This window comes from Urocitellus parryii, chromosome 3 (genome assembly GCF_045843805.1).
Source record: "Urocitellus parryii isolate mUroPar1 chromosome 3, mUroPar1.hap1, whole genome shotgun sequence".
NCBI classification, from domain to species: domain Eukaryota; kingdom Metazoa; phylum Chordata; class Mammalia; order Rodentia; family Sciuridae; genus Urocitellus; species Urocitellus parryii.
The window spans coordinates 64,983-209,161 of record NC_135533.1 but is presented as its reverse complement, the minus strand read 5'-3'; the positions used below and the strand labels follow the sequence as shown (position 1 = coordinate 209,161).

The following is a 144,179-nucleotide window of genomic DNA, read 5'->3' as shown; positions in this document are numbered from 1 at the left end:
CCTGTGCTGCATGCTCCTGTGTAGCAGACATCCATCATCCTCGTTTTAGAGATATGCAAGTCTGGTCTCGGGAAGCTTTCATGAAGTCAGGTGCTGGGAAGTGCCAGGATAGATTGGCATCCAGGCCTCCTCCTTTTAGTCTTCTTCTGGTGTCACCATCCTTTCCATTGAGAGTAAGGAGGTCTGTGTGGCCCTGGGTTGCTTGGCCTCCAGATTTCTACCTGACAACATCTTCTTTGTCTAAGGGAAGTTTTGTATACAGATGGGAGTGTCCTCTCTCTCTCTCTTTTCTTGGTACTGGGGATAGATCCCAGGAATGCTCTACCCTGGAGCTACATCCTTAGCACTTTTTATTTTTATTTCAAGACAGGCTCTTGCCAAGTTGGTGAAGCTGGCCTCAAATTTGCGATCCTGTTGCCTCAGTTTCTGGAGTTGTTGGGATTGCAAGCATGTATCACAATGCCCGGCAAAGAGTGCTGTGTTTGCTTTTGGAAGGTGATTTGCAGTAGCTAGGCTTTAATGGCCTGTTGAACATTTCAGTGCTCCACACCATTAATAACAAAATTGGTCCTGATGAAAACTCAGTGGAGCTTTGCCATCTTACAGTATCTCATCGTTGCCCCCCCCCCAATGGTACTGAATGATACACACAGTGAGTGAGTGAATTGCTTTGTTTACTCAACTTGGTTTGCAGTGTGAATCAACTGACTGCAGAATAATAGTGTGTTTACACAAACTAATTTGAAAATGTACTTCTTCCTCCTTCCCTTGCTCTTTGCACAAAGAGGAAAGAAGGAGATTGCATGTGGCCCCTAGTTACCAGGTCCTGTCCCTGGTCTATCTGTGCATAAACCCCTCAAGGTCAGTGTGATGGGATAGAGTGGGTGAAGCCACAGCATCTGCCCATGTGCCAGCCATTCACACTCAGTTAGTAAAAGGGCACAGTGAGTCTCCTTCCACAGCTAACCCAAGTACCCCATTAAAAACTGAGAATGTTCAAATTAAGCCACAGGATTTTAGATTTTTCCTCTTTTAAGAAGAAAAAGGAAGGAGGTGAAAAACATTCCATAGGACAGAAAGGAATGTGCCTGTTATTTCTGTCAGATTAACACTTGCCCAAACTGCCCTCAAAGCCAAAGAAGAAAAGAAATATCTCTATCAAACAAGATCAAAAGGGAAGCTAGCTGACCACCGATCAAATCTGTTTGTGGCTTTGCTGAGCAAACTTCTAGGGAAACATCTGTGGGACAGTGACTGACTGAAAAGTGATGTTCTGCCAGTGCAGAGCAGGCCAGAGGCTGACCCCCTGGAGCAGACCTCAGAGAGGAGCTGGACCTCCTGGGCAGGAGGAGCAGGCGCAGGCTGCAGGTTCTTTCTCCAGGAGTCAACACTCATCGCTGTCTTTTCAGGCATGTGTGTGGCTAGTGATTTTCATCTTACTCATGTTAGAGATTCATATGAAGAAAAGCAAGCTGGTAACAAACACTTTAGAGCATCTAGATTGCTTCTGTGGTTTGTTACAGGAGAACTGGTTACAAGCCTATGAATTCTTTTTAAGGTTTCTCCTCTAAAATGCTACCAGAATACCACTAAGCTGTTTTGAAGTGTTAACAAAACATGTATTATATAACAATCTCAGTGAACCTAAAAGCATTTATTTGTGAAATTATTATAGTATAGAAATAGTTTTCCTCTTGTTCAGAGAACTTGTCTGGTAGCTAATACTAAGCTAGCTTGTAAAGAGATTCTCAGTATGCAGTCCAGATGAACTGTGTACTCACAATAGTTACAAGGATGCAGACCCTCCCCCTGACTTCTCACTCCACTCATCTCATCATTGGAAGTGGATACAGGGAGGTCTCTCCAGAGGCAGGGGAGAACTGTCTTCAGACCTCCCAGACTCTTGTCGCATTGCAGAAAAGAATTCATGAATGTACCAGCTATGAGTAGAGGAGCAAGAGACTTAGTGTAAAGGGGCGGTGCTCACTGGAGCTGTGAGTGTAGGAGATTCCAGAGACAGAGAGAGAAAGAGAGAGGGGGATGATGAGAGATGCTAATATGTGTAGAGTAGTTCAGGGGCTGGACTGGAGGTGGGTTATACAGTTATACAGTTTACAGGTGGGTTACACAGTTTTGCTGTGGTTTCAAAACCAGTAGTAAATTCCCTCACATGCCTGTGACAATCTTATAGTTGTGTTGTTTTTAATGAGTGTAAGTTTCCGAATTTATTGTTATAAAATTCATTAATTTAAAAAATAACTTTAGGCTGAGGACTAAGCTCAGTGTTCAGTATTTGCTTAGCATGAATAGGTCCCTGGGCTCAATCCCCAGCATTGCAAACAAAACAAAACAAAACAAACAAACAAACAAACAAAAACCATGTATCTATAATGATATCCTCACTTTCATTCTGTTTCTTTCATTTGCTTACTTTCATTTTTTATCACTCTCACCAAATTCGTCTAGCTTATTAATATTTTTAAACAACTACCAACTCACCAGGCCCATTAGCCCCCCAACACTCCTACCAGCTACTCCTGCCAGTGGCGACATTCATTCAGGACAATGAGGTGCCTTCTTACAGGCCTTCTGCCAAAGTCAAAAGCTGCTCCTGTCCAAGTCTGACCTTCAGAAGGAGGTGAAACTCTGCAGCTGATCTGGGTTTCATGGGCTTCTCCCTTGTCCCTCACTTCCAGAGGGGTCTGAGGGACAATCTTGTCTTATGCAACTCCTGGACAAGCTACATTTGGGCCCAGTCCCCAAGATCACCATTCCAGCAGAACTGGTACCAGCTAGAAAACCTCTAACATCATTGGGAGTCATCATGGGCTATAGCATGAACCCTGTGGACATGCCCAAGGCCAATAATCTGCCTGATGGTGGGCTTATGATGAAGGAATAGGTCTGGGGCATGTGAGTCTCTCTACACCATTTCTGACCCTGTGTGCATCTGCAATTACCTCAATGTAAGATATTTAATTCTTTTAAAGAACTCAGACTTCAGGAAAAAGCTTAGATGACTAGGCAAATCACTTCCCTGTTCAGAGGGTGAAAAGGATTTAATTAGTAAGATGAATGGACAGAGCCTGGCACAGTGGAGGCTCCGAAGTGGCTGTCAGAGATGAGAAACACTCAGCCTCAAGGTGCTGGGTAAAGAGTGCAGAGCCAGGTCTAGTGAGAGCCATGTGGCTGGCAGCAGTGGGCCACACTCAGCCTCAGGGCTGTGGGTGGGTAGTGCAGACCCAGGGCATGCAGGTCTGTTGAGGACCAGGTGGTTGTCACTAATGGGCAGTGCTCAGCCTAAAGTTGGGGAGTGCAGAGCCAGGACATACAGGTCTGGTGAGGACCAAGTGGCTATTACTTGTGGGCAATGCTCAGCCTCAAGGTGGAGAGTGCAGAGCCATGGCATGCAGGTCTGGTGAGGGCCAGGTGGCTGTTAATGGTGGGCAATGCTCAGCCTCAAGCTGGGGAATGAAGAGCCATGGCCTGCAGGTCTGGTGAGGGCCAGGTGGCTGTTAATGGTGGGCAATGCTCAGCCTCAAGCTGGGGAATGCAGAGCCATGGCATGCAGGTCTGGTGAGGGCCAGGTGGCTGTCACTGATGGGCAGTGCTCAGCCTCAAGTTGGGGAGTGCAGAGCCAGGAACAAAGAGCATGAAAAGGTAAAAGAAAAACCACAAATCAAAACCTGTAACATACTGACATGTAAACCTTTCAGTTTGTATTCCTGTTTTACCATACAGGAAACCCCTGAAATAACTTCTCCATATAATCAAATTAGATCCCTTGTCTTAAAAAACAATTCTTAACAAGAAGAGGTAAGTTTTCCCGTGTGTCTGGTTTTTGTTTCTAGGGATTTAATTCTATGCAAGTAAAACAAGTAAACAAGTACAGCCAGACTTTTCTTAGATGACAGTCACATTTTCCCCCTAACAGTATTAACACCCATAAGACAGGCCCGAATATATTCTGAATGTGGCAAAAGTAAATGGGTTCCTTCTCAAGGCTACAACAATAGATTCATTTTTCAAACAGCTATTAAAAAGAGACTTGCAAATGCCCAGAAGTGGAATCTCGGGTAAGACGGCTAAGTTCTGCAGGTGTGCGCGCCACCTTACCTAGAAGGCTCGCCGCCGGGTTCACCCACTACCAAATCCTTTCTGCTTAAAAACCTGCTTGGCCCAGCCGGACACCCAGCCCCGCCCAGGTCCAGGACCTGGCACCTACTCTCTCCACCTGCGCCGCACCTGCGCGGGCCAGGGGCGCGCGGCTGCAGGTTCGAGGGCGGGCGCGAGTGGAGAGCGGCGGGACCGGGAGCCGGAGCGTCCGGGGCGCCACTCGACCTCCCCCGCCTGCGCGCGGTCCTGCTCCGCAGCCCCTGGGCCCGCCGTCCCCCGGAGCTCTTTTTGCCCGAGGCAGTCCACTACGGCCTGGACCCCTTCCTCCCTCCCAGGCGACCCGAGTCGGTTCCTGCGCCCAGGCAACTGGCGCGCTTCCGCCGGGAGGGGAGGGGCGGGGCGGGCTGGGCAGGGCGTCTCTTAGGTTGTTGGCCAAAGAAAACCGCCTGGTTGTGGCGGGAGGCGCAATTTTCAGAGTAGCTTAGACCTATGAAGAGCACATTTTAAAGCTGTTGTTCCACATTGCTCTAGAATGATGCTAACAAAGGAAAAATGTTCCCCCAATAACATGAGTTCTGTCTCCAGTTTATGTGGACAGCCCATATTGTTATGGGCTGATTTGAAGGTTAGGTCAGACGGACCCCATTTTTCTCCAATGCCTCGCCCTGCATGGAATTGGTCCCTCTACCTGAAAACATCCTCACCCTCATACACCCAATCCAGAGCTTCTGCAATTTATAGAACAGACGTTAGCCTGCTTCTTGAGCATGTACTGAAATACGTAAATATGAAATATGTAAATATATGCTGTATGTATATATGTGACTGAATGACCAATGTGATTCTGCAACCTGTACAATCAGAAAAATGAGTAATTATACCCCATTTGATTCCAATGTATGAATTGTCAAGATCATTGTACTGTCATGTGTAACTAATAAATTCTTTTTTAAAAAATCTGAGAAAAGTTAAGCTGTTTTTTTCTATCTTGTGAAAATATTCTATGACTATATTAGCTTCCTAGCCCCCTATTCCTTCAGGGTCTTTTTGGCTTTTAAGCAGGCTCCCCCATGAATGCTTTGTGTCACAGTGGCAGAACTGTCTGCTTTCTGCAGACTTGGAGTTTTATTTGGGATTTAGGAATCATGCCTTAACAATATGACAGCACTCATTTCTGGCATTTACTAGTTGTGTGATCTTGAGCAAATGTGGAAGGCAGAATAATGTCCCCGGCTGCCACCCATCAGGATGTTCACATACTACTCTCTGAAATCATTGTATTTATTCCATTATATAGCAAAGGGGAATTAAGATTGCAGCTGGAACTAAGGTTTGTGGAAGAAATGAAAATCATGACAAAGCAAATTAAGTACCTCCAAAATATTAGGCCACAGAGGACATGAGTGACGAGCTTTCAGTCACATTTCTCTCAGAGAACTTTTGATCCTGTGTGTGTAAACATACATCTTTTTCCCAGCATATACTGAAGCCTGCCCCCCCCCAAGTGAAAACTTGCTACATCCTGTAGTTTACAAACTGAGACCAAGCTACATTATAACATAACTCTCCAATCCTATAGCCACCAGGGTCTTCTTTCTACTAACTCCCTTCCTTTCCCAAGTATTTTTTGTAAATCATTCCACTCTCCCTTTCTGAGGACTGTCTTATATACACTTTTAAAGTTATCTAATCCATTTCTTACAAGACAGTTTGCTACCCTGCCTGTTCCAAATTCTTTATTTTACAGTAGAATGCATTTTTACATATTATACACAAATGGAGCGTATCTCCTCATTCCTCTGTGTGTGTGGTCTTTTGTTTGATTTCTCTGGGGGTGAGAATGTTGCAGGATCATACATGTACATTGGGTAATAATGACTGTCTCATTCTACCATAGATCAGCACCATCCAAAGTGACTTTACATGTGTAGTTATTGAGCACTTTAAAAGGTGCCTAGTTTGACTAGAAATGTGCAATTAAATGTAAAATACAAGTCATTTCAAAGACCTCATATGCACATACAAAAAATTTAAAAATGTAAAATTTTTACATTGATTACATCCTGAAGTGATATTCTGGATATATTGAGTTTAGCAAAATATACTGTATTAATTGTACCAATGACCTTTAATTTTTCAAACCGTAGCTACTACAGTATTTGGAAGTACATACATGGCTTGCAATACATTTGTTTCTAGTACTAGTCTGAATGGTCACAATGGGTAAAAGGGAGCACTTGAAAGACTAGAGGTCTAAAGTATAACAGAGCAAGAGAGAAAAAAAAAAAACTACTGGGAGAGTAGTGAAGAGGAAGAGACCCAGAGTGTTAAGACTTCTGAAAACAATAGTTCTTGGCATTATCAAAGTTCATTTTTCCCTATCAGTTGCTGAAGTAGGGGCAAAGATCAGTAGACTGAGAATGAGGAAATGTCTGAGAAGTTATTAGGTAGCATTGACAAGGAAAGAGCATAAATAATAATCAAGTTCAAGGTTTCTCCATCTCAGCATGTCAACATTTGGGACTGCATAATTCTTTTTAATTGTTGATAGACGTTTATTTATTTTATATTCGGTACTGAGAATCGAACCTAGTGCCTCACACATGCCAGGCAAGTGTGCTACCACTTAGCCACAGCCCCAGACCCCTGGATAATTCTTTATTGGGGCAGGTGTGTATGTGTTTGTGTGTCTTTAATCCTTAGAAGCCAACAGTACCCACTACCCCCAGTCTTGGCAACTATAAAGGTCTCCAGACTGAAAGTGTCCAGGGAAAAGGTTAGAGTGGTACAGACTACCTATGGTTGAAAGCCATCATCTAGCTGTATACTCTGAACTTCAAAAGATGAAGTTGGGGGCTGGGAATGTAGCTGAGTCATATAGTGGTCCTGTACAATGTACAGTACTTAGCTTGAGTGAGGCACTTCAATTCCTAGCTCCCCACATACATGAAAAAACTTACAATGTATTTCAAAGGCAAAGTTTAAATTAATTCACTGTGGTTAAATGACACATCATAAAAAAATATATATATTTTTTTCATGGTGCTGGGGAACTTAAGTCCTTAGTTATACCAAGTTATGGGCTCTTCCACTGAGGCATACCTCCATCCCTCATAAAATACTTGTTGAAATAAATTTCATTGGGATTGGGGCTGAGAGTAGGTTAGGTCCTGGGTTCAATCCTCAGTACACACACACACACACACACACACACACACACACACACACAAAAGAACATTATTATACAGGTACTTTTATTGTATACATATTAGATACACACAAGAATGAAAATCCTACTCTAGAACATAAGACAATGCATAAAACAAAGATATAACATAAACGGCATGAACATTAGACCAAGTATGTGATCTTCACATTCATATTACATATGTAGTTCAACTGTTCTTTGATAGTTCACTTATTTGAAACTATAGACTGATATAGAATATATGACACTTAAGTTTTAGTTCAAGGCCTTAGAAAACAAGTTTATTGGTGGTATTCTGTTTAAAAGCAGGGAGGTACATCATAAAGTTTTAAAACATGTCAACATTAAAAATATAAACTTTATAAAAATATAAAAATATATAAATATAAATATATAAAAATATAAAATTTACTAAAGAAGTTCATTGCCATGAATATTTACGATACTTAGCCAACTAAGGGAAGTAGAAAGCCACACAAAACAAAGGAAACCAAGGAATAATAAAAAACCCTCATTCCTCATTGGAGCCTTATTTCTCTTCTGTATCAAAGTTCAGAGAGCACAGTGCTGCATTAGGGTGGCATATAAAAGCATCTCCTAGCTCTGATAACTGTTCCAGTGAAGACACACAAGGATAATGGTCTTTTAACATATCTGGTAATTTAGAAGTCTTCTCTTGAAGACGTCTAGAACGTCTCACTGGTGTTAGAAACTTCAGCTTCTTAAATGCAGAACTTGACTCATCAAATTGCTTCTTCTTTTTTATACTGAAGAAAACACAAAATTATTCTCCAAATTAAAAAAAAAGTTAATGTTTTTATTTTGTATTTCTATGCTATACATCATAATAACATCATATGTTGCAACCATGTGACTGCTTGTCTTATAGAGTTATTACAAGCTTCTTAAAGTGAGGAACTTATCCTTTTCTCTATTTACTGTTATAACTGTTTGCAGTAGATACTCAAGTATCTATAGAATTGGCTAATTCCTCAGTTTTAAAACCTAGTATTATTTATAATACTTAAGAGTAAAGTAAAAATAATACAGCAGCTGTTGTTTTTTTCAAAATAGTAATGTTTAGGGAAAAGCAAAGCCAATACAATATTAAAAAGGTAAAATGTCCCAATGCCATTCCATGAGTTTGAAAATTTTTTCATATTAACAAATGGCAGTTCTAATCTGAAGTTATTGGAAAAATTTTAAAATACTATATTTAGGGCTGAGGATATAGCTCAGTGGTAGAGAACTTAATTTAGAAGTAATTTAGAAGTCTTCTCTTGTAGACGTCGAGAACGTCTCACTGGTGTTAGAAACTTCAGCTCCTTAAATGCAGAACTTGATTCATCAAATTGCATCTTCTTTTTTATACTGAAGAAAACACAAAATTATTCCCTAACTCAGCCTCTTGAGTTGCTGGGATTACAGGCATGTACCACAGCAACTTTAAAGTCTTACTGTTGTTTTAAAATTTGGTCAAAAGCTTAAATCTCTAAATTATTTCTTATAATAATTTGCCTAGCATGTGCAAGGCCTGGGTTTGATTCATAGGACCAGCGCAGGAGAAAAATCATACTTATTATCCCTAAGCATCAAAACAAATCACAGCACATTATATTTTATTTTTTATTTTTTGGGGGTATCAGGGATTGAACTTGGGGCACTTGACCACTAAGCCACATCCCCACACCTATTTTGTATTTTATTTAGAGACAGGGTCTGTGTTGCTTAGCATCTCACTTTTGCTGAGGCAGGCTTTGATCCTCCTGCCTCAGCCTCCCAGGCTACTGGGGTTACAGGCGTGTACCTCCATGCCTGGCCACAAAATATTTTAAAAGCTTACCTTTGCAAGTATGGTGTAGGACATACAATATATTTAATTAAGCAACTTGCTATAGTTCCTGTATCAGGGGTTTTAACATCATTGGTCACAGCTTTCATTTTGTCATCTTGTTCTTTTTCATAATCTTTAAATACCACATTTCTATGATGTTTATTCTCCATTTCTGGTTTTTCTAGCTCTAAATTAACACCCATATCTTCAGTGTTGACTTCTTGAACTTGTTCTTTGGATGCAAAAGCCTTAATATTTTCTCCTATAAGAAATAATTTAGAGATTTAAGCTTTTGACCAAATTTTAAAACAACAGTAAGACTTTAAAGTTGCTGTGGTACATGCCTGTAATCCCAGCAACTCAAGAGGCTGAGACAGGAGGATCACAATTAAAAGCCAGCCTCAGCAAATTAGTGAGTACTGCATTCTACCCCTAGTGCTTCCCTATCAACCCCGCAGAAAAGAAGTTATTTAAGTTATTCCTAGTTGGCCAAAATTTCAAAATAAAAGAATTTAACTGTCATTTCCTACCCATTACATTTCCTAAGTAAATACTGCTGCCAGTTAACACATATTTACTATTTCCTATTTGCAGGGAAAATAGGAAATATTTTTTATATTTATTATATTCTTATATTTATTAAGTAAGAATGAAATCATCCCTGTTCTTTAAGAAGTTTACATTCCCTGAGAGATGCAATTGGGCTGGGAATGGAGTTCAGTGACCCACATCATCCAAAACCAAAAATAAAACCAGAGAGATAGCACCCACAGAGTTGAAAACAACTAACTGTAAAATGAGATAAATGCTACAAATTAGGTAGGAACAAAGGGTTAGTGAATCCATAAAAAAAACAAATTTTGTTTGTTTCACAAGTGATATTTAGGCTGGGTCATGAAAAATGAGTACTTGATAAGTTCAAGGAAGTAACTTTTATAGACATTTAATGTCAAATTTGGATTTTTTAATTAATCTCCTAATTAAAAACTCATTATAATATAGAAAGCCACTTTATCTCAGAGACAGGTTAATAGAAGTATAAAAAAGAACTTCATATTTTAAAAGTTAAAAAAGAAAAAAAAAGGGCTGAGACGTAGCTCAGTAGTAGAGCACTTGTCTAGCATGTACAAGGTCCTGGGTTTGATCCCCAATACCAACATAAAAAATAGGACAAAAGAAAAAAAAAAACTAACTCAGCAAAGAAATTTAATAAACTCACAATTCACTTGAAGGAAATAAAAGAAACTAAAACTCACCCAAATTAACTTTTTCTTGACTCTTCATTGTTAAAATATCCACAAGGACATGTTGAATCTCTTCAACAGGCTTGATTTTTTTTTAACACAAAAAAGAGATCCATGTAAGTTTTATATTTTCAAGTTGAAATATTAAAACCAGCAATTAAAATTTGATATTTTAAAAGAAGGTAGCAGTTCTAAAGCAGTTCTCAGAACTCCTATTTTAAGATTAAAAAGTGACTGTCTACTCCAAACTTACAGAATAAAAAAATGAAGGATAGGGCTGGGGATGTGGCTCAAGCGGTAGCGCGCTCACCTGGCATGCGTGCGGCCTGGGTTCGATCCTCAGCACCACATACCAACAAAGATGTTGTGTCCGCCGAAAAATAAAAATATAAATATTAAAAAATTCTCTCTCTTAAAAAAAAAATGAAGGATAGAAATTTATCAGTTGAAAGTCTACCCCCAAGTTTTTCTTAAGCCCTTAATAATTATTGGTACCTGCGTGATATGAACAGAATTAATAAATATGTTAGTATTAGTAATATCTATTCAAGAGCTGATTAAAAGCTCCTTTTCTCTTACATTCATTTAAGTTTATTCAGACTATTAAATGCATCTCTGAATTGCTTAATGTTAATCAGCCCAACATATTTCATTCATTCAAAATGTATTATGTGTCTCTTATTTGCTAGATATTACATGCACTTCTATGTAATTTTGTGCCACTATGCCAAAACAACATAATCAAGATATTATATAAAAAGGAAACTCTGGTGCATAGTCTTAGTTCTAGAACTTAGTCCTAGAATTATTTACCCAGGACTTCTGCTTTACTTTTACTTTCAATTTTCTTGGGAATTTTGATTCTTGTTTTCCAATTTGTGCTCTGGTGTCACTTTTTTTTCTGTATTATTACTTTCTATATGTAGCCTTAGCTCCAGTTTTGCATACTTATTATGCTGCTAGAAGCTGCTTTAAGTAATGTCCCTTCGGTCCAATATAGTAAGGACTCCCTTCAAACTAGAATTCTATCAAATATGATTATGAATTCAAAAAAAATGTTTACATATATAAGCCATTAAGAGAATATCTGCCTGGTGTTGTGGTGTTGTAGAGCACTTGCCTAGCATGTATGAGGCACCACATATAAATAAATAAAATAAAGATCCATTGACAACTAAAATATGTTAAAAAAAAGTGATTATGAAAATTATATATAATGGGGCCTGGGGATGTGGCTCAAGTGGTAGCATGCTCGCCTGGCATGCGTGCGGCCCGGGTTCGATCCTCAGCACCACATACAAACAAAGATGTTGTGTCCACCGAAAACTAAAAAATAAATTAAAAAAAATATATATATAATGCAAAGCATTTTTAAAAAATAATATCTGATTTGATTTGATATTTATTGTACTGGGCATGGAACCCAGGGCCTCAAGAATGCTAGGCAAGTGCCTTACCACCAAGTTATATCCCAAGCCCTTTTTATTTTTTATTTTCAGAGAGGGTCTCACTAAATTGCTCAGACTAAGGATTGTTTTGCAATCTTCCTGCCTCAGTCCTGAGTAGCTGTGATTACAGGTATATGCCACCATGCCTGCTTGATTTTTGATCCAGTTGAAAGGTCAAATATCATTTGTTGGCTTTGACTTTGCTGAGACTGAAGCGAATATAGTTTTATTATGTTTGGTACACGGGATTGAACCCAGGAGCACTCTACCACTGAGCCATACCCCAGGCCTTTTTTTATTTTTAGACAGGCTTTCACTAAGGTGCTAAGGCTGGCCTTGAACTTTCGATCCTCCTGCCTCAGCCTCCTGAGCTGCTGGGATTACAGGTATGTGCTTCCATACCCAGATGTGTTTTATTAGAGACAGGGTCTTGCTAAGATGCTTAGGACCTCACTAAATTGCTAAGACTGGCTTTGAACTCATGATCTTCCTGCCTCAGCCTCCCAAGGCGCTGGGATTTGAGCTTTCTTAAGAAAGGCTAAGAGAGTACTTTCTAAAAAATGTCTAACAATTTCCAAGAAGATAATTCTGAGAGATCTGGTCAAAAGGAAATATGTTTTAGGAATACTTATGTATAAAAACAAAAACAAGGCCCAAACAAACAAAAACCCTGAAGAAGTGATTTATTTTATACAGAAAGCTTTGTGTATCAATAGAGTAGAAGAGAGATGGGCAGAACCAATTTAAATAGTGTATAATGTGAGTACTCTAGATATACTCCTAAAATGAGGGAGTTCTCACAAAGCCATCAGTTTTTTAAAAAGTTAATTAATTTATTTTTTGCGTGAGGGATTGAATCCCAGGCCTCCATGCTACACTAGTGAGTATATCCCCATACCTGCTATGGCCTTTAAAATACTTACTACTATAATTTTATCAAGTTATGTTGTTGATGCATTCTAAAATAATTCTGAATCATTTACATTGTAATAATAAAAAATAGTAAATTTTAATCTCACCTGAGCCCCTGCCAGAATGGCTTCCTTATAGATTGAGATAATATTTTCAATAGGACTTGTGATTGGTTCAATACGTATAAGACATATCCAATATTTTACAAGTTTTTTGGCATCTGGAATATTTTTAATTAGGTCACTCAGTATAACCAATATTTCTTCTTTTGGGTACTCCTAAAATAGCAAGAAAGTGTTTGTGATATTTTTTAACATGCAAACTACAAAAAAACAATAATCTTAACTATAATCAAGATCAGTGGTAAAAACACAAAAGGTTGATAGAAAATTCATCAAAAATATTCCCTATTATTATCCTAACTCTAAACTTATTTTGAATGATAAATAAAAAGAATATAAACCATGAGTATGAGACAGTAAAAAAGATAATAGTTGACATATATATTAGTACAAAAATGACTAATACTTTACTTGGTTTTGTATTTATCCTCTTATAAACCGTGGGATTCCATTTGCTAATACTGTATTTCGAATTTTTGCATCCACCAAATGTTCACAACTGAAAAAGGTCTGCAGGGATTTTTCCCTCTTAATTGTCGTGTTTTGATATTAAAGTTAAAATCAATCTGCAATGATTTATGTAAGAGTTGTACGCAGACGGCAGGGCAAAAAATTCCATAGTATGAACAACAACAAAAAAACTCAAAATAAGAAAAGAATCAGTTTTCCTGTTCAAAACTTTCTTTGGTCCTCAGGACCACAAAAAGTTTAAAGATGCTCATAAAGAGTAGAACAAAGAGTAGTAGTTTGAAGTCAGACCTTATATTGAGTCTTGCTATGGATCTTGGACATTAATGGGTATACAAAGCAAGATTAAAAAGTAAATAAGTGCAGGCTGGGGCTGTAGCTCAGCAGTAGCACACTTGCCTGGCATTGTGAGGCACTGGGTTTGATTCTCAGCACTGCATATAAATAAATAAAAATAAATGCCTATCAATAACTAAAAAATAAATAAATAAGAAAAGTAAATAAGAAAATATTCTGGACTGGGGTTGTGGCTCAGGTAGAGCGCTCGCCTAGCATGTGCAAGAGAGCTGGTTCGATCCTCAGCACCACATAAAAATAAACAAATAAAATAAAGGTATAACAAAATAAAATAAATAAAATATTCTGGAGTTGGTAATTATATTCCTGAGGATGTGTGTCCAAATAGCAAAATTCTACAAATTCAAGACCAGGATAATGTTGTTTTACATTAATGGGAGATTTTATTAGATAACATTTTAGTTAACTTGAATTGATGATAATATTTACTATAATTTTTGTTGCTAGTCTTTAGTAAAATATGTGACTGGAATAAAATAATTTGTAAAAATGTTTAATAGAAATACCAGACGGGCAAAAATAAATGTCCACCCCAGCTTACTGAATATTAATATAATAAAGGAATACAGTATTTATAACTCAAATAAAAAACTTATTACCCCTTTGATATACTTATGTGAACTCAATGGAAAATGCAGTCAGTAAAAGGCTAGCAATCTCACAACACTCTTAACACAGTATCACTGATATTACTTGCTCCAAAGAATGACAATATAGACAGATAATGTTTATTAAAGTAATTTGTAAACCATACAATGTTGTATAAATATATGGTAAAGACTACCTTATTAATCAGGTTTAGGCATTCAGAAATCGTATTATTTACTTTTTCAGTAAATAATCTTTGTTCATTTTCTTCTGCCAGGGTAGGCCAAAAAGACCCAACTGGTCTTTCATTTTGTCCTTTAGACGTGGGCTGGGTAACTACAAGGTTAGGGGGCCTTTTCAATACTCTTCCTTTGCCAATTTTCCACTCCCTCAGACGAGCTCTACAGTCAAAAGCAGTATACAGAAACATTACTTTGATATTAATTCGAGATCTCTATTTTTTTTTATTGTTGGTCGTTCAAAACATTACATAGTTCTTAATACATCATATTTCACAGTTTGATTCAAGTGGGTTATGAACTCCCAATTTTACCCCGTATACAGATTGCTGTATCACATCAGTTACCCTTCCATTGATTGACATATTGCCTTTCTCTTGTCTGATGTATTCTGCTGTCTGTCCTATTCTCTACTATCCCCCCTCCCCTCCCCTCCCCTCCCCTCCCCTCCCCTCCTCTTCTCTCTCTCTACCCCTTCTACTGTAAATCATTTCTTCCATTTGTATTATCTTGTCTTACCCCTCCTTTCCTCTTATATGTCATTTTTGTATAACCCTGAGGATCGCCTTCCATTACCATGCGATTTCCCTTCTCACTCCCTTTCCCTCCCACCTCTCATCCCTGTTTAATGTAAATCTTCTTCTCAAGCTCTTCGTCCCTACCCTGTCCTTGTTTACTCCCCTTATATCAAAGGAGTCATTTGGTATTTGTTTTTTAAAGATTGACTAGCTTCACTTAGCATAATCTGCTCTAATGCCATCCATTTCCCTCCAAATTCTATGATTTTGTCATTTTTTAATGCAGAATAATACTCCATAGTATATAAATGCCACATTTTTTTTATCCATTCATCTATTGAAGGGCATCTAGGCTGGTTCCACAGTCTTGCTATCGTGAATTGAGCTGCTATGAACATCGATGTAGCAGTGTCCCTGTAGCATGCTCTTGTTAGGGCTTTAGGGAATAGACTGAGAAGGGGAATAGCTGGGTCGAATGGTGGTTCCATTCCCAGCTTTCCGAGAAATCTCCATACTGCTTTCCAAATTGGCTGCACCAATTTGCAGTCCCACCAGCAATGAACAAGAGTGCCCTTTTCCCCGCATCCTCTCCAGCACTTATTGTTGTTTGACTTCCTAATGGCTGCCAGTCTTACTGGAGTGAGATGGTATCTTAGGGTAGTTTTGATTTGCATTTCTCTGACTGCTAGCGATGGTGAGCATTTTTTCATGTACTTGTTGATTGATTGTATGTCCTCCTCTGAGAAGTGTCTGTTCAGGTCCTTGGCCCATTTACTGATTGGGTTATTTGTTATCTTATTGTCTAATTTTTTGAGTTCTTTGTATATTCTGGTTATTAGGGCTCTATCTGAAGTGTGTGGAGTAAAGATTTGTTCCCAGGATGTAGGCTCCCTGTTTTCCCAGCACCATTTTTGAAAACACAGACACAACATATCGGAATCTATGGGACACATTGAAAGCAGTTCTAAGAGGAAAATTCATTGCTTGGAGTTCATTCCTCAAAAAAAGAAAAAACCAACAAATAAATGATCTCATACTTCATCTCAAAATCCTAGAAAAAGAAGAGCAAAACAACAGCAAAAGAAGTAGAAGGCAAGAAATAATTAAAATCAGAGCTGAAATTAATGAAATTGAAACAAAAGAAACAATTGAAAAAATTGACAAAACTAAAAGCTGGTTCTTTGAAAAAATAAATAAAATTGACAGACCCTTAGCCATGCTAACGAAGAGAAAAAGAGAGAGAACCCAAATTACTAGCATACGGGATGAAAAAGGCAATATCACAACAGACACTTCAGAAATACAGAAGATAATCAGAAATTACTTTGAATCCTTATACTCCAATAAAATAGAAGATAGTGAAGGCATAGATAAATTCCTTGAGTCTTATGATCTGCCCAGATTGAGCCAGGAGGATATAGACAACCTAAACAGACCAATAACAATAGAGGAAATAGAAGAAACCATCAAAAGACTACCCTCTAAGAAAAGCCCAGGACCGGATGGGTATACAGCAGAGTTTTACAAAGCCTTTAAAGAGGAACTAACACCAATACTTTTCAAGCTATTTCAGGAAATAGAAAAAGAGGGAGAACTTCCAAATTCATTCTACGAGGCCAACATCACCCTGATTCCGAAACCAGACAAAGACACTTCAAAGAAAGAAAACTACAGACCAATATCTCTAATGAACCTTGATGCAAAAATCCTCAATAAAATTCTGGCGAATCGGATTCAAATACATATCAAAAAAATTATACACCATGACCAAGTAGGATTCATCCCTGGTATGCAAGGTTGGTTCAATATACGGAAATCAATAAATGTTATCCACCACATCAATAGACTTAAAAATAAGAACCATATGATCATCTCGATAGATGCAGAAAAAGCTTTCGACAAAGTACAGCATCCCTTTATGTTCAAAACTCTAGAAAAATTAGGGATAACTGGATCATACCTCAACATTGTAAAAGCAATCTATGATAAGCCACAGGCCAGCATCATTCTGAATGGAGAAAAATTGAAGGCATTCCCTCTAAGATCTGGTACAAGACAGGGATGCCCTCTCTCACCACTTCTGTTCAACATAGTCCTCGAAACACTGGCCAAAGCAATTAGGCAGACGAAAGAAATTAAAGGCATAAAAATAGGAAAAGAAGAACTTAAATTATCACTATTTGCAGATGATATGATTCTATACCTAGCAGACCCAAAAGGGTCTACAAAGAAGCTATTAGAGCTAATAAATGAATTCAGCAAAGTGGCAGGATATAAGATCAACACGCATAAATCAAAGGCATTCCTGTATATCAGCGACAAATCCTCTGAAACGGAAATGAGGACAACTACTCCATTCACAATATCCCCCCAAAAAATAAAATACTTGGGAATCAACCTAACAAAAGAGGTGAAAGATTTATACAATGAAAATTACAGAACCCTAAAGAAAGACATAGAAGAAGACCTTAGAAGATGGAAAACTATACCCTGCTCATGGATAGGCAGAACTAACATCATCAAAATGGCGATATTATCGAGATCTCTATTGAATGGAGGAAAAGTTTAAAAATATTTCAAGTCTTGAAGTAGTGCTACACAAGTGGCACACACATCATTCAAAAGTTTGTAGAAAAGATATCTTGAACATAAAAAGATCAATTATATGTTCAAAGGTCCCAAGAATGCATTTTTAAATAGAGGGCTATGAAATATTTCCCAATTTATTATTAAGCATTTAACTTAGATTATAAAAAGCAACATAGAAACCACACCTAAATATAGTAACTTTTCAGTCATATTGTTCCATGATATAAATCTACCTCATACGACAGAAAGAATCCATTAAAGAAATTCTAATACAAGGAAATTACAAATCAAATCCACAAATGGTACTCTATTAAAATTAAGAAAATTATAGCTACTCACTTTCTCTCTTCTGCAGTTTCTTTGGGCTGAGCTGATCTATCAACAGTTGCTTTTGCTATAGTTTGTCTTCGTTGGTCAGTGGTTTTTGACTTCTCTATCAGTTTCGTATTAGAAGATGAAGCAGGCTTGGCTACAATTTCAGATGCTCTGCTTCTTGATAACACCCTATTTCTTTTTATGTCCTGAGAAGAACTGGTTTTGACATTAGATACAATCGTTTTGGGTTCTTTTTCTTGAGGCCCTTTCCGGATTTTAACACTGGCAGAGGTTTGGTTGATGCCTTGTTTTATGGTGTCCTGGGTGTTACTTTGGTGACTTCTATTAGGAGGTCTCACAAGTTGTGTGTTTCGAGGTTTAGTGTTCACAAATTTAGTGCTTTCAAACTTAGTAGTAGCAGTTATATTTGAGGCTTTATTACTTCTCACTGTTACGTTGGTGGTGTTTACAAGTTCAGGCTTTGTGGCTTTGGAAACAGTAGTTGAAAGTTGCTTTGTTGTTGCAGAACTCTCATTTTTGACTTGTAGAGGCTTTCTAAATGAATTAACCTTAGATTGAACAATTTTGCCACGGTAAAACCCAAGCACAAGTTTCTTGGGCATGTTAGCAGCTTGGTTTGGTTTTTCTGCAGGCATTGGTTTCTTCTTAGTATTGTTTTTAAGGTGAAATGCCCGGCTTAATGTCATATTTTGATTTTGGGGATCATCTTTAACTGATGACTGCAGCGTCTGAGTGCCATCCTGAAAATCATGTGTTTCAATTTCCGTAGTTGAATCAGTTAATTCATTAGAAGGTTTTAAAAGAATATAATTTTTTACCATTGTTGTATTATTTTTGCTCTGTATAGGTATTTGGATATTTTCTTTATCAGCCTGAAAGAGTTATTTAAGACAAATAAGTATTCCAGAATTATTTCTTTCAGAAAGAGCCTAGGAAAGGGGGGAAAGGGTCAAGTTATAAATGCTATGTCCATATCTTACCATTGTTGTTGTTAGTTTCAGAATTTTTTTCTCTTCTTGGACTTGGTCCTCAGATGTCGTCATTTTTTGGGCTCCAGTACTTAAAAGAAATAAAAATAAATTAACCCTGTTCTGGGGGTTTCCTTGTGTGGGGGAGGAGTTGTGAAATAACAACAATTAACCAACTTTGCAATTTTAATTTGTGTGTGTATGGTACTGGGGATCAAACCTAGGGCCTTATGCGTGCTAAGCATGTACTCTATTACTGAGCTACATCCCTGGTCCCAAAATTTTAAATTATAAAAGGAGGCAAGAAATTGGGCACTTTGGACATATCTGTAATCCCAGCAACCCAGGAGGCTGAGGCAGGAGGATCTCAGGTTCCAGGCCAGCATTAGCAACTTAGCCAGGCCCTAAGCAATTTAGACCCCATTTCAAAATAAAAAATAAAAGGGGCTGGGGATGTAGCTCAGGAGTAGAGCAACCCTGGTTTCAATCTCCAATACCAAAAATAAAACAATGAGGCAAGAACTGAGTTGAGATTTGTCCTAAGCAAAACTTCATTATACTGTGATTTAATAGTGTAAATAACATGTCTAAGACACTTAAATATATCTTCTTAAAAAATCTTCCATCTTCCACAGACTGTTGGCCTAAATTCCTTTCTACTGATGCCAGTCTTTCTGGAATAGAGCATGAAATCTCTTAGCAGATGATTATGATTTTGTGTAAAATTGAGGAAAAAAAAGAAAAATCCTGTTGATTAAACATACTATTGATTCTAAAATCCCAAGTTCAGAGATTATTTTTAAAAGTGAAAATTTATACAGGTTAGAACAGACGAAAGTTTGTATTTTTTTTATAGTTAATAATTTTGGTTATATTGTCTTTCACATTTATTTTCTCAGATAAGACATTGTTCTCCAAGACCTAATTTACCAGAATTGGGTTGGGTGAGAATTTTTCTTGTTTTCTAATACGAATAATAATAATAATAATTATTATTATTATTAATTATTATTATTTCTATAGATCATCTAAATCTAGGTTTCCAAAAGTTGAGAAGAAGGCGTTACATTGAAAACATCAGAGCAGGAGCAACCACACCCTTCCAGAATCTGGCTCCAGAGCCTGGAGGTATAAGTGCTCGCGCAAGCGCAGTGGGTCTTCGTGCCCTGCAGCCCCGCCGCCCCGCGGCCCCGGGCCCCCAACGCCAGTCAGGGACTTCTCTGAATGCAAGAAGTCAAAACACCTGTTATGACCAAAACAAACAAACAAAAAAAAACACCCACGCTCCTCGCTAGAGGGTTTCCTTCACAGCAGATCCGCTTTTGCTAAAAAGCCAAGTCGACCAGTAGCGGACGCAGAGAAGGCGCTCAGCCCGCACGCCGTCACACTGAGCGGACGCCGCTCTCGCGGCCCCTCCGCAGACGCCGTCCAGGGTTCCCACACACGCAGTCGTGGGGGACGGCGGTCATCGACCCCAGGTCCTCACCACGAGGTTCACGCCCACCCGCGTTCCCTCAGCGAACCAGCCGCCGGCCGGCTCGCGCAGCTCCCGCCACCGCGGCCTCACCTAGGTACGCGGACTGGTCTTCCGACTCGGGGGCAGCTGCAGGTCCCGGGCACGGCCAGGGATGCGATTCCGTCCTCGGTATCGCTGGGTCGCCACCCGCCGCCTGACGCTGAGCCCGCGCCCGCAGCGGCCAGCTTTTGGCCTGGGTCAGCGGCCCACCGCCGCCTCCCATTGGTAGGAGCGTGAATAGAGTGCGCCAATGAGGGGAGAGGGGCGGAGCCTGGGTTCGGGTTGCCTCGGGCTGGTTCGCTCTATCGGGTTCAGTTAGGCTGAGTCCTTAGGTGTCAAACTCAAACCACGTGCTTCCTCCTAGACGTGCTGCGGGGGAGGCGTGGCCTGCTAAAATCCTCCAGTACAGCAGCACTGCGGTTGACAAAGACTCAAGATTGGACAGGAAAGGGAGATGGGAAAAAAAAAGTGTTTTTGCTTCTGAATAAACACCGGCGTGCTAGCTGAGAAGGAATTGTATCACTGAACTACTGTAGCGAGGGCGCATATTTACAAATACTACTTCATTTTGAACTTCATGAATGCATCTCCTGTTTCATTAAAGAAATAATAGTCTCGGAAGTTATCGTGTTCACGTTTGCCCGTCTTGCAAAGGGACACTGAAATTGAGATCTACTTTCATGCCTTTATAATAGTTATCAGATGCAAACAAAGGGAAGATAGGAGAGATGGATTAAAATGAGGCCAGCCTCCTCTCAATTCTCAAGGTTATAAATAATCCTCCTGTGCAGATAAACTAACATTTGTTAGACATTTTGAGTGTGTGTTTAAGAGTGCTACCATAATTTTTCAGTCTTCACCTAAAAAATATCACCTTTATAAAATCCAAATAGCCAATCCTCAAGACAGAACGAAACAATTCAGAGCCAGGAGATTTTAAGAGTTGGAGAGTTATGGAGTATATGGATTGTGCCTACTGATATTAAGCACTGGGTTTACAACATTTCTCCACTTCTCCTGGACTGGACTCTCTTTCAGTCAGGGTCTGTTTTTGTTTTGAGACAGGATCTCAGTAAATTGCCAAGTCTGACCTTCAACTCTCCATCCTCCTGCCTCTGCCTTCCCAGTAGCTGGAATTACAAGTGGCACCTGTAACCGCTGAACCGCTCTTGGTTCAGCCTGGTTTAAAATGGGGACAGAGGTGGGAGGATAGAACTTCACCTCCTACTGCCCAGCTCTGAAGGTCTCCTCCGCTAACTCTGAGCTATGGTCAGTTTTTCTCATGTTTTTTCTTGATACCTATTATGGTAGCATCTTGCTATTAAGGAATTTGGTATGGTGTTTTCTGTAGGTTTTGTTTTTGTTTTTGTTTTTGTTTGATGAAATGTCCTATTTTAAATGTAACTTTGCCATCTCTGGGAAAAGGAACAACCAAACAGTGTCCATCACCATTCTTAAGACATTGTTCCTGGACATACACTATTACATTATAATTCATTATTTACTAAAGTTTCATCAGGTAACCAGGGTATTCACTGGGTAACCAGGAATTCTCATGAAATGATGGAGAACAGTTTAACAAAACAGAATAGTTAAAGCTGACTTAAGAGCTGGGCATGGTGGTGCACACCTGTAATCCCGCAACTTGGGAGACTGAGAGAGGAGAAATTGCAAGTTTGAGGCCAGCCTGGGCAACTTAGTGAGACTCTGTCTCAAAATAAAATTTTAAAAGGACTGGGGATGTATCTCAGTGGTAAAGTACTTGCCCAGCATGCTCAAGGTCTTGGGTGCATCCCTAGTAACACACACAGACAAAAAAAAAAAAAAAGTGACTTAAGAACCTCCAAAACATCATGCTAAGAGAAATAAGCCAGAAACAAAAGGTCACATATGATTCCATCTATAAGAAATACCTAGAATAGATAAATCCATAGAAACATAATACAGATTGGTGGATTCTAGAAGTGGGAGGAATAAGGAGAGACCACTTAATGGGTTTTATTTTGGAGTGATTGACAGGCTTTGAAACTAGTTAGATGTAGTGGTTTTACAACACTGTGTATTAATGCAATTGACCTGGTGAATTTTATGTTATATGCATTTCACTTCACTTTTTTAAGTGAACATAATTTAAAATTTTTTTAATTGTAGATGGACACAATACCATTATTTTATTTATTTATGTGGTGCTGAGGATTGAACCCAGTGCCTCATGCATGTGAGGCAAGCTCTCTACCACTGAGCCACAACCCCATAAGTGGGCATAATTTTAAAAAAATCAGAGATTTTTTTTTTTTGGCTCAGATAGTTTGAAAACCTACAAAACTGCTAGATTTTTTCAGCATAGCAATTTCCCCCTAATCTCCAAACTCTCACACTCCAAGAATGATGTTTTATTTGAGACACAACGTTCATGTCATTGTCCCACAAGTGTTGGAGGGAAGGCAGAACCTTTATTAAAAGATCCAAAGAGAAGACTTCCTTCCAGAACACATCCTCACCAACACAGCTGACCATGAACTTCAGGCACCTGGAGTATTTGATGATCAGCTTCAGTTGTTTCCCCTGTGGTCTGTAAAACAGATATGATGCTTTCAAGAGAATAGGGTGGGACAATCCTAAGGGTCGAAGTTGATGAGGACCGGAAGAGGAAACAAAGTCCATGGAAGAGAGGCCAAAGAAAGAGGGAATGGACCACAGTGTTGGGTGCTGCAGAGATCTGGCTGGATTGGAATTGAAAAGAACCATTGGATTCAGAAGGTAGTGTTGGGGTGCAGCGAAGCGTCGGAGGGGAGAGACCACACAAGAGACTCACTTCATGCAATCGCAGGGGGGAAATTTATTGAGGGATCCGTTCCAGCACGCTGGGACTCTGTGCTTACTCAAGAAGGGAGAGCAGCCCAGAGCCCAGAGCAGAGGTCAAGCGGAGCTTAAGTACACTTTTTGGAGAGGGCGGTGGGCTTTGCATACATCAGAACAAATCATCATGAGGCGCGGGAAAATTGAACAACAATTCTGAAACATGATTAGTACATACATTGGCGGGAACAATCAGGGCAGGGGTGATTGGTCGTTTCTAAGCGGGGTACACATTTAAACTGATTGGTTCTGGGGCCTAGATGTCTACGTGCCATGCTACCTAGAGCCCTTAGCTATTAAACAACCAGGGAATCAATAGAGACATTTACTAGGCAGTTCCAGCATTGTTCTAACAACTTTACAGAGATTACAGGTTCCGGGGATAGCAGAAGAATTTTAACAATACCTAGTCTTTACTTTTTAGCCCAGGCCTTGCCATTTAGAAGCTTTACAATGCCGGTCTTTTACACTTTAACTCAGACTTTTGCAGCTTAGAATCAGCTTAGAAATTTTACCTTTACAGTAGAACAACCTGGCAAAAATGTTTTGTGGAAAAGTACAAAATACTGTTGAGAGAAATTAAAGAAACTCTAATAAATGGGAAAATATGATATGATTATGGGTCAGAAGACCCTATATTATTAAGCTGTCCTTGTTCTCCAAGTTGATCTATTAAATCCAAACAAAACATGAGCTGACTGCTGATTTATGACTTAGAAAGCCACAGAAATTAAGAAAGTATAAAGAAACACAAAGAAATCAAAGGAATACAATTGATTCCAGAAATATATCAGACTGATCTGGCCAACTGACTAGGGATTGAACCCAGAGTTGCTCTACCTTGAGCTACATCCCAGCCCTTTTAATTTTCTTATTTTGAGACAAGGTCTCTCTACGTTGCCCAAGCTGGCTTGGAACTTGCCATCCTCCTGCCTCAGCCTCCTGCATCACAGGATTTGGGGTGGGGGGAAGGTACTGCACCTGGTTTGGTCAAATGATTTTGACAAAGTTTCTAAAACAACTCAATGGAAGAAAAGGATAATCTTTCCAAGAAATTATGTTGGGGCAAGTGAATATCTATGTATGAAATATTAACTTTGACTCTTACCTCAAAGTGTACAAAACAAACACCAATCAACAACCTCAAAATGGAGCACAGACCTAAAAAACTATTAAATGGGCCAGAAGACAATTTAGGAGAAAATCTTAGTGACTTCATGTTGGGCAGATTTTTAAAATAGCAAATATAAAAACCAGAACAACCCATGAACTCTAAAAGAAAAAAGTACACTAGACATCATTAAAAACTTTTAGCCAGGCATGGTGGCGCACGCTGTAATCCCAGCGGCCGAGGAAGGAGGATTTCGAGTTCAAAGCCAGCCTCAGCAATTTAGCGAGGGCCTCAGCAACTCAGCGAAACCAGGTCTCTAAATAAAAATATTTTTTAAAAAGGACTGGGGACATGACTCAGTGGTAAAGCACCCCTGAATTCAATTCCTGGTACCCCTCCCCCCCAAAAAAGCTCCTAAAAAGATACCATAAAACTAAATAAATCATATTGGTTCTAAAGTCCTGAGGATACAGCCTCTTTTGTTTTTTGGATGGATCACCCTGGCAGGTACCCTACTCTGTTCTCATTTGGGGAATATTTAAGACACATGACATTTCTCCTTGTTCTAGCCTGAAAATAGGAAACTCCTGTACAGTTGTCTATTTTAGCAGCTGTCATATGTCAGCCCGTCGGGGACAGAAAACATACTTTGTTTTCACATCCCCACTCCCTGGCATTTTGATCACTGCAAAGACCAGGGGAAATGGTACAGTTCTACATTTGATTAAGACACTTAGGTTATGTGATGTTACTTTCAATAGGAAAAGTAGACTAAAAATGAATAACAATCTAAGACTCAAAAGATCAGGAAATGATAGTAAATTGTGACAAACAATGATGCCATGTTATAGCAATTAAATTTTTTTTTTTAGGTACTGAGGAGTGGAGCCAAGGCACTGCCACTGAGCCACATCTCCAGCCTTTTAATCTTTTGTTTTGAGACAGGGAGGTGAGTGAGTCCCTCCTTGATCTAAGCCTGGACTGTTTTATCCTACCTTTGTTTAAAATGGGTATTTTTTTAATCATTGATTTTTTGCATTAATTTTTTTTAAAAAAAGATTACTTAAAATATCATTTCTCTTGATGATTAAAGTTGTTTTATTTTTCCATATTTTTAATTGGTATATTATAGTTGTACTTAATGGTGGGATTTGTTGTTATATATTCATACATACACACAATATAACAATATAATTTGACCCTTATTACCCTCCAGTATTCCTCCCTTGTCTCTCCCCTCCTGCCCCATCCTTCTCCTTTACTGATCTCTCTTTGATTTTCATAAGACACCCCCATACACATCTTTCTTTTCCGTTTTCCTCTCTAGCTTCCACATAGGAGAGAAAACAAATGACCCCTGACCTTCTGAGTTTGGCTTATTTCACTTATTTCACTCAAGTTCCGTCTATTTTCCTGGAAATGACATAATTTCATTATTCTTTATAGCTGAGCTAAACTTCATTGTGTATATAGACCACATTTTCTTTATCCATTCATCCATTGATAGACACTTAGGCTGGTTCCATAGTTTGGCTGTTGTGAATTGTGCTACTATAAACATGGGTATGCATGTGTCACTGTAGTATGATGATTTTAGTTCTTTAGGATAAATACCAAAGAGTGGTATAGCTGTCTTTTGACACAACCTCAAATTTTGCCCCTGGAGGATATGCCTCAATCCCCTTATCTTAGTCCTAGCCGTGTCTAACTTGGAAAAATTAGCTGTTTCTCTTGCCAGCGATATTAGAGAAGAGATGAAATACACAGAACAATGTCAGACACAAAATAGGTGCTTGATAAGTGTTTTTTAAATATTTGTTGAACCAGTGAATAGGCTGAGAACCAGGAGACTTCTCTTGATGTAACTCCGAAGAGAGGTTCTCAATTTACTGACCCAACTACTTCCAGTCCCCTGGGGGAGGAAGGAACACCCATTAGGCCTTTCCATGTGAGACCCTAAAAGATTGACTTGCTGGGGGATCTCACATACCCTGACACCTAAAGGCAAAAGGCACCCTAGGACACTTAAGGATACAGTGGCTTACTGAGCATAGAATAGAACAAGGAGCTACGAGGAGTGCAGAACTCAGGGGCAAACTAGAAGAAAATTTACTAAAAATAAAATGAGAACTCTTAAATAGACATAATTAGAACACTTGAGTAAGAAAACTTCCACTAAATTTCAGTAGAAGAATTGGAAAACAAATGATCACTGTTTTAAAAACAAAACAAGAAACTGGAAACAGTGGCACTTGCCTAGGACAAGGGACTGGGGAAGCTGAGGCAGAGGAATCACAACTTTGAAGCCAGTCCAAGCAACTTAGTTAGAACTTGTCTTTAAAAATGGGGGTTGGGGAGGGACCTGGGGGTTGGGGATATAGCTCATGGGTAAGAGAGCCCCTGGATTAAATCCCTAGTACCATTTTCTAAAAATAAAAATAAAAAAATGCGTATGATGAGGGAAGAGGGAAGGGTACATGGGAGACAAATAACTCTGACAAGCTTATTAATGCTCAAATCATCAGTAGCCTCAGGAGGAGAAAAGAACTTATAGACCAGAACTAATAATCAAATAAGTGATAGAGGAACACTTTTGTGAAAAGAGAAAACAAACAAAATACAACTTGAGTCTTCAACTGAAAAGCCTCACCAACTCTCAGGTAGATCAATGAAAAAGGATACACACCTGGGATCTTGAACCTGAGGAAATTTCCCAACCTCAAGGATGATGAGAACAACTTACAGATTCCAAGCAGCAAGAACCAGGAACAAAGAAGAGATGTACTGAGCTGGCTTATACCCTTCCCTTGGCCCTCTCTCAACCCATTCCTTGGTAAAACCAGATCTAATTAAATCTATCTCTTTCTCTTTCCTTCAGTGTTGTACTGAGTGAGGCTTCAGAAACCCAACCTGGTTTCACCTTTCAGACCTTTTGTCTCATAGTCTTGTTTCCTCCTTGGAGTAATATTGTAGTGTAAACTAATAAATAAAATCAGTAATAGTGTAAGCTATAGGTTATAGATTAGTAAAAAAAAATGTGGATTATAGATATGATAAGTGAGTAAGTGAGATAAGACAATTATAAACCAAGAACTGTCATAGGCCTAAGATTCCATTTTGCTGCCTTCTATAAAATAACTGTTACAAGAACTGTTTCTGAGAAACTGAAATGAAAGCTGTTTTCTTATAAAAATTGTTTTTCTGTACTTTGTACCCCACCAATTGTATCCTACTCAGGATGCAGTGGTGGTCACCGTGAGCTATATCCTGGGTTTGAGTGTACTTGTAGGTCTACATGACTTTGAAATAGATTCTCACCCCGACGACCCCTGTTCAAACTCAGGATACTGATGTCTGCTTGAACCTGGGAATGTGGTTAACCGAATTGCAAAGCTGATTGCCTTTTTCCTAGCTTCTGTACTTGCTTGCTTGCTAACTGGAAAATTCCAGTCCTGCTTAGGGCTTGCAGGTCCCGCTTTCTATTGTTTTAATTTCTGTGGTTGGCTTTCTTGCATGAAGCTAAGGAAAGTTCCTGAGTTGTGGTTTTCATCTTTAAGTTCCCAGGATACAGGCCAGTAAGTTGCTATTCTCCCACAGAGCTTCAGTCTCTATAGGTGGGTGACAGTTCCTGGCCAGGTAAATGAAGCTCTCATTGATTTGAATTTGGACTAACTGAAAGAATCCAGAGAGTTTTTGCATCTACTCACCTCTCCTCACTAGTACCCCGTTATCTGTCTTCCTCCACCAGATAAACCATTTCTGATCTGATCCTCTTTGGGGCATACCCTCTCCCTTACTCAATGACAAGCAAGACTCCCTTCTCTCATATCTCATCAATTTTTTGGCCTTGATCATTTTCAACAGCATCCTAATATTTCTTTTACTTTAAAAGCAAGCAAACAAATCAAACTCCCTCCCAACTTCACTTCTTTCTACTACCAAGCATTTCTTTGCTCTCCTTTACAGCACAACTCCTCAAATAAATAGTCTCTATTTCTTATCTATAATCCATTTCCTCTTTCAATACCAATCCAATAAGAACTTTTCTCCCTCTATTTCTTTGGACACACTGTTATTAAGGCCGCCAATACCACCATGTGGTTAAAAGCAGTGGTCAGTTCTCTGTCTACATTGCACTTGAGCTGTCAGTCATACTGTATCTCTCCTCCTTTTTCACTTGGCTTCCAGAACACCACATCCTCCTGTTTTGCTTCCTCACTGGTGACTCCTTCTTGGTCTCCTCTTTTGTGTTAATTTGGTCTAAATTAATATTCCTATGCTCTTTAATGGAAACTACAAAACTTTCATGAATTGTGATTTTCTTTACAAAGCCTCAACCAATCAGGAGAGAAAAAGGCTGGTCACATGATGTGGCGGCCTCCCACACATGCCTATAATTTCAGTGACTCATGAGGCAGGCAGGAGAGGATCAGAAGTTCAAGGACTGCTTGCTTCAGCATAGTGAGACCCTTTCCCAAAATAAAAAAAAAAATAAATAAACAGGGCTGGGATACAGCCCAGTGGTAAGGCACCCCTGGGTTCAATTCCATATATATATAAGTTGTTGGGAATAGCCTCATTGACAAATTAAAAAAACAAACAAAAATAAAATTTTCAAGTATCAAAAGTTAATGAAAGCAATAATACCAATGTAGCATGGCTAGCTGGCTTGGGAAAAGATCAATTTGCTGCTTGCACAGCATCCTGGTTAAATAATTTCTAAATATGTAATAACTTTACGAAATTAATTCCAAAGACAGAAATATATCAGTTGTGGAAGGACAAAAAAATATAGATGGTCCATTTGTGATCAAAACATAAATGAAATGAGCCAGCACCAAGGGTAAATTTTTCATGGATAAGTTTTTCATGGTAAATTATGGGGGATCTCTATCTAAATGTTCTCTAGTAAGTTTATGAAGTCTGTATTAATATTGTAAATGTCTAACTGAAGATGAGAGGAAAAAAAGAGGAGAACAGCTTTGCTTAACATATTGCTTGCGGGTATATTAAAACGATTCGTGCCATATTCACTTGAGAAAAAAAAAGGTTATTATTTATGCCCTTAATGAACATTGCAACATGCTGGGCACTGATAAGAAAATTGCCACAAGTATGCAGGCATAAAGCACCAAGAGGAAATTCAAGTTGTCATCCGGGGTCGGGGATTAGGACGCTCAGACAGGGTTCCGGAAGGCTATCGGCGGACTGACCGCCAGGGGGCACTCTCCGCACGCCTCCACGTCCCCGGGCGCCCCTCGCAGCCGCGCTACTCCTTAGGGCGCGGGGCCTGGCAGCACCCCGCTCACTCCCTTTTTCCCTCCCGGCCTCTGCCCCGCCGGCCGCCAGGGGGCGCCGCAGGCTGCCCGGCGCGCGGCTCGCGGCCCGGGAGCGCCGGCGTCGGCGAGCGGCGGAGGCCGGCCTGGCGGCGGCCCTGGACCGCTTCGTGTGGAGATCAAGGAGACCCTGGTGATCCAGCAGCGCGGGGTGCGCATCTACGACGGCGAGGAGAAGGGAGGGCGGCAGCCGGGCTTCCCGGTGGGCGCGCGTCCTGGCTGAGCCCGGCCCGACCCCCTTCTCGGCCCGCGGTGTCCCCGGCCTCCCCGTGCGGGGCGCGGTGCCCAGTCCCCTCCCGCCCGCCGCGGCCTGGACTCTGCGCCTCCCCCGCGCTGGCCGCGCGAGACAGAGGAGCGGGCGCGGATGGTGGCCGCTTGCCGCCGCCCCAGCGACACGCTTCGGGGTGCACAGCCGGTGCGCCCCGAGAGCGCCTGCTGTCCGTCCGCAGGCGGCGGGCGGGGACGGAGATGCTCGACTTCCTGGCTCGGTTCAGAGCCTTAGTGACGCTGGCTCGGGCGTGATCCCCGGGGCAGCCAGGTCCCCTTCTGCCAGCAGCAGCGTGCGGTGGGCGCACGTCCTCCCCAGAGGCGGAGGGCTTATCAGATCTGCGCAGAGGGGTGGATTGCTTGGAAGAGATTTCTGAAAGAGGTCGCGGAGCGTTCCTCTTTGAAACGCCCTTGCCAAAGACTCTTGGGTTTTTGTTTATTTGTTTTTGTAACTACTTTACGGGAGGGAGTTTTGAGCTTAATCTTATAAAGTGATGTAGTTAGTCAACCTTGCCCTGTAAGATAAGCATACATCTTAGGAGATGGGTTTGCAAATTGAGAAGAGAAATACAGTATGTAATTAAATATTTTGTCGGTACTTGGGGGAAAACTACAAAATATCCTCTCCTGGATGAACTGTGCAATTTGGAATTAGAAAAAAAAAAAAGTAAACTCATTTACCCATAAGCATTTTTAGTTTCCGGAAGTTTTCACTTGCTACCTCTCTCCTTCCTGGCTATTTCTTAAACGTCCTCCTACTTTGCTATTCTTGGTATACTTGACCCACAGCTCTTCCTGGTCCGTGCACACTGCTATCTAGGGGCACAAGTGATGTGAAACCCAAGTCCTCTACTTCCTTTGGGCGATTTCCGTGGACTATGTTTCCTGTTATTAAATCAAGGGTTTTTCCTTAAGTGATTTGCTTGGACTTCATTTACTTCATTAGCACTTTCATTGACTTGATCTCAAATTGGATCTTGCATCCTTTGATTGGAGTGACAAGCAAACTTTACTTTTTCTTCTTTACCGAGTTTACATCTTTGGAACCACTTTGAATGAGAAGCTCAATCAATCCTCTCCTTTATTGGGTTTGATTCTGCGCTGGCTTTAAGAACTGTATGCTGACACTGACATATGGTCTTCAGAGACTTTTCCAGTGCCCCTCCCTGAATGAGTACCTGGAAGTCAACACCTTGTTGTCTGTGGGACACCAGTAACAAAATAGGGACGCCTTTGCTGGCAGACTGTGTAGCTATTATATATATATATATATATATATATATATATATATATATATATATATTTAAATTTTTTTTTAGTTAGGTGGACCTTTATTTAATTTATTTATTTTTATGTGGTGCTGAGGATTGCACCCAGTTCCTCACATGTCCTAGGCACTCTACCACTGAGCCACAACCCCAGCCCCAGCTATGATATCTTTACAATAATATAAAATCACCGCCATTAGCACCTGTTTGTGGAAAAAATTGTTGAATCAGCAAAATCTAATTTTTTCCTTTAAAATCTTGGATGCTTTTTCTTTCTTTCTTTCTTTCTTTCTTTTTTAAAGCAAATACATAGGTATCAGGCTTAAGAAAAAAGTCCTGGGTGAGGCCCATCTGGAGACCCATTCATTTAGTCAAAAACTCTTTTGACTCTTCTAAAACCTGGGGCTGCCCAGAAGTGAATCAGTATCTTGAAATTAAAGTGGGACCCTCCTTATCACTGTGGCCTGGGGGACCGAATCTATCACTTGCTTGGCTATTTGCAGCTGCTTGGTCCCTAGTGTGACTGAAGGCCAGATCGATTCCTGGGAGGAAGAGTTCTGATTTGGCTTACTCCCATCTTCTGGAAGATTTTCCACCTCAAGTGATGCTAAAGACTTTAGGAGGCTGTACATGAGCCTTGAGATCTGATCCAGTTAGTCTCCCATTCAGAATCCTTCACAGGCTCCCTTGGTCCCCAACTACAGTCCAGACTGCTCAGCCCTCATAGCTGTGTATACCAGCAGGCTCCCTAGGAAGTGGGCACATGGTGTTCTTCTAGACCACTTGGATCCTCCTGAAGGGTGGAAAGTGGATTGTATTTTATTTATTTACTTATTTAAAGAGAGAGAGAGAGAGAGAGAGAGAGAGAGAGAGAGAGAGAGAGAGAGAATTTTTAAATATCTATTTTTTAGTTCTCGGCAGACACAACATCTTTGTTTTATATGTGGTGCTGAGGATCGAACCCGGGCCGCACACATGCCAGGCGAGCGCGCTACCGCCTGAGCCACATCCCCAGCCCAGAAAGTGGATTTTAGTCTTCCTTTTACCTACTGGCTCTTTGTGGGTATGAAATCCATTTAAAAAAATCAGAATGAATTACCTACTCTGTGCTAGGACTTATTAATGATCTCATTTACTCCCCTCAAAATGAGTATTTTGCTGAATGAGAAGATTTTCACTTAGAGATATAGTGACTTGCCTAAGATGATCAGTTAGAAGGAGAGGATTTGAATCTCTATTGATGGACTCCCAGCCCCATGCTTCTTTCACTGTGCTGCAGCACTTCAAAGTATAGCAGTCCCTAATGCCAATTTATGTAATGTTCATATAGCTGATCCTTCCAACGATGAAGAAACTGAGACCCATAGTTGTTAGTTGAGAAAACTGTGAACTGTCCAGGGTCACATATCTAGTAATTGGTGGAACTAGAATTCCAAACCAGATCCAATGGACTATGATCTTTCTACTGCCCAAGTGCCTCTTGTGAATAAATGTGTGCTTGCTTGTTTATACAAGCACAGTTTGCATGGATGCATTATGACTGGATAATGTGTTGTTTCCATAAGCAGGTAGACAGGTCATTTGTTTCATTTCACAGATGCTTCTATAGCCTCAACTAATTTAAAAAACAATGTAAGATTACAAATGTATAAAGTGGTAAATTGGCTCTGCATACCAGAAAATTTACAAAATGTTTATTCTCTCTCAGCTATTTCATTTTATGAATTTACTCTTGGGAAATAATCAGATATGTATAAAAATATTACACAGAAGGATACTCATCTCAGCATTATATATAATATTATTTAATATATGTTGGGAATTGGAAGCAATCTGAATGTTTATTACAGAGATTAGTTAAATTATTGCTTATCCTAATTAGCAAGAGAAATTGCTAACCATAGAGTGATAAGTGAAAAAAGTTGTAAAACTATAAATATCTCATGGTCTCATTCATTAAAGAGTATATACATACATAAATATACACCCTCTGGCTAATGTAATTACAAGTGATTTCATTTTCTTTCATAGATTTAAAATTTTTTTTCCAGATTTTTCAACAATGAAAATGCATTACCTTTATAGTAGAAAAATATAAAAAGGAAAAAAAAAGGAAAAGCTTATTCAGCAAGTACCTAAGTTTAACTTTTAAGTAGCCAATATAATTCTAGCTCTGAGTACTAGAAGCAAACCAGCCTAAACTTGTCTATCAGGTTAGATCATAATCCATTGGAACCCCTGAAGGGAACTATTACACAATTTCTTCACTTAGAGCAGCAACGTCTTACATTTGCTCATTGTTAATTGACATAGCAATGGAACATACTTTGGCTTGAATTTTAAATTCCTACCCTTATGCTCAGATTTCAGTAAGCTGAAATACAGTTGTTGTTTTTTTTTTTAAAGAGAGAGTGAGAGAAAGAATTTTTTAATATTTATTTTTTAGTTTTTGGTGGACACAACATCTTTGTTTGTATTTGGTGCTGAGGATCGAACCTGGGCTGCACGCATGCCAGGCGAGCGCGCTACCGATTGAGCCACATCCCCAGCCCATGAAATGCAGTTTTTTACTCAGAGCTTTTATGTTCTAATGCAGCACCATGTACTCTCAAGTTAATGAAATATTTGCTTTTGGAAAAGAGAAATCTTACTCATTGATAAAAAAGAGATTTTTAAAATATCTTAAATTTAATTATTTGGTTTAGCATACATAAGATTAAACAAAACATTTGAAGCCAGACTGAATTATGTACTGGAAACACCTATGCTTTACTTTTGATTCATAGGAGAACATGGAAACTTACAAGGCTTTTTCTCTGTGTTGGAGTGTTGTGGAATATCTTTCAGAATGTATATAACTAAACTAGATGGTTCAGTAAACCTCTTATTGTTAAAGTTTATCAACCATATCATTATTTAATACTTAGCTAATATTACAGAACTTATGCTTTAAAAAGTGTTTAAAAATGTATGGCATAAAATGTGTTGGAGCCAGGGTGTGGTGGCACACACCTGTAATCTCAGCAGCTTGGGAGGCTGAGACAGGAGGATTGCGATTTCAAAGCCAGCCTCAGCAATTTAGCAAGGGCCTAAGAAACTCAGTGAGACCCTGTCTCCAAATAAAATACAAAAAGGGATGCAGCTCAGTGGTTAAGCATTCCTGCACTCAATTCCCAGTACCCAAAAAAAAGTGTTTTTTTTTTGATACCTATTTCTGTGTGTGCTTCATTTAACAAAAACCAATTTATATATATATTTCAGAGTTAAATATATGTCAGTGATAAATTTTCTAAATTTTATTTGACAAAATTGTTAAATACAACTAAAACCAAAAGAAGAAACTTGGCATGATCTGTAAATCTACCCATAAAAATTACTTTTGGCACATTTTGTGTTTGTGTGATTATATGTGTTTGTATATAATCAAGTTATGTATACTATTTTGAAACTTAATTTTTTCCTCTCTTAATAATACCATGGTTATCTTGGTATATTTATGGGTATATTTTTGACTACATGCATAATTTATGATTATTTCTATTTAAGAATGATATATAGCTATGGGTGGTGCCAGCTATCAGGAGGCTGAGGTAGGAGAAAAACAAGTTTGAGTCCAGCCTGGGCAACTTTGTGAGACTTTGTCTTAAAATAAAAACATAAAAAGGACTGGGGATGTAGCTCAGAGGTATAGCCCTTGGGTTTAATCCCCAGTACTGGAAAGAAAAAATAAAATATATACATATATATGTGTATATATATATATATATATATATATATAAAATACATACTATATATATATGTATATATATATATAAAATACATACTATATATATATATATATATATATATATATATATATATATATATAGTACTAATTGGTTATTTATTTGACAAACATATTATTGTTGTTGTTATTATTATTTATGGTATTGGGGATCAAACCCAGGGCCTCAAGCATGCTAGCCAAGCATTTATAACATTGAGTCACTCCTCTAGCTCTTAATCCTTTTTTTTAAACTAAGAAGAATTTTATTATTTATAATAAATTGGACCCTCATCAAAACGCTTTCCTTAGAGTTTATAATATAAGGTAGACAAGTAACTGGGACTGGCCTTATAACTTCTGATATAACTAAATATTTTTTCGTAGGATCTAAGCAAGGTCTGATCATGGCAAATTCTACTTTCTAGTAGAGTTAATAGAAGTTTCCAGTATATTTCTTGATTTTAACAGAAATGAAAGTATCTATCAATCTCTCAGATTCCAGCTCTAAAATTGACTTATTAATCTTACTTTCAGGAATAATAACAAATTATGAGTGTTAAAATTTGAAACTAAAGAAGTAGCTGGAGTATTTTTGTGATTATATTATAGTTTTAAAGGACATTTTAAAACATATTATTTTGAGTTGTTGATACAGCCGTAATACCCAGAAAGTAGTCTCAGCGCAGACTGCTGTAACAATGCCACAGACTGGGGTGACTTAAACAACTGACATTTATTTTTCACAGTTCTGTGGGCTCGGAAGTCCATGATCAAGGTGCTGGGGGATGTGGGTCTTCCAGGGTCCTTTTACTGGCTTGCAGACACCACCATCCTGCTGTGTGCACTCAGTGGCCTTTCCTGGGTCCATGAATGTAGAGAGAGGACTTGTGTCTTTTCATTTCTCACAAGGACTCTGATCCATCATAGGACCCCATCTCATGACCTTCTCTACATACACATAAGCACTTCCTAAAGGGCCCCTCCAAACACCATCACAATGAGGGATAGGCCAGACATTCAGATTTAGTCCAGAACAGTTAGAAGTCTCCTTCCCATTCTGTCTCCCTCAGAGACCACCACTATATAATTCTAGAAAGCATGCATATTTGACATACATAAGTATTTGTGTGAAGAGTGTTGTTTTTTCCTTTTTAAAATATAAAATTATATTATGTTATATGCAATGTGCTGCAAATTGCTTTTTCCCTATCAATTCTATACTATGTATACTGCTCTGTACCTCACTGATTCTAAGCTTACTTTTTTGTTCACATTTTAACAATTTTGAAATTAGGATGCACGTCACATTCAGTGACATCTTAGATTTTATCAAGTATTACAAGTATGTAAAGAGTTTCCATATTCTTTTTAGTGAAATGCCTATAATCTATTATATATGTGTGCATTTCCCTGTTGATGGATGTTAGAATTGTCTCTCATCTTTTGCTCTTATAAACAGCAGTGAATAGCCAAGTACTGTATATCACCTTGCTCATGTATGAATTCATCTGTGGGGTAAATTCCTACAAGTGCCAAGTATCCTTGGGTCAAGAGATATTTGTATTTCCAATTTGTTGTTGTTGTTGCAGCATGGGAGATTGGACCCTGGGTCTTGCCCATATTAGGAAAGTGCTGTACCACTGAGCCACATCCCCAGCACTTATATTTGTAATTTTGTTAGAAAATAACAAACTGCCTTTTGCAGAGACTGTCCCATCAGGAAATATATTTTCCCAAATACCACCAGTAAAGTGTTACCAAACTTTTGGATCTGTGTCAGTCAAATTAATGAAAAGGGGTATCTTTAAAAAAAAATTAGTTACACATGGACACAGTATCTGTTAATTTTTATGTGGTGCTGAGGATGGAACCTAGTGCCTCTCATGTGGGAGGCAAGTCACTGAGCCACAACCCCAGCTCGAAAAGGAGTATCTTAGTGATCTTTTAATTTTCATTTATCTGAGTATCAGTGAGATTATACATCTGTTAATATGTTTAAGAGTCACTTGAACTTCCTGTTTTTGTAAACTTTTCTGTTAATAGTCTTTGTTCATTTTTATAGTGGTTATAGGTTATTTTCTCATTGATTTATGAGTGTTCTATATATTAAGGAAATTAGCTCTTTGTCTCTGATGTGAGTTGCAATTCTTTTTCCCATTCTTCTGTTTGTCTCTTGTTTTTGCTGTTGATAGTTTTTCCATGAAGAATTTTTGTGTGTGCATGTGTACAGGTGAAATTATAAGTCTTTTCCTCTAGTGCTAATGGGTTTAATGCTTTTCTCAAGAAGGCTTTCCCCACCCTGAGATTATTTTTATAATCCTTTCATTTTTTCCTCTGTTTTTATGATTTGCCTCTCTTTCTTTACTTTCTTCTTTCTTTCTTTTCTCTTTAATATTTGACCTATATAGAACTTATTCTGATGCAGTATATAATCCAACTTTGTTTTTTTCTTACCTGGAAACCCAGTTAGCTCAGTGCCACTGATTAACTCTCCATCCATACCTATTCTTGTATGTTTGTGTCTATTTCCGAATTTTCTATTTTAGAAATTAATCAAACAGTTATAAAAGTAGTATACATGAACTCAGTCTCATTGTAAAAATATGCAATCTTTTTTTTTTTTGAGGGGGGCAATGGGATCTCACTAAGTTGCTTAGGGCCTGGATAAGTTGCTGAGGCTGGCCTCAAACTTACTCCTCCTGCCTAAACCTTCTGTGTCACAATTATAGGTGTGTGCCACCATGCCCAGCAAATTCAATCAGTTTTTAAAAGGTCCTTTGCTTCTCTTCCTCTTATTCCCCTCACCCTTTTCTTGAAAAAATCCATTATTAACATTTCACTGTGTATTCCTTTTAGAACTTTTTCTGTTACTTATGTATAGATGTTTGTGTGTGTGTGTGTGTGCGCGCGCGCACATGTGTGTATTACAAACATGTCTTTTGAGGATTACATTATATGTTATATGCTGCAAATTGCTTTTTCCTCACCAATTCTCTTAAATTCCATGATAACCATAATGATTCTACATTGTCATTCATTTAACCTCTGCATGGATTCCATAGTATGAATGTGGTTGAATGGATGTGGCACACTTTTTTTACCACTTGTCTATTATTATACATCTCAATTATTTCCAGTTTTCCCCTAATTATATCATGGCTGTGTTTATAGCTTTTATTTATGAAATGTGTATAGTGTTGCTTCTTTTTAATTTGTGATAAACCTAATTTGAAAATGTTCATGATTTAACTCATATTTTATGATTAAAGAGAAAAAAATCTGGACATTGAATGACATATTATTAATCTTTTGTGATGATGGTCTTATCTTTCTAGATAAAATTTGATGCTGGGACCCTCCTCCTTAGTACACACCGACTGATTTGGAGAGATCAGAAAAATCATGTAAGATACAATCTTTAGCATCTGTTCTAGGTTTTAAATCATTCAAGTTTTTCGCTTCTTTTTTGTCTTTCCCCCTTGTCACACACTTTCCTTTTTAGAACATCAGAAGAGTGTGTCCACATGATCTCTTTGAATGGTGTACAGAGAGTGGAATTGAGGGTGTTTTCTCTCATTTGACTTGGGAAAACCCTGTGTAGTTACTGAAAGGAGAACCATGGCGATTCCTGTGTTTCTAAGCAACAGTCAGGCCGGGTGTTCAGTATTTAGCAGGGGAGTTCTTCTCTCAGTTGTGAAGGATCCTTAAGAAAGACTTCAACTGTCCCCCAAACAACCTGTTCTCCCGGGTTGTTGCTGAGTTAGGAGGTGAGACTGTCATGTGCTTCACCTGGACACTGAGGACTACCTCTTTGTCATTCTGAAAGAGAGGAACTCCACCTAACCTCATTTTTATAATCTCTAAGAAGCCAGAGTAGGTTATATAGAGCTGATATCTTCATTGCAAAGATCTTTAACTTGAAAGTAAATATCTGACATAATAATTTCAGCGTTGTCAGTGAAATAAGCTATCTCATCTGTTTTCATTTTCCTGACCAGTTACTTACAATGAATTAACTATTTAATTAATTCATTTATTTATTTTGCTGGGGATGAACTCAGGGCCTCACAAATGCTAAGCACATCCTCAACCCCTGAGCTATACCCCAGCACCCATGAAATTGTAATACTACAGATAAACTATATACTTTGAGAGCTTGTTTGGAGGTTCTTACAGGGGAGTGCAGCTACCCCTATACCTTGATGGAAGAATGGCCCTCCTCTACTGGGGAAGCTCCTCTATCATGAAGCTTCGGGAGGGATGCATGTGGAGCAGTGAGGGAGGAAGGAGACACCCCCCCTAGCCATTCAGATCAGCTGAATCAACCCTGGTGATCAGTGGGGAGGCAGATGTTGCAGCCAGATCACCCTCACATTCTATACTGTACTCTTTGAAAGGCCACTAACCATTACAATATCTGACTTTTTTTGCCTTCAAGAACCAGTTTTTGCCCACATTGATAATGTATTCTATAAATGGCTAATGTTGTCTAATTCTTTTAAAATAATTATATATTCAGGAAATCAATGTTTTTAGGGGAAGGTGGGAGTCATTTACCCATGTTTGATAAATTAATGAATCAGTATAATTTTTTTGATCATGATGTAAAGAGGCCGATTTGGAGAAATCCTTAGACGGATTATATACTAGTCACGTAAAATAATTTTTAATCAATCAATCAATCAGTTTATGGCAGCACTGGGAATCCAGCCCAGAATCTCATGCACAGTAGGCCAGTGTTATCCCACTGAGCCACATCCCCAGCTCACTTTATTTAGTTTTCAAACAAGGTCTTACTGTTGCCCAGGCTGGCCTCAAACTCTTGGACTCAAGCAATCCTCCTGGCTCAGCCTCCCTATAGCTGGGTCTATAGGTGTGTGTGACTAAACCTGGCATTGAATAATAATTTTAAAATTATATGTACTAATAAAAGGAGGTTACATCAATATTTTGTTTGTGTGTGTGTGTGTGTGTGTTGTGTGTGTGTGTATGAGTAAAGAATGGGAAGTTATAAAGAAGAAAAATCATCCATAAAAAGCACCCCTTGAAGTTGTTTGTCTATTTTTTTCTTTTCTATATAAGAAAAATTACATATAAAAAGTTTTCATATAAGTTACTTTAAGAAACTACCCCACTGTGAAAACAAAGGTATAGTTATGGCTGCTTTTGTACCTCTTAGGTTTGCCTAAACAGTAATATGCCACCACAGTATCATTTTCATTTAATCTTTCCTTAAGTTTATTTAAGAAATAAAGCAACATTTTTAGAATTATTAAATCCCTTAGAAATATAGGGCACTGATGTTATAAAACAAGGGTTGCTGACTAGTATTATGGATCTTGTTTCTACTGATTTCCTCCTAGGAGTGCTGCATGGCCATTCCTCTGTCCCACATTGTATTCATTGAGGAACAGGCAGCTGGAATTGGGAAGAGGTGAGGTCTACATGGTATAGCCTTTATTCATAAAAAATTCTTCTTCTCCCACTGTTAGTCAGGAAGCCCCCAAAGAAGGTTATTTTCCCCGCTTAGACCAATTCTTTAAGTAAAAATTAAGTACTAAGGTTTGCTATGATATTCTTGGTTCATAATAAATAAATGTGGCCCTACTAGCATTGTGTGCATTTCCACAGAGACTTGGCTTTCACATCTGTGCCTGTCATTCAGTACTTGAAATCAGAAATGACCTATCTGAGAAAAATTACTGACTTTGGTACTATTTCTAGCTGATCATTAAATTTATTTTTCAGGTTCAAGTTGTTCAGGTATCAGAATTAAATAGAGCATCATGATAGCTATTTTGCAAAACAGAATATTTGAGCAGTAGGAGGAGGTGCATTTAACAATTAGGGCAATAGCATAATAATGGAACCTTCCCAGGCAGACTAGGAGATGTGGCCACTCTGGTGTGAAATATAGGTTCAGATGTTCTTATTTATTCAAGCATTCCCAAAATTTTGACTTTACATCTTAAGTGCATGTGATTCAGGATACTTATGAACAAATATACTTGGCATGGGATAGTATTTTCTATCTTGGTCCCTCTTTAGGCTTAGCATAATTAGACTTTTCAATAGATGTTAAAACAATGTTGAACTTCACTGGAAATGTAGTGTATGCCTTAAACAATAATGATATGGCTACTAAAGAAGATTATGTGACATTAAAGAAACAAACTAACATTTTGAAAAAAGTAAGCCATAGATTTTTAGAGTAGATTGTTTCTGTAATTTGTATTTCCTCCTTTGCATGTTTTTCAATCTTATTACATTATAGAAAGTAAAATCGTAGGGATATTCCAGATCATTTGATCTTTCCTCTGCTGTGTTCCAGGGTAATCTAAACTATGTAATAAAAATATTTAGAATACTTACGTTCAAATAGTGTCTTATTTTAAAAAATATCTCCATTGAGGAGGAATTCAGTTACATGCTATGTTAACTTTTCTCAGATATCCCCCTGTAGTTCCCAGTCCCTCTTCTCAAATGACTGGAAGATTACATTGGTATAAACACATATATATTTCAGTTTTTTTTTAAATCAGCGCCTTAGTTAGGCAAGTGTTCTACCATAGAGCTGTATACCAGCCCCTAACTTTAGCTCCTGAAATTGGGATTCTTTTTTCATTTCATAGGTTTTAAATTTGGTGAAATGTGATAATAGAATGACTCAATGAAAAGATATGAAAAATTGATTTGGGTATTTTATGCACACTTTGGAATTTTTAAGCTTTATTTTGTATCATAATCTTACAGCTTTTGTTGGGTTTCCTTTGACAGAATCTGATAACAGGGCCAAGGGTTTTGAATAAGAGTGTGAAATGCTCTTGCTCAGTCACTTTATCATGATTGTCATATTTTGTTGCTTTAGTTGATGGCTTATTCCATGTGGTCCAGTGATTCTGCTCACATAGTTTATTTGCTGGCCTCGCCTGTCTTTAAAGACATTCACCACAAGGAAGAGGAAAAGAATCTCATGAGGCTGGCCCCAGTTCACTTACCAAGCTTGTGTTAGTCTGAGGAGGCCAACTCATGTTATTTTAATTTTACGGTGATATTTTGGCAACCATATGGGCCACACAAAGAAATGTTAAATGGAGTAATAGGCACATCTAGAACATGATCCTAAAGGGCTCTTAGCTAGGTATCCAGGACATTTTGACTATGTGTTTTTTTAAGTTTTGTTCATCTTTATGGGTTGTATATTGAGAAGGTTGAAAATTGGGAGGAAAACAGACTTATAAAGCTGAACAAATATGGTGGTATTTTTAAAAGCATAGAAAGTAATGTTGTAATAAAGATAATAGTAGTTTCTGTTTTACCATTGGATCTTTCTAGATCATGCTGCTCATTGAGTGGCATTTTCCAACAGATGACACTGTAAAATGTTAGTTTTGGATGGAGTTTTAATAAAATATCAGCTGGCCAGTTTTACAGATAAGTTTTCATATTTTGTTTTCAAATGAGAAAGGTAATGTGCTTTGGCAGAAATTATAGGCACCCTATGATGACCATGTGGATGGAAAACCTTAAGTCAAAACTACTCAAAAATTTGAAAATTTATTTTGTACTTATTTTTTCAAAACTATACTTTTCTTTAATCTGTACAGCTGTAACTTGAAACTTTTTGGTTTATAGTTTATAAGTTTTAAATAACTGCTTGTAATTTTTTAGTATCAAGGAAAAGTTTTTTCATTGATAATGAATTACTAGGAACTTTAAAAGGATATCTTTCGGGATATTCTTTGTTTCCACATGAATTTAAGAGTGATTTGGAAATATTTTAAAAGTTATGAAAATGGAATTAGTCTTTTTATTTTTAAAGGTAGTTAAATATGTTACATTTGCTCTTTCTTCAGTGCCAAAATAGTGGTTCATCTGCACCCAGCTCCTCCTACCAAAGAACCTGGCCCATTCCAGAGTAGTAAAAACTCCTATATCAAACTCTCCTTCAAAGAGCATGGCCAGATTGAGGTAAGCTTCCATATCAATAAAATTGGACTAGAAAAGTGTGTGGGTGTGTGTGTGTGAGGGGGATGTGGTTTAATATAATGGAAGGCAATATAACAGGTTTCTCCCATATTTTTACAGTAAAATCTTTTTACATCTTAAGCCTTATTGACAGTAGAGAATATGAATTTAGGTTTTAATGGGAACAGAAAGCATGAAGGTGTGGTCACAGGAGGGAGCTGAGGCTGTAAATATGCTAAGTCATGCTACTTGGCTACTAGTAAAGTTTTCAGTGGTGTAGTTTGATTAAAGAGTATGGGGGCTGGGGGTGTAGCTGAGTGGCGGAGTGATTAACTATTGTGTGCAAGACCATGGGCTTGATCTCCTATACCAGAAAGAGTGAGGGCAGAAGAGAAAGGAAAGGGAAGGGAAAACAGTGTCTTATGCAGGGAAATGTTAAACTGAGGTAATATCTGAAAGCTCACCAGCCTTAAAGCAGGCTCCACAAAAATCTAACCACTTAAGTACTTATGCTACAGTATAGAGTCTATATATTCTGATTAATGAATTACTGTACAGGTGTTTATTTGCAGGTATGTTTATCTCCTCATGAATATATATATATATATATTTCTTTTCAGCAGCACATACAGTAGTCACTAAGCAAATATAAGTGAGTGACTGAAGTCCAGTCTCACCATAGTTGAAAAATATATTCAATTTAGTGAGCATGTTTTGTCCCTAATTTTTGGCTTCACATTTTAACTAGACAAACTATTCTCTGTATCCTTCATGGAAAAAGCGTTGTGTATTTTTCCTGGCTCTGTGTTTCTTTCACTCTAGATTGAAAATAATCTATATATGCAGTATTGTTTAAAGTAAGTCTGATTTGTTTCATTGTCACTCGTCTCTTTGTTGAAAGTAGTTCGCTTTATATAGAAGGTCAGTAACTTTTTTTTTTCCTTTTTCTGAAGTTGAGCCAAGAAAAGAACTTCCTTTGATTTCCTTTGATGTCTCTGAGAATTCTAGGCTTGTTGTACAAGGGTGAACAACAGACTTATACTAATTTGTCCAAATCACCATACATTCAGCAGCTTCCAACAATACACATTTATCATCTCCCAGCTTTTCTGGCCCAGGAGTCTGCACATGGCTTAGTTGTGTCCTTTACAAGTTTCCTATCACGGTGTCAGTCAGGGCTGCATTCTCAGATGGAGGTGCCAATGGGGAAAGGCCCATTTCCAGGCTCACTCAGGGTGTTGGCATAATTCGCTTTCTCTTGGCTGTGAGATTTGCAGGCTTTACAGCAACATACTTCTTCAAAACCAACAAGGAAAGCAAAACCCTAGAGCCAGCTGGCTAGCAAGATGGAGTCCTATATAACGTAATGAAATCACAGCAGAGACGTCCCATCAACTCTTGCCATATTTTATTCTTACAGTTTCTGTCCACACATAAAGGAAGTTGCTAAAAACAAGGGCATGAACCACCAGAGTCAGGGACCGTGCAGCCAGCCGTCTGCCACACTACCTGTACCCCAACCTCACAGACACAGGCACAGGGAATGCCTACGCCCCGCGTGCGCTCTTCCCGACTGATTCTGCCAGGGAGCTTCCTGCACCGCTTGGCTGCACCTGATCGCACGGGTAAACCTTAACAGCCAGTGAAGATCCCCCCTGCGCAGCATCTTTCCCAGATCTACATCTCCGCTCTGCTTTCAGATTTCTCAAGTTCTTCTTAGCGCTTACTTCTTGTTTGACCAACCGTACATTTTCATTCTTGATAAGCACTTAATAGGTCAAGCTCCATCTTGCTCTGGTTCCTATCTCATGAGGCCGGTTTGCTTTTTCTTGAGTGCCTTCGGTACCACATTTCTCCACTGTGTCCCTGGGCAGTCGCCTGCCCTGTCCTGACCAATCAGACAAGCTCCTCCTTCAGTGGGAGCCGCAGTACTGCCTTAGTGTCTGTCACAAGCAGGTGAGAGAATAAAAACCAGCCTGACGTCATGCAGTAGTATGATTTGTCTTTTCCAGATTGGCATATATATGGAACCACATACTAGGAATTCTGTTGAGTCTACCTTTTCCCCCTCACTTAACCCAAAGGCTTTGCGATGTCTCCAAGTTGTTACACTTGTCAATAGGTTGCTTCTCTCAACTGGTAACTATTCGATTTTAAGAATGGTCAGCTCTTTTTTTTTTTAAATTTAGCAGTTGGGAAGTTGGCAGTTTGGGACAATGCTCAATAATGCTGGATCCAGGTTTACATATATGTTTTTTGGTAGACATGTGTTTATTTCTCTTAGATAAATAGTTGGGGAATGACTGCAACCAAAATGATCTTTTAGAGGTCAAGTGATGAACGATCTACATACCAGAAGTATGACATGTTGGGAGATGGTATTTGGGGGGATTCAACAAGAGATGGCTGAATGCTTTTTCAAATACGAATATTGCTATTGCCTTAGTATTATTCTTGTGTGTGTATATGTGTGAGTGTGTGTGTGTGTGTGTGTGTGTGTGTGTGTTTGCCAAAGCAGAACTGGATAAAAGGGTAGAGTTGATTTCTCAGGGCCTAATCTTTGACTATGCAGATGAAATTCAAGATCATTATCCTTTTCTAGTGTGCTCTCCATAGACTTGTAGATTTATTGTTGCTCTGTCTCCAAGGCTGAACCTTCTGGTAGGACATGCACACCATCTTCTAAAGGTCCCTTTTTAAAGATGCTGGGGCTCACTGAAGGTTCCATGTTAAAGATGCTGAGGCTTTCTTGGAAAAACTTCCACTAGCTCTCTTGCTTTGTTTTCTGTCTCTGTTATGGACTGGAATTCCTCTGCTAGCATCACTGATGTTCTCTCTCCAGGTAGCCCTTGCTTCAGCAGTACAGATGATGTGTGATTCCTTGACTACACCTCTGCACAAGTAGCCCCTCTCCTGTGATTTTCTGTTTTTTTTCCTCCTGAACTGATAGACCCTCTTCTTCCTTTCTAGAATAATAATTTTACATTATTATGACATTCTTACTTGACCAGCGAATCACAGGCATTTACACAAATGATAAGAATATTTTCTTGGATTTTTTCTTTCTATATGGCTTCTCTGGTGCAACCTGTGTCTTTCTTTATTCTTTGTGTGTTTGTTTGTGTCTCAAAGACCTAGTCTGTGTCCTTGTGGATTGCATAATAGATGGAGCACCAACTGCTGTGGTTGATGAATGAATGGTAAGTTCTCCAGGGATTTTTCTCTAGTTCATCCTCATCCTTTAGAGGAGATCAGCAGTTAGGTCGGTAAACTGACACCAAAAAAGGAACAGGACTCCTGGATGTAAAGGCAGGTTTGGGGTGGAAAAGAACTGAGGCTTGAATCTGGAGCCTGACTCTGTTGCCTCAGGTGGGTTTTCTCGCTCCTAAGGGATGAGCTGATGAATTGAAAGAAATTATTAGGAACAGGTTATGGTGATGGTGGTGTGACAGAGACAGAGAAAGGCACATTAGGTCAGATAGGGCCAAATCCTCAGCTGATCCAGAGAGTGGGGAAAGAAAAGGAAGGCCACAGAGGCATCATATGCTGGACTATGGCCTTTGGCATTGTTTTATCATCCTATAAGATAAAAGATTCAGCAAAAAAATGTTGCAAGGTGTTGCATTAGCCAATTTACCAGCTGTTTTCTTTTGATTTCTCCTTCATTTCTTCCTTCACCATGGCTTGCTAGGCCAAGGAGGGAGGTTTCAGAATACTCTAAGGAGGGCAGTAATAAAGGGGAAGATGAGAATTGCTTAAAGGAGTATTCCACGACTCCTAAATAGAGGGAAGGACTGTTTCAGTCTTTTACTTCAGTGAGGCACGTGGCTTTCTCCTCTGACCAGAAACTTCCTCTTTTAAAATGTGACTCTGGTAGATGGTGGCATTCAGGCTGCCCTTCACTCTATACCCTGAATGGGAGGCAAGTTTTGCTTTACATCATCAAAATGTCTGTTAGATGTGGTACACCATACAGAACCTTTTGCAGGCTGGTGATCTTACTTTGGCATCTCTTTGAGCCTATGAGAGCTGGTATGCAATCCTGCCATAACCTGAGCTCCTGCCAAGACAGGGATGCTGATAACTCTGTCATCTCTTTATAGAGAGACCAGCTCCCCAGTGTGTCACAGAGGAGAGAGTTTCACCCAGGCTTCTTGACTAGTAATCTTGGGGATGCAGATGGAAACAGCAATTAGTCACAATTTCCACCCATCAGAGTAATGCAAAATGAATCAACTACTGAGTAGTGTATGCATGATAGAGCCACTTTGGAGAGCAGTTAGGCAGTTCCTGAAAATAAAACTAGAAGTGCACATACATTTCACTTATAAACCAATGTCTCAAAGTAACTTTGCTTTTATTTATTTATTTTAATTTTTTTTATTATTGGTTGTTCAAAACATTACAACGCTCTTGACATCATATTTCATACATTTGATTCAAGTGGGTTATGAACTCCCATTTTACCCCGTATACAGATGGCAGAATCACATCGGTTACACATCCACGTTTTTACATATTGCCGTACTAGTGACTGTTGTATTCTGCTACCTTTTCTATCCTCTACTATCCCCCCTCCCCTTCCCTCCCATCTTCTCTCTCTACCCCATTTACTGTAATTCATTTCTCTCCCTTGTTTCTTTTTTCTTTTTCCCTTTCCCCTCACATCCTCTTATATGAAATTTTGTCTAACAATGAGGGTCTCTTTCCATTTTCATGCAATTTCCCTTCTCTCTCCCTTTCCCTCCAACCTCTCATCCCTGTTTAATGTTAATCTTTTTCTCATGCTCTTCCTCCCTGCTCTGTTCTTAGTTGCTCTTGTTATATCAAAGAAGACATTTGGCATTTGTTTTTTAGGGATTGGCTAGCTTCGCTTAGCATAATCTGCTCTAATGCCATCCATTTCCCTGCAAATGCCATGATTTCATCATTTTTTAGTGCTGACTAATACTCCATTGTGTATAAATGCCACATTTTTTTTATCCATTCATCTATTGAAGGGCATCTAGGTTGGTTCCACAGTCTAACTATTGTGAATTGTGCTGCTATGAACATCATTGATGTAGCAGTATCCCTATAATATGCTCTTTTAAGGTCTGCAAGGAATAGTCCGAGAAGGGCAATAGCTGGGTCAAATGGTGTTCTATTACCAGGAATCTCCATACTGCTTTCCAAATTGGCTGCACCAATTTGCAGTCCCACCAGCAATGAACAAGAGTGCCCTTTTCCCCACATCCTCACCAGCACTTGTTGTTTGACTTCAGAATGGCTGCTAATCTTACTGGAGTGAGATGGTATCTTAGGGTGGTTTTGATTTGCACTTCTCTGACTGCTAGAGATGGCGAGCATTTTTTCATGTACTTGTTGATTGATTGTATGTCCTCCTCTGAGAAGTGTCTGTTCAGATCCTTGGCCAATTTGTTAATTGGGTTATTTGTTTTCTTATTGTTTAATTTTTTAAGTTCTTTTTATACTCTGGATATTAGGGCTCTATCTGAAGTGTGAGGAGTAAAAATTTGTAACAAGGTTGTAGGCTCCCTATTTACCTCTCTTATTGTTTCTCTTGTTGAGAAAAAACTTTTTAGTTTGAGTAAGTCCCATTTGTTGATTCTTGTTTTTAACTCTTGTGCTATGGGTGTCCTATTAAGGAATGTGGAGCCCGACCCCACAATATGTAGATCGGAGACAACTTTTTCTTCTATCAGATGCAGAGTCTTTGATTTGATATCAAGCTCCTTGATCCATTTTGAGTTAACTTTTGTGCATGGTGAGAGAAAGGGATTCAGTTTCATTTTGTTGTATATGGATTTCTAGTTTTCTTAGCAAAAGGCTGTGAGCAAAATGTCTACTCAAGTCCCTAGTCTGTCTTCTAACTGGGCTGTGGGGTTTTCTAGTACTACATGGTGGAAGTCCTTTACATATTTTGGAGATCAAGCTTTTATTAGGTATTTGGCTTGGAAATACTTTCTCATCTGTAGGCCACGTTTTCCTTTGCTGACTATCTCCTTTGCTGTGCAGAGGGTTTGGAATTTGAGGCATTCCACTTGTTCTTTTTTGTTTGCTGCCAATGTGTTATATCCATGAAAGCAGTGATAAAACCAAGGTCATGAAGGTTCACCAATGTCATAAAGGTTCCCCCTATGTTTCTTTCTAGGAGTTTTGTGGGAACACCCAAAGATCCACCAACAAATGAATAGATAAAGAGAATGTGGCACAACATTCAGTGCAATACTAGTCAGCCTTAAAATAGAAGGAAGTGCTTCCACATGCAGCAACACAGATGAACCTTGAAGGCACTATGCCAAATGAAATAAGCCAAGCATGTAAGGTAAATGCTGCATGATTCCATTTATAAGAAGTATTTAAACAGTTAAATTCATAAAATTAAGGAAAAAACTGGTGGTTGTGTGGGGCAAGGGATTGAATGGGATGATAAGAGAGATGTGGAGTTGTCGACAATGGGCATAAAGTTTCAGTCAAGCAGGATGAATAAGCTCTGGACATCTACTGTTCAACACTGAACCTGCAATCAACAATGCACACTTTTAAAAATATTATAAGTTTGCTAAGAAATTAGGTCTTATGTCACATGTTCTTACCATAATAAAACTTTAAAAAGTAAGCTTCTAAAATGGGGGTACTGACACAACAGCATAAACACCATCACTTACCAAGTCACAGGGACCACAAGTTAGGTACTTCATGACCTAACACCGTTCTTATTCACAATAGGAGGCAGGTACACCAAATTCATCTCACAAATCAGAAAAATCAAGGCTCACAGGGGTTATATAGCTTGCTGGAGATCAGAAAATTGGGGAATATATTGTAATTCTGATGTGCGTGGCTCCAAGCTCCAAACCCTTCTCCTACACAACATTCAGATCCTTGTCCCATTCTACAATTCCGCTCCAACATCCCAGGGCTACTGTAGAGCAGGGCTGTTGCCTATAGATGATCCTGTATAACTTACATTAGTGCTGACAACAATAAGGAGAAAATGAGGAGAAGAAAAATCCTCCACTGCCCCTATGCCTGATACCACTATAACAGGGACAGCTGGTCTGAAACTGCATTTTTCCTACCTTGCTTCTGGACAAGACCTGACAACATGTACTTAACAAAGCTGCAGAGGCTCAGCAGTCTCCATCAAAAGCCCCCTGGTCTCATGACTGCTAAAGATTTATTTAGCAGTAGACCAGGAACAGAACCCAGAAAGTTCTTCTCTGTCATGCCCTACAACCCAAGCCTTTGCTGTGTGGAGGGAACATTACTGTTACCAATCCATATGTCTCTCACAACCTCTCCACACAAGTGTGCACACACACACACACACACACACACACACACATCCCAGCCCCTGCTTCACCACCTCCTGCACCTATCGCACTTTCCTTACTGTGAAATCAACAGCCCATTCCTGTCCCAGTAGCTCTCCTCATTTTCCTTCCTACAATTCACCAGAGCTTGAAAATAATTTTCAGCAAGTCTTCTCACCCTCTCCTCACAATACCCAGCTCATTTTTCCATTTGGAACAGAGATGTTCCAATACCAATCCTCACTTCTGGCAATACCAACCAGCTCAGGTCACCATGTCCCCACCACAATTGCCTTCCCATCCCTATTGGCCCTGAGATTACCTTGAAAGAGGACAAGAGAACAACACTGTAGAGTTTCCCACCCCTGCTCAATTCTTCACTACAAAATGTCCCAGATCTGTAGCCAAATTCTACACAAAATCCAAGCAGTGCACTTAATCTGTTCAGCTATGCCCCTACTGCTATACTCTCAGCTGATCAGTCCTAGACAAATCATCTTATTTACCCCCATCTATGCCCCAAATTCTCCTTTTACTAAGGAAATTGGTCAGAGCCAAATTTCCCATCCTCAGCTGTGGTTTACATCATTCTTTATGACATTGCTTAATTCAATTCATAAAGTACTATTTTATATCCATAGCTCTTAGAACGGTAATTTAATAATTTTTGTGTCATTGTGTACGATTCTTAAAATGCCATCCCCACCTGCCCTGCCATAGAACAAGGAACCTATCGGTTCTGTTAAACAGTAACAAGTAAACAGTAAACAGCGACAAGTTAACAGTAAACCCAGTGTCTAGCATATAAGAGGCACTAAATAAACATCTGTTAAATGTAGAGGAATGAAAAGCAAACCTCTTACCTATCAGCCTTAGAGACAGCCTTGATGGGCTTATCGTACTTCAATGGTAACCTAAGCCAGGTTGCCAAATAATTTTATTTCTTTTACTGACGGAATTCTGAAATCAATAAAACTAGGTGGTTAAAAGCATGTATTCCTCTTCTGTGCATTCTTTAAGTACATAGGATAAAGTACTCATCTCAAATGGATGAGACCAAGCACTTGTTGAACTAGAAAGGAAAATGATGACAATGGTTTACCTTGAGAAGAAAAAGCAAAATCAGGACAAGATGAGACAAGGAACTACACAAGGAACTGCAGGGTGTACTCATCAGTCACACCAAGATCACAAGTGGCTCTGGGATGCACAGATTCTCATTCCACAGCAGCTCTCCTGGTACAGAGCCAGCTCCCAAATTGTTCAGTTTCTACTTTTTCTAAACTAAAAGAAGGGTAATGACTCCCCAAGATAGGTGGGGACTTCTACAAATGCCTGAAATCTATAACACTTCAGCAAACTCCCTAACCCATTTTTTTTTTCAAAACACTTGCACAAAGGATTCTGGGAGGATGTCGCGACCCCTTGCCCGCAAGGAAGACGCAACTCAGGAATCTTCTTTCAGCAGTTTATTCGGGCCCTTGTTTTGACATGTCTTTTAGCTTGTTTCTCTCTCTACTATTACTCCTACTACTACTCCTACTACTACTCCTACTCCTACTCCTACTACTACTACCTCACCCGAGCGCCCCAGCCTTGATAAAGCACATCAAGCCCCAATGCACAACTGCCACGTGGACTTTTCTCATAGGGTGCCAAGTCACAGCGTGCCAACTCATTCTGATAAGGAGTTGTTTGTCACATACCACAGCGGAGCCAGCGCCATCTTGTAATGGCAGCTACAGTACACAGAAACGGCTCACCACAGTTCCCCCTTTCTTGTTTTACTAAGACAATACAGGCGAGAGTAGAGGTCCTATCCCACTGTGCAGAAGTGGCTGCATAGTATGGCCCAGCCTTAAGGAGGGCCCTTCCCCAAACCTGAGGCCATATCAGCCGACGCCTTTTTTCGTGGGGCGGGGCGTGGACGTCAAACCCGCATGCAATAGGACATGCTCCCCTTGAGGTCCACTCAAGTGGATCACTCAAGTGCAGTGCCTTGCCTCGCATCCTGTATCGTGACGATGGTGGACGAAGGGGGACAGCTGAGGCTGTCTTCGTAGTGCAGACAAAATTAAGTTGGCAACACCCTAAGAGAAAGGCACGGACAATAGAGAGGGGGAGAAATTTGGTTGTGACATCTGCCATTGTTAGATAAAGGTCAAGACGTTCCCGTGGAGCACATATGTCACAGGCGGATAAACAGGAGAACCGCAAGTCTGCGTCATGGCCTTGTGAGCTGGCCACTTTGACATGCAGAACAAGGAATTGGGGGCTGGGCCCCGGGGGCCAGGGAAGGCCTGCTACCAGCAAGTCCCCCTCTTTTGTTTTTTGCATGTCAAAGGGAATCAAGTAGCCCCTGTCTTAGGTCGTCCACCGCCCCTGCATTGCTTACCCGTCTCTGGGGAGGCCCCATTCCCCTGGCTTAGGTTGCAGTGCAAGCGTGGAAGTTGCCCGTCTCTGGGTACTACAAGATCAGCTCAGGGTGTAGTGGCCAACAGGACATTGTCATGGTAAATGTTTAACCGCCTCCAAAAACAGGACCCATGACCATCACCATCAAATGGCAGATGTAGTTGGACTGTAAGATTAGCTAGCAAAGATCCTAGTGCAGAAAGGCAGGGAGGAGAGGTATGCACAGAGGAAAGATATGGTAGAAGTTCCAGCATTAGAAGAGTGACGAAAGAAGGACATGTCGAACCCAGTGCAATGTTATAATAACTTGGGGTGCAACGACCATGTCAAAGGTTTACTGTTTAAGATGCGCAAGCCAGACCTGTGGCGAGTTGCCACTTTCTAAAGCAGCAAGAGCTTGGACAAGCATTGCCTTGTCTCGAGCATTGCGGGCCTTGAGACTACAGAGAAGCCACAAACAAAGAATCACACCAAAACAACACATAATACCAAAAATGCTTACTCCCACCCACTCCTTAAAAAAGGAAAAGGCAGATGACAACCAATTGGTAAATAGACCCAAGGTCACTGGATCGACACGGGTGCTATTCAAAACAGCAATCTGAGTTAGTGGAGACTGGATCAAGTTTTCTGCTTGCCCAATCTGTTGAATGACTGAATAGAATAAAAGTCTGAGTCAAAAAGAATTCTCTTTTTTTTCCCAATTTACTATCTTCAATCTGGAACTACAGCTACACCATCAACTTTCTTAGGTCTCTAACTTGTCAACTGCAGATCTTGCACTATTCGGCCTCCATCATTGTGTGAACCAATTTGTTATAATACATAAATAAATTTATCAATTCTGTTTTTTTTTTATACCCTGACAAATATAGTTCCCTTGGCCCTGATTTCTACAAGGCTTTGTATTGAGAATAAGCAACATCTGTATATGCAATGGGTTGCATTACAGGAAAGGAATTTTGAGTTTAGGGAACCTGAATGTTTTATAATGGGATGTGAACAACTTCTCTTGACCTGTACCCATAGGGAGACATTATCTTTATTATACTGAACAGTAAGAAAACCTATTTAACTTGCTGTGCAAACATCCTTGAAATAATAGTCCAGAACAAAAGAGAAATATGCTACTTTTCTCTCAAGACACATATGAATTTGAGAAAAGATGAAGAATTCATTTCTAACTTGGCCAACCCCTCAACGTCAGGGGACTTTAGCCTGTCCCCTGTTGCCTACTCAAGAATGTGGCACAAGTAATTTCCCCTTCTCCCTCCTGAGTGTTTTCTTTCTTTCTTTTTAATCCAATCATTTCTATTTACATAAATTTCTCCTATCTTAAAAATATGGGCTCATTTTCCTCTCATTAACATCCTCATCTCTCTCCTTTCTTTCATACCAAATCTCACAAGGAAAAAGTAAAACCCTATTTAAACCCATTGCTCCCAGTTTTCTTCTTCCATTATCTCTGTAACTCATTGTAACTAGGTGTCTTCCTTCCAGTCACTCTACCAACCTCCTCTTACCAAGATCACTTTCTTAGTCCATAGAGCTGCTGTGACAAAATATCATAGGCTGTGTATCTTATAAAGAATGGAAATTCAATTCTTACAGTTCTACAGGCTGAGAAATCCAAGATCAACATCACAGCGGATTCAATGTCTGCTAAGGGCCTACTTCCTGCTTTGTGGAAAAGTGCCTTCCTGCTGCATTGTCACATAGTGGAGAGGGTTGAGCTAGCTCCCTAAGGGTTATAGTGTATCAATATGCGGGCTCTGCTGTGGTGACTAGTGACTTCTATAAGGCTCAACTTCTTAATACCACCGTCTTGGGAGTTAGAATGCCATCCTAACAATTTCTAGGGGACACAAACATTCAAACCATAGGAACCAACAATGACTTTCCTGTTGTTGACTCTGATGACAATCATCACTTCTCATCTTGGTCTAGTGGCAGCACTTGCATCTTTTGGGCTCCCTGTCCATTTTGACCCCATTATTCTTGGGGCTTTCAGGAAACCATTTCACCACATTTCTACTGCTCTCTATGTCCAGTCTTTCCTAGACTTCTTGGCCAGTTTCACCTCTTCTCTAACTTCTAAATGCTGAAGTGCCCCAGAGATCAGTCATGAGATTTCTTTTTATTTATATCTTCATTCATTCTCTTGATCATTCATCTAGTTTTATGATTTTTTAATAGCATCAGCTATATGCTGCTGACTCCCAAAGCTATTTATCTTTCTGGCTTATATTTCTTGCCAGAACTCTAGACTCATGTGTCAACATGTTTTTCCTGAATATTCACTTGATCTCTCAAACTTAGAAGCTGCTGATAGCTCCTGCTTGCCTTGATTCTATTGTAGTCTTCTCCATTTCGAAACTCTTAAGTCATCCACGACTTCTCTCACATTTTGCATTCTATCATTCAGCTGATGCTTCCTAGTTTTCCTTAAAAATATAGAAATGATAGCTGATCTTTACTACTTGCACTGTTACATCCTAATCCAAGCCACCAAAATCTCAAACTCCTCTCCCTATCCCCAAAGAACCTGGTCCTTCTTTTGGCTCTTGGCCAACTTTTGTTTATTTTCAAAAGAACATCCAAAATAATCCTGCTTTAATGTAAGTCACACTATGCCAATCCTCTACTTAACTTCTCCCCATGGTAAGAGCTCACATCTTTTGCAGTGATGTATAAAGTCATTCTTTTTCCTCTGATCCCATCCTAATCTCCTTTTTTATATCACTTCATCTACACTAACCCTGACTTGCTTCCTGAACAAACAAGGGAGGCTTTGCCCTCAAGACTTATCCAGGAATGATCAACCCCCCAAAAAGTCAATTAGCACTATACTGTTTCCTTTACATGGTAACCATACCTGGCCATCATATCTAAAATTCCAACACCTTTCCTTTTCCCTCACAGTGCTATCTCTCATTACATTCCCTAACATTTATTTGTTTACATTTTATATCTCATTTATTTACTCTGCTTATTGCCCCCACTAGAATGTGAGCCTAATAAGAGAAGATTAATTCTTTGCTCTGTGCTCAGTACTTAGAATAGCAACTGGGACATGGAAATGTCACTCAACACTCATTTACAATAGTCACTCATTCAATGAGGAGTTCAACAAACAGGGATGGATTACATTTAGATGCAAAAATCATGGGTGAACTTGGATAAGAATATTCTAAGTGAAATAATTTAGCCACAGGAAAACACCACAAGAATCCACAAATGTGACTTATAGAAGCAGAGAATAGAATGGTGGTTGCTGGGGTTGGGGGGTAGAGGGAATGGGGAGGTGCTATTCAATGGATATACAGTTTCAGTTATGTAAGATAAATAAGGTCTACAGATCTGCTGTACAACATGGTACTGTAAGTTAATACTGGGTAATGCACTTAAATTTTTAAGGGGGTAGATCTTATATTAAATATTCTTGCCACATATGAGCACAAGAAGGTAGAGCACATGGAAAATTCGGGATGTGGTGTTTATTGCCTTGATTGAGGTGCTCAGTTCAAACTCATCACATGATACACATTAAATATGTATAGTTTCGTATATAAAAAATACCACAATAAAGCTGTTTTCAAAAACCTATCACAAAAATAAAGGAGAAAACTTTATTTGACTTCTCTTGCAGTTTTCCACACACAGCTTATTTGGACTCAGTGACTCTGTATATGCATTTTTTTCTGACCTACAGTCCCTTTCTTCTCATTACTCATCATAGGTTTCAATTGCTCGATGAAATCTCTCAAGTTATTAAGTGGACTAAATCCTCTTTTAGCATGGCTCTGTAATATGTTCAGACTCTAGTTGTTGCCCTTAGTATGCTATATTGTAATTATTGGTCTTACGCTGTCTCTTAATATGCTATGTGGTCCTACATGCTAAGATCCATGTTCATAATATGCTGCCTTCCAAATTCCTGTATTCACAGTACATAACAATTATTCAAATGTAGTTAAACTTATTATTTAAAAAAAGATAGAGTGAAGAAACTTTCCAAGAGCTTTAGTATATGGCAAAATTGACAATAGTAGATATTCATTATCCAACTATGCAAAATAGTTATGAAATACTGTGCCCCAAACACTGCCTTATGAGGTACTGAGCCTCCCATCAATGTGGAGTGTAAGGGGAGCTTTAATGGCCAGTGCTCAAGGATCTGGGTAAAAGACTCTCAGATCACAAAGGGAATTATATTGGGAAAGCCCTCCTGCAGGATCTGTAGAATTCTAGTACTCATTCTCCAATTTTTCTGTTTTTAAATTTATGGTACTCTGAGGTTTTTAGCATTCTATACTATCCTGATTTAGTACAATTTGGAACCCACTTAAGGATTAAACAAAAAGTTAAATGTAAATCTATACTGAATACATTTGCTCAAATAGACTAAATGACTTTATAGTAAAAATATTGTTTGTTTGTTTGTTTATTTATTTATTTAAGTACCAGGTATTGAACTCAGGTGCACTCATCCACTGCGCCACCCCAGTATCCCTATTTTGTATTTTATTTAGAGACAGGGTCTCACTGAATTGCTTAGCACATCGCCTTTGCTGAGGCTGGCTTTGAATTCCAGATTCTCCTGTCTCAGCTTCCTGAGCCACTGGGAATACAGCATGTGCTACCATGCCAGGCAGGCTATATTTTAAATTTAAAGGTCTCAATCTATTTTCATGTCAAATGTTACTTTTTACACTATTAAATTTAGCTTTCAAAGAATATTTTGCATTTCTAAAAGACACTGCTGTCTTCATTCATTCTATGCTGTGTATTCTAGCATGCAAAGGAATAAATGTCTTCTCCAAGATCATGTAGAATGTCAGGGAAAATTTCAAAGTAGAATTTTTTTCCCCATTTTAACCATTAATTGATGGATGGGTAAGATTTTTTTTATTTTTTCCCCAAGATTTTCCTCAACTTATTTAAGAAAGGAAACTTCCATTTTATTTTTTCTTAAACTAAATAAAGAAAATATACTATATATTTTAACTAAAAAATTTTCAATTTACTAGTTACCCAAAAGCTCAGACTAGACTCCTAGAATTAATAATCTGTCCTTGAATCACAGTACTCCACTAATATATTTTTTCCATCAGTCTCTCTCACTTTCTACTCATCTCCAATAGGATGCCTTCAAATATAAATTCCCTCTGTCAGAAGATCAGTCTATTCTTGATTTTAAAGGAATCTGACATAACTTAAAATCATTTAAAGCCAAAATAGTGCACTTCATTTATTGGCTAGTTATTTTATGCTTTTTATTATGCAAAACTACAATGACTTATTTCTTTTAATGTAAAATAAGACAAGTTACTACATATATTTCAGTAATTATTAGCAAAAACTGCAAAAATAAAAGAAAGCCATAACTATAAGTTGCTAAAAAAAATAAGTTTTCTCTGAGGACTAATTTCTGAAGTTCAGGAAATTTTAGAAACTGTGAAAATATTCCATATAAGTATATGTCTTATGATTTCAAATTCCATTTGCTTTGCTTATTATAAATTCATACATTTTTCTACTAAGATATTTGTATCACAATAGCAACGTATTTTTTAACCTCATAATATGAATGGAATGGAAATAAAATTTTTGAACCTGATAACTATATACATTACCATGCATTAAATCCAAATCTCCCAAGAATATAGATAATTATTTGAGGACATTAGTAGAGAAAATGTGAATTGGACACAATAACTTTGTAAGGACATGTGGAATTGGAGTAGAAAACACATTTTACTACAAGGTATCCTCAGTGATTGGGTGAGATATATACACGATGTCTCTCAGATTTTCCTCCTCTGTTTTGGGTCTACATAAAATCCAAGTAAAGGAAAATCATTCTGTACAAGGTAGATATCAGTCTGTCCATAAACAAAACTGCTAACCATTTGTTAGGTATCTTAACTTTGCTATGTTAGCCTTCAGCCCCTAATGGAAATGAATGTAAATGAATGTAAATGTAATTAAAGAAATGAATGTAAGTTAAAAATTTGCCTCAGGATGGGCAAATTTTACTATGATATTTAATAGCTATAATAAGCACTTGACTTTTTTTTAGAAAGAGAAAGAGAGAGAGAGAGAGAGAGAGAGAGAGAGAGAGAGAGAGAATTTTTTTAATATTTATTTTCCATTTCTCGGTGGACACAACATCGTTGTTTATATGTGGTGCTGAGGATCGAACCCGGGCCGCATGCATGCCAGGTGAGCACGCTACCGCTTGAGCCACATCCCCAGCCCAGCACTTAACTTTTTAAAATAATTTTTTTAGTTGTTGATAGATATTTATTTAATCTATTCAATGGGCAATCAATCCAACTAAACCTATGCCAGTCATTTTAGAGTCCCTTATACATCCAGAAAGAAGGAAGAAGGAAGGAAATAACGACAACAGTCTTCCAATACTTCTGTATGTCAAGAAAGAGGACACTTATGACCAGAATCAGCCTCTGATTCCTTAGCAGAAATGTAATCAACAAAATAGGGGGCATAATCATCTAAATAAGGTTTTCATAAAGAAAGTGGAATTCAACAAATTTTCTTCATTAAGCCTGTATAGTATGTAATGTGTATGTGTGTGTATTTTTTTTCCAGTGCTAGAGATTGAACCTAGCACTCACATATACTAGAAAAATACACTACCATTAAGCTACATACCAACCCTATACGTGTATATGTTGCATTTGTCAGTAAATGAATAGAGTTGGAGAATATCATGTGAAATAAGCCAATCCCACAAAACTAAAAGCCAAATGTTTTCTCTAATATGTGGATGCTAATACACAGTAAGGTGAGGGGGAGTACTAGAGAAGAATAACATTACCTTAGATTAGGTAGAGGGCAATGATAGGAGAAGAGGGGAGGGAATGTGGGGATAGGAAAGATAGTAGAAATAAACAGACATTATTACTGTATGTGTATATGTGACTACATGACCAAAATAATTCTGCAACATGTATACTCAGAAAAATGAGAAGTTATATCCAACTTTGTATGATATATCAAAGTGCATAAATGCATTCTATCATCATGCGTAACTGACTAAAACAAATTTAAAAATTAAGTTAAAAAAGGAAAAACACCCACACTAAGAAAATATATGCTCCACAATTCTTTCAAAATCTTTGGAGGAATTTAACATGCTTGCCTATATAAAAAATGATTGTGTTCAAAATTCTTAGAGCCTAAAAACCTCAAAATTTCATTGAGTACAAAACACAGGTCAGACAAAATACACAAAACAAATCTTATGCAAGTAGGTCTATGGCATTTTTATGTATTTCCTGAAGATAGTATACACCTTTCAATTCCTTATATAACCACCAAAAAGAAAAAAAAAATCTAGATTAACAAAGTGACACTCTCTGTTGTTTGTGTCTTAATGATAATGATAGAAAACAGGAAGGAAATTATTCATTCCTTGGATTTTTAAATCATCCAAAAGATCCTGTTCTCATGGTGCACTGTGACTCCAGTAAAGATGTATCCTTAGATTCAAGTGGTGTTTTGCTAATTTCCCTAGGTCCTTTGCTTTCTGATTTTTGTTTTATTTTCTTCCCTGACATTTCCTTGGCACTTTCTCCTGCTCCCTCTCCCTCTTTTTCTGCCTCTCCTTCTCCCTCTCCATCTATCAGTGTCCCTGTCCCCCTCCCTTTCTTTTCCTTTCCCTCTCTTCTAATTAGGCCACTTCTTTCTTCCTATCATTCTTGCTCTAAATATACTTGCTAAGTCCATCACTGCTACTGCCTCTTTTCAACGTTATCTTGTTTTAGGCACAATGCCAGTGCCATTTTTCTTGTGATTCGTGAAAGTCTTTCTTTCAGGTCCCTGCCCAGGCCTCCTACCCCCTGCCTAAGCTTTTCCTTTTTCCTCTATTATCTAGTACACGCTCTGTTATATTTCTAGCCCTTAAAGTTCACAGAGCTCATGAAAAAAGAAAACTACAGTTATGGTGAAACAACAGAGGTTTGTCCAAAAACTACCCTTGGTTATTTGGATCTAGTTTCCTATGTTGTTTCTAAACAACAGCTTCATTGCTCAGATGTGAGGGGGGAAAGAAATGCAAAAATTAAGTAAAAGCCCTGGAAAAAGCACTAGTAATCTGTTTCTTCTTACGTCTTAGGGTCACTCAATTGCCCCACGCCTGCCTTCATATGATAAAACAAGACATATTTGCATTTTCCCTTTTGCTTACTGGGCAGTTGAATAAAATATTTCTGTTCACCCAATTACAATTAACTCTCAGTAGCAATAGGACAAAACACATGCCATCCTAAGCAGCTAGTACTAAGTATATAGAAAATACATTTAATTTGAAATTAATGGGATGATCACAGTCTTCTTCAAAACACTGAGAAAAGAAATGAAGTTCCTGATGCCTGAACTCCTAGTGACACGTGCAGAATCTTATGGGGTAAAGAAACTCCTAGTGGACAATAATAGCCAGTTTAACAGTTTTATCTTTGATGCAATTTTTTGCTTAGACGTGGATTGATTTGAAAGTCTTTAATTGTATTTTGTTTTGTATTTTGTATTTTGTTTTTCTATAACATCCTTTTGTGTTTCTTCTTATGGCTGGATTAGTTACCTAAAAACATTTTCCTTACTCTGTAAGCACAAGGTACCATGTGAATTGCCTCAGTACTAATCAGAAGTTTTATTTTTCTTTCACAGATGAACAGGATTTTTACATGCTTTGAAAAAAGAATAAATATATTTAAAGTCTTAATAGGGAATTGATCATTACAAACATAATTGGATCCCTTGCCTTTCTCATTTTTTTACTCTACATGCATCTGCAGTAGTCTATTTACCTGCTGACCCACAGAAAAAACAAAAATCTATCTGATTATAACTGGAAACATTTTTTTTAAATTCTATATTTGCAAATATATAATATTTTTATTTATATATATTATATTTATAATATAATGAATCAAAATAACCAAAAATGATAGCACTGGGAATGTCAAATTAATTTCTCTGTATGCTATAACCAGAAGATATCAGTGCAGACACAGTAAATTGAGCTGAACTTACAAAAAATCTTTTATACACCTGAATTAGCCTCATGGGAAAGAAGAGAAGCAGAAAATATATGGATGCTAAATAGATCATTAGGAAATTAAAGATGAACAGAATAGACAATAAAGAAGAAAAAACAAAAAGCAGAAGTACAGCTATTCAATTAACACTGATGTATAACTGCAGATATTATATAGATAGAAATTCATATTCTAAGAATCTTCTAAAGAGAAATACTGCTGTGATAAGAGAAAAGGGAGCATTAACACTGACCAGCTTTTGAACAGTTATATTTTGCCCTTTGAAGTTCTGTGAAAATTGCACTGTACCAGTAATATTTAATTGTACCATAAAAAATAAACACCATTTACTTGATATAAAATAGGGATAGTATGTAAATTAGGTAAGTTTCAATTCATGTCTTCTTACATCTGTTGGCAGTTTAAATATTTTTAGTGTCATTAATTGTTATAAAAGTGCAAGAGTTGCTGTATGCTTGCCACTTAGGACCAAAGGCACAAAAGTCTAATTGAACTAAGTAATTAGTAATTTGTCATTTCTTATTGTCAGCAATTACTTTGCATTAGAAATCCTCACTGAAAATTCTAATTTGAAGTGAGGTTTGCATTTTATTGCTGTCCATCCAAATCAGTTTAAAATTGACAGCTACATTTTCATATAAAAATATAAAGATATTAAATATGCTTGAAAAAAGTGGAGCATACTCAGCTCCACAGAAAGGCACATGCACGTGTATGAGCATGTGCACATGCACACACATACACACACACACACACACACACATGCACACACACTGAGCCAACACCAAAGGAGGTGCTTTTATTTCCTCAAAAGGTAGCTGAAGTGGAAATATCACATCATTGTTGCTTCTGTAACACTCCAGGCTTCTGGTTTTTAAATTTACACACTGACCCCTGCCGTGGCGCTCTCACCTGCACACAGACGGACAAGGAAACAGCACACTATTAGACTTCTTTCTGGAGTTTCAGCTCCCCTGGGATATATGGATGTTGGACGGTTTTCCATTTGTTCTTTCTTCTCGCTTCACTAGCCATTCAACACTCCCTTTCCTAAGTTCTAAGCACCATATAAAGCAAAGGGGAAACTTTTATCAGCCCTCAAAAATAATACTAAGGAGGCAACTTATAATTAACATGTGACCACTGATGTACTTTAAATTAAGGGCAATTCAGTGAGTCAAGGTTATGCTTAGTTTCTTTCCTAAATGTTGCAGACATATATATTTTCACTAGATATTCTTCCTCTATTAAAGCATACCATGTGTTTCCTTTAGAGTGCAGCCAGATTTCTTAAACAAAGACTAGCTTTTCAATAGTCAAAATTTGAAAGTTAGAAATGAATTTCGCATATTTCTCTCTGCCCCATAGTTTAAATCCCAAAGTGTACAGCATATCTTTAACTAAAAGCCTTGAGTTAATATGTACATACACAAAAGCCCAGTATCTTAGGTGAGACAAACAAAAATTATTTGGGGAAAAGTATTTTAATATATTTATTATGTTAAAGCTGTCAATGTTCATAAAGAACAGATTTGATTTATTAACCTAGAGTTACGATTGCATTAGAGGGCAAAAGACAATGAAATTTTACAATTATGTCTCTAATAATTCAATAACTAATAAGACTGGTATTGAATGCATCTCGGTATTAATTTAAATGATAAGGTTACTAATTTCTTTTTCCCTAAAATATGTACATGTTAAAATTGACTTGCAACACTGGAAATGATAATGAATTTCTCTTATTTTTAAAAATGACACTCTAATCATTAATCTTAATTCATATAATTTCACAGAACAAATTTTCTACAGTTACTCATTTGGTAACTAACTAGATATATCACACATCTGTAACACTTAAGTGAACATTAATTAGTGCTAATTTACAATCAAATTCCAATGGAGAAGCAAATTATTAAGCTTTCTGGAACATCAAAAGTCTTCATGACTATTATTATGAAGAATGCCAGAACAAATTAATTATTTCTGCTTATAAATAATGTTTCCCACAAATCTTCAAAATGCATAGACTACTCTAGAATGAAAAGGATGCTAGTCTCATTGTTATTTGGTTTTATGTAGTAATAATCCAGTTTACTTCATTAACTGTCTTTTTTTTTCTTTTTTTCATTGCAGTAGAGAAAAAATTACCTGAAAATCCAACGTAGAATTTTTACATTGGGCTTATTATTAGAGATGTTTTGAAATAGATTAAGAAATTTTACTATACTTCTGTAAGATTTCACTACATGAATCTGATATTGTGCATAATATTCCACTATATATGAACCAAATATTAAATTATACATTTTCTTCCTCCCATGATTCATATTTCACATATTTCTAAAACAGTATGCTTACATAAGCCACAGACACAAACTCCTACTCAGTTCATTCTAAAATTGTCTATAATTGCCAATATGGCCCTGAAGAGGAGAGAGAATTAACTTAAAATTTCAATAAACACTGATCAATATGCTTGTAAATATCAAGTCCATAAAATGATCTTCCCTTTAAGTGTAGTTATGCCACAGGTACATGTTCCATATTTTGGAAGTTGACTGATCATTTTTAAATTTAGTTAAATCTGTCTCTAATAGAAACATACAAGAAATCTAGGAAGTCTGCCAGAGAGGATTTATTTAAAAAAGAAGAATGAAAAAAGCAACACCAGTCTGGATTCTCAAACTGTCGCTGTCTCCTGGTTTAGCATTAGCTCACAATCAGCTGAATAAAGAGGTCATCTCTGTCTAAGATGTAAAAAAATCACACGCCTCAGTTACTTTACCACTAGCTGTTTGTCATTCAGGAAAATAATAGTTAATCAATGTCTAATCGATGAAGATGTGTAACATATTTGTTTGCAGTCCTTCATCATCCTATTTTCCTGAATTGACTGGGGGTTTGTGTTCAGTACTTACAGAATCTATTACAATTGAGAGCTATAGATGTGTAGATAGTCACACCCACCCATATGGTCTCTTAGATATGTGTATATTCCATAGCTTTTAGCACTGTCTATTCTATGTTTCTATGTATAGTCTATGACCCCTAATAGTCTGTGGTTTATAAGTGTTGATATTTTGTGCAATCAATTGAGATTTTTCAAGTAATATTTCTTTGAAGATTTTCATAAGAGGGTATTTTAATTTTGTATTCATGAATTTGTTATTGTCAGTGTATGGCAATTTCCTCTGTTGGACCTCAAAACGTTCAGCTTTGCATAAAGAGAAAGGAGTAAACTCGGGGTGGGAAAAAATGAACAACATATGTGGTACAGAAATAAGAGCATCCAGATATCCTCAAAGATATATAGAAACTAGTTTGAAATAAAACTGAACAATTTTTAAACATATCATGATAAATCTTTAGAATACAAAAAATGTCACCACCTCCTGATATCAGGTAATAAAATCATAAATATAACAAAGTAAAAAGTCTGTTTTAATTTACAGCTAATAATCTTACATAACATATCACAGATACTTAATTTACCTTTGATGTTCCTTTAGTAGAAAAATATAAACCAGATCTTCTTAGAAGGACGTAAATTTTTTTTCCAGGACTTCTTTCCCTGTTCTTCCGCATGTAAGAAGCCATGGATTTCAGGATATGTGCTTGAACTTAGAAACATCTGGAAGAACAATTAGACTCTCCCCTAATATTATGGAATCAATGATTTTGTTGCCTTTTACCAATCAAATGTAAGTATGAAAACTAAAAAAAATCAATATCAAACATCAAAATTATAAACTAGTTGATTGTCTGTTTGTAAAGCTAGATATCATCTATAGGGTGAAGTACTATACTTCTCATCCTTTCTCATGTTTTTATTTTTTTTGTGTGTGAGTTGACAGTTTTACCTATTGGTTTCCTTGTGTTATACCATAGAAGACCACAATCCTGACTTCAATTATTAAAGATAAGAAGTTGAGCCAACTTCACTTTGCTGATGAGAATATACAACCTCTTATCTTCCATAGTTCTGTCATGGGGCATTATGGTAGGCTGGGTTTTTTCCAAAGAGGACTGCAACCATATTTCCCATCCCACGTGTCCTTCTGCAATTGCATCTTTTCTTTAAACCATGAAAAGGCGGATTTTGTTTCTCCATCCACCCTGAATCAGTGTAAGCCTATCACTGCTTGGACCAAAATAAAATTGTAGAAGTAACCCTTTGCCAGTTCTAGATATGTCCCAGCCTGATGGCTTTCAAACCAACTTGACTTCTGCAAGTCAGATGCCACACAGGAAATGTGATTATCTGGAAACCCCCATGGGTGAGAAGCCCAGTGAAACTGGAAAAACTCTGGAAGACGAAACACCTCAAGAAGGAGAAAGAGAGGACAGGAGTTGAGTGTCACAGCATGTGTGGTAAAAGGGATAGCTTAGAAGGGGACCTTGAATCTTCTCTAACCACTGAGTCAAAGTGCTTCAGAGATGAAGCAAACTCTTCTTAAATCCCTGCCCCTCAAAATGGTTGGCAAAATGCAGGTGGGTCCTTTAAACCATTAAGGTTTGGAAGACTGGGTTATACAGTAGTAATTAACTGAGATGGGGACACACATTGGTCACGGAAAGGAGAATGAAAGGGAGTCACTCTGTGTGTGTGGCCATGCTCAGTGTCCTTAATAAGACACTGGAAGTGCATTAGTGTCTCATTAAAAGAAGAAAATAGAAATCCCTATGAATCAACAAATGGAAGAACTGAAAGTAAGAGAAATTATTAACTACAACAATGTACTTTATTTTTAAAGTCTATTCAGGGAAATGCCAATAGTACATATTTACATTTTTAAAGTAATTTACTAATTTTTTTTTAATTTAATGAGCCACAGATATTAATTAATTGACATGTAAAACAGGCAAGTAGTTTTTTTAGTTTGAGTGCTTTCCAAGTTATTAAACCAAACCAATTAAATTTTTAAAAGAGAGTCATGGAGGTCACACTAGACAAAGAAGAAACCTTTTAAAAAGTGGAGACATTGCCTCAGTGGAGAGAAGAGGTCAGAGGCACATGCAGGACTATCTAATTCCAAAGCCTACATTTTTTCTTGTTTTTATAATTTGCATTAAAGCAATATAACTATGTAAGAGGAGGATTTGGGAAAGGAGATAGAAGAAAACCTCCACCCCACCACCGAGTCACAATACAATAGTGAAGCCTACAGGGAGCTGAGAGTTGGGAGTCCTGAGGTTGTCATTTACCCTAACATTCAGATGGAGGGGGGGGGGGCTCTGTGAAACCCAGTGGCATAGAAGCAGCCTTCAGAAAAACATCTGAAAATTAATCATATTTCTAAAATATTCTGAAGTATGAAAATAAAGCATGCCCATATTGAAAAGCCCACAGGAAACAAATCTATGGTAGATATGCCTGACTAACAGATTAAAATCATATTGTATTGGAAATATTAAAAGTTATCTTTATGAAATACCAGAGAATACTGCGTGAGTTCAGGAATGCCTAGAGCTTAGCTTCAATCCTTATGAAGACATAGCTCAACATTAACCTGTGAAAAACAACTGCAGAGCTTCTGATACCAAATCTACCAATCTATCAAAATTAAAATAAACTGTTCATTTATTGTAATGACAATATCTTAGGAAAATGCTCCCTCCCCCCAGATAACTGCTAGTTTGGAAGAAATGAATCTAACAGACACAAAAGTAAGGAGATTTTTAATTAGATAACCAGCATTCATGATTCAGCTAAGAATATCTTACAATTCTATGTCAGTATTTCTGTCACAGCTATTACAGATGTTGGTATATGAAACAAATATATCTGAATATCCCTCCATTCATTTAATTGCTAAGTATTTTATCACAAATAGAATTGAAGGTGTTTATCATGAATGCTAATACTATGTATCTATTGATAAAATGTCTTCAATTTACTGAGAATTTTGATTTTTCAAAAGAATAACATAACCTATACACACATCACAAAGCAAAACTCTAAAGTTTCCTTTCATAGCATACATTTTTAAATGTTTAAAATCCTTTGACAACTGGCCAGAACTGAGAAGAAAAATATTTTTAGGGGGGATGTATTGATTTAGGGCATTCTTTACCCAGCTTTTTGTTTGGTTGGTTCTTTGTTTGTTTGTTTGTTTGGTTAGCTTTTGCCACCCCCCTCAAAAAAATTAAACATTCAAGTCAACATGTCAAAATATGAGCATGCCTAATAAGGACCTAAAAGTTTCCCATTATTATGTGATTTCCTACATATTTTAATGGAAATATATATTTACTTGTAAAATTTGTGTTGGGGATATTTCACCGTTGGTTTCAGTTGCAAAAGACACCATATGCTCTGGAAAAAAATACTGGCAAAAAATAAAGGATACATTATCGCTAAACCCATGCTAGAAAAGTTTGAATTTTGACCAGTATAGAAATCCAAAGCAGAAGATCCTTAAGCCAATGTATCTAAAACCCACATTAAGTGCTTCTGAAGATGCTGGTCCTTGGACTGTACCCTCAGGCACCTTCCCAGGTAGAGCTGGGCCAGATGGCAATGATGCAGAGAGATGCTCCGACCTGGGGTCATAGGACACTGCCCTCAGGTTGACAATGAGCTTGTTCCCACATCTCTCCCCCAATCCTCCAACTACTCTACCAGTACGAAAAGACGACTGACCCATTTTACAAAATCAAGGCTCACAGAAGTCAAGGGCAAAGGCTGTACCCAGGTTCACAGTCAAGAACATAGAGAAACCAGGACTCAGTGTGGGAACTAAAAGTCCAACTCTTTCCACCTACTGTTTTTCCAAACTTGTTTAATCATAAAATTCACCCACAGCAGTTGTTTAAAATAGAAATTCCCAGACCTCATTCCTGGAGTTTCTGATTCCGTAGGTCTGGCCAGGTCTTGGAGTCTGTGTTTTTAATAAGTACTGGGACTCCCTTAGGTAAATTTAATGATCAGACAAGTTTGAAAAAATATATTCTACTATATTTCCTCTAGGACAGGGTTTTTCAACAGCAGTTCTACTAACATTTTGTCTAATAATCCTGTGTTTTGGGGCTGTCCTGAGCCTTAGAGGATGTTCAGCAGAATTCGAACTTTGTCCACTTTTGGCACTGCTCCTGCTGACCCCCACCCCACCCCCAGTCCTACAACCAAAACTATATCCAGGTATTGTCAGATCACCCAGTTGAACCATTGGCTCCAACTATACAAAGTGAATGTCTCATCTTGTTTAAATTACAAATAACAACAATAATAATAATAAAACAGAAATGAGCACCAAACCATATTTCTTTAAATACAAATTTTAAATTCTAGCTTTTAATAAAGATTTGCAACAAGAAAACACTTTTCCTTCAAATCTATTTAATTTTTGTTAGAACTCTTATGTTCTTTGTCAAAGATCATCCCATTATGTTTCTATTAATAGGTTAAAATAAAAGAGAATGTAAGAGATCTTTCAGGGTTTGAAAATATTCTATTATGGTGTGTATCATATATTTTTCATAAAGGATCATTTCAATCCAATTATCCAAAACTTCGTGTAAAAAAATGCTACTGCTGCAGAGACAAAAACAATTTAAACTAATGAGCCCAGAGGCTATTCTGACTTCTCTAGATCCCTAGTCTTCATTAGAATGTGACATACATTTATTTTCTTTTAAAGAGAATTATAATGAAAGTAGTATTTGCTATATAATATGCTACTCTTTATCTCATTTCTATTTAGCTCAAAAATTATTTCACTAAAAACAAAATAATTTGAAGCATCAAGATTTATGTCAATCTTAAATTTCTGGCTAAGCTACACATTCCCAATAATTACCAATCTATTTTTGTTTTAGAAAATTTCTTACTTAAGTTTCCTAAATATTGTGAAGAAAACTTAAACTACATTTTGGAATACATTTGAGGACCTATAATAATTTATCTCAAAGTCAAATGTACAGTTGCTTTGTCTAGTTTTTCTCTAAGGCAAGAAAAAAGCAATAATGCCTCCAAAGTAGGTTTACCTATATTTTTTAAGTTAAATGACTAAATGCATCTCAATTGAGATTTTGCAAGTAAGGCTAAAGAAATGTTTTATATGTGTCTGAACTTCTTGTATCATGGTGACTAATCATTGTTAGAATAAGAAATGTGAGTATAATTTTAAAGGGCCAGAATCACTAAATGGAACTGTATTTTATTGATAGTGACCATATTCTTCATGTAAAATTTAACTGATTCATTTGATTTTCATTGACTGTTAATGGAGATTTCACTTACCATTGGGTTTTTAAAGAATTCATATTTGGCATATTTTTTTCTAAAGTACAGCTTATTTACTTCTTCCATTCCCCAGTTAGACAGAAATTCAGTCATCCACTCATGGTCTTCTAGTGTTCTTTCTGTGAAGAATGCTTCAGTGAATATGTTAACAGATAAACTGACACACACACAAATAACTGTACAAACGTTTAGAATAGACTTTGTATACATGTCTCATATGCATAGAAAATTTCAACTCAATTCCTAAATATCCAGATTGATAAAAATTCCTCATCAATTTTGAATTAGTAATTCAATTTTTATACCAAAGCAGTCATCTGAAAAGAAAAATTTCATATCACAATGTAGATTTTGCTAATTCTCAATTTCCTTTTATTGCTATGCAAATTATGATATAAATTTAATCACAAACTGCATTAAGATACAAGAGCTATTCTTCCTCCAACTCATCATGGTGCCAAAATTAAAATATTTGTTTCAGGGTTGAACAATTCACCTCATTAAGGGATGAAGAATTTTGACAGATTCAACACACATTTAAGAGGCATAATCTGGGTAGATGAGAAAAAAAATTAAAATAGATGCTTTAAAAAGAAAATGTTAATGAAAGTAAATACAGATTTTTTAAAGAACCTCAATTCCTTATGGTACTTTGTACTTTCAAAACGAATATTAAGGAAAACATATCTTGTATTAAAAATAAAGATAATTAGGTAAGGGGGGAAAGCACTGGGTAGAAAAGACATTTGAATGATTGAAGCAATGGGAACTTAAATAGGTAAAACATAATACCAAATTCCTATTTCAATAAGAAACTGTAATGATGTTCATATATTATTATTTATAATAGCCTCAAACTGGAAGTTACCCAAAAGTCTAGTTACTTGCATATGAATATGACGTGAAAATAAATAAGTTGTATAAAAGCATTCCCAGAAACGTGGATTAATTTTAGAAACATTAAGTGAAAGAAGTCAGGCCCAAATAGTACATGCTGCATGATTCCACTTACATAGATTCAAAACAGGAAAAATTATGCTATGGTGCCAGAAATGTGAACAATGCTGATACAGGATAAATGAGGCATGCAGGGAACCGCTGGGGTAAGGTCAGTGCTGTGTTTCTTGATCTGGGTGTTGATTACCTAGCTACATGGCACTCTCTGAGAAGTCACAGAGTTATCCACGTTGGCTTGCTCACTTTTCTTTATGTGTGTCATAATTCCATAAAACATTGGGGGAAAAATGTAACTGTAAAATTATTAATGCAAAAGAGGAAACGGAGAACAGCCAACAAAAGAATAAGAGATTCTCTGCTTTTTTAGTATTTCTAGGACCTTTTTGAAAAGTATCTATGCCTCAGAAATTCAACGCTCAGTAGTGATCTGTGACCTATTGCACCTGAACCCTTGAAAGTAATGTCATCCTTAAATAGAAGCTTATTCATCTGAACAGAAGTTCTTGACAGAGTACTCAATGAATATGGATGAGTTTGAGTTAAGTGTATATCAACACTCTTGGTTCTGTTCTTAACTCTGATTGCTCCTTTTCTGTCTCATTGACTGGCTCCCTTCACTGCTTCTCTTTCCTACGACTTGACTTAGTCCTTCACTCAATACCTTCCTTTATCCTTCCTTAAACTAATTCACCACCTCCCCTTTTTCATCACATCTGGGAGGCTCTTTCAACTGGAATCTCTGCCTAGAAGTACCTTCAGCCAAGGTCCAGTCCTACCTTCTGACACTCTCCACCAACTCAAGCACAGTTCACCTGAAATGAAAGTCAGTATAGTGGTACTTCAAAATAGTAAACATGGAATTACCATAGGATACAGCAATTCCAGTCCTGTGTGAGTACCCCAAAGAAGTAAAAGCAGAGATTTAAAGATATTCGTACAACAATGTTCACAGAAACACAATCCATAAGAGCCAAAAGGCTAAAGCAACCCAATGTTCATCAAGGGACCAATGCATAAACACAATGGAATAGTCACTTTAAAAAAAGGGGGTGAAGTTCTGACATATGCTACACCATGGATGAACCTCAAAGTTACTATGATAAGTGAAAAACTACAATCAGAAAAGGTCAAATACTGTAATGCTACCATTTATACAAGACACCTAGAACAGCCAAAGTCACAGGGACAGAAAGTAGAATGGAAGTTGCCAGGAACTGGGGGTGAGGGGGGCAAGGAGTTATTTTTGACTTGGTATAGAGTTTCATTATGAGAAGATAAAATGTTCTAAAGATAAATAGTGGTGATCATTGCATGACAACATAAATGAATTTAATGCTGCTGAACTGCACATTTAAAAATAGTTAAAATGGTAAATTTTATGTGATACACATTCCATAATTTTTAAAAACACCTTAAAGCAAAATAAATTCATCTTTCTTTTTATATCTTAGATTTTTCTCCACTATGATGTGTTATTTTTACCACATTCTCTCAAAGAAATGTAGAATTAAGTCACACTTTCATTTTTCTCAACCTCCTCTCCAATAATCCTTTACTCCTGATATTGCAAGCTATCAGGTGTTATTACTCCAAGTGTCACTCATAACCAACAATTCCTACACACACACACACACACACACACACACACACACACACGCTTTTCCACCATCACTACTATTGTTGGACCATCATTTTTTTCTTGTAAAACCTCTTATCTCCAAATTTCTTCCAATCCAACCTGAACACTGTTATCACAGCAATGTGAATCCTGCTTAAAAAATTTGTCTACCTCTACTTGTTACAAGATAAACCAACGTAGTTTGGCAACTGTAAGTTATTCATCCATTCAATGAACAAAGATTTACTAAAGGCCTGCAATTTATCAGGAACTCCTGTTAGAGCTGAGATTTTTGTAGTAGATAAATCAGTAAGAAATAACTGCCTTCATGAGGCTTTGGGGAAGAAACTGATGATAAATAATAATAATAAATAATATCCTGCCCCTTTCCAGCACTAGAATGATTTTTGGTTGTTAAAAGTCCAATAGATTTAAACATGTGATGTGGCTCAAACCATAGTCTAAAGAATATACTCTAAAAGGGCTGGGGATGTAGCTCAGTGGTAGAGGGTTTACATAGCACATGTGAAGCCTGGTAGGTTCAATGTACACCAGCACAGAACAAAACAAAACAACTCTCCTCAAGAAGCCCTGTATCTAGCACAGTGAGAAGCAATTGCTGAGTCAATGTTAAGTCTAACCAAAAAACATGGACATCTCAAATGCCCCAGAGAGGAGGGAACACAGAGAACTAAGAAAAGGCCATGAATATAAGGGTCTTTATGCTTCAGGCAGTAATCTTGGAAGGAGCAAGAGTTTCCAGAACAAAAAAGAATTGGATAACAATCAGACAAGTACCTCCTTCGGGACTTACATGCCCCACCACAATGTCAGAAATGTGAAGGTGGGTCTCAATGTTCAACTCAGAACATTTTAGACCTGTATGCAACTCACTGATAGAATCTAAATTATTTATCCTAACAAGTCTAGGGAGTGAGCAAACAATAGAAAACTAAATTGTCTGCAAGGGCAGAAGAATCAGAGTGCAAAATTAGTTCCATTTTGTGAAATAAAATTTGCATTTTGGCATGTCTCACTCTAAGAGCTGTTTTACTGCTATATTTGATTCTTATAACACCTTTAAGTAGATGAATAGTGGCCCTAAAGATATCACATCCTAATTCATGGAACCTGTAATTGTTACCCTACATGGCAAAGCTTTTGCAGATGTTATTCAGGGCTTTGAATTGGGGAGAATATTCTAGATCAATCAAGTGGGCCCTAAATCGAACCAGAAGCATCCTTTTAAGGCACGGGCAGAGGAGAATAAACACAGACAAAAAAGAAAATGCAATGGGATCACAGAAGCAGACATTCAAGAGGTGTGACCCCAAGCCAAAGAATGCAAACAGCCACCAGAGTCTGGATGGAGCAAGGAACAGATTCCCCTTAGAATTCCCAGCAGGAAAATAACCCTCCATATTTGTGAAACTAAACATCCCTATTGTTTATGTCACCAAGTTTGTGGTAATTAGTTATAGCACTCTTAGGAAATTAATACAATAATCTAATGAGCAAGTTGTGTTTCCATTTTACTGATAATAACTGAGGTTTAGAATAGCCAATTTTCCCCAAGGTTGAACAGTAGCAACATATCTGACCCCACATGATGCTCTCTCCCCTGCACAGAATTACTGCTACCTACCTAGAGCTTCCCAACCAAGAGACATTCTCTGCCACCTACACTGTGTCTATTTATATCACAGGCATTCTTTCTGTATCAGCTAAAATCAATTTCTTGGTTTTTTTGCAGTTTTCATGTTTCTATTGCCTCAATTTTTTAATTTTGAAACAAATTCAAAAAATATTTGCTAATTAATTGAAAATAAACAAACGTATTTAAATTGTAAGGTAAAAATAATGGGCAACATTTCAAATTACATCAATCTTCATCTTCCATGAAAGTAATTATAAATCCTTTCAATTTGGACTGTATTAAAAGGTAAATACAACTACACTTTCATCTCCCTCCAGTCAGAATGACAATTTTCAAGAACAGAAACAATAATAAATGCTGGCAAGGATGTGGAGAAGGTACACTCATACATTGTAAGTTGTGATGCATATTAGTATAATCACTCTGGAAAGCAGTATACAGTAACCTCAAAATATTAGGAGTGGAACCGCTACATGACCCAAATATTCCCCTCGTTGAGAATTATCAAAAAAAAAAAAAAACTAAAAGCAGCATACATCTATATTTATTCACAATAGCCAAATTCTAGATTCAACTTGATGTCTATTGATAGACAAATGGATCAAGAAAATGTGGTAAATATATACAATGGGGTTTTACTCAGGTATAAAGAAAAATAAAATCATGGGGTTTCCCAGTAAATGGACAGAAATGAAAAAAAAAATCATGCTAAGTGAAAAATGCCAAACTCAGAAAATCAGTGTTGAATGTTTTCTCTCATATGTTGAAGCTGTAGCAAAATAAGGGAAAAAATGGGGGGATCGAATGTCATAAACACATAGGAAAGATCAGTGGAGTACAAGAATAACATTGAGAGGGAGGGAGGAGGAATGGGAAAGGGGAGAAGGATGGAATGAATTTAATAAATTCAGATTATATCCTCATATGACTATACCACAGGGAATTTCACCTTTTTAAAAACACCAGTAAAAAATAAATAAATAAATAAATGTGCAAAATGAAAATCAGTGTAATAGAGGAAAGAGCAAAAGGGTAGTGAAGAGAGGAGTGTAAGGAAAGGGAGCAGGTATTGAAATCAAATTTCATGCACCATGCAACTTGTCAAAATGTCTCCAACTACCATGTAGAACTATAATCCTCTAGTTTAGAAAAAAGATAAAAAAGTAAATACAAAAAGGATTCAAAAATCAAGCTATAACAGATGTGTGAACAGCTATAACAGATGTGTAACTAAAATACTACTACTACTACTACTACTACTACTACTACTAATAATAGTACTACTACTACTACTAATGATAATAATAGTAAAATGCCCATGGACACCAAAAAGTGAAATCTAATAACCAGGGTTTTTTTGTTGTTTTTGCTGTTGACCACATGGAAATAAAGGTCAGAATTCCAGTCTAGAAAGGAAAAATACGGAATACAATCTTTCAGAAAACTTCATTGAATGTTTAATGCCATTACTAGCATCAGGAAAATATTCTCATAATATTAAGAAGAAAAAAATGTCTTCAAAAATGTCATAAACTAGAATACATGTAAAAAAGTAAAAGATGTACTTTCCATTCCTTCAAAGAAAATTTCTGGTACCATCCTACTGAAAATTCAGATAACAGATAGAGGAAGCAAATTAAAATACAGAGGGTTGAACGCAATTAGGACTTTTGCCTCATATATCAGCCTGGTATTGAAAATAAAATTTTCCTGCTACAGAATCTGGCTTTTAAAGTCACATTACATTAAATATTCTTTTTAAATGTATACATTATTATCTCAATTTGGATGCATTGTCACATATTGTCCCCCAAGCAATCTCATGACATTAAGTATTAAGACTATAATAACCCAATAAATCCAGGTGGCATAAGTGATTATCAGTAAATCACATTCTACATTAAAAATAGTATTTGTTATTTAACAAAGACAGCTATCTAAATACGGGCCTTTATAGGCAGAAAGTTCAATAGGAACGTACAAGATGATGAGGTGGATTACTTTACCAGAAAAGGAAAACACTTAAAGGGAAAGTGAAAAGTTGCTGGTCACCAGCTTTATCTTGCCCAGGCCTGGCTATAAAATATCATTACCAAGAACTAAGGAAAGTTCTGGACCAGCCAGCTTCTAATCAATAAGCTTTCTCTTGACCATCCTTTAGCATTATCATAAATGCAAACAAATTTTAACCTATCAAGTAATACTACTAAGAAACTTACAATGTATTTTTCTAAATACCAAAAAGAAACAAATTAATCCTACAACCAGAGGCTCTTTACTGCAAAGTTCAAAACCAAGAAGAACTCAAACATGGAGTTATTAGCATTTGAGAAAAGACCCCAGGTAAGTTTCACACAAATTCAACATAATTGTTTTAAATACTTTATTTTTTGAAAACTTCATGAAGTTCACTTAAAATAACATATCAAAATGTTATTAAAACTTTAAAGACACATTTTTAATCATATAAATCCTAACCTCATATTTCCTACCCCCAACTACCTGATCAATAATTAATTAATTCTATTTTTAAACATTTTTCTGAAATTATTTTCCAGACATTGTAAAGTGAATTATAATTATCAAATATTACATATATGTAGACAGAAAAATAGGAAGAAAGTCTTCTTAAATTACTTGAAAATAGCAACTATAGAGGCAGAAAAGGAAAGAAAAGCTTCAAAGAGTTTAAACAGCTTCTTTAAAACAAAAACAAAAGCTTCATACTGTTTTTAAATTTTAGTTTTGTTTCAAATATATCAGTGAGGTCTAATGGCAATTGAAAAAAACTGTACCAAATAATAATAATTATGTGTAATTCTGTTTAATTTTCAGGAAGTTTATTTCTAAAAAAGAAAAGAAGATAAAGAAGAATAAAGAAAAGTTTTTCTGAAACTGTTGATTTAACTTCAAAGTCTTTTTAAAAAACCTCAATCCTCTAAGAATGGAAAGCGCTCACCTGTGACCTTCTGCCTGGATTTCTTTGCTGAATCTACTGAAAGTACAGCATGGGGCTCAAATAGAAACCTGAGTCCCTACTCTTCTCATCACTTGATAAGAGAAGAAACAAAAGTGGCTTTTACCTCTAATTCTCCCAGAAAAAAATTCTTTTGTATAACTTTGTTACAGGAAACTCCAGGAGACAAATGGTCCTTGTACTTCTCTGCACTGGGTAGAAACTACAAACGTTTTTGTCAATCTTATTTTCAGATAAAAATGAACAGCCTCTGACCAAGCAAAACAAAAACTGAAGAAGCAAAGAATAAAAAAGGGCTCAATTTCTAAAAGGTTCTTTAACCTAAGAATACTACTTAATATCACTAGGATCTCCCAGAAAATTGCCACTGCCAGATTCATCTCCCCAAGTGTGATATTAGGAAAATTGTGACACTTTGGCTTGATGACTATAAAAGCCCTGTAGTTGGTTCTCCAGTGAATTGAAATACACTTTGTATTAACTCAGACCCCAAAGTCATCATTTATATTCATAGAAAGCCTTATTCTCCACAAAATGTTTGCATATATGTTATCTGAAGATGACTGGGTAAATATCAGAAGCTCTATAAACAGCTTCCATATATTCCAAGCTATCCAGTGCATCCTTAAAGGATTCAGAGTAAATTTCCAGCTGGGCATGCCATGTGGTTTCTTTGTCCTCCTTTCTAAGCCTCTTCCATTTCTGTATTTTTGCAATCCATTCTTTAAATAATAACAATAATTACTATTATTATTATTGATACCAGGGATTGAACTCAGGGGCACTCAACCACAGAGTCACATCCCCAGTCCTATCTTCTATTTTATTTAGGGACATGGTCTCACTGAGTTGCTTTGCTGAGACTGGCTTTGAATTTGCGATTCTCTTTCTTAGCCTCCTGAGCCTCTGGGATTACAGGTGTGTGCCACTGCGCCTGACTCTTTAAATTATTTGATATAAATATTTTACAGCTTAGTACAACTTAGTTCAAAACAAACTTATTTGTTTTGACCATGAATTTCAAAGATGTATGCAATGCAGAGTCCTTGTTCCCATGGAATTACTATCTAATTTTAATAATATGATTATTATTAAGATCGTTGTAGGAAATGGTATAGAATTTGGCCCACTTTGGGGCTTCAGGAAGATAACTTAGCTAAGTCTTTTTAAATTTCTTTATTTTAAAATTGTCTCTGTTTCTTATTTTTCTTATTACTAAAAGGATACATTTTTATTAGAGAAAAGAAAAGTGGTAGTCACAATTCATGTTTAAATATATTAATCAGGAATAACCGCCTCTTGTCTTTTTCTCTGGTTCTACAAGAGGGTATGTGTGTACATTTTTCATAAAATTTAGAAAACATTATATACTTTATATGATATTTTTATTTAATCATCATTACAAATTGTATATTTTCCCACATCAGTGTTTAAAGAATAACTTCAAAAACATAACAAAAAGCTATATGATAAAAAATGTTGTAGCTCATGAATATACAATAATTTATAACATTCTTCTATTATATATACCATTAAGCTTCACTTTCCTGGTTAATTGATATTGTAAATAATTTGCTTTGAATAGCCTAATGTCTAATTCCTATCCAAAGTACTTGTTTCCCACTCCTGCAGATAGCATGTACTTGTGGGAGCAGCACCTCCCAGGACACAAAATATTGCCAATACTCCTAATGCCTCCTATACCTCTCTCTGCTTTTCAGGATTTGCAATTTCTCAAGGGATGTATGAGAAAAAGTGGTTCCAGCAAATGTGCTGATCATCTCAAGAAATAGCTTCAGAGCACCTGTAGTGTGCATCTAGGGGGAGACACATCTGTGAAGGAGGTAGATGTGTCTCCCTACTTGCTCTCAGATGGAAAAGGTGACTATGATAGGTTGAGTGTAAGAGGCTCCCAACTGCTTTTTTCTTTTGAACCTCCTCAGACTGTGGTACTATGTTAGCTGTCACTCGCCCTGAACAGCTGAAGGTTTCATTTTTACTTTGTTTTTATAGGTATTTTAAAGAAAGGGCTAGGTGAAATAACTACACCGTGGAAAATGCATAGCAGTAAGTCAGATAAACATGGGCAGAAAAGGGACTCCTGGGAATCACAACAGCAGGAGCAAGGACACTGAGAAGAAACTGCAGTGCATCAGAAATTTGTAGGCAGTTCTTGAACTACAAACAGTGAGGCTAGATGTGACATGGGCTGCAGTTACAAGGGGCAGGCAGGTCACAAGGTACTACAAGGCCCACAGAGGAACGTGGCCCCATATGGCATGAGAATCAGATCTGCATTCAGAGAGATAACCTTGATACTACTAGAAGCATGAGAACCAGGAACAGAATCCTGAGGAGAGAACTGGTGGGATCTGAACTCAAGCAGCAGAAGCTATGAGAACACGTAGAAGGAAAATTGGCTGAAGCAGGAGGTGCATGCAGGCAGGGCACTTCAAATTCTTGTTGCTTAAGAATTTTTTCATTTCCAGCCTTACATGTGCTACCAGGACACTGTGGTCTTTTAAAAGCTGCAAGATCAGGGCACATAGTTCACTATACAGGAGCCATATGCCACATGTCCCAAAGGCTTCAGGACTTTTTTTTGCTGGTGATAACGGTGATCACAAATCTGAGAGTTGGTAAGTTATACACAGCACAGAAAGCACAGCAACCTATCAGCCCCAGAAAACAAGAAAACACTGCCTATTTTGTTAAGAAGAAAAAAATGTGAAGAATCAACTTGAAAGCAGGCAGCAGTGAACTGTCCCCTCCCTGCACTGTACATTGCTTTTGTCTTAAAGAGATCACGTGGACGTGGCTGCACACATAAAAACAGTTTCATTAAAAGCCTCCAGTCATTCATTTTGCTTATTAAAGCCACTCCACAATGATATCCACAATGGAAATCTCAGCTGTTCTAGCAGTAATACTAAAATGCAATTAATTCCTTTTCCCAAAGAGTCTACAGGTATGTGCTGGAGGCATGTACTAATTGCCACTGCTTCGTACCATGGCTTCAATTAGGAATCAAAATGGGAGCAAGACAAACATGGATCCCATTAAGTTCCATAGGACTTGAAGCTGAAGTCAACTCCCCCACCAAGTTCCTCTTACAGAGATTATAAAAAAAAAAAAAAAAAAAAAAGAGTACTCCATCTGAGGATCTATAGTGACATCCAGTGGTTATCGAGCAAAGCACACCAGTTACAAAATCTGGTATATTACAATATAAAAGAAGGGAAAATATTTGCTGATACAGTGACATTAAAAATTCGATGGCTATTTTTGACTGGAGAGAACTGTGGATGTGGAATATTTGTCATAAACAAATAGTGAGAAGCCAAAAAATTCAATGTCTATAAAATACTGTGTACATCTAGAGTCACAGTATAACACACACTCAAATTAGGCAATTCAGAGAACAAAATCAGGGTATTTAGTTGCTTTCAATGATTTATTCTGCCTATTAAAATTCTAAAAATCAGAATGGGGGATACTCAATGGCACAGTGTGAGTTTAGCATACATGAGGCTCTGGGTTCTGAGCACTAGCACAAAAAAAATTCTCAGAAGCATATATTAGTAATTATGACCAGAAAATATGACAGGTCACTATTACATTCAAAGTTCCAAACATAATATTTCTACTAAGTTATACAAATTCAAGAGCAGGTGATTTCCAACATGATTTCTTGTGTTGTTCAGATAAAATAAGTTATCAGCTTTTTTTAAAGTGAACCAGATTGGCTCAGTTTGATCTTAGTAACTTCAGTACCACCTTGGAAAGAAAGGCTATGTGAAAATGTTCTTGGAATTCAAGATTTAACTTACAGTATGCCTGAGTGACAGAGATGTAGAATGATACAGGCCAGGGATGGATGCCTAGCTGCTCCCAAATTAATGATTAATTTTCTCCTTCACTCATCAAGGCTATCCAGTGATCCTTTCCAGCCTTTCACCCTTCCCTAAGTTGATAAGAGAATGCTTATGCTGAGCGCTAGATAAGGCAGAGGCTGCAGAGAGGCCCAGCCAAGTACAACCAAGAATCTGCAGGGTTGGTGGTTGACTCATGAGCTTCACAGAGGGCCTCATGAGCAAAGAGGAGAGGGGACCATCTAGCATAAAAGAGGAAGGCCATTGCCACAGGTGGGTAGCCCACCAGGCTCTCCTAATGCCCCCCTCCACCTCCCGTCACTGCCAACTCCTGTAGGTAGTGGCATAAGCATGGCACTGCAGAGTCCACATCTAAGCATGCCCTTCTCTGCTCGCTGTTTCCCAGTTAGGTTGAGCAGGGACATTCTTGACCTACTGCCATCAAGTGTCCCAAGAGCCAGCTAAATGTTCTCTCACAATTGATTCCAGACTCTTTGGAGCCATGAATGAGTGAGGCCAGCCCTCAGGGAGGGGACCAGGTTGGTCTAGCTACCACCTTGAGGTGGGAGGTTTCCCTGGTAAGCTGGTAGGGTCACCCAGGGGAGGCCCTCACCCAGATCTCACTCAGGAAGAGTCGGCATCCTCAGACCGCAGGTGGTCAGCAATATAGTTTACACCTTCCAGGGTTTTCTGTATGCGAGGCTCCCCAGGGGGAGCCTCCGCCCTGGGCCCTGAGGCCTGTGGGTGCAGGCGTCTGCAGCCATAGATGATACCCATGGAGGGGGCTGGGAGGCCTGCACACACCCATCTGTCTTTCTCCTCCTCCTCCTCTGCCTCCTCTCTCTCCTCTGCGTTCATGTTGGTCTCCAACCAATAACAAGATGGGCCGAGTTTCAGGCCTGGGGAGTCGTGTGGCTCCAAAGGAGGCTGGTTCATCAGCAGCCACCGGGGCACACGTCCCAGCAGGGCCACCCGCACCCAGCGGGGCATGCTGTGGGTGCTGGGGGAGCGGTGGTGCACGTTGAGCACGAAGACGGTGATGACGATGGAGAGGGTGACCAAGATCATGGTGAAGAGCAGATACTCGTGGATGAGCGGGATGACCAGCGAGGTGGACGGGATGATCTCAGTGATGAGCAGCAGGAAGATGGTCAACGAGAGCAGCACGGAGATGCACAGCGTGACCTTCTCGCCGCAGTCGGAGGGCAGGTAGAAGACCAGCACGGTGAGGCAGGAGGTGAGCAGGCAGGGGATGATGAGGTTGATGGTGTAGAAGAGCGGCAGCCGGCGGATGACAAAGGCATAGGTGACGTCAGGGTAGATCTCCGAGCAGCAGTCATACTTCTTGCTGTTGTAGGTGCCCGTGGCATTGATGATGGCCCACTCGCCACTCTCCCAGTAGTCCTTCAGGTCCACCGTCTGCTCCATCAGCTCCAGGTCGATCTTGGCCTTGTCATAGGTCCAGGAGCCAGACTTCATCTTACAATTCTGCTGGTCGAAGGGGAAGAAGGTGACGTCGATGCTGCAGGAGCTCTTGTAAATGGCTGGGGGCACCCAGTGCACAGTGCCCGTGGAGAAGAGGTGCGCTGTGGTCATGTGGGTCACCGCAAACTCCCCTTCTGCACTGCGGAGAGAAGACCAGCTGGGGGCTCTGCACACCCACCTGACCCACCCAGACTGCTGCAGAGAGCAACCTGAACAAGGCAGTTCTCAGCTGGCCAAGTGTCCCATCTTTTGCAAGGGTATAAAATTTCCCCAGAAGATGAATACACTTGAGTTTTCTTTTCATATAACATCGTTTTAATTGCAAAAGGTGGAGTTTTGAAGAACACTGGTAAGTACCAAGAATTTTTAAAATACCCACTAGTAACATTGTGATATTATACATGTCTATTCTACTGTCACACAGACAATGTTTCTGATGGTTTTGCATATTTGAGGTCACAGGGTGTATGCAGTTCCATTGCCTGTTTTATTCCTTTAATATTTAAGAGTGATAATTTGAACTGTACTTTCCTAGCACACAGTGAGCAAGCAGCCTCTTAGGTAGAAGATCATGACTTTTCCACTTGGATCTTTTGTTCTTTGCTCAAGAGACCTAAGATTTTGGCTAGTGAGGAAACTTCCTGGAGTCCATGCATCTAACCTCAACCACTAGGGCCCCCCTAGGAGGCAGCTTGGCACCAACAGGAGGCTGACTGGAGAGCTCAGGGAGGACTCAGCCAAGGGAGGGTAGGGAGCACCACAGCAGAGGGCCCTGCAGGAACAAGAAATAGCTGGGGCCAAGGAAAACCTTAACAGCGCTCACTGGAGCCACCAGGTGGGCATCATAGGGACTGTGGTAGATGAGGTTGGGGACTTCATGGTAATGAGAATCCAAAGACTCACAAGGACTATGGGGAAACTGGAATAATGGTGACCAGGCAGATGGGACTTTTTCAACTCCCCCTTAGCTTCCTACGGTCTGTCCTAAAGTCCAGGGCATCAGAATACAAGGGAGTTTCCCATGGAGTAGTTCCATGGTAGAGAGACAGACTGGCTGGAAACAGGAATTTTGAAAGAGAGTAACAAATACATCAGGCAAAAAGTCAAAAAGAAAAAGAAATTAAAGGCATTTTGGTCATTTCACATAGTTGCCACTAGATGGCAACATGCACCCATTTGGTGAAAGGAACAGTTCTATTGATTGGCCAGAGTGCAGTGCCTGGGTGGAGCAGATGTTTCTTTTTTGGAAAATCGTCTTATTGGTCATGGCTTTATTGAAAATCCTGACATGTGAAGTTGTATCTGACCCTAGGAAAAGTCTCATATTTCTGCCAAACTAGAATGTTCCTGGGTGCCAGCTCCTGGGTACAGAGCAATGGGGTGGGGGTGTGAGTCAGCAAACACAGGTACCTGCAGTGTCAGACCTGCCAGGTCACCCAGTAGCAAGTGTGTGTTTATCAAGACGGCTTAGGTGAGAGGGCGCTGGGCCTGCCTAGGACCAGACAGTATAAGGAACTGGTGTAAGGAAACGCTGACCTCTCTGGAGGTCTAGAAATGGACTCTCTCTCTATGTTTTATTGTTCAAAAATATCATTTCCAAGGTAGGGTCTGAGGGATTGGGAAGTGCTGGGTAAGCTGGTTTCTTTGCTGCAGGACTTAAAACAGCATTTAAAACACTATTGTGCTCTGCTGGCTTCCAAAGCCCTTGGCAGGGGATGACAGACATACAGTGTGATACAAAACCATGACCACAGAACCTTGTCATAGCTATTAATATCTTAATATCTTAAAGCAACCTGCTTTAAGATTGCCTGATACCAAACATACTAATAAAAATATAGATTTCTATTTCTCCTATCAAAAAGTATCTTAATTCATTGATTTTTGCCCACTGGGATTCTCTATAGACTCCTCCCCCTGCCCCCCCCCCACCACCCTCCAGCTTCTGTTAGCTTCTAGTTGCTAGGGTGAGATTGATCCTTTGGGTCTTGAATCCAAGGCAAGTATAAGAAAACATGATTAAAGAAAAAACATACCCAGTGAGTTTGTTCTTCAAAGGTGCTACTATAGGATGCCACTTACCTGGTCAGACAATATTGCCATCTTCTAAAATTTCAACTCTTAGGTATTTTTAGAGAGCCTGAACCACATTTTCCAAAGGATACTCAGAGTTGGCAAATCTGTCCCACTATCACCGTGCTACAAATGAATACATCTTCAGTGCCCAGTAAATGTTGGTGTGTAGGAGGGAGAGAACAGAATGGAAGGAATAAAAGAATACAGAGGAGGGTGTTCTCTGCTAAGCATTAAGAGGGAAATGATGAAGCCCCCCATGTCCCCTTTACTGTCCCTCCTGGTGGTCTTCTCAGGGCTCCATGGCTTCCTACTTGTTGTAAAGGACAATGTCAGGGATACAGATCATCTCTGAAGGGACCCGGAGGGAGGTGATGTTGCCAAAATCAGCAAGGTTCCAGCGCAGCTTGTAGTAGCTCCACTCCTGTGCAGGGGAGGGGTCCCATCACTGCCACGCCAGGGAGGGGCCTCTGTCAACCTAGGCTGAGCTAGGGATTCAGGAGCCCCCAGAGCCCCACCCAGCCCCACAGAACAGAGAGGCTGCAATGCCAGGAAAGGGCTCTGACCAAGGAACCAGGTAAACACCCTCCTCGCTTTGCCCCCACTTCAGTAGCTAACTCCCAGGCAGGTGGTGTCCTCAGCCATGCCCCTGGTCCTCTTTTGCCTCCCTGGCTGGCTCCAGTGAGGCACTGCAGGATCTGAGCTGAAGCTGCGTTTCAGCACATCACTGTTTACGGAGGTGGTTAGATTCTCCATCCAGGAAGAGGCTCCAGAGACAGCCGGCCAGGGCATGCCGAGCAAGTGGAAGTGAGGACCACAGAGGGGAAAAGCCACCTTCCAGAGGCATGTGGCTGAGGCTCGGAGCTATTTGTGACCTCCAGACTATGTTCCAGAGACCTCCCTACCCAGGGGCCAGCCCAGGAGGGAGCAAGAGTTGCTCTGGAATTCACTCCTGCTCCCCCCAAATCATGTCCAAGTGAACCTATGTTTCTCTCCCCGGATCAGTTCTTATTCTCTCTCCATTCCATTCATCATGTTTTCAGTTCCAACCAACATTTTGGGGAACCCACATCAAGTTGGGGCACATTACCGTCCTCAGGCATGTGGTAGTAGGTTGAATCACATTCATTTTACAGATGAGGAAAATGAGGCTCAGAGAAGCTGAATAACATGCTCAGCATCTCAGGGTAGCCAGAGGTGGTGACGGATTGATGGCCCAGGTCCCACAGCAGTGTATGTCCTCACCTCCCACCCAGCCCCTGGCCCAGGTGACCAGACCATGGGGACAGCAGCAGTGACCTAAGTTCTAGGGCTACTCCAACTACACACACAGTACCTTCCTTGCTCTGGTCCCCAGTTGGCACATCTGTAAAGATGAGCCTCCTGACGCTCCAACAGCTCTGGGATGAACAGTATCCACTCAGAGCCTCTGGACCAAGGTCTAATTTAAATAAGTAGCTGAAACACCACACCCCAACACCATCTGGGGCCCCCTGGGGGACAGGAATTCCAGAAAGGGCACTGAAGGGCCAGGCACCCATTCAAAGGACTCAAACAGAGATGCCAATCAACATTCTGGTGGGTGTGGCTCTCTGCATGTTTACCTCTGCCCAGGAACAGTCAGGTACCAGCTCCTCTTTCTCAAATTCTACTGCCACCTCCACCAATGTCTGGCTGAGGCAGGTGAGGATTCTCCCAGCAGGGAGGGGACAGTCATTGCTGGGCCCCACCCCACCCTTCCCTGTACCTTTCCCTGACAGCGGCAAGCTGCTGCATTCAAGGTTGGTGATCACCTGCCACTTGGGTCATCTGGTTGCAAGTGGCCTCTCCAGAGGACTATGCTTGCATGGCCAGGCTCTGAGTCCACTACCTGGACATGTCACCAGAGAGAGAGAGATGCCTTTCTTAGAAATGGACATTTCATAGTCCTTGCTGCTTGGGGACAGGGTGCATTGTCACCAAAACCCCAGGGAGGTCTCATTCTGCCCATTTTACAGCTGAGAAAAATGAGAAGCAGGGTGCAGCTGCGCCAGTAAAGGGGGCACCCAAGTGTGCCTGGCTCTGCTCCTTCTACCAAAGAACACTGAGTATCCCTGTTTGTGTTGCCTGACAAACCCGAAGCTCGCCAACTAGAGCCACTTGGATGCTTTGTATATCAGTTTCATGGTCAGGAGTTTGAGTGTTTCCTCTGCTTTGCATGGTGACTACTTGGGAGCATCTGGCTGGTGGCTGTCCCATACTGAAGAGTTAAGGACAAACTTTACTCACAGCAGGGGTGTTTGGAAATTTCTGAAAGGGTGGGCCTGGCTGACCTCCTGGCCCTGCCCAGGACCTCTCGGGGTCTTTCCCTGCAGTGTCTCCAGGAGGGAAGACAGATTACCACCTGTGGCTCAGGGCTCCCAGAAGGAGGGTCCCCAGACAGAAGCAGAACTTGCTGGTCTCTGATGGCCTGAATGGGCTCAGCATCCATCTTGCCATATTCTGTAGGTCAGGGAAGTACAGAGTCCAGCTTCTTCATGTTATCAAGAGAGTCAGGCAGACTGGTAAGTTAATTTTTACTTAGAGACAGTATCATGAGATTTACTAGACAGCCCACCACTGCTGGGAGGGACTGCAGTTTGTTACTGTATATGTAAAGTTCTGTTAATTGAGTCAAGTGTTTGATTGATGCTGGCAATATGTGCATAGACCTCTTGGATAAGTCCAAACACACTGAATTCTCTTCCAGGCATATATTGCTCTTTAGTCACTTCTGCATTACTGGATTTTTTTTCCTAGTCCCATGTGCAGGACTTGGCCACTTGATTGTATTGTCAACTGAAAAAGCCATCCCTAGTTGGGCAACATTGGAGACTTTGTTTCCATCTTTGTCATCTTTCCCTTTGGTTTTAGATTCTTTTTCATGGCTTTCTGTCCCCAAATCTCCAAAGGCCTTTGCCACCTTTTCTCTTTCCTTGACTGATGGTACTTTGGGCTCTTTCTTTTTAGGGTGTTTTATTTCCCTAAACTACTAACTCATGGTGACTTAAACTTGGAAAAAAACCCACAAACTTTTACATTGTTTGCTAGCAATCAAATTCAAAGATGAACAGACACCTTACACAACACCTGTCTGTCACATGTTAGATCTAAAAGCACTATTACCATTTCTGTCAACTCATTCCAACTGGTAAAATGGTTCTGGTCAATCAATGATTTATTAGAATTTCTGAAATATAATAGAGAATATTAAATTACCTTCTGTTAAAATTTACATTAAATAAATAGCCTCAGGAAAACAATCTTAAAGTGAAGGTTGCTGTGGAGAGCAGTGACAGAGAATGGGAGAGCTGTGTCTGAGATTGAGGTCTCTGATGACCTCATGGCTGTGGCATACCTGTTACCTGGGAATGTTTCTATGCAAAGGTGCCAGAGTCCCAGTGGCTATACACTGCATGAGGAGACTCTGTCCTAGAGACTTACCAGCCTCAATCTTGATCTCAGACACACAGCTACTGGGAACAGAGGAACTCTCTTGCTAGAAAACCACAATTGTTCATCAGTCTGCTGCAACTGAACCTGTGCACCTAACAGTAACTTCAGCCAATGGACTTTCTTGAGAGCTACACAAAGCTCCTAACATTGCACACTGCAATTGTGAAATGCAACTGTGAATAGTTGCATGATGTTGCTAGCCATATAAAAATATGAGTACAAAGAAAGATGCTGATGAGGCATATATAAATAAAGATTGCTGGAAGATTTCTTTAGACCTGCTTCTCCATCAGAGAGCAGCATTCCACCTGACCCCAGCTTTATCTTCAAAAACATTTGTCTGCGTGTGAGTTTTTATTTTTCTTATCCTCTTTTGCCCCTTGCCGAAACCTGCTACTTTGAACACAATGGTCACGGAATTTTGCCACCATCCTATTACTTGATACACTATTTACCGAACACTTTATTATGTAAAATCCATTAAAAATTAATAGATCAGGCCCGCCCTTCAAGAAATTTGTAATCTAATAGAGGATTTGTAAATTAATATGCATATTAATTTTATATGAATATATATAAAACAGCACTATGAGATTTATACACACACACACACACACACACACATATATATATATATATATATATATATATAACATTACTATGACAATGAAGCACAGAAGTATTTTTAGGTAACTAGTTTTTTTATCTTGTAAAAGAAAAAAAACTTTAAAAAATTTTTAAAATGAACAGCATATATCCACAGCCTATATTCCTAACCAGCACCCTAAAATTGCTCTATCTGCAACTAACTATAGCTTTAGAAAACAGGAAGGAGAGGGTCATTATAATACAAAATACTTGTATGAAGATGTGAATTTGGTGTTAACATACCTTATATACAAACAGAGATATGATAAATGGTGGTATAAAGATGAATTAAGAATTATATGCAAAAATTAAGAGAAAATAGGAAGGGTTTCAAAGTTGATAAAAGAATGGACCAGCAGTGTGACAAAAGAACAAAAGGAACAAAATGATATGAATGGAAAACAGTAAATAATTCAGGTAAAAGAGTATTAAAGTATGCACTTTAATAAGCACTCTAATTGATTCTCATGCAGGTATATTGGAGGGCTCACTTCTGACCAATCATGACAGAGCAATCTCCAGTGATGTCTGTATTCTAGGAAACAGGAGAAAGATCAATAACAGGAAAATTACAAAAAGTTCACTGGTGAAAAAATGGTAAGTAAAACCTTTGTGAAGGGCATCAGTCCTCCCTAAGCATTTTTAAATTTAAAACAAATTATTCTTATTTTTAACTCTTGTTAACTCTAACTGATAAAACCGCTTGGTTGGCATGCATCAAGCCTCTGGGTTTGATCACAGGAATGGGGAAAAATATTGAAGGCTATGGCCCCTCTCCCACACAAGACTGCAGGTTAGACTGTCAGAACAATCATGACAACTAACTAGGTAACATAGTATATTAATTCCTCTTAGGGTGAAACAAGCTGTAGAACATTTAATACAATCATTATCAGTGAAAACAGCTGAGAGGATCTTAGGCGAACTGGTGCTTTATTAATGGGGTAGAGTTCAAACAAGGAGAGGTGGGTGGTACACCATGAAGGGGAACACTACGGGACTATAGACCATATGAGGTCTGGGAAGGAACGCCAAGGCACTACAGACCATATGAGGACATCTGTGGATATATGCTGTTCATTTAAAATTTTTTAAATGTTTTTTTTCTTTTACAAGATAAAAAAACTAGTTATCTAAAAATACTTCTGTGCTTCATTGTCATAGTAATGTTTATATATATATATGTGTGTGTGTGTGTGTGTGTGTGTTTATGTGTATATATATATATATATCATAGTGCTGTTTATATATATATATATCCATATAAAATTAATATGCATATTAATTTACAAATCCTCTATTAGATTACAAATTTCTTGAAGGGAAGTCCTGCTCTATTAATTTTTAATGGATTTTACATAATAAAGGGTTTAGTAAATAGTGTAACTCTCTCTGTGTTACCTTCTACCACTGTCTTGACAGTATCTACACAGACTGCATGTGGATGGGCAGCCACACAACAGCACAGCCATCCTTAATACTAGCAGTGAGGTCACAGGGGCAGTGTGCAGGATGACCCCCAGGTTTACAGTCTAGCATCTGACATGTACATTAAGAGCAAAGTTCTGTGTGGCTTTAGCCCCAACTTCTTTCTCTCTTTAACCTTCCCATGGATCACAGCAGCAGGACTCCTGGCTACTGGAGTGAGGATCTGACCCCAATGCAGGAGCATTATGCAGGAGCAACCCATAGGGGCTGGGGTGGGGTAGTTGCAGACTGTTTTGGAACATTCTAGCACTCTGTCTTTCTCCATTGTGAGTGCAGATCCTTTAGGAAACTACTGTTATCTCCAAAACAAAGTGGTCAAGTGATCTGAGCCACAGCTGTCAGTTTCCATGATCCACAGAGAACGTCCCCAGCAGGAACATGTGCATTTATGAAGCCTCAGTACAGGAACACAAGACCTGGGTGATATCAAAGGAAGCTGCTGGTCCTGAGAGGCCAGGGACCCCAAAGCTCCCATCCCAAACACAATGCTAGAAGTGGGAAGAATCCCAAAGACAAGACCCATTTCCAGACTTCAAACACAAAACACTGTTCTGGTCCCAAAAAGAACACCAAATGCTACATGGCCTCATGCCTGGACCAGAGTGGGAAGGCCTCCCCTCCTCGATTCCCAAGGGGGAGGTAACAGGAGCATTGTCCCTGAACTTCACATCCTAGTCCTGAGTACACTAGCACAAAGGACACGGACAATTCCAATGTATTTAAAAGTAGTAAAAAGTCAATTGATTATCTGCATATTAACCCCCTTCTACCACTTGTAAAAGCACTAGTTTGGAAAAAAAATGAAGACCTTCAAGAAAGAAAAATTGATTACCAACTTTTACTCTTTGTCAGCTAGTCTAGTCATTCCAACTTTTCTGGAGGTGCAAGAGGTGGGCAACTCACTGGATGGCAGGAGTCTGGGGTGCTGCAGCCCCTGTGCTGGCAGGAGGTGGCAGGGAGGAAGAGCCAGCTCCTGGCTTTGGGGAAAATATATCCAGCAGGGGTGGGCAAATGGTGGGAGCCTAAAGTCCCACACATTGAGCAGGGAGGATAATTAGCAATGGGAGTCCGCAGACCTGCTGGCTGAAGATATTTTCTACATGGAGGACCTACTGGCTGGGAGATGGGTAGCAGACATTCTGAGGTGGGGATACAAGAGTCCAGATTGCACTCAGTAGCTGAGTGTGGAGTTTTCCCACTTCAGCTGCTGATGCTGGTTGGAATTCTGACTGTCCCCAGGGCCAACCTCCTTCTCCTTGAAGCTTTCCCACTTGTCAGTAGTGATGTCTTCCTCCTCCTCCTCTCGAAACTCATGCTGCTCTTCCTCTTTCTCCTCCTCACCACTGTGCTGGTCCTGGTCGGTCTGCAAAGAGAGGGATGTGCGAGTCCAGCTCATGGCCAAGTCATCCAGTGTCCACCTTCCAGGAGCAGCAGCAGAAGGGAGATGTCCCCCAGTGAGGAAGACTGTCCAGGGAAAGGGGCCTAGGCCTCACTGGAAGTGGCCTCTCCATGGAGTCCAGGCATGCAGAGAGCTCCTGGATGGGGATGCTCAGTTCCCTACTTGGAGCACCGACTCTGCCTAGAGTGGGAGGAGCACCAGCCTGAAGCCAGCTCATCTCTGCACTTACACTTACTGGGTTGTATGAACTTCAGTAAGGCCTCAGTGAGCCTCAGATTCCCCCTCTGGATTTGAGGATCCTGGCTCTCTGAGTTTTGTGGTTATAAGGCACAGGCACATGAACATGGAGGAGCCTGGCCTGAAGTGTTCTGCAGCCTGGGGCCATGTCTGCTCCTATCTCCCTGGAGCTCATGGTGATGGTCAAGGCAGTCATTGCCATCCATCTCATTCTCCTTCCCTGTGTCCTGGTTCCACATGATTCACTGATGTGCAGCCCAGATCTGAAACACCCCCAGGATGATCATAAACATCATGAAGTAGATGCAAACAACACTGTCAAGGGAGCAAAAGGACAAAGAGGACTGCAGAGAGTTCACCCAGATAGACGCTTCTCACCTGTCCTTGGCTATCCTAGGTTGGCATACTCCACCTGACCTACAGAGAGTAGAAAGCACCAGGAACAGCTTTGCATGTTCTCAAACTTGCTGGGTCACTATGGCTGTGGGCAGGCAATCATTTCCTTGTGTGTGATTGGGAGTGGGAACTGTGCTGCAGTGCTCCTAGCCAGGTGGGACAGGGACATCTGCCTAAGACTTGTAGTGTTTCCACTTAGATGCCTCCTGTGACATTCCTGCAAATGGTTGAGGACTGAGCAGGTTGTGGCCTGACAGGTAAACAAAAAAGCAGTGCTTAGGGTGAACAAACTGTGGCTGGGCAGCCATGTGGCTGGCATGTTCCAGAGGATTGGTGGCAAGGATCATGTTCACCTGCAGTGGACAGGATGAAAGGATCACTAGGGATGAGCTCTTCTCTGTGTGGTCAGTGGCAGAATGGCGACCCCTGAGCTGGTGGGCTGGCTGCGACCCTGGTGCTTACTCACTGGGCCCTGTGTTGCAGCCAAGACCCTCATTGGTGGCTGCAGATGTTGGGCAAGGCTGCTGCTCCAGCTCAGCTGGGCACAGGCATGGGGCGCCTCCTTATTGGGCTTGGATGGGCACAGAAGGGATGCTGCCAGGGTGGCCTAGGGTGGGCACAGGTTGGGGTGCTGCCAGCCTGGCCTAGGGTGGTCACAGGTCCAGGTGCTGCCAGGATGGCCTAGGGTGGGTGCAGGTTAGGATACTCTGTGGAGCAGGGAGGGGCCACATGGTGAGCTTTAATTGAGTGAGATTCTGGTCCCCAGGCATTAGCAGGTAGAGTTCTCTTGCCCTTTCTGCAGTGCCTCATTCTGTGGGTGATAAGTTGTTCACAGTATTGTGCTGTTCCACTTGTCTTTGAACAGTTGTACATAGGGATAGTTTTGTGTTTGTCCACCTTTCTGGAAGTAAGATTGTTGTAGCAAAGGTCTGCAGTCTTTTCAATATGAAATCCCTGAGACGAAATCATTTATCCTTGGTTTTTCTTTTACCACTCCCAATACAATTTACCTTTATTCTTCTTGTAAGAATTGCTGTAGAGTGCAGACTTAACGCTCACCCAGAACATTTACTGATCCTGATAACTGACACTTGAATATTTTAGTGTTTAGCACTGTAGTTAACAATTAAATTCCATAATGGGAAACTCTAAATACGAGAGGTATGTGCCCATTCCAAATGATCTTTTATCTTCAACTGAAAATCTTAACATTGATGTGACTACTCAAGTTAAGAGGCATAGACAATGTGTGTGAGGCACCTACAATGGTGCCTGGCATGTTTGTAAATGCCAGTAAATATTAGCTTTCTACCTGTGATGTTTAATTGTATGTGTCAACTTGACTGGGCTATGGAATACCCAGACATTTGGCTAAACATTATTTCTAGGAATGTCTGTGAGGGTGCTGCTGGATGAGATTAGCATTTGAAGCTGTAAGTTCAGTAAAGCAAAATGTCTTCCTCAGTGAGGTGGGCCTGCTTCAATCCACTGAGGGCGTGAATGGAAAGGCAGAAAAAGGAGGAATTCTCTTTCTTGACCTGCCTGCTTGAGATGGGAAATGGCCTTCTCCTGCCCTCGGACTAAAACTCACACCATATATGCTCTTGTCTCTAAGGCTCTTGGATTTGGATCTCAGTCTCAAGTTTACAGACAGCAGATTGTGGCACTAATATGCTAACCCTTGAGGTAAGCATCCTCAAATTGACTCGTGGGTATCCAACTCAGTGCCATGGAATCAGGAAGCTGGATCTCAGTTGCAAACTGATTCCCTTACTCGTTGGGTCATATTGTTCATATTCACAATCTAAGCTATTGCTACCCATACTGTAGAGAGTCATTCTTCTCCATATAATATGAAATGAGGTGAGGGGCGGGAGAGGGAGAGAGCGCTCTCACAGGTCATTCAATTTATCTTCCCTCGAGAGCTGGTATTAATGTGTATTCAATGCATTATATCCAAATTTATGTGCTGTTGTAATTGGTACAATATTTTGAGTCATTTGATTAAGGCAGAACTCACCAAATGTCTGCAACGTCTCCTTATAATTAATAAGAGATGAAAAGTGACACTTTGAGACTTTATTTGTCAAAGGTTCTGACATCCATTATCAATGGTGATTGTAAGATTGCTATAGTTTGATTGCTTTCTACAAAAGTAATTTGGATAATCATTAGATCTCTTGCAAACATGGGCTGGACCAAAGACAGACCCCAGAGTGTGTTTGTGTAAGGGAGGTGCTAAGGCAAAGTGAGAAGATAAACTGACATGCTCTTTGTATTTTGAACAGTGTTAAGTGGAGGGCTTGGGGTACCTAATGGGAAGAATCTAAGAAAAGTAAACATTTGTTATGTGTTGAACAGAACAAACACATTATACTGTTTTCTGTCTTTGCAGATAAGACCCAGAGCTTGAAAACAATGGGTTTCTGCAATGCAAATAATGTATTAAAGTCTTTCTTTTTTAAATGGTGAGTTATAATTTCCCTTCTTTATTTCAGTTCCCCTCCTCCATTATATTTTTGGTTGTAATTTCATTTTGTAATTTCACTCTAATTCTGGTTGTAATTTCACAAAATTCAAATATTATTGATAGTAAACACAATTAGTAACCAATACTGTGTCAGAAAGCAAAGTTTTCAAGAGACATTACCGATAGTGAAGATTTTAAGTGATAAGGAACAGTAACAAATAATCCAAGTATACGTCTATTTTTATCTTGAATAATTTGTTTTCTTTGTTTCTCTGATTTATCAAAGTTAATTTACAACAAAAGCAAATTCTACACCAATGTGTGAACCAGCTTTTAAATAGGGAGAACATACCAAGTGTTGCAATAAAGAGAAAACATTCTGCAGAGAAGAGCAAAAGTAAATAATAATGGCAATAATCATGATGATGATAAAGAATGCTAATGAGCTTTGATAAAAGATCTTGTGAAGCTGAGGTAGTCTAACCAGAACAGAGTGAATGGAAGGTGGATTGTGCAAATTACATTTTAAGTGGTGAGAATAACCTGGTTTAGGAAACAAGGAAGAGAGGTGTGAAAGGATAGATGGCGTGTAATCAATAAAGAAGTCTTGGCAAAGGCATTTTTGCCTTGCAGAATCGCACTAACATATGTCTTCTTTTTGCTATCTTCATGTTTCTCTAATTGATCAGATGACTTGAACCCAAAGCAGGGAAATCACTTTTTTTCATGAGCATCATTTGGTCACCAGCAGGCATCTTTCATTGGCTTCATATGTCAGAGACTGAAGAATATGTTTGCAGGAGCGCTGTGGGGCCTGGCCTGACGCTGGATCCATCGCCCCCAGCACCCTCCTCGGACCCCACGGGTCGCCCAGGGGGAACGCCCTGGGGCTCAGCCCGTCCCCACGCGCGGCCCCCCGACGCTCATCCCCCTTGCCCCCCGCCACTCGTCCCCCCTCTCCCGCGCGGCGCCCCGCTACCCCCAGTGCGCAGGCCCGGCCGCCCCAGCGCGCACGTCCTGGGCTCGGGAGCGCCGCCGGCCCCCGCCGCCCACGTGATCCTGTTGGCCGCTGCCCTGCGGGGCCGCCGCTGGCTGCAGCCTGGACCTCCCGCGGCTCCGCGGTGAGTTTCCTGCGTGAGCAGCGGCGGGGGCGTTCTCCTGCGCCGGGGCGGGCGAAGATCCGCGCCCCCCCTTTGCGGCGACCTTTGCGGGCTGGCCGGCGGGTGCGGAGGGACGCGGTGCCGCGGGAGGGAGGGCTCCGTGTCAATTTTTTGTGCTGCCGCGGCTGCAGCCTGTGGCGCGCGGGCGGCGACCGCGGGGACCCGGCGTGGCAGAGCCATAGATGGCCCGACTCGGGGCCATGGACTCCGCAAAAAGCGGCGGTGGCAGCGAGACCGGGAGAGGCGCTCCTGGGCGGTCTGGGGACGGCGCGGCGGGCGGCGGCGGGGCCTCGTGGTCGTCGTCGGGCTCCTGCAAAGAAGACAATGGGCAGCCCCTGTCCTCCGCCCGGTCCCGGCCCAGACCCCAGCGGAGGAAGCGGCGCGAGTCCACCTTGACCAGCTTTGTCACTTTCGAAGCGCTAGAGGTAAGCGCCCCTCCCCCGTCTGCCTTTCTGCGCGGCCCCATCGGCAGCGACAGGCCCTGCGCCGGCCCCCCCCTCCCCCCCCGCTCCGGGCCTCCCCGCGCCGGCCCCCCCCGCGCCGCCCCCCCCCGCGCCGCCCCCCCCCCCGCTCCGGGCCTCCCCGCGCCGGCCCCCCCCGCGCCGCCCCCCCCCCGCGCCGCCCCCCCCCCCCCCCCCCCCCCCCCGCTCCGGGCCTCCCCTGGCGCTGTCTGGCCCGCTGAAAACATTTTCCTTGTGTGTCTATACCACGTTTTGTTTACCCATTCATTCTTTATTTTACATGTGAGGTGCTTCTGCCTCTTGGCTATTGTATATGTAGTGTTGCTATGAACATGGATGTGCAAGTCTCTTTGCAATCCTCTTTTCTATTTTCTCTGTGTATGTACAGACGTAGATATTGATATATGTATATGTGTGTGTATATATATACACACACACACACACACACACAGAAGTAAAATTGCTAGATCACATGAAAAGTCTGTTTTTATTTTCAAGGAACTGTTTTTCATAAATAACTAGATTTTAAAGATATGTGTTTAAGGTCATCTTGTTGGTCCTTGATCTCTAGATTGTTTTGAATTGACCCTGGGTAAGTGCTCTCAGTCACCTGCTGTAGCATACCTTGAACTTGAACACATTCCCACCACTCTCCATTGCTCACTGAGGCCCAGACCCAAATAACAGAGTCTCAGGATCCATGACTGGCCAGAGAAGTAAGTTGAATCTTAGCAGGCTTGAGCTTAAATATTTCTTAATTGTCCAGATCTTTCAGTGCCCCACTTGGAGATTACTGTCATCACTGTGTCTCATCAGTTCTATTGTAATTATACAAGACAGTTTTTTTTTTTAAATCAGACTTTATATTCCTATATGTAGGTACCACGTTTTAGTTTTATGTCCTCTAAAACCTGAAGAATTTGGTACAATACTCTGTTGGCAATTTTCTAGTGAATGTTTGGTTTATCAGACAAGTGATTGATGGAAAGGTATATGGTAGAATTAGTGTCTTTAATCTTGACCATGGCCCCAGATGGCTGTTTGACCACATCTAAGCTACCAGCCCTCTTCTTGTCATGTCAGTTTATGAGCTGAAAGAAAGAATGAGCATAGGTTAAAGAACATTTAGCACTTACCTTGTGCTAGGTACTTTGCTAAGCACTTACATTAGCTCATTCCACTTTACAGTAGTTCAGTAGAATACATTTCACTTTTGTAGGCAATGAAACGATGGAGAAGGGAGACAGTCTGCTCAGCTCAAAGAGGTAGACTAGGCACAGGATGTATATTTCTTTTCCATGAGTCTAGAAAACTCATGTTATAGTTATAGCCAGGAGGTAGGATAGTTTCAACACCACCAGCAATGAACTATAAGCTGTAAGGTTTAGAAGAATGAATAGGAAGATCTTGAGGTGGGGTACTGAGACCCTGTATAAAAGAACCACGTTTTAATTAGTAACAAATGGAGGGAGTGATCAGTGCATGTTGAACAGTGGAGAAGGTTGTATGCTATTGGAAAGTGTTTGAGAGAGATAGTTGCCCTGATTTGGAAGAAGGGGAGTTGAGGGAAAATGAGTTCCAGAGGACGGAATGAGAGGATGAGGTGGCTGGAGAAGATAAGTTCCTTCACAGAGGGGCTTGGGTTTTCCAGTCTCCTAGCAGAACAGGGAAATGTGACCTGATGGCTTAGGTGGTGTCAAGGCTCCAGGTAGCAAGATAGCATCCTTCTTCTTAGATTGGGCCCTCAGCATCCCCACCATGGAGCTTGTGGGGCTGAGTTTCAGCACACAGGTTGCACATATTCTTTTCCCCCACTATGAGTGAAATAGAACATGAAGGAGAAATCAACAAATACTCTGAATCTCTTGACACAGAGAGCAAAACATATTGATGGTGTCCCACAACTGTTGATAATTTCATTGAACTATATGAAGCTTAAAATTGATACGTAGGCCTAACCCTGATTAACATTGTTACTGTCATTCTGACTTGACTGGATAAACTGATATGGAATAATCTATTAAATATATCACACTTGAACAAAGAATGTAAATCATATTTCATCTATAATTAGGTGGGAGACAAAAATCACAAAGAGACGAGTTTAGTGAATATGTCTTGGTGTGTACACAGCATCACTAGAATTCTTTTTCCTGTTCCATGGGGAGAAAGAAGGTGATTGCCTTTCAAGAATTGATTTCTGTCCAGGAAATGAGAGGCTGAGGGGTGAATTATGTAATGTTCACAGAGTGGGTTTTATTTATGGATTCACTGAGATTAGCTGCGGTCTTCCTAAAGTTAATGGCACTGGAAATGCACCATTCTGTATTTAGCTGGAAATAGCTAACTTTCCAAGTTAGAGACCTAATTGCTTCTCAGATTATAATGTGTTTGCATTTGTATCTCCTTCTCCTTTCATGGGAGCTGTCTGCTGCCTTTATCTTTTGTGAATTAATGTTGCAAACCAGAGCTTGTGAGTGAAAAGGATGGTATATTTTCAGTTCTTTGGTGCTCTTGTTTCCCAGTCACAGAATAATCTATAGTGAACCTGATTATTGATAATAAATAAGAGACATAAACCAAAGTAAAAAAGATGAAGACAGTGTGTTTGGAGGGGTCATTGAACCAAACTGTAGCTAAGAAATAAGATAATTGTAGTTTTTACCTCATATGGTTGTTTTGAAGGGTAAAAACATATGCTAAACCTTTAGAACAACATGTAGAATGTGTTTCAGTGCATTTTATTTGCTTTCATTATTATTAGATACATAGTTGGTATTTGTGGTGAATGGTGAGTGTGGTATGAATGTGAATGTTAAGAGCATAGATAGGCATGTAACTGATATGTTTATGTCTTTTTCCAGATGGTTGGCATAATGAAACAAAAGGTGACATTATGGAATTGTTCTTATTTGGGACTAACATATCAGAGAATGTTTTAAGTTGTGGTTTCATTTTGTTTTGTGAGGTTTTTCTTGACTGTTGTTGGTTTATAGTATTTTTGGTGCTGGAGGTTGAACCTGGGACCTTGCACATGGTAAGGACGTGATCTACCATTAAGCTATACCCTAGCCCCTTTTTGTTGGTTCTTGATATATTAGTTTGATTTATTTCAGGTGATGTTGTCATAATGTATCAAAGCATCTTTTTATACTTTTAAAAATATAAATGAGGACCATACCATCATTTGGAAAATGCCTGTAATGATAGGTACTCAGTATATGTGTGGGAGTATTTTTTAATGAGGATTGTTTAGAATTTATTGACTCTGTGACACTGTCCTCAGACTTGAGTTATAGGGCTTTCCAAAAATGAGGTGTGAGTGCTGCAGTAGAATCATCCAGGGCTACCTGAGGTGTGTTTTTGAGGTGCCAGCCTTTTGCCTCCAGTGTTTTTGGAGAAGGTAGTTGTGTCTTGAGTCACCTGGACTATTGGGCATGGGCTACATGGTTATACATATTATAGGGTTAGCTATGTGGAGTTAGGTGCAGCTGTGGTATTTCACCTAAGTCATAGCTTTTTGTGGAATGCTTCACTACAGAAACTTGGTGGATTTCAGAGATGATGTACTTTATAAATGGAGTCTGGAGAGGCCTATGAGAGAATAACAGAAGACCAACATTTCCCACTCTGGGCCAATTGTTTGTCTCATGGTTTTGCATAATGACTTTCTTTCTCTCCCCTCCCCACCTCTTCTCACATGCACTTAGAAGGACTTAATGGCATCCTTTATAGTTAGAGAATAAATGTAAAACTGATTTGTTCAAGAACACCAATAAGTTGCAGTTAAAAAAGTAAAGACTCATATAAGGCAGGACAGATTGCTACTTGAGGGAGCTAATGGCCAGTTGGTTTTAGAGTAGATCACCAAAGGAGATGTAGCTTTACTTGCTGACCCCTCAGTTCAAGGAGCTGTGTTCACAGTGTTGGAGCACTGTGGGGGAGGGCTCAGATTTTACAGCAGAAACAACTGTGGATGACTAACCTTGCAGTTGCTCTGGCCTCTGCACCCATGACTCTTGTGCATTTCCCATGAAAATTTCACCCTACCCCCACCCCCATCTTCTAAAGCAAGGGAGATCTTTCTACACGTAGCCACAGGCTTAACCTGGTACCTGGACAAGGGAATGATGAGAAAGGGGATTGGGGATTTTTAGGGGAAAATTACTTGGCTTTGAGAAACTTAATGGAAAATATGTATTCAGTGCAGCTAGGTTCCAGGCACACACTGGAATAAAGAATTAAGCATTGTTTCATCTCTCAAGAAGTTGTCTAGTGTGAACCATCTGTGTGCAAATAAATGGTTTCAATTACTGTGAAAACAGCAGCAATGAAAGGGGTCACAAAGGATGGTGGTAGTATAGAACATGCAGTCTAAGTGTTCAGGAGGACGTTGATCAAGGTGGGTTTGAAAGACAATGAGAAGCTTGCCAAATAAACAAGAAGGGAGATCACCAGGGCAAAAGAACAATGAATGGTCTGTCTCTTAAGAAGATTTGGAGCTAAGAACCAAATCCAGAGACTGGGTGTATTTTGCTTCAGTTCCACCTTATACCTGCCTGTCATGTGACCTGATTTCTTTGCTTTTACTAAGGGAAAGAAATGGGAATCCCATAGAAAGCTGAAATGTCTAAAATTGTGATCTTGGGCTAAGATTATTTAGTAATCATCTAATCATCAGTGGTAGAGTATTTGTCCATCATAAACAAGGCACTGAGTTCCATCCCTAGCAATAGGGGTGGGGTGAGAGAGAATTGTGATTGTGTCTAACTTGGATAATAAAACTTATAGAGCCTGAGATAGATGTACAGGATTAGTTTAGTGACAGATATAGGGTCAAATAAGACATTCACATTGGTCCGGTTCCATTTCAGTTGCTCTACATTTGAGTCATTATTTTTTTGCCCCCTTGCTGGGTTCATTGCTTCTCATTCATTAAGTCAGTGCTTACTGAGTTGGTTCTAAACAGCTGTGCAGTCTAACAGAAGTACAATTTTTTCCTGTCCGGAGCTTAAAGCCTTAAAACGTGAATTAACTTTGGAAAATATAGGCTGGTATCAGTTTATGAAGAGCTAGTCTAAGAAGTTAGGACTTAATAATTTGCACCCCCAACCCAGGGAGAATGCCAATGAGTTCTTTGAATTTATAGCCTAAGGCAAATCCTTTTTGATTCCTGTGTTCCTTGACTTTATTTATTACAGGAGGATAATGCCTTAATGTGTTTGAGTAAATTTTGAAAATGTATACATAAAGGTAGTTTTATAAGCTTTGCATTGTGTGAGAGAGTAGTTTGTAAAAATGTGGACTCAGGGAGCAAAAGAGCATGGTTTTGAATTCTATCTCCATTATTTATGAGCTGTGTGATCTTTGGCTATTAAACTAGGAGTATTTCCTTATATAGAAAATGATAATTTAAATCATTGTCACATAAAAATTACTATAAGGAATAAATGAACAAAGTCAAACAAAAGCATACAAGTAGGTCACCTTACACATAGTATTATCCACAATTGGATTGTCTGGTGAGCCCCTTTAGTGGGTCTGATTTTTCTAATGCCCTTGAACATTGCTGCTGTTTCTGTACATTTGTGCATCAAAATCATTGAGAGGGCATCTTAAAAATATACATCTCTAAGGGTTCTAGTTCTGCAAAGAGTGTTAGCCCCATTCTTTCCTTTAAACTTTTTCCCCTTAAGGTCTTTTCCCTTAAACTAAAAACCTTGAACATGACACAACAAAAAAGCACATGAAAGGTAGAAAGAATCCAGACTGTCTACCACTTAGGGACTTGAGAAAAGGCATGACGGTGAATCCTCTGGATTTCCTTAATGATGCCTAAGGACACAAAACTCATAAATTGTGTAGTTTTAGAATGGGTATTGTAGGAACTTCTGGTCAGTAATGGCTACAGTTATAGGAACTCCCCTCGTGCCCTGCTCCCCTAGTGGAGTCATTACATTGTGGCCCTATGGAGTCACCTGAACCCAACACCAGTCTGGGAAAGATGCACCTGTGGGCCATAATCAGAAATGTCAGCATGTCTAAGACACATTCTCTGGCTCAAGCGGTAGTGCATTTGCCTGGCATTTGTGTGGCACTGGGTTTTATCCTCAGCACCATGTACAAATAAAGATGTTGTGTCTGCCGAAAACTAAAATGAATAAATAAATACTAAAATTTTCTCTCTCTCTCTCTCTCTCTCTCTCTCTCTCTCTCTCTCTCTCTCTCTCTCTCTTTTTAAAAAAAAAGAACCATGAATTTTTTTCAAAAGTATCTTTATTAACTTTATATTGTAACCCAAGTTTTTATCTTATGCATATACACCTATACTCTGGAGTCCCTACTATCTTTCAGATATTTGTTTAGTTTGGTGTGGTTTGGTGTTAGGAATTGAACTCTGTGGGTGCTTACCATTGAGTTATGTCTCCAGTCCTTTTTTTTTTTTTTTGAGACAGGTGATATATCACTAATATCTCAATAAGTTGCTTATAGCCTTTCTCTGTTGTTAAGGCTGTCTTTCAAATCACAATCCTCCCGACTTGCCTCTCCAGCCTCTAGTATATTTGCCACCACACCTAGCTCTTTCAGATTATTATAATAACCTTTTCAACAACACTGCCCAGGTTACAGAAAATCTCTTTGATTGATGCATTTTATCCCTGAGGAAAGTTTATATGAAGTACCCAATGTAGGACTATTCTGTAAAGACTTGTTGGAATAAACAGGGATCATTGTTTTCTAAGCTCCTTTCTGAACAGCTGTTTGGTATCATAGTTCATAAAAGTGCTGGGAAAAGAATGTAAATTCATTTGTTTGAAATCTACAGAGATTTACATAAGCTCAATCACCTTTTGTTCTAGAGTTTGGAACTTCAGGACATAGTAAGGTAAATAAAATATCTTAAAGTTGAGATATTCAGTACACACATCGACACACACATCCATACACACAAAAAAAACTTTCTAGGAGCAATTGGTAGTTCTGGCATTATCACTAGTGTTATCAGGGACATAGTAACATAAACAAAATATGTTACATGTGAAACATTCAATACACACATACACACACCCACAAAAAAAAAAAAAAACCAAAAACTTTTTCTAGGAGGAATTGGTAGTTCTGGCCTTATTACTAGTGTATCAGGGTTGGGGCAGGATTCAGGAAGTGCTAAAATTTTACTCAAGCTAAGAGTAGTTTACTGGATTCCTCCCTATTTCACTATAATACAAGCTAGAGTGAACTTCATCTGTAAGCAACAGCAATTGGGAAAATATGCTGGCAGATTTTTTTGAGATAAATTGACAGCTTTGATATTTGGGTATTTTTGTGTATTGGTCACAGCTGATGAAACACTTGTGAAAAAATTTTATGGCTCCTAGATATCACCATTTTTTGTATCATTTCTTTCATATTTCCTTCCTTTTTTTTCTTTTTTTGTGGTGCTAGAGATTGAACCCAGGGCCTTGTGCATACAAGGCAAGCACTCTAAAAACTGAGCTACATCCTCAGGCCCTCTCTCACATTTCTGTTCACTAGAGGTGATGATGGTAATTGGGAATTTTGTCCCAAATGTGGTACATTTCTTAAGACTGGACTAATATCCAGTGTATCTAAATCTCTCTACTCATTCATGATTTTGCCAAAGAGATACAGTAGTTTTTTCCTTAAATTTATCTATAGATGGAGGGAGAGTGTCTCATTTAATATTCTGCTTTATTTTCTACATCATTCCCTGTTAATATTTGCTTTTTATAGTGTTGCTAAGTTTGGAACTGACTATCTTGCACATTCTGCACACACACTCTAACAGTGAACTTTGCCTCTATGTCCCAAATCTAACTTTAGGTTGGATAGATTTATTCGTTCACGTCTAATGTTATTTTTCATATGGTCAGTTTTACATATGCCTTTCTATTGCTCTTAACAATACTATTGATCTACATATGGTTTCAGATTTGATTTACATTATGATATATTGGTCTGTATTATTGCAATATAGTTTCATAATATACATTAAATCTGTCTCATAACAATAACTATATTTTTTTATTAAAGGTTTTGGGGGTATTTTACATATATTTTATTTCTAAGATAATTTTTTTGGTCCCTTCTTTTCTTTTATTTGGTACTTGGAATTAAACTCAGGGGAATTGAGCCACATCCCCAAACATATTTTGTATGACATTTAGACACAGTACCTCACTAAGTTGCTTAGGGCCTCACTTTTGCTGATGCTGGCTTTGAGATCACAATACACCTCCCAAGGTACTGGGATTACAATTGTGCACCAACAGGTCCAGCTCTCTAGTATTTAAAGAAAAACATGCAAAAATTTTGATAGGAAAATATTATATATTAAATTGGGTTAAATAGTTGTCTTTGTAATGATTAGTTTTATTTATACACATGCTATTTTATGTGCTTTTGTAAATTTTTATTTAGTTTGTGATAAGTTCCACGTATTTTCCTTGAAATCCATTATGCATGTGATGTATTTAACAGATGTAACTTCAGTATAATACTTATGTGGTATTTTGTACTCTAATTAAATCAAAATCTTTCTGGGCTCCAGAAACCATTTTTTCTCAAACTTTATTATTTTTATTTTTCTGAATCACCTCGTCTTTCCTCCTAGGCTGCAGATTTCTACTGTATTGACAAGTATCGCTCTAGTCTTATGCTATCACATACTTGTACACTGTCATTGTACACACATACTATAATTTCTACAGGTCTAAGCTGCTTGGTGAGGAGTATTTCATATATATACACACACATACATATACAGTTTTCATGATGAAATAACAGCAATTTCTACTCCATCTTTAGTTCATGGTAATTTGTTCTGTGTCCTCATCAATACATTGTATTATTTTTGTTGTTGTTGTTGTTTCTTACTGGAAATTTATATCAGGGGCACACAGAGACTGGGTCATAGTTGCTTAGGGCCTTGCTATGTTTCTGAGGCTGGCTTTAAACTCAGGATTATCTTGCCTTAGCCTCACAATCCATTGGGATTAGAGGTGTGTGCCATGGAACCTGGTTCTATTCTATTTTTATATTGAAATATATATTACTTCTGAAAATAATTTACTCTTGATATTAAGAAAGCATAGAATACCATTTTCCCCCACAAATAACTCCCCCTTTTTTTGGAAAAGATGTCAATTTGTTTGGAAAAGATGTCAATTTGTTTGGAAAAGATGTCAATAGTGCTAGATGTATAATTTATTAATGTCTAAATGGCAAGTTTATTATTATTATTATTTAGCTATGTATTAGTTACAAAACTTTATCTGTTCATATTATTATAAGGTATATACTCTTTTCTATAACTTTATATCATACATCATTGTGTATCAAAATGACCTTTTGGAAGTTGGGAGGTGAGGGGAGGGATCATGGGGTTAAAAATGATGGTGGAATATGATGTATATTGTTATCTAAAGTATATGTATAAAGAAGTGAATTCATGTAAATATAATTTGTATAAAACCAGAGAAATGAAAAATTGTGCTCTATATGTGTAATAAGAATTGAAATGCATTCTGTTGTCATAATTTAAAAATATTTAAAAATTAAAGATAAATGATGGCATTATGTTCTAACTGAAAATAAATACTACTCCTTTTAAAAATTGAAAAAAAAAGTCTGTTAGTGAGTTGTAAACTTTATGAAGTATAAAATGTATCCTGAACATTTGGTAATACATAAACCTAGATGTAGGTATTTATAGTGTTGTCAGAAAAATTTTAAAAAAATACTGTAGAGTTTATTTTTTGCAATGTATTCTCATAATTATATGAGATGCATTTTGTACATATACATGTATACTACCATTATATATAATTAATAAATGATTACTACATCTCACATTAACTACATTTATTTCAAATTAATTTGTCTTTTGAAAGCACTGATATATGACACTCTTTGATAAGTACACTTTGTGTGTCTTCAAATTTGTCAATTTTATGTATTATGTTTTTTTCTTTATTCTCCTTTTCATAGAATTTCTTTTTCCAAATTATTGAGATTAATAAATTTTAAACAATTCAGTATAACAGTGCAGCCTGTAGATTTTCTTTTTTAACCTAAGACAAAATACATCCCAGTTTTAATAGGCTTATTGTTATGTAAATGACTTTCAAAAACCTGCATATATAACACCCTTACCTGACCTTACTCTGGACTATTGATATCTGGGTGGAGGGGATCTCAAATTTATCCATGGAAAAGGCAGAACAGGGATGGATCAGGATGTGACATTGGTGGATACTGAGTATGTAGTAGTGAGTATTCATGAAAAAGTATTGGTGGAATAGGTACAGGTAGAGAAAAAAGTGCTGTGAAGGAAAGAGGGAAAGAATGACCAGCTAAAGAGTTCAGATTTAAAAAGTCTAATGGTGGATCAATGGTAGTATGAGGGTAAAGGGTAGTTTCTTTGGAGGCAGAAATAAGGTAGAAGTGAAAGAAGAAGGTAACTCTGGCACAGTCCCCAAGAGAAAGAGTCAAATGAACATTTCTCTCTCTCTCTCTCTCTCTCTCTCTCTCTCTCTCTCTCTCTATCTCTCTCCATATATATATAGCAAACTTCTATAACATTAGATTAAAATCAGGCAGCCTCAGCAACTTAGTGAGGCTCTAAGAAAATCAGCGAAACCCTTTTTATTTATAGAATATTTTATTAATGGCTGAGAGTGTTTCTTAGTAAAAAAGCAGATCTGATTTCAATTTGTCATATGAGAGAAAGAGAGAGAGACAGAGAGAGAGAGAGAGAGAGAGAGAGAGAGAGAGAGAGATCTTGCAAAAATTAAAAAAAGTAATCAGTGACACTGATAGTGTCAAGGATGTAAATAATTTAAAAGTAATAGTGAGCTAGTTGGAAAAACTCATCTAGGTTATTAACTACTGCTAGGGAAGTTAGTCTACTCTCCAAAATATAAAAATGAGAGAGAAATCCTTTATTAAAGTGTATATAAGAAAAAAAAAAGGAGTTTTGACACAGCTTTTAGTTGACCCAGTCAACTTTAGCAGGTGATTAGGGTTCTGCAAAGATGATAAATCCTTGAGTTATTTGGAATAATGTGATTTTATCTAGTCTTCATAAATGAAGATTGAGGTCTAATATAAATCAGGCTTGGCAAAGGAAAAACATTTCAATGAAAAGTAAATGTATGAATAAACACATAAAACAATATTTAACCAAAAGTCAACATTCAGAATATTTATGCAATTATGTAATCACCAGTAATGTAAAAACAATGACAACTAAAGAAAAAGTGAATTAATAAAAAACAAATAAATAATGTAATGAATGAAATAATTAATGAATAGCTAACAAAGATGTAATGTGACTGGAATTGTCAAAGTCAGCTTGTAGCCATGAAATAGTGTAAAGGTACATAGAAATGGTGTTTTACTACTTACTGAGACATACCCTATGAACTATAAATTCCACTCCTAGGTGGGAAGATTTGAACACAGAACCCATTCACCTGGCTCTCTCACTTGGGAACTGTGCAAAAAAATTACCTTTTTCTTTCCCTCAAATTTTATTGCTACTTCCAAGAACACTACCCTCTATATTCACACTATCATTGTAGACTTGTAGCATGTGAACCCCTCTACTGTTCAAGTTTTTCTTCTGTTTTTCATTGCTCTTTTTCTCCCTACCCCCATATCATCCACCAATACTTATTTTGTATAGCAAAATCTACATACTCAGCAATCACCAGTCTTATATCTTACTATATCCATTTCCTACCTTGTGCATGACCACTTTGAGATTCCCCACCATGAAAACATCAATAGTCCAAAGTGATCAGAATGGGGGAAAAATTGCAGAATATTAAAGGTCAGTTACACAACAAGAAAGCTATAAAAGTGTGCTTCATTTAAAGGTGAAAATAAAAAGAAAATCTTTAGACATCACTAGTTAAAATACAGGATCAAAAATTTATGAGTCTCAATAATTTGAATTATACTTGTGAATCACTTTTTTGGGGGGAAGGGATATAAGAACATTGCTAAAGAGTTTAAAGTTCAAACTTTTTTTTATGAGACAAAGAATAGAAAAATTTAAAAAATATATTAAAGTAATTGTGATATCATTTTCATAAAAATATATATACATATTTATTAACAAATTGCTTTAACCTTATAAACAGTTATAAGTGTCAATACATTTGTCTCTGGGCTAGGTCCTATTATTGGAAGAAAACTTTGCCTTAAAAGAACCCCATACAGAGGCATTTAATGCAATTAACAGGCCAATAATAATAATAATAATAATAATAATAATAATAAGTGAGGTGGGGAGGATTTCAGGTTGTGAAGCATACCTGTAAAATAAGTTACTTGAAAAGACATCACAGGAGAATTTTATACATTGTCTGAAGACATATATGTATATATTATTTATAAAAAGTGTTTATTAGTTCTGTAGTGAGGGTGCACAAGTCCAATACAAAGTCTGTTTTTTTCTTGAATATTTTTTTGTTGTAGATGCACACAGTATCATTAGTAGTTTGTTTGTTGGCTTTTTTAATATTTATTTTTAGTTTTTGGTGGACACAACTTCTTTGTTTGTATGTGGTGCTGAGGATGGAGCCTGGGCCATCCGTATGCCAGGCGAGTGTGCTACCGCTTGAGCCACATCCCCCTCTTGGGTGGCTTTTTAATGCGGTGCTTCGTGTTCAACCCAGTACCTCATGCAGGCTAGGGAAGTTCTCTACCACTGATCCATAACCCTAGTCCCCAAAGTCCTTTACTTAATCTTTTTTTTTTGGGGGGGGGGAGTGTGTGCGTGTAGTGCAGGGGATTGAATCCATGGCCTTATATCAGCAAAACAAGCACTCTACTGACTAAGCTATATTTTCAGCCCTGATCTGTAGTCAGTTAACAATGACAATGGAGCAGCCTATCATTCAGACTTTGATTCTGTGCCCACTTGGCTCAGGTTGGAGGCAGTGCCTGAAGCCTTGACCAATCAGTCACTTAGGTGAGAACTGTCCAATCCTCAGGCAGCCAGTGATGAGGGGGAGGGCTTCCACAATCTTCTGTTCCCTTGGTGTCTGGAACCCGCCATTTTTAAAATCTTTTTGTAGGCTTGTGTTCTGGATCCGGAGCCCAGGTGTCTGTGCTATGCAGAATCTGAAAACAAACCACAGGGAGAACGCAGAGAACCCTGAGAGTCAGGAAATGGTAAGTGTGCCTTGTTCTATTGAGACTGTGTAGGAAGGTGGCTTAAATCTGACAGGAGTGGCAATGGTGGAAAGTGGCAGTCATGGCTAGGGACTCCTCGTGGTCCTCTCCAGAGTCTTGTGGCCAGAGGGTCTCTCTGTGGTAGCTTAGCCTTCACCTCCCTCTGACTAGTCTAGTGAGGCTTAGATCAGCATTTGAAAACCTGGGCATTTTATTCCATAATTGTATGGTGTTTTCAGCTTCTTTCTAAAGCCCTTTGTGGGCTTCCATGTGCCATCAGTCTAGCATGTCTCCAGATTGCATAGTGAAGACTGAGATAATTACCAGGAGAGAACTACAAATCCATTTATTGTATTCATGCATGAGAGAGGCTGTTGATTTTAGGGCTTGTTACTCGTGAGGGTTTGTTTGTGTATTTATTATTATTATTATTATGTTTATTATTATGTTTATTTGTTTTCTTTTTGGTACCAGAAATTCAACCCAGAGGTGTTCATCCACAGATTCACATTCCCACCCCTTTTTTAATATTTTTATTTAGAGACAGGGTCCCTTTGAATTTCTTAGGGCCTCACAAGTTTGATGATGCTGGCTTTTAACTCATTCTCTTCATGAGTCCTGAGATTTTTAAATGTAGCAGAAGCAGTATCTCAAATCCAAAACAAAAATCTGAAGTCCAGAACTTCAGTTTAGCTCTCCATAGGTCTTAGAATAAACCCCTAGTTTTCTAGCTCTCTGTTCACATATCTAAAACTAGGGTTCTCTGTTCACAGAAAATAAGTATAAAATAAAATAGATAGTATAATGACCATGTAATGTGGATAATGGGCCTCACTCAAATACACTTGGTGGCTAACCAAAAGATGTTAATGAGCACCATTAAGGTCCATTTCAAATGTAAAAGACCTTGAAGCCCACTTGTCTAACACCGAACACCTTCAACAAAGTCCTTTGTCCCAGGGGTGATTCCTGATTGAATTTGAAGAAAAAAGGATGGGTCATAGAAGAATGAAAGTGAACCCATATGGTAGTCAGGATGCCTTTTCCAAAGCCTATTCTAAATGCATTATGCTTCCTGTTCTGCCCAAAACCATCAGTAAACTTGTAAGATGGCACGCAAAAATGAGTTTTTTTTTTTTTTTCTGGTATTATTCCTCATACCACATGGTGGGCGTTCTATTTCTTCTTGCTTAAATAGATTTTTTTTTCTTCAAAGTTTATGAGACAAACACCCAGATTCAATTTGCAAACTGAGAAATTTTGGTTAATTTCAAAACTCCACTCTCAGAATTATTAATCATTTTCCCATGTTTTATTTCAAATTTATGCATCATTTATAATGTTTTTCTTCAAGAACTGGAGGGCATTTTTAAAAGATTTTAATTTATCATTCTGAGATTTTCACATGAGAAGAAAGCAGAATAAAATTAGGTGGCATTAAAAAGAATGAATCTCTCCTAAATGTGTTTTATGTGTCCCAATTAAGGATTTTTAAAAACTGGTCATCAATTGAGGGTTTATTTATTTATTAACTTATTTGTTTGTTTATTTATTTATGGTCAGACAATCTGGGGTTGTGGCTCACTGATAGAGCACTCACCTACCACGTGCAAGGTCCTGGGTTCGATCCTCAGCACCACATAAAAATAAGTAAATAAAAAATAAATAAATCAATAACCCACACAAGCATTCCAAATGTTTCAGGAAACTCTTTTATTCTGGTGTGGCAGGAAAAAATAAAAGTGGGACTAACTTGAATTTAAATTACATGCAATTTCTGGGCCTGGGGATGTGGCTCAAGCGGTAGCACGCTCGCCTGGCTCGATCCTCAGCACCACATACAAAGAAGGATGTTATGATAACTAAAAAATAAATATTAAAAATTCTCTCTCTCTCTCTCTCTCTCTCTCTCTCTCTATCTCTCCCACTCTCTCTTTTTTTTTTTTTTTTTTTTTTTATTGGTCGTTCATAACATTACATAGTTCTTAATACATCATATTACACGGTTTGATTCAAGTGGATTATGAACTCCCGCTTTTACCCCGTATACAAATTGCTGTATCACATCAGTTACCCTTCCATTGATTGACATATTGCCTTTCTAGTGTCTGATGTATTCTGCTGTCTGTCCTATTGTCTACTATCCCCCCTCCCCTCCCCTCCCCTCCCCTCCCCTTTTCTCTCTCTACCCCTTCTACTGTAAATCATGTCTTCCATTTGTATTCTCTTGACTTACCCCTCCTTACCTCTTATATGACATTTTGTATAACCCTGAGGATCGCCTTCCATTTCCATGCAATTTCCCTTCTCACTCCCTTTCCCTCCCACCTCTCATCCCTGTTTACTGTAAATATTCTTCTCAAGCTCTTCGTCCCTACCCTGTCCTTGTTTACACCCCTTATATCAAAGGAGTCATTTGGTATTTGTTTTTTAAAGATTGACTAGCTTCACTTAGCATAATCTGCTCTAATGCCATCCATTTCCCTCCAAATTCTATAATTTTGTCATTTTTTAATGCAGAGTAATACTCCATAGTGTATAAATGCCACATTTTTTTTATCCATTCATCTATTGAAGGGCATCTAGGCTGGTTCCACAGTCTTGCTATCGTGAATTGAGCTGCTATGAACATCGATGTAGCAGTGTCCCTGTAGCATGCTCTTGTTAGGGCTTTAGGGAATAGACCCAGAAGGGGAATAGCTGGGTCAAATGGTGGTTCCATTCCCAGCTTTCCGAGAAATCTCCATACTGCTTTCCAAATTGGCTGCACCAATTTGCAGTCCCACCAGCAATGAACAAGAGTGCCCTTTTCCCCGCATCCTCTCCAGCACTTATTGTTGTTTGACTTCCTAATGGCTGCCAGTCTTACTGGAGTGAGATGGTATCTTAGGGTAGTTTTGATTTGCATTTCTCTGACTGCTAGCGATGGTGAGCATTTTTTCATGTACTTGTTGATTGATTGTATGTCCTCCTCTGAGAAGTGTCTGTTCAGGTCCTTGGCCCATTTATTGATTGGGTTATTTGTTATCTTATTGTCTAATTTTTTGAGTTCTTTGTATATTCTGGTTATTAGGGCTCTATCTGAAGTGTGTGGAGTAAAGATTTGTTCCCAGGATGTAGGCTCCCTATTTATCTCTCTTATTGTTTCTTTTGCTGAGAAAAAACTTTTTAGTTTGAGTAAGTCCCATTTGTTGATTCTATTTGTTAACTCTAGCGCTATGGGTGTCCTATTGAGGAATTTGGAGCCCGATCCCACAGCGTGTAGATCATAACCAACTTTTTCTTCTATCAGATGCCGTGTCTCTGATTTAATATCAAGCTCCTTGATCCATTTTGAGTTAACTTTTGTGCACGGCGAGAGATAGGGATTCAGATTCATTTTGGTGCAAATGGATTTCCAGTTTTCCCAGCACCATTTGTTGAAGATGCTATCCTTCCTCCATTGCATGCTTTTAGCCCCTTTATCGAAAATAAGATAGTTGTAGTTTTGTGGATTAGTTACTGTGTCCTCTATTCTGTACCATTGGTCCACCCGCCTGTTTTGGTACCAGTACCATGCTGTTTTTGTTACTATTGCTCTGTAGTATAGCTTGAAGTCTGGTATCGCTATACCGCCTGATTCACACTTCCTGCTTAGTATTGTTTTTGCTATTCTGGGTCTTTTATTATTCCATATGAATTTCATGATTCTTTTATCTATTTCTACAAGATATGCTGTTGGGATTTTGATTGGCATTGCATTGAACTTATAGAGAACTTTTGGTAATATCGCCATTTTGATGATGTTAGTTCTGCCTATCCATGAGCAGGGTATGTTTTTCCATCTTCTAAGGTCTTCTTCTATGTCTTTCTTTAGGGTTCTGTAATTTTCATTGTATAAATCTTTCACCTCTTTTGTTAGGTTGATTCCCAAGTATTTTATTTTTTGGGGGGATATTGTGAATGGAGTAGTTGTCCTCATTTCCGTTTCAGAGGATTTGTCGCTCATATACAGGAACGCCTTTGATTTATGCGTGTTGATCTTATATCCTGCCACTTTGCTGAATTCATTTATTAGCTCTAATAGCTTCTTTGTAGACCCTTTTGGGTCTGCTAGGTATAGAATCATATCATCTGCAAATAGTGATAATTTAAGTTCTTCTTTTCCTATTTTTATGCCTTTAATTTCTTTTGACTGTCTAATTGCTCTGGCCAGTGTTTCCAGGACTATGTTGAACAGAAGTGGTGAGAGAGGGCATCCCTGTCTTGTACCAGATCTTAGAGGGAATGCCTTCAATTTTTCTCCATTCAGAATGATGCTGGCCTGTGGCTTATCATAGATTGCTTTTACAATGTTGAGGTATGATCCTGTTATCCCTAATTTTTCTAGCGTTTTGAACATAAAGGGATGCTGTACTTTGTCGAATGCTTTTTCTGCATCTATTGAGATGATCATATGGTTCTTATTTTTAAGTCTATTGATGTGGTGAATAACATTTATTGATTTCCGTATATTAAACCAGCCTTGCATCCCAGGGATGAATCCTACTTGATCATGATGTATAATTTTTTTGATATGTATTTGAATCCGATTCGCCAGAATTTTATTGAGGATTTTTGCGTCAAGGTTCATTAGAGATATTGGTCTGTAGTTTTCCTTCTTTGATGTGTCTTTGTCTGGTTTCGGAATCAGGGTGATGTTGGCCTCGTAGAATGAATTTGGAAGTTCTCCCTCTTTTTCTATTTCCTGAAATAGCTTGAAAAGTATTGGTGTTAGTTCCTCTTTAAAGGTTTTGTAAAACTCTGCTGTATACCCATCCGGTCCTGGGCTTTTCTTAGTTGGTAGTCTTTTGATGGTTTCTTCTATTTCCTCTATTGTTATTGGTCTGTTTAGGTTGTCTATATCCTCCTGGCTCAATCTGGGCAGATCATAGGACTCAAGGAATTTATCTATGCCTTCACTATCTTCTATTTTATTGGAGTATAAGGATTCAAAGTAATTTCTGATTATCTTCTGTATTTCTGAAGTGTCTGTTGTGATATTGCCTTTTTCATCCCGTATGCTAGTAATTTGGGTTCTCTCTCTTCTTCTCTTCGTTAGCATGGCTAAGGGTCTGTCAATTTTATTTATTTTTTCAAAGAACCAGCTTTTAGTTTTGTCAATTTTTTCAATCGTTTCTTTTGTTTCAATTTCATTAATTTCAGCTCTGATTTTAATTATTTCTTGCCTTCTACTTCTTTTGCTGTTGTTTTGCTCTTCTTTTTCTAGGATTTTGAGATGAAGTATGAGATCATTTATTTGTTGGTTTTTTCTTTTTTTGAGGAATGAACTCCAAGCAATGAATTTTCCTCTTAGAACTGCTTTCAATGTGTCCCATAGATTCCGATATGTTGTGTCTGTGTTTTCATTTAACTCTAGGAATTTTTTAATTTCCTCCTTGATGTCTTCTAAAACCCATTGATCACTCAGCAACCTATTGTTCATTCTCCAGGTGATGCTTGCTTTTTCCTTTCTTCTTTTATCATTGATTTTCAGTTTCATTCCATTATGATCAGATAGGATGCATGGTATTATCTCTACCCCTTTGTATTGTCTAAGAGTTGCCCTGTGACATAGTATATGGTCTATTTTTGAGAAGGTTCCATGTGCTGCTGAGAAAAAAGTGTAGCTACTTGATGTTGGGTGGTATAGTCTATATATGTCAATTAAGTCTAGGTTGTTAATTGTGTTATTGAGTTCTATAGTTTCCTTATTTAACTTTTGTTTGGAAGATCTGTCCAGTGGTGAGAGAGGTGTGTTGAAGTCTCCCATGATTATTGTATGTTGGTCTATTAGACTCTTGAACTTGAGAAGAGTTTGCTTGATGAATACAGCTGCACCATTATTTGGGGCATATATATTTATGATTGTTATGTCTTGTTGGTGTATGGTTCCCTTGAGCAGTATGAAGTGTCCTTCTATATCCCTTTTGATTAGCTTTGGCTTGAAATCTATTTTATTAGATATGAGTATGGACACTCCTGCTTGTTTCCGCGGTCCATATGAGTGATATGATTTTTCCCAACCTTTCACCTTCAGTCTATGTATATCTTTTCCTATCAAATGCGTCTCCTGTAGACAGCATATTGTTGGGTCTTGTTTTTTGATCCATTCTACTAGCCTGTGTCTCTTAATTGGTGAGTTTAAGCCATTAACATTTAGGGTTATTATTGAGATATGGTTTGTTCTTCTATCCATATTTGTTTATTGATGTTACTAAACCTGATTTGTTATCCTCTATGACTACTTTCCCCCCCTTTACTGTCCTACCTCCCATTGTTGGTTTTCAATGTTGTTTTCCATTTCCTCTTCCTGTAATGTTTTGCCAAGGATTTTTTGAAGAGATGGTTTTCTAGCTGCGAATTCTTTTAACTTTTGTTTATTGTGGAAGGTTTTAATTTCATCTTCTAACCTGAAGCTTAATTTCGCCGGATACACGATTCTTGGTTGGAGCCCATTGTCTTTCAGTGTTTGAAATATGTTATTCCAGGATCTTCTAGCTTTCAGAGTCTGTGTTGAGAGATCAGCTGTTATCCTGATTGGTTTACCCCTAAATGTAATCTGCTTTCTTTCTCTTGCAGCTTTTAAAATTCTCTCCTTATTCTGTATGTTGGACATCTTCATTATAATGTGTCTAGGTGTGGATCTCTTATGATTTTGCACATTCGGCGTCCTGTAGGCTTCTAGGATTTGGGATTCCGTCTCAATCTTCAATTCTGGGAAGTTTTCTCGTATTATTTCACTGAATAGACTGTTTATTCCTTTGGAATGGAGCTCTGTGCCTTCCTGTATCCCAATGACTCTTAAATTTGGTCTTTTGATATTGTCCCATAATTCTTGGATGTTCTGCTCATGGTTTCTTAGCAGACTTGCTGAGCTGTCTATGTTCTTTTCCAGTTGAAATACTTTGTCTTCATTGTCTGATGTTCTCTCTTCTAAGTGATCTACTCTGCTGGTAGTATTCTCAATTGAGTTTTTAAGTTGGTTTATTGTTTCCTGCATTTCTAGAATTTCAATTTGTTTGTTTTTTATTACCTCTATCTCCCTGTGAAATTGATCTTTGACTTCCTGGATTTGTTTGTCAATGTGATCTTTCATTGTCTGATTTTGCTGTCTCATGTCTTCCTTGAGACTCCAGATCATCTGAAGCATATATATCCTGAACTCTTTATCTGATATTCCATCTGTTGCAGCTATTACCTCTTCTAAAGTTGAGTTGACCTGCATTGCTTGTGGTCCTTTCTTTCCTTGTCTTTTCATACTGCCCGCGTTTCTTTCTGCTTGGTGTAACTGTTGTGTTTTGAAATTTACCCCCTATTTATTTATGTTGCTCTTGTATACTTGAAAAGTCTCCCTTGCAGGTGCGGGCGGCGGCTGTGCCCCTACTCCAATTGGGGTGACGTGTCTATCACGCTGGCGGCTCTCTGGGCCTTTTCCGGGAGTGGAAGGCGGCTCTGCTCTGTCCCTATTCCAATTGGGGTGTCGTGACTACAATGCTGGCAGATCGCTGGGCCTCTTCCGGGCGTGGGCGGTGGGCTTGGCTGGTGGGATTCCACCTAATGGCAGTCCCTAACCTCCCTGCTTGCTAATTAATGGCTTCTCTGAGGCGCCACGCCTTCTGTAGCTGCGGGGCAGGCCGCGCGAATCAGTTGGCCTGGATCTCCGGGGTCCTGCTGCTGGCTGTTTTGATGTTACAAGCTGTTGGAGAGTGGTGGTGTATTCTTCAGCTTTCCCGGATGGTGGCCACTGACTGCCTGGATGGAGTGTCCGCTGTTTTGATGTTGCACTCTGAAGGAGAGTGGCGGTGTATCCTTCAGCTTTCCCGGATGGTGGCCGCTGACTGCCTCGGTGGAGTGTCCGCTGTGGGGGATGGGACTGTACTGCTTTCTTCCCCTTCTGAGAACCCGAGCTCGGCCCAAGGGTCCGTGTGGGCTTGGATGGTGGGATTCCACCTAATGGCCTTCCCTAACCTCCCTGCTTGCCAATTAATGGCTTCACTGAGGCGCCACGCCTTCTGTAGCCGCAGGGCAGGCCACGCGAATCAGTTGGCCTGGCTCTCCGGGCCCTGTTGCAGGCTGCTGGGATCCCTGGCACTCTATCACTTTGATTCTTTCTGCTTGCCCCTCCCCCAGCGCTGGCTAGCCAGGTTTCCTTTTGCCTTTGCATTATGATTGTCAAAATCTTGTTAGCTGTAAGTACCTTAGACACCCACCTCCTTTGTAACTTTTTGTGCTGTAAAAACGTTTTCCTGAAGATCAGGGGGATGATCTCTAGCATGGAATCTTGTAAGAGACAGTCCTAGCCAGCTTTTGTGTACACAATACAATCTTGATTTAATTTGATTTAAAATTTGAGTTGGTGGTCTTTGTGTTTTGGTTTAACACTAACCTTTTTTTTTTTTTTAACGTCACTGTAAATAAAACCAAAGAACACAACAAAACTCCTGTAAATGAGCCAGGTGCATAAAAATAGTCATTCTTTACTGAAAGCACAGTGTTCATTATAGAAATGATATAAGGTTAAAAATTAAAAGATATCTCAAATATTAAGTGAGTTTAGGAGTTAGAAATTTTTTCTTTCAGAATATAGGTAGTAAAATAGGACAAAAGAGAAAATGTGAAGCATAAATATATTAAGTAATATGCAAAAAAAATCGCCAAAATATTTATAACAAAAAATCATATCTAAAGAAATGGTTCAAAAGAAGCAGTCTTTGTCAGGAATAAACATTTGGACAGGAATGGAAGTTTTGGTTCTCTTTTTAAGTAGTTTTACTCCTAGTGAATAATCTTTACACTATTTCTGCATTTTACTGGTTGGAATTAATTATAATTCATATATCTGCAAAATAGGTACTGAATGCAGAAAAATATCATTGCTCATGTTTAAATCACCTCCATTATTTGATCTTTCCCCTTTTCAACCAAAAATCTGCATAAACCATCTCTTAATAAATAACTCTATCTCTATATTAGCAGCAACTGAGTTATAAAATTTGCTATGATCACTTGTCTCTTCATGTACTTAAAGACTATGAATTTGCTACTTAGCACTTAGGTATAATTCTCTATGATATTCTATACTTATTTATGTCTCTATGCCAAGTTTCATACCAAGCTCTTAGTATGTGCCTTAATTACTCTGTGTAGCAATGTAGGATTTATGTCTTATTTGTGACACTTTGTTCCCAGAACTGTGTCTAAAGGGAAATATGTACAAAATGATTATCCAGGAAAAAAATCCAATATTGTATTTCATTTTATATTTATATATTTATGTATACATATTTTTATTATTTAGAAACACCCTTTGGTCTGAAACTACAGTGATACTAGTGTATTTTAGCTTGAATTGTTTGTGAGAATCAAACTAACAAGACTTTTATCTGTGTTGGTTGGTAATTTCTGCAACCTCAGGAACCTAGTGAATAATAGCAGAAATAAATAAGTAACTCTTTAGTTTGAGGCAGAACCAACAAACTAGATGATGTTTTGCTTCTGCTCTCTATCTTGATTATTAGAAACATAACTTTAAGTTTACATGGAACACTTGGATTTCTGTTCTGTTAGTTCTAAAAAAATCAATGAAACTGAAAAATAATGCAGGAAAGATAAATAATTAATTTCAAACAATTCATTTCTTAAAATAAATAATTTTTTTCAAATCACCAATAATTCTGAAGTTAGAAAAGTTAAAAGCTTTAGAAATATCCTAAGGCAATTTCTCTTTTGCTCAGAACAGTAGACTATATCCCCAACTCATTCATCTCTAGAATTGGACTGTGTGCAAATATGAAAAAAAAAGTGCTCAGATGCCCCAAATGGCTTATAAGTTTTAAAATCCTGAAAAAAGCTCAAATCTGCCATTTTTCTACTTTACAAAATACAAAATCCTAAATTTGTATACTTAACAAACATTTGCAGAAATGTAATTAAAAATGACCTAAAAAAATGAAAAATATCATTGAAGGACTGACCCACTGAACATGAGGGACTTATAATATTGAATCCCTTATATTAAATGTCTTTTTATTATTGTCAAAATTTTCCATATTTATATTATAAATATATTAATCAAAATTTTTATGCATTTAATAACAAATATCTAATTTCCTATTTTATTCAGTCTTTTAAAAAATTAGTAGTAATTAATATTAATAATTTAATTCTCATATTTGTTAAAGTATGAAACATATACTTTAAAAGCTATGGCTATAGCAATTGCAAAATCCAGCCTAATTTCCTTTTAAGATTGGGAGCCATCTCATCACAAAGGCATGAAAAGTTAATTTCTGCTTCATTATAAATTACTATGATTTGCTTGAAATGCCTACCAGTGCCTTGAACTCACCCATGTCTGGTTTTCCCTGATGAGATAACAACCCTCCCTGAAATTTTAGTGATGACTCATAAATTCTGGCTTTCCTTGACCAAATAAAAACTCACTCTGAAACTTTAGTGGTGCATCATAAATTCTGATGTTGTGATCTAAATTTACTTCCTAAGTGCTAAACCATTTAGACCATTAACCTAGTATGAGTCTTTGTATTATGCTTGTGAAAATCCTGTTATTCATGTAAGTTCTCAATTCCCCCCCCCATTTTGGAACTTTTTGTGCTATAAAACTACAGTCCTAGAGAACTGGAGTGCCGAATTCTTTTTCCATGGGTTTCAGGAGAGACTCTTATGCTCAAATGCGGGACCCCCAAAAGACCACTAGAAACCAATATTGATGTAAGCACCAAAGAGGTGTTTATTGCAAGCTAGCTCAGTCCTCCACACACACAGAAACTGGTGGCTTAGAGCTCCTGAGCCCGGGGTTTGCAGCAGTTTTATAACTCTTTGGGGGAAGGCAGGAACCCCACATACATCATAGCATCTCTTAGCAAATCATCACAAACCTTGGGAAAATCATAAACAACTCTAAAACATGATTAGCACATTCACTGGTGGGAACAAGTTGGGTAAGCATGATTGGTTAGTACAAGATGGGGATTCATTTGAACAGATTGGCTTAGGCCATGAGGGGATTATATGCTGAACTATATGGTTTCCTAAAATTTTATCAACCACCATAAACTACTGGAAGTTTCATTTGGAATCCCAAAATTTTTCCCTGTCTCATGCTGATTGGTGGCTGCTAGGGGGTTGCTATGGATCCCCATGTAGCCTGACTGAGTCAGGGACACCAGGCACAGCAAGCAGATCTCTCCTGTTATTTGTAGATAAACAACTCAGCAGGTTGGGTATGAGCCTAGGAGTGCTTTGTGTGTCTTTCCAAGGACAAGAGTCATGCCCCCTTCCTTGGACAGTCTTTGCTCTGAGGTAGAGGCTGATTTCTCACCTTGTACCTTATGTTTTTATGTACTTTTTAAAGATGTAGCTAAACACAATATCTTTATTTCACTTATTTATTTTTATGTGGTACTGAGGATTGATACCAGGATCTTGCACATGAAAGGTGAGCACTCTACTGCTGAGCCATAATCCCAGCCCCTTATGTGTTGTTTTTGTTGGGCATTTTTAGTTTAGGGGTTTTCTTCCCAGTTCAAAGTTCAATCTGTCACCTATAAAGAACAGAGATCAAAAAAATTTAAATAAAATTTGATAATTATTGTCATTATTTTATATTAATTCCTGAATAATATATAAGCATATATAATCCATAAACTGAAATGACTTTATATGTAAGTTTAAATGAAAATGTTCTGTTGGTTGGGTTAGTTCCCACTTATAGGAAAACAACCTTGCCTTAAAATCACAGCAGCCTGAGACTCTGGGGTACATTTCTCAGATTAAAAAAAAAAAAAGCACTAAACAGCCTGAGATTCTAGCCCTTATTCATGCCTGGATTGGATAATATTCCCTGTCACTCAAAAAAAGGGCTCACTTCTCTCAGATTCAATGTTCATCATCTGAAGCCCCTTCCTATCAAGAGCATTTTGTGGGAACTGTCCAATCGTGTGTCATCAGGGAGGAGGAGGGTGGGCTTTCACTTCTTATCTCCTGAGTCCTCCATTTTTGCCATCTGTAGTCTCACACCTCAGAGTCACAGGTTGTTCTGGTGTGCAGGAACTGAGGATCCCAAGTAGCCCTACTCCTGAGAACCAGGAAATGGTGGTGAGTGTACCTTGGCCTAGCAAGGGAGGCTGGGGGAGGAAGACTATTGGAACCACAAGACTGGCTGTGTTGAAAACAGGAGCTAGCAGATTGGGACTCTGGGCAGTCTCTGGAGTCTGCAGGCTTAACTCCTCCACTGGGCCACTATGTCCTCAGTCCTACTGGCCAACCAGGTGGGCAACATGTCAGTGGCAGAGACTCTTTGCTGCCTTCCTTATGCCCAAAGGGCATCCTCAGAATCTGCATAAAATACTATGTGGCAGGTGTGTTCCTGTAGCCCAGTGTCTTACCAGATGCTGGAGATTGACAGGTTGAATAATTATCAAAATCAAATCTCGAAGGTCCATTTTCCTGAAGGAAAGGAGCTGTCATTTTTGGGTACCTAATTTCTTTTTGAGCTACCTAATTTTCATTTTGACATTCTTTTATTTTTACTTTCTTCATTATTATTATTTTGTTAAAGTTAGGTGAATTCAGGGATACTGTACTACTTAGCCATATCCTTGGTAGTGGAGCCAGATTTACAGATAGGTAGTTTGTGTAGTTAGGTAAATTGGGTCTAATATCCAGTAAAATCAAGAATGAGCACCACATTGAGGATGGAGTCCAGGATAAGGGGAATTGAAAATGTCCCCAAGGCCCTGAGCCCATCCTAAGGAAATTTTAATGAAGCAGCTCACAGCAAACATCAGATGCTAATCTAAAATCCCTTCCTGCCCAGATTACTCCTTCAGCCCACCACTTTTCGTCTTCCCACCTACATTCCAACACTGCAAGATAACAGAACAAAGGACAGGAATGTGACAGGAATGTGGGATAGCTGAAGGAAAACCTTAGTTATAAAAAAGCTAAAAACACCTTAGTTTAAAAAAATCCCTTTCATGGATTCTACCTCTTTGGTCCCCCTTTTCTTCTGGGGAAAAGTCTTTTCTACTGTCCTTTAATAAAGCTTTTACTTTCCACTCTAAACTTGCCTTGGCACACTTCTCTGGTGTTATACCTCAGCATTGGTGAAGCAAGGAATCTTCACCAGTAAATAGCCCTAAGAGGTTTAAATTTATTTTGAGAAAGGCCCTAGCTAAGTTGCTGAGATTATTTTTGTTATGGTTTGATTTATCCAGAATTTGCTATTGAAATAAAGCATACTGTTTTTACATACATATGTATTAATATGGGGATCTTATTTATATTGTGATTCTTTATTATTGTAATATTATATTTTCACAATATATATGAATAGTAGGCCATGATAAGTTTTTTTTTTCTCTTATAATTGAAAAGGTTTTTGGCTAAAGTTAAATATAACTTTGTAGATGAATTTTAAAAATTTATGCTTTGGTTTCTTATGTCATTTAAAGTAAAACCTGATGATTTTTTTAATTACTGCATTATTGTTGTATTTAATAGTCAGGTTTATTTTGACATAACCATAAAACATGAAATATAATTTGCTCCCCTTCAGTATCTAGTAGTTCCCCTTTCCCTATTCTCCTACTTTCTTCTATCGTATATTTATTTATAGTTTTTTTTAATTATTGCTTTATAGAATACACATAAAAGTAGACTTCACTGTGATATATTCATATTTATACTTAGCAGTTTTGGTGAGATATATTGTCGGTTAATTTGGAAGAAAATTATCGCCTTTGTAATGATGAGTTTATTATACATGGGATGTATAATTCAGTCTTTTATGTGCTTTTTGTGACTTTTATTTTCTCATAAATTCTACATATTTTGTTTCTAACAATGTACGAATGTGAAATACCACTTGCCTAAGGCACCTATGTAAAATTTATACATAGTTTTTTTATGCTCTTTTTAAAACTGGATACATTATGAAATGTGACTGGCCCCAGTGACCATTTTTCCTACAGATTATTCTTTATCTCTTCCAAGATGTATATTGTATTGAGCCATGCCCTTGGGCTTCAAGTGTTTGGTGAGTACCATTGCATACTTACATGTTATCATGATCACATATGCTCTAATTTCAGTAAGTCTCTCTGATGGGGAGTATCATGTATATTCAATAGCAAAATAGTTACCACAAATAGATACTAATTTAAATTCCTTTTGAGATAATGATTATTAATTTGTTTTTTTAATTTTTTTTTTAAATTTATATATATATATATATATATATAAGTTTTCGGCGGACACAACATCTTTGTTTTTTGTATGTGGTGCTGAGGATCAAACCTGGGCCGCATGCATGCCAGAAGAGCACTCTACCGCTTGAGCCACATCCCCAGCCCTATTAATTTGTTTTAAATGTTCATCAATATTACTTAATTTTTCCCATGATGGGTTTTTATTTTGTATTTCTTAAATTTCTAAAGATTTTGAATTTTTATAGTTAATAAACATATCTCATGTATAAATTTGAAGTTCAAACTTCTGTCTTTTATATATTTTTGACTTAAAAGATGAGAAAAGTACCCAAAAATGCAGCTAGATATTGATTTCAAAAAAAAAAGAAAAAGGTTTAAATTATTTTTTTTAAATTGACTTTTTTCTCTACTCATCATTTATTATAGGTTTCTTGTATGATTGTAAGGGTAGGTTATTTAAAGTGGATTCTAGGGCTTATCTTTGTTAATTAGTACAGGAAAAAAATAAATAAGAAATTTCTCTACACTATGGCTGCAGAAAAATGAATAAATTTCTTTAAAATCATATGGTAATAAAATTGTTAAATGACATACTTACTAAACACCTACTCCTTAAAAATTTTTTTTTTCTGTAATATTTTTGGCAGTGAATCATGAATTCTATTATCTGGATTTTGAGATTTAATATAAAATCATATGGAATAAAATTTGGCCAATCCTAGAAATATTCATACATAATTTGTTGTTTACTTAATGACATGTTGTGGAGATAGCAACTAATGAACATATTTATTTTTAGAAATAGTTACGTTTTGCTTTTCAGTTTCTAATACGCCTTTTAGGTTTATTTCCTAACTGAGTCACTCAGGGCCACTGATATGTTTTTATGTTGCCCCTGAAATATATTTTCAATGCACTCTCTTCAAAATGGAGAGAAAATAATATTTCCCCAGACTGACATCCCTGTGTCAGGAGCTAACAATACATTGATGATCTTTGAAGTAATTTCATACATCTCTGTCTCTGGGTAGTTTTCTGTGGGTTGCTGAATTGCTATTTAGTATCCAGATACCCATGTTTTCTCATCTGTACTGTGGGAATAATTTTAAAGGGCACAGATGAATAATGCTCTCATGGAGGCTATGAATACCTGTATGTTCTGTAGTGTATAGCTGACAAAGCCCCTGGAATACACTGTGCAGATTCTATTTGTTTAACCATTATCTGCTACTCACATGAATTTTCTTTCAAAAGCTTGTAATAACCTTTTTATTTTAAGCATCCATGTCATCCATATTCCCAAGTATAAATGTTTGAATCTTCCTTTTCTGAATTCCAGGTTCCGTTTCTCTTGTGGTTCAATGTGGTACAAAAAATTATGATTTTCACTTTTTTTACACTGTGTTTCTAATAAAAATATTCTCTGCTCCAAACCTATATTTCCCATGTCTATCTATGTTTAGAAAATGACATAGATAATTGTATTTGTTAATTTATAAAGGAGAGTTGAATAATTCTTGCTCGTGTTTCCCTTCCAGAGAAACTGAACCATAACTATTCTTGGTCCTGAAATGGGAGGACCATAACCAATCAGATATTTAAAAAAAAATGGTGATTGATTGTATATTCTCTTCTAAAAACTCTCTGTTCAGATCCTTGGCCCATTTATTGATTGGGTTGTTGTTATTATTATTATTATTATTATTATTATCATCATCATCATCATCATCATCACTATTATTATTATTTGCTTAGTTTTTTTGAGTTCTTTATGTACCCTAGAGATTAGTGCTATATCTGATATGTGAGGGGTAAAATATTCCTCCTAAAATGTAGACTCTGTTTTCACCTCACAGATTGTTTCTTTTGCTGAGAATAAACTTTTTAGTTTGATTCTATCCCATTTATTGATTATTTGTTTTAATTCTTGTGCTATCAGTGTCTTATTACAGAAATTGGGGCCTAATCCCACATGATGAAGATTAGATCCTGCATTTTATTCCATTTGACATAGAGTATCTGGTTTAATTCCTAGGTTCTTGATACACTTAGAGTTGAGTTTTGTGCATGTTGAGAGATAGTGGTTTTTTGAAGAGGCTATCTTTTCTCCAGTGCATGTTTTGACACCTTTGTCTAATATATAATAATTATAACTGTGGGTTAGTTTCTGTGATCTCTATTCTGTACCATTCATCTGCAGTCTTTTTTTTTTTTTTTTTTTTTTTTTGCAAATGCAATGCTGTTTTTCTTACCATTCCTCTGTAATATGATTTAAGGTCTGGTATAGTGATACCACCTGCTTCAATCTTTCTGCTAAGGAATACTTTAGCTATTCTTGGTCTCTTCTTTTTCCAGATAAATTTCATGGTTGGTTTTTCTATTTCTATGAGGAATGCCATTATAATTTTGATCAGAATTGCAGTAAATCTGTATAGTGCTTTGGTAGCATTGTCATTTTGATAATATTAATTGTGCCTATTGATGAGCAAAGTAGATCTTTCCATCTTCTAAGGTCTTTTTTGATTTTTTCTTTAGGCTTCTGTAGTTTTCCTTGTATAGACCCTTCACCTCTTTCATTAAGTTGATTCCCAAGTATCTTTTTATTGAAGTTATTGTAAATGGGGTAGTTTTCTTCATTTCTTTCTCAGAAGATTTTTCACTGATATACAGAAATGCTTTGATTTATGGGTGTTGATTTTATATCTTACTACTTTGCTAAATGTATTTACTAGTTCTAGAAGTTTTCTGGTGGAGCTTTTTGAGTCTTCTAGGTATATAATCATATCTGACATTTGCAGGTAAATGGATAGCTTTGGAGAAGATAATGCTAAGTGATGTTAGCCAATTCTAAAAAAAATAATAAATGCCAAATATCAGAAGGCTTACTCATAATGGGGTAGGGAGGGGGAGCATGAGAGAAATAGATAAATTCTAATTAAAGAAGAGGAGTGGGAGGAAAAGAAAGGGGGCAGGGGATTAGCAAGAATGGTGTAATGTGATAGAGACCATCATAAAAAGTGCATGAATGAAGACACAAATTTGTATCACCATACTTTATATACAACCAGAGATATGAAAAATTTGTTCTATACATGAAATAAAAATTGTAATGCTTCGTTGTCATTTCTTTAAAAAAAATCGATAGAAATATGAAAAAAAATTGTTCATAAATTATATACATTAAATAATGTGCATGTTATATATAGAATATATTATGCATATATGTTTCTATATAGATGTAGGGAAAGGCAAGTCTCTTTCCTGAATCTTTAAAAATCAATTAATTTATTAATTTGTTCTAACTTGCTAATAGAGCAGAATGCATTTCACTTCATAGTACACAAATGGAGCACAAAATTTTATTTCTCTTGTTGTACAGAAAGTATAGTTATAAAACCCATGTAACTCTACTTTGTGTACAACAAGATATTCATTTCATTCCACCATCTTACCTACCTCTATACAATCTCCGATCACCTCCCTCCACTTTATCTTCATTTTTTCCATGCTACCTCCCACTTCCCTCATTGTGGATCACCATCCACTTAGCAGAGAAAACATCTTTGGTTTAGGAGGATTGACTTACTTGCCTTAACATGGTATTCTCCAACTCCATCCATTTACTTCCCAATTCCATAATTTTATTCTCTTTTAATGCTCAGTAATATTCCACTGTGTAAATAGACCATATTTTCTTTATCCATTCATCTATTGAAGAGCATATATATTGGTTCTATAGTTTAACTATTGTGAATTGTTTTGCTATCATTGATGTGGATATGCCTCCGTGTTATGCTGTTTTTAGCTTGTGTTGGTCTAAACTGAGGAGAGGGATAGCTGGGTAAATTTTGGTTTCTTTCCAAGTTTTCTAAGGAATCTCCTTATTCTTTACCAGATTGATGTCACTAATTTAGAGTCCTACCAACAGTGTAGCAGTGGGCCTTTTTCCTCCCATCCTCACCAACATATATTTTTGCTTGTATTTTTAAAAATTGCCATTCTAATTGGAGTAAGATTAAATTTTGGAGTAGTTTTAATTTGCAATTCTTTAATTGCTAGAGATGTTGAACATTTTTATTTATTGATTGATTGATTGTTTATCTTCTAAGAAGTCTGTCTCTTCAGTTCCTTAGCCCATTTCATTTAATGATTGGGAAATTTGTTTTTTGATATTAAGTTTCTTAAGTTCTTTATATATTCTGGAAATTCAGTTTCTATTTGATGTGCATGTGGTAAAAATTTGCTCCTATTCTCTGGTATCACGTTTTGCCTCACTGATTGTTTCTTTTGCTGAGAAGAATCTTTTCAGTTTGAATTCATCCAATCTAGTGACTCTTGTTTCTATTTCTTGTGCTTTAGTAGTATTCTTAAAGAAGCAAAATTTCAAATCCCCTACCTGACATGACATCATGATAGCAACACAATTCATCTTCATTTCAAGCCCACTTTCTTAAGGGGATTTCATCTTAGGAAGAAAAAGAAAATGTTATAGACAGGCCATTGGGTTTGAGTCCATGTCATAAAATAAGGAATCAATTTAAACAATAGACTCAAATCTTTGAATCTGGGAAAAAAACATATATATTATACACACACACACCATACACTTTCTGGTTAAATCTCCTTGCCCCCACTCAGGGGAGTTTCTCTCTAGTATTTTATATCTCAGGAGAAATATTGGTAAAAAAATAAATGTATCTTTCACCTGTAGCGTAAAAAGATGTGATCATGTCCTTCATCTTCCTGAACTCAGGACAAGCATTACTCTCAAATATGGTTCTGTGAACTGAGATTTTCTGCAGTCTTGACATAGTTTTGAGGGTGCTGTTCCAAATATATATATATGCTTTATTAGTAATATTTTTAAAACATAATTGTAATTTTCACATAGTCGAAATTATGGGTTATACTATAAAATTCAATTTTTACTATTTTTATATGAACTCTAAAAAATAATTATCTTTCCACCTCATAAAATTTTAATGTTCAATCTGTTTCAATACAAGAGAAGTTAACTGAAATTTTACAGCCTTAAAATATATATTTGCATATATAATCTACAAATTCAAAAGGCCTCATATGTAAGTTTAAATGCGAATGCTTTTCTGGGTTGACTGGATTTTACTTCTCCAAGGATATCTTGCCTTACATTCTCTGCAGCCTGAGGATCTGGATTTCAATTCCCAGAGCCTCAAAAATAAATAAATAAATAAATAAATAAGTGTTCAGACAAGACCATACAATTGTGACATCATTTATTTCTGGATTTGTGGTTATCTCCTGACTCTCAAAAAACTCACTAGGCTCATATTGAGCATATGAAGACATAAGTTGTGTCCAATCCAGACCCCTTATATAAGCATTGTCCAATCTACACATATTCAGTAAAGAGAAACTTTTTTGACCATCTGGTGTGAAGTCTGCCAGAGTGGGTATCCATTTCTTGACTTCCTCACTTATTTCCAGTGAACCTGATTTTTTCTCCTGTATAGATACTTTGTGATTTATAGAGAGGACACGTGGTTTCTAAAAATACAGTAAATGATGAGTATGCATTGAAATCCTGAGACTTGATGGTGAGTCTAGTTGAAAGTGGCTGCACTGGTTATGGTGGGAACTGGCAATGGTTGGCTAGAATCCTTGGTGTAATCTTTGGTTTCTGCAGTCCTGTGTCTTCTTCTGAGAAAGGTCAGCCATGAATTTCCACTGGCCAGTCAACTGGACCATGTATTAAAATTAGACATTGGAAGTCCTATAGTATCCTATAGAATATCTTCAGCCCCTACCTTAAATTCTATGTGAGAACATTTGTGGCAATATTTCCAAATCTTCTCAGATTGTGATGTGGATTCTGGAGTGAGGAGATCATCCCAATCACAACTCCATGTGTTTTTTCCTCCAGGAGGGGGGTGAGATACTCTATAGGTATCTCAGTTTTTCTTTCCTCCTGAATTCATTCTCCTTCTTTTCGGAGATTGTGGTATTGCGGATTGAGCCAGAGGTACTGTACCACGTAGCTACATACCTGGTATGCTTTTATTTTATTTTTTTTTATCTTCAGACAGTTGCTGAGTTTGATTTTAAATTTATGCCCCAGTATTGTGATTTGTATTTATATATAAAATTTTAGCTTCCTGTTCAATGACAACTTCCCCATTTCCCAGTATTATCAGTTACATTTTTGTAGTATTATCAGTTACTTTACCCATATTATATTTCAAATGAACATGGTATTTTCAATTTTCAATTGTTGTACCAAAAACTGGATGAGACTTTAAGCTATTTTTTTTTCTCTCTGGGTGTAATGATACATGCATTTTAATTCCAGACACTCAAGTGGCTAAGTCAGTAAGATTGCAATTTCAAGGTAAACATCAGGAACTTAGGTAGACTAATTAGACAATTAGAAAACCCTGTGTCAAAATTTTAAAACATGGCTGGGTATGTAGCCCACAATTAACATTCTGCTGTTTCAAATCCCCAGTACCATAGAAAAAAATCAAAAGCAAAATTTTTTTTGTTGTTATTGTTTATGAGCATTTTACATGGTTGAAAAGTAAAGAAGAATCCCTTGATCTTGGAAAAATCATGTGTTTCTATTCTTCCTTTGTGTCTCCAAAGTCAGACAACCTGTCAGAGTGTCTTTATGCTCAGATTTCTTTTAGTGGAATGTGTATGAAAGAATTCTCATTCCCTACTCTAGTATTTTCCTGGAACTGTGTGTCAGAACTATGTAATATGAGGATCACACAGCTGGCACATCAAATGCCTCTCACAAGTACAGAACAGTACTTGGGGCTTTTCTTGTTCAAGAGCAGTATATATGTAGAGAGCTTAGTTTCTCAAAAAAATAACTGAGAGAACTCTCAACTTTCATTTTTTAAATGTCTTCACTAATTTTGTAGTCTAGCACAGTGTTTCTTTCTTCCATATTCATATAATTGGAGTACTACTTACTATTTCACTTTTTGAGAGTAGCCATTCTAACAGCTGTGCTCATGCAGAAGATCTTATAGTTGGATGGTCTACTAAAATTCTGATGCAAGCTTTTTAGATTCCAGGGTGCCTTATTCACACTGGAAAAAAAAATTGATGTGCACCTATTTTAAAAATAAAGAGGGATCTGTGATTGTAACCATTTTTCTTCACTAATATTCGAGATTTTAGCCCATTACAATGTTTTCACACCAATGTGAAAACACTCATTTTTGATCTAGGGAGATTTGCCCTGCACAGTTATCAATGCTTTCAATGCTTTGAGGTTTCAGATGTAGTCCATTGAATGGAAAAAGTTAATATTGGGACAAATTACTTACAGATAGAATTGGTTAGGTCTGGTGTTATTAGTAAAGTGAGCTGGGTGATAGAGCTCAGAAAGTGCTAAACTGCCACTTTGGCTTTCGGTGGTGGTCTGTATTTCGCTGTTAATTTTTTGGTACTGTCTAGATAAAAGTTCAACTGTCAGCAACAGCTTTTTGCATTTTTAGAGAATGTTGGCAAATCCCCCTAAGGGATTAAGGGGTTACCTTAAGATTTAACACCTCTTCCGCTCTGATCTAATGGAATAAAGCCCATGGATCTTGCATGGCCATAGAAAACTACTTATTTTATTTTATTTATTTATTTAATTTTTTTTTTTTTGCTGGAGTAAATACTCATGTATATCTTATTCCTTCCTCTGGGTGTACAGATAAATTAGCATTTAAACTACAGGCCATTTGGAGTTAAATAATATATTTCAAACCCAAATCAATCTGCCTTAATTTATATTAACACTGGACTTGGGCATTTTGTTCCAGTAATTTTGCTTATTGCTCAGATCAGGAAAATCTTCAAGTGAATTCTTCTTATCTCTTCATCGACATTTATTTTTTTCAGTTTTCCAATTTGTGTTCCTCTAATTCCTTTACAGTCTTTAGAAGGACTCAAAACAGGAGTATATATTTATTTGGTATATCCATAAATGGAGGGAGGCTTATATTCTGCTTTTATTTATTTTTATTATATTTTTTAAAATTATCTCTCTTTATATCTGCTGTTTGGTGAATGCTTGTGTATAATTCCAGTGTCACACACATTGTGCACAAAAGTTGCTTTTGTAATCTATGCCTTTTATTCTAACATCTACCTTGAGGTTGGATTGTAGCATTCACTCACATTAAATATTTTTGATATATATATATTTTGATTTATATACTTATAATAATTAACAATAAAAAGATATTTGCATACATATGAATTGCCCTATGTAGTTTTCTGTATTGTGATTTCTTTATCTTACAGTTACTACACTGTTTTAATATTATAACATGCATTAGTGTCAGGTAATGATCACTAGTACATTTACTCTTATATATGAGAGAGTTCTTGTCTAATTTTATGTACATTCAACTTTCCACGAAAATTTTAGAAGTTTTTGCTTTGATTTCTTTTTTATCAAAAAGTAAAGAATGGTAAAATTATGACCAGTTATTATTAAAGAGTACCTTGGGGAAAATGATCATTTTTATAATAGTTTTATGCTTTGTAAATATGTTGAATATTTGAGTCTTTTATGTTTTTTTCTGTATTTTCATTTTCTCAAATACTGCATATTCCTTTTGTAAACATACTTGCATATGAAATGCAACATTCATGTGACATCAGCATAAAACATACATGGTATTTTATAATATTTGTCAATCTGGATATAATAGATCAACAAAAATTCTACCTCCTAGAATTTACATTTTACAAAATTTAATAATTATTTCTTCCTCTTTAGCCATGGCCCTTGGTTTCAACTCTGGAAGAATGTGGCTGTATTCTCATGTACAGTTGCTGTAATTTTAGTCTCTGTTTCCTGTGTGGGTGTATCATATACTTATGATTACAAAAAAGTTTCTACAAATGGATAATAAAATCTTAAATTATTATTTTCCTTTTTTGTGAATGCATTTACTCCACATATTCGTCAATACTATTTAATTCATCTATATGATGTGATTTTATTCAATGTTACCTAATTTCTAAAGATTTTGAGTTTTTATGATTATTGAACACTTAGATATATCCTTTTTAAAGTGACTCTTTGAGAATTTTTTGTTTTTCTTTTGCAATCTGTTGTATTTCTTCTTCTTATAAGCGTTTAATGTATATGTGAGGAAATCAGAGTTTTTTTTACCTTGTCAGTTTTGCAGCTTTCAATGTAATCATTTGATGAATAGATTTTTTGTACTAATATTTTTTAATTCATAAGTTAAAGTCTATTATATTGTATAAATTTGAAAACAAAAAAAATATTTTTTTTTCTTTTGTGATATTAGGGATTCAACCAAAGTGTCTTAATGCTGAGCATATTCTCAGCTCTGTTTTAAATTTTATTTCCACATAGGGTTTGCTCAGTTTCTTTAGTTGGCCTTAAATTTTGAACTTCATGCCTTAGACTTCAGAATACTAGATATTTCAGGTGTGCACCACCATATGAACCCTATCTTTTGTATGTAAACTTTCGAGCTTTGTACTTTCTTATATATTTCAGTATTATTTATTAATAACTTATATTCAGCATTTAATGTGTCAAAATATGTTGTTGTGTTTTATGAGTGAAGTGATAAAATAGAATTTATTATCGCACTCTTTTCCCAATATCCTAGCATGTTTTAAGAGTTTTGTTGTTGGTGTTTTCTGTAGTTCCACCATTTGTTTTATTATGAGGTTTACCCTGATTGATTTTACTTCATAACATCAATCATGTGGCATCATGGTATTTTGGTAAGCAGTAGACTTTATGTACAACCATGGATCTAGCAAGTATCTTAGCCATGTACTAGTCTGTACAATCTAGATTCTGTCATTGCACTCAGAGAATTGGAAAATTGCAGAAGATTCTTAGGATAAATTTTTCAGAGAGTATTTCCATAAAGTGAGAAATCATTATGTTTGCCTATATTTGCAATTATATACTGTATAATTGATATAATTTTTATTTGTTGAATTTTCAAATTTGCTACTTCTTTTTTAATTGTATCTGCTTTTTAAAATTTGTACTGAAGATTGAACCCAGGGGTGCTTAACAATAAAGCCAAATCCTCAGTCCTTTTTTTATATTTTATTTAGAGACAGAGTATTGCTGAGTTGCTATGTGCCTCATAAGTTGCTCAATACAATGTATATAAGACAATATTACATATAATATTGTCTTAGAATTTATGATCCTTTTTTCTTATGTTCCTCAGTCACTGGAACTACAGTTGTCAATCTCTAGACTGGGCTCATTTGCTTTTTTTTTTTTTTAGAAAGAAAGGTAGAGAGAGGTAGAGAGAGAGAGAGAATTTTTAAATATTTATTATTTAGTTATCGGCGGGTACAGCATCTTTGTTTTTTTTTGTATGTGGTGCTGAGGATCGAACCCGGGCCGCACGCATGCCAGGTGAGCGCGCTACTGCTTGAGCCACATCCCCAGCCCCCTCATTTGCTTTTTAAAAGCACCAACATTGATACTGGTAACTCTGTGTTATGTTTATCTTTCATAGCTTCTAATTTTTCTCTTTTGCTTATGATTTTCTTTACTTTTAGTTATTTTACATTTTATTGGGATGGCTGATTTGATAATAAATTCTAGTCATTTTCTGTCTTACTAATTTTTTGTGTATGTTTTATTTTCACCTCAGGTATACATGAATTCCAATTTTTCCAGCTGTATGGAGGTCTAAGTGAAACATAATAACCTGTATGGATATTGTTAAAGAAAAGGAACCACAATTTTACCCAGTTTTTTGACTGCACTGTATATGCCCTAAGGACATGAAATCAACATACTACATTGACACAGCCACATTAATGTTTATAGTAGCACAATTCACAATAGCTAAGCTATAAAACTAACCATTCAATGAAGAATGAGTCCATTCAATGATGACAGGATAAAAAACTGTTGCTATGTACACAATAAACTATGAATTGGCCGTAAAGAAGAATGACTTTATGACATTTTCCAGGAAATGTATGAATCTGGAGATTTTATGCTAAGTAAAACAAACCATTTCTTTAAAACCAAAAGTTCAAAGTTATTGCTGATATGTGAAATCTAAAGCTCATAAAGTGGGGAATGGTAAGAAAAGAAAATCAGTAAATTGCACAATGGTAAACAAAAAATAAATAAATGAATAAAGAAATAAATAAAAGGGACAATGATAGAAATATTAAAGATATATATCTGTAAGTGAATCCTACCATCGTAGCCACCAAAAAGAATAAGATTTTAATTAGGATAAGATATATCCCATGCTTGCATAATACCATAAAATCTATTTTAGTGTCAGGTAGAACTAGAAAGAACCAATAAAATAAAATATATATATATATATATATATATATATATATATATATATATATTTGTTTCAAGAGCTATATTTATATTCTATTATAAATATCATACAATATAAACATTGATCAAAGTTTGTGTGTGTGTATATATATATAATTTTGTATGTTAAAAATGTTAAAATTATAAAAAGGAAAATTCAAACAGGATTGTTGTTGCTATTTTTTATATTAATAAAATACATGAAAACCATAAAATATTTGAACTTAAATAAACTATTATATATTTCCATTAAGTGATCTGTCTACCTTGTTATATTTCAAAATTTCTCTTATACCATTGATTTTCGAATTAGTAGAGATCCCACTACACATTCAGAATAGCCAGCTCTATCAGAGATATAACAAATAAGATTCTACACATTAGTAAATCTCTGATTAATAGTCTTACAATTAAATTTGAGTATTACCTTTCTTCTTCATTACCATGATTTTCTCATCTGAAAAAATATGTATAATTTAGATCAAGATATAAAAACTTACAAAATATATATTTTTGTGATAATGCCTGAGTTTTATATTGTGTTTCATAAATGTGGAGTAAGTATACTTTTTTGAACTTAAATCACTTTTTCTGCAGAAGTAGATAATAGTATCATTGTGTTCCAAAACACTATCTACATGATAGCCTATTAACTCTCATTTCAACTTTAATTACATTACAGACTGTGCAAATGTTCATGTGGTCAATGTGTTATTTATTTACCTATTCTTATTTTAGGAACTCTTAACACCTATGGATATATACATTGATTTTACTGAAGAGGAGTGGGAATGCCTTCAGCCTGCACAGAAAAAACTATATAGAGATGTGATGCTAGAGAACTATAGAAACTTGGCCTTCCTGGGTAAGTTTAATTTCCCTTTAAAATTATTAATTACTAATTATTATTTAATTTACTTCTGTTGCAGAGTATCTTCTGGGAAATTTTCTATAAGAATGAGTTTCAGATTTGTGTTTCAAAAAAAGGGCATTCTTAGTACAGATCTCTCTCTCTCTCTCTCTCTCTCTCTCTCTCTCTCTGTGTGTGTGTGTGTGTGTGTGTGTGTGTATATATATATATATATATATATATATATATATATATAAAATTTTACTTTTTAATCTGTCTCTTTGTGTGTTATACTTCCTTCACTTTAGATAAGTAGTACCTAGTATAATTTAGTTATGTAAACTATTGTAGATTACACATAGCAGGGGACACAGTTGAGTCATTCAAATGTCAAGGAGAAAACCAAACTAAAAAATATTGAAAGAGTAGTTATCCAGCAGAAGAAATTTTCAGAAGCTTAGGTTTATTTATTTTGATTGTAATCATTGAACACATACTGCCCTATATTTATCACATTTTTAAATTACTTGTTGTTCTCTGTTTTCTTCTTTAGTGATGTCCCAGTTTATTCAGATTTACCATCAAAACTTACCTTTTGTTGTGAGGGCCAGCATGATCTGTTTCAAATCTTCTTGTGAGGAAACCTTTAAAAAGGCAAACAGAAGAGATAGACACACACCCAGTGAAAAGGGAAAAAGAAAAAAAAAACTGGCCACCCATCTTAACAGCTGCACATATAATACCCCAAAATTACATAGCTTCTGATACCATGACTACATTCTAACCCAGTATTTCTTTAACTCCAAGTGCTAGCTAACCATGATTAGGTACAGTTAATACAAATATAGAGCCCCTTCTCCCTAAGGACATTACAACAGAAACTAGATAGTGCACCTGTAGAGTTGTCTTAATAGCTTCAGGGAAAAACTGCTGGGCATTACAATTGTGGAACTCAGGGTGCCAGTTACAATCACCCCCACACTTTCCTGTCTATTCCAAGGTCAGAATACCTAATACCTCCCCTCTTTTTTTAAGGCGTTTTGAATAAATAAGATCATTTATCTCCTTAATGCTGGTGGGGGCAAAAAATAGGGCAGGAATAGACAGCAGCAAGTTCCAACATCAGTAAACATCCACCTATGAATATTTTTTACTCAGATGAAATTGAGTAAACATGAAGTTAACCAATCCAACAAGTCCAAAATCCATCCTCTTGTTGAACCTTATTAATGATATCTTTCAGGTAATTTAAGTCTTTTGAAATAAAATTACTATTATAACTTCAATTGAAGGAACACATATTATTAAACTTCTGATATCCTTTATGATATAACAATAACAGACAATCAATTGCAGCATGATTGTCAAGTATGACTTGACAATGTTGTTTTTGTTCTTCATTAAGCATATTTATATCCATGGAGGCATGACTAATACTGTTTATAATAGCATAGGTGTGTTTCATAGTAGTTTTATAAGCCCGTAGAGCTAGTCCATGTAAACCAACTAAGGAGAATGTCAAAGCATTAAATTCTTCCTTAGAGAGAAGCTTTACTGAATCATCACAGTTTTTATCAAGAGGAATAGACCTTTTATGTATAAATTGCACAGCATGGTGACCTATTAAATACTATGTAAACGGTAAGGACACTTTATTTTGCTAAGACAACAATGAATACCATGAGAAATTTTTTGCAGGTATATAACAATTTTATGCAAATGAGTCAAGATATTGTAATGAGTTCTAGAAGTCCAGGATCTGACAGTAGTGAATTTCCCCGAGCTGGTGTACAAAAACAGAGCAACGTTGTTATTAATACCAAAGCATTTACAGAGTTTTGTGTGAGTTTAGCAATCAAAGCAGTAACAAAGTCATCTAGAGTACATTCTAACCCCATTTTAGCCAACGCCTGTAGAGCTGAGGCTGTTAATGGTTTTATATCCCCCCAGGTAACTAGAATTCAAGTATCTTGGGGTCCTCTTTTAATGTTTCTCCTCTGTTGAGGAGAATAATTATTCTCTTGTTTGCATAAACTCTTATCTTCCAGGGTTAAATGAAACTTAGGAATCAGCTTGTGAAGTCCCTGATGTACATTTATAATTGCTACTTTTCATGCATGAAGCTAGAGTCCAAACAGGACATGTTGGCATAAGTGTAGCAGTCTATGCTTTTTCCTACGTGATTAAAGGCATAGGATCTTGTCATGCTGGTCCAGTGAAACCTTATATATTAAAAATTTTTTTGGTAATGGCTGTTTGAAAATAAAATGTCTATTCAATGCAGATGACCAATATTGAGTATTAACTTTATGTTGTATATTGAGCACATTAACTGTAAATAAAAAAATATTTAATGCATATTAATATAAGAGTGGCTAGATCTTTGTTTGTTTCTGTTTGAAAAGGCAAGTATTAGGATACAATTTACTCACTCAACAAAAGCTCGTCCAAAAGACTTATGAGAAATTTCATGATTTAATACTATATCTCATTGATTAAAAATTGTGCAAAAGAATGAGAATGTAAAGGCAGGAGCATTTTCCATCTTTAAACAAATAGTGCCTCTGGGAGCAGATCATGCTTGTTTTTTTTCCAAGCCCTCTGCTGGAACTGACTTGATATTTATTTTTTTTTTTTTTTAGATTCAATTCTGTTAGTAAATATTTTTCTTTTTTTGTGTTTTGCAATAATGCATTAGTAATCATAAATATTCTGAAGTGAATAAATCATTATATTTCTACTTTGTAATTACTTTATATTTTTTACTTTTTAAAAATTTTGATTAGTGATTTAATTTCTGGATCATTGTTTTTTTATTGTTGCATGCTTGGATTCTTTTCATTCATACTTCATATATATATAATATATATATAAGTGTGAAAATATATATGGAGTCTTTGACAATAATATCAACCCTAAACAAAACCCAGTGTGTGTGTTTGTGTGTGTGTGTGTGTGTGTGTGTGTGTGTGTATATATATATATATATATATATATATATATCCCACTTCTCTTTATCTACCCTATATATTTTTAGTTTTTACAGTATTTTACAAGTTGCTTAGACTTGTCTTAAACTTGGTACTGCTTGATAAGCCTCTCCCATATTGGTAGAATTTCAGATTTGCACACTAGGAATGCCCCTCTCATTTTTTCTTAAAGAATTATTCAAATAAACATTGTGCTCATTGATGTTAATATTTTTGAATTTCACTCTCTAAACTTTGTTTTAAATAGTTATTTAGTTATTTAAATAGTTATTTACTTATTTAGTGAGTAATTCATAACTGTCAGTATCCTAATGATAAATTCTTAATGTTTTTTTTCTTTTTTTGTCACTTGGATTTAGCCGTGATTTTCTTTGTTTATAGTTGCTTTACTATTTTTTATTTGTTCATTAAAGGAGCCATCAGTACATTACATAGTCCATTTTCTGGAAAAAAGTATAAAAACATTTAAATAAATAAAAATAGGCAAGAAAAGTGCTGCATCCTTGTAATATTTGCTAATTGGGAGGCCATGCAAAAGTACTTCATGTTTGAGAGAAGTCACAGGAATTTAGAAAGAGCATGGCTCAAACAATTTTAAAAAGACTTGTGTTGTAATTTGTGATATAGAATTTTTGGGGTAATCTTAAGCATTACACATGGAACATTAAAAGTTGGATGACCTAAAGATCCAGAATTGCCACTACTCAATATGTATCCATGAACAATTAAATCATAATTTTGAAAAGATACCTCTGCTTCTGTGTTTAGTGAAAACATTTTTCTTAGTATTAAAGCTAGGGACTCAATGTGTGTGCCCATCAATGTCAAATGGGTAAAAATATGTACTTATATCCTATTATTATTTAGTTTATTTATTTTGTGTCTTAAAGTGTTATAAGAAATATATGCAGGACTTTGAATTAAGTGAAAGGTGGCAGGCAGATATTAAGTTGTAGGAGCATTTGATTCACATGTGGATGTCAGAATTTTAGTGAGCAAAATTTTTCTGACCAGGTACTGTGTTTTTTGTAGGGTTAATATTATAGTCAAAGTCTCCATATTTTAATTTTATTGAGCATAATAGGGTAAAGAGTTTTATTTTACCACATAGTGAGTGTATTATGTTCTTCATAAATACTAGTAGAAAAAAAGACAATACCTTGTAAGGACAAAATTGATAATTATATGAAATAATGATTGTGTTATTTATTCTATTTAGTCATTTTACCTTGTATATATAGTATAAAGTACCATGATATATTTATAAATAAACAATGTTGTATTTGTCAATAAAGGAAATTCTTATATCACACGAATGTAAAAATATAAAAATCAATTTATTATACTAGAGTGTAATGTGTTGAATTCATCCAAGTATTATGGCCATAGACTATGCAAGGTTTTTATAGTCTTTTAAAATGTTTTTATGAAAAATTTATAGACATATATGTGTATATTTCTTAGTAAATTTTTTGTTCATATTTTTTTAGGAGTCCATTGCCTCTGTACCCTTGTTGAATATTTATGGTATTATCACTCAAAATCTACTAGTTATTTTCATGTCTCTGTGTCATGGTAGACAAAAAACCATATTTTGGACACTCTTTGAAAAAGCCAGGAATGTTTGTATATTTTTTACATTTCTCTTATTCTACTGACGGTGAAGGTAGCTGGTAGAAATTTCTTAAATACACAATACTATCTTATAAAGGACAAAAGGCTGTTAATGATACTTTTCTACACTTTATTATATTACTCTTCTTAATAATGTACTCCTCTTGGATACTGTGGTCTCTACAGGAATTTGGGTAATATTCTCAAGGTAATTTTTTCTGTACATTTTTATTGAACTAATATATTCTTGGGATTTATGGTGACTTTGGACTTACTTACTAATCAGCTACACTCCTGATGTACTTATTTTACCTTAATTTCATGTTATGTATGCAAAATATATTTATCCAATTGTATTAGGTATTTTTTTGTATTTTTGTTTATTTCAGCCATGATTCCTAATCATACCCAAGAATATTCACCAGAAAAGTGCGTAAAACATATATTTCATGAAAGTACAAAATATAGAAGTTGTGATCTTAACTATTTACCACAAAAGAAAATATGGAAAACTACAAGTGAGAGTGAACACCAGAAATCATATAAAAAATCAGGCCTTGTTCACCACCAGAGAATGTATACTGGCAAAAATCTCTACAAATATAAAGAATGTTGCAAAGCTGTTAGTAAAAAAAAAGGTCTTATTTACCATAGAGGAACACAACTTGGAGAGAAGCCGTACAAATGTAAAGAATGTGGCATAGCTTTCAGTCAAAAATCATACCTTACTTGCCACATGAGAACTCACACTGGAGAGAAGGCTTACAAATGTAAAAAATGTGGCAATGCTTTCAGTCTAAAATCACTCCTAATTTGCCATAGAAGAACTCACACTGGAGAGAAGCCCTACAAATGTAAAGATTGTGGCCAAGCTTTTGGTAAAAAATCAGAACATATTTGCCACATGAGAACTCACACTGGAGAGAAGCCTTACAAATGTAAAGAATGTGCCAAAGCTTTTTGTCGAAAATCACACCTTATTTGCCACATGAGAACTCACACTGGAGAGAAGCCTTACAAATGTAAAGAATGTGCCAAAGCTTTTTGTCAAAAATCACACCTTATTTGCCACAGGAGAACTCACACTGGAGAGAAACCCTACAAATGTAAAGATTGTGGCAAAGCTTTTGGTCGAAAATCTGTCCTTATTCCCCACAGAAGAACTCACACTGGAGAGAAGCCCTACAAATGTAAAGATTGTGGCAAAGCTTTTCGTGAAAAATCAGACCTTATTTCCCACAGAAGAACTCACACTGGAGAGAAGTCCTACAAATGTACAGAATGTGGCAAAGCTTTTGGTGACACATCAAACCTTATTCGCCACAGGAGAACTCACACTGGAGAGAAGCCCTATAAATGTAAAGATTGTGGCAAAGCTTTTGGTCAAAAATCACACCTTAATCACCACAGGAGAACTCACACTGGAGAGAAGCCCTACAAATGTAAAGATTGTGGCAAAGCTTTTGGTCGAAAATCAGACCTTATTTCCCACAGAAGAACTCACACTGGAGAGAAGCCCTACAAATGTAAAGAATGTGGCAAAGCTTTTGGTCAAAAATCAAACCTTATTCGCCACAGCAGAACTCACACTGGAGAGAAGCCCTACAAATGTAAATAATGTCGCAAAGCTTTTGGTCAAAAATCACACCTTATTTGCCACAGGAGAACTCCCACTGGAGAGAAGCCCTACAAATGTAAAGATTGTGGCAAAGCTTTTGGTTGAAAATCAGATCTATTTACCACAGGAGAACTCACTAGAGAGAAGCCTTCTGGTTTTTTTACTCAAAAAAACACCTTCATTTGCCACGGAATAACTCACACTAGAGAGAAGCCTTGCAAATGAAAGAATGTGGCAAAGCGTTCAGTCAAAAATCTCACCTTATTTGCCACAACAGACTCACACAGGAGAGAAGCCTCAGAAATGCAAAGTATGTGACAAAGTTTTACTCAAATATTACACATTATTTGCCACAGCGGAATTTACACTGGAGGGAAGGCTTACAAATATAAGAAATGTGCCAAAACTTTTAGCAATAAAACAGGCCTTATTCACCACAACAGAACTCACACTGAAGAATAGCCCTACAAATGGGAATAATGATGAAAAGCTTTTTTAAAAAAAATAAAACTCTATTCACCACAGCAGAAGACATCCTGGTGAATGTGAAATGTGAATAAAGTGATGATACTTTTAAAGAAAGACTAAACATTGGGGCTGGGGTTGTGGTTCACTGGTAGAGTGCTAGCCTCACATGTGTGAGATCCTGGGTTTGATCCTCAGCACCACATACAGATAAATAAGTGAAATAAAATTATTGTGTCCAACTACAACTAAGAAAATAAACATTAAAAAAAGAGAAAGACTAAACCTTATTAACACCAGGATTTATACAGAAAAGAACCCCTACAAATTGAAACAATGCAGCAAAGCGTTTAATAAGAAATCAATTATTTTCAACACTGGGATACTTAATCTGGAAAGAAGACCTATAAATGTAGAGAATGTAGAAACATTTCAAATTATATGTCATATATTACTAGACATCAGAGAAAACACACTGGAGAGAAGCTCTACAAATGAGACCATTATACCATTACTCTAAGTAAGGGACAACATTTAATCTTCATTACAATAACCATAGCATAGAGAAAGAATTGAAATGTGAAAACTGACAATGTAACAATGCCTCTAAAATTTAATCACCAGTACTCAGCACCTGTGGATACATACTAGTTAGAGAGAATACAAATGGAAAAAAAAATGTAGCTACATGTTTCTTAAACACTGCTTATTTTTGGAGAATTGATTGTGCCCAGAAACTCTAAAAAGTTAAATAGTATTTCCAAAATGTATTTAAATTTTAAATTCATTGAATATATGAAAACTCATACTAGTAGTGAACAGTGAACAGATTTTGTCCAAAATGTATGCCTTATATAACAATGAAACATTTATAATAATTATGAGAGTATGGTAAGGTTATTATGTATATATTACACCTTGATGTACATGAGGATCAGTAAAATACAGAACTCATTTAAGTTTAGAAAACAAGTAGTTGTCTTTAACTTGCTTAAATTTATTAAGCATTATTAAATTATTGTTTAGAAATATCAGTCATAAATATCATACATGCATAGTCAAGAAACCTTATCTTTCAAAGTATATAATTGTTTTTCTAAATTAAAAATTACTATTTTACTTTTGAATACTGAGAACAGAATTATATGAAATCTACTTTTGATGTTTAACAGTGAAGTGTAATATTTTAAACTTTATTTTTTTTTGTATTTCAGTTTAAGTTTAGGTATTTTTATACACTGAGCCACAATCCTAAGCCCTTTCTCCACTTTTTCATATTTTGAGACTGTATTGCTAAGTTGCTTGAAACCACACTAAGTTGCTGAGGGTGAATTTAAACTTCTGAAATTTCTCAGCTTC

At 37.7% G+C, this 144,179-nt stretch overlaps 4 protein-coding genes across 4 annotated transcripts; 2 read left to right on the top strand and 2 right to left on the bottom strand.

Annotated features, from left to right (window-relative positions):
- Window positions 1-7,795: 7,795 nt before the first annotated feature.
- On the bottom strand, window positions 7,796-23,283 carry LOC144253611 (cytoskeleton-associated protein 2-like). The gene is made up of 9 exons (XM_077795878.1): window positions 23,279-23,283; window positions 20,515-20,679; window positions 18,960-19,038; window positions 17,983-18,851; window positions 14,494-14,698; window positions 12,870-13,040; window positions 10,415-10,484; window positions 9,168-9,420; window positions 7,796-8,091 (listed from the first exon to the last, which is right to left on the bottom strand). The coding sequence occupies exons 1-9, from the start codon at window positions 23,281-23,283 to the stop codon at window positions 7,854-7,856; spliced, it is 2,055 nt and encodes a 684-aa protein (XP_077652004.1). The 3' UTR covers window positions 7,796-7,853.
- Window positions 23,284-29,821: 6,538 nt separating this feature from the next.
- On the top strand, window positions 29,822-78,551 carry LOC144253948 (vacuolar protein-sorting-associated protein 36-like). Its single transcript, XM_077796651.1, has 6 exons — window positions 29,822-29,920; window positions 38,406-38,474; window positions 40,434-40,504; window positions 42,927-43,041; window positions 65,422-65,562; window positions 77,174-78,551. Exons 3-5 carry the CDS (start codon window positions 40,443-40,445, stop codon window positions 65,506-65,508), a joined length of 264 nt encoding a protein of 87 aa, XP_077652777.1. The 5' UTR covers window positions 29,822-29,920; window positions 38,406-38,474; window positions 40,434-40,442; the 3' UTR covers window positions 65,509-65,562; window positions 77,174-78,551.
- A 3,260-nt stretch (window positions 78,552-81,811) lies between these two features.
- Window positions 81,812-85,166, bottom strand: LOC113178309 (neuronal acetylcholine receptor subunit alpha-2-like). Its single transcript, XM_077796650.1, has 2 exons — window positions 85,060-85,166; window positions 81,812-82,811 (listed from the first exon to the last, which is right to left on the bottom strand). Exons 1-2 carry the CDS (start codon window positions 85,092-85,094, stop codon window positions 81,812-81,814), a joined length of 1,035 nt encoding a protein of 344 aa, XP_077652776.1. The 5' UTR covers window positions 85,095-85,166.
- Window positions 85,167-95,943: 10,777 nt separating this feature from the next.
- LOC144253947 (uncharacterized) lies at window positions 95,944-143,819 on the top strand. Its single transcript, XM_077796649.1, is given in 3 exon segments — window positions 95,944-96,442; window positions 136,022-136,148; window positions 141,127-143,819. Coding segments are annotated over 3 exon segments (1,704 nt in total). The 5' UTR covers window positions 95,944-96,199; the 3' UTR covers window positions 142,461-143,819.
- Window positions 143,820-144,179: the final 360 nt, after the last annotated feature.

Bases quoted from the DNA above. Each gene is read 5' to 3' on its own strand.
- LOC113178309 (XM_077796650.1), bottom strand. From the start codon at position 85,094: ATGATCTGTATCCCTGACATTGTCCTTTACAACAA. The intron at 82,812-85,059 runs GTAGGAAGCCAT...TTCTCTCCGCAG, and splicing joins GACATTGTCCTTTACAACAA to TGCAGAAGGGGAGTTTGCGG.
- LOC144253948 (XM_077796651.1), top strand. From the start codon at position 40,443: ATGGCCATTCCTCTGTCCCACATTGTATTCATTGAGGAACAGGCAGCT. The intron at 40,505-42,926 runs GTGAGGTCTACA...CTCTTTCTTCAG, and splicing joins GCAGCTGGAATTGGGAAGAG to TGCCAAAATAGTGGTTCATC. The intron at 43,042-65,421 runs GTAAGCTTCCAT...TTTTTTTTCCAG, and splicing joins AAGAGCATGGCCAGATTGAG to GACTTCTTTCCCTGTTCTTC.
- LOC144253611 (XM_077795878.1), bottom strand. The intron at 18,852-18,959 runs GTAAGATATGGA...TAACTCTTTCAG, and splicing joins TGAAACTAACAACAACAATG to GCTGATAAAGAAAATATCCA. The intron at 10,485-12,869 runs GTGAGATTAAAA...AAAAAAATCAAG, and splicing joins CCATTCTGGCAGGGGCTCAG to CCTGTTGAAGAGATTCAACA.